This window comes from Typopeltis vanoorti, chromosome 14 (genome assembly GCF_054136105.1).
Source record: "Typopeltis vanoorti isolate ZY-2024b chromosome 14, IOZ_Tvanoo_1.0, whole genome shotgun sequence".
In the NCBI taxonomy this organism is placed as follows: Eukaryota; Metazoa; Arthropoda; class Arachnida; order Uropygi; family Thelyphonidae; genus Typopeltis; species Typopeltis vanoorti.
This window is the reverse complement of record NC_143562.1, coordinates 30570757-30714935: the sequence shown is the minus strand read 5'-3', so window position 1 is coordinate 30714935 and position 144179 is coordinate 30570757. Positions and strand designations below refer to the sequence as shown.

The 144179-nt window shown below is 34.0% G+C and overlaps 1 protein-coding gene across 1 annotated transcript; it reads right to left on the bottom strand.

Moving 5' to 3' along the window:
* Nucleotides 1-48637: 48637 nt before the first annotated feature.
* Mppe (Metallophosphoesterase) lies at nucleotides 48638-143518 on the bottom strand. Its single transcript, XM_090404321.1, has 7 exons — nucleotides 143346-143518; nucleotides 112511-112726; nucleotides 98517-98679; nucleotides 89309-89440; nucleotides 76332-76451; nucleotides 60062-60112; nucleotides 48638-48847 (listed from the first exon to the last, which is right to left on the bottom strand). The coding sequence occupies exons 1-7, from the start codon at nucleotides 143384-143386 to the stop codon at nucleotides 48638-48640; spliced, it is 933 nt and encodes a 310-aa protein (XP_090260447.1). The 5' UTR covers nucleotides 143387-143518.
* Nucleotides 143519-144179: the final 661 nt, after the last annotated feature.

Below are 144179 nucleotides of genomic sequence, written 5' to 3'. Positions count from 1 at the left end.
TCTGCAAACTCTGATCTCAGTAGTAAAAAAATATTCAGCGAGAAATTTTCCACCAATGTTGATATTTTCTCATTGTTGTCTGTGCTGAAATTTAGGCTTGTCCCAAGATTCATTTGAAACAAAATCAATAGAACTGTATTGCAGAGATCAAAGGAGATCTAGTAGTGCAAGTAGAACCGTTAAGTGAAATAAGGGATAAATTCTCAGAGCAGTGGGTGGGATGACTGTGAACTTTATAAAGAAAGACGAAATATTTGCACTTTATAGATGCTGTATTAACTTCAAAAAATAATTTGTTAATCAAACACGAGGGAGGAACGTTCCGTTTTAAAATAAATATTAAAAAAAACAACTCAAAAACTCCAGAAGGCTTTTAGTTTTATCTGAGTTCGCTGTATGATGTGGGGGATGAAATTAGGCTAGGACATTTCAATGAGGAACAAATAAATTAACTATAGAATTTTAAATTAATTCTCATCAAAAAATTAGCCTGAAAGAAGAACTAAAGAATTGTCGAAATCAATGACCAAGTCCTTATTACAAAAGATGCTGTTAATGAGGATAGTGTGTATTAGAACAAATATTATGGTTTAATTTGAGGACATTTTGACATCACATTGACTATATCATTAATATTATTCTGAAGTGTTACAAAATACCAGACTTCCAAAAAAAAAAAGAAAGAAAAAAAAGTTACTGCTAAATGAGCGGTGTCTATTGTCTTGATTGAAGGACATGAAGAGTGTATAATAATAAAAAATAAATAAAAAAAAAAGAAGGGAATGAAAAGGTTAGATATTTCTGAAGGGTATGTGAACCATTAGTTAACTTATAACAAAAAGTTTAACCTCATCAACAAAAGAGAACCTATACAATAAAGAGAACCAAAAGCAAGGAATCAAAATTAAAAGCTTGAGGTACTCAGCTATCAGCTAACGCCTTTTTATTCCCGTATACGGGGGTAGGCGAGGCCATTTAGCCCTATCTAACTTTTGGAGACTGAGTGGGAAGTTCAATCTCCACTGGTACCCAATCAGAGACAGATGGCCCAAGGCTATCACTAATTAAGCGGTACGCAGTGAAGAGAGACGGCTCAACTGTGCCGCCATCTCGTGGTCCCTAACCCTAACACAATATATTTAATGTCTGAAATAATGTGGGTTCTACGGTCGATTTTCTTGAGTTTACAGGACGAAAAACCCGAGTTTCCGGGAGGAAAAACCTGCTTGCCCGTGCCAGAGATCGACTAACTCGGGAGCCGGTCGAAAAAAGGCTTAGAAAAATTTCCTCTAGTCGCCGACTAGATTCGAAACCGAGTCTTCCTTCATGCGCTGAGCTACACATATCAAGCTTGAGGTACTTGATATAAATAATATATAATATAGTAATGAAGGTAGTTAATTTTGGGCTATTTAGGAAATTTCTAGAACATTAATGTGACAAATCTTATGTACAGGCAGAAGATTTCGTTAGTAAAATCTTTATGCATAACATTCTTTTGACCGATATTCAAAGGCCTTTGTTAATCTCTGAAACTCATTTGTCCCTGATTTTTTTTTTTTTTGCTTTCCAAATTATATTCCCCCATTATGAGCTATGATAGCCGTTAAAAATATTTGCTCATCTTGTGAGGCATTCAGTGAGAAATGGCAGCAAAATTCTCGTATACTGAAGGATATACGTTACTATTATGGGACACCCCCAAAGAGTCATCGCAACAGGACTCGTACTCCACTATTTTATTCTCAACTACACACAACGACATTATTCCAACCAATCAACCTTATCCATCGCCCACCTACAACAGTATTGTTGTCTAAAAACAACAATATGTTTTCATTAAAGATTAGTATTGTCTGTAATCATAGAATCAGACATGCACCACAGGAGAAATTAAAATTACTGTGGTACACGTGATTCTATAGTTATGGATACTCCACAGGTCTTATTATAAAAGAACATATTTGTTTTTAATTGCATGTGTACAAATAAAATGTTTTGCAAAAAACGTACCACTTAAAAATGATTCCAAGCCAGCAATTCCCCCCCCCCACCCCAAAAGTCACTTTACTCTAGAGCAGTGTTTCCCAAACTTATAATACCCAAGTACTCCTTTAAAAATTTTAGTCACACCGTTGCACTCCTTCCCAGGCAAAGGCAATCTGGAAGAAGTTATAATAAATTACAAACATGTTAAACATTAAGCTATACAGTTGACACGAAAATTTTCAATCATAAAAAGTTTAACTAGAGGAATAAAATTGTTTCTGTTGGGAAAATATTAGGTTGGTGAAATCCGGTTCTACTGCAATTTCAAACATCCCATTTTTAACAGTGATTCATATTAAAGGATTTAAGAAATACAAAAAAAAAAAAAAAGATATTATATTAATTAATAGTGATTATTATTCGACGTGCTTAAATATTTGTTTGATGATCACCACAACACAACTGCTAAAAAAATTACGAGTATCATCTGAACGCGTATAACCTGCACATCCCGTACAACTTGTAACACAACACGATCAGGCATGGGCGATGAACCAATCCCTGAGGGCTTATAATATAATTTAAGATACGAATGATTCCTAAATTTAGCGAAGAGCCCAGACCGTGTGTTTTGAATGCAGATGTGCCATCAGCCAGACGAGGCCTTAACGGAAGTCAGTGGATACATGCCGAGAGAAACAGTTTTTTTAAAACTTCCTTTCGATTTTATTGTTATTGAAAAATCAATTATAGAATAGAACAGATCTGCACTTGTTTGCGACAATATGGTGGCAAAAATATAAAATAAAAGTAAAATAAATAAGGTAATAAAAAAAAAAATTAAGTGCCTCGTATCCCCCTGAGGGTATGCTTACCACACTTTGGGAAACACTGCGCTACACAACACATTATAAATATAAATTAGTTTGTTCAGCAGATCTCCACAAATGAATCCATGTTGTTGGGAAATGATAACATTAAAGTGAAGTAGTGAAATTAAAGTAGTGAATAAGAACCTCAAACAATTTAGAAAGGGACTGCTATAAATTGGTTGTAATGGACAACATAGATAGGATCACCCGATAGCAAAGATTTTAAAGAAATCTTTTTCTGTTTTGGAAGAAAGCATCAGTGAAAAGATCTTAAAAACTATAGCTTAGGGGAATTTACCAAGTTCTAACAGTTCTTAAGAACATGCTGAAACATGACATTGGGAGCACACTCCATTTCTTTATCCAGTGTAAGATGTTGGATGGTGCTGAGGATATTTATGTAACATTCTACAATATATGGGCTTCTTGAATAAATCATAATCATCCATTAAAAGTAGTTTATCAGTAGGTTTTCAGAATAGCAAGATTATCAGTCGATTCAAATCAAATCAACTTATGCCTTTTATTCCATTATAGGGAGTAGGCAAGGCCGTTTTAGCCATAACTTTTGGAGGTTGTTCAATCTCCATCAGCAGTCAATCTGAGGTAAACAGCCCCAGACTATCATGGCATCTGTTGAAGAGACGATTGTTAACTTTCTCCAACTCGCGGTTCCTAACTCTAACATAGTGTGGGTTCTACGGTCAATATTCTTGAGTTTATGGGACGAAAAACTTGTGAGAAAAAAAAAAAATGCTTGTCCGTGTCAGAGATCAACTAACGCAGGAACCAGTAGAGGAAAAGGGTTAGTAAAAGTTTCTCTAATTGACAACTAGACTCGAACTTAAGTCTTCTTTGGGATGGCCTAGTGCAGAAAGACTTAAGTTCGAATGGGAGATATATATATATATATATATATATATATGCTCTCCTACCAAAATTTACTTGGCATCCCCTATGATTGCAGAAAAATGGGTACAACTATGCCAATTTTGTAGATATAAAGATCAGTAGTCTTGTTCTGAAATTATTTCAATCCCGTCTGTCATATAATTATACAAAAAGGATTGTGTTAGAGAGGAGAATGACAGATGTGATTTTGGGAAAATATTTACTAATTCAGGAATTAAGCATTTTGAAGTCCACAATTGGAAATGAAAAAATTGAGGAAAAAAAAAAAGGTGACACCAATCCCAAAATAGACCTAAAATACTGAGTAACAAGAGTCGGCCAGTTTCCTAATCTCACTGTCAGGCTTTAGATAATGTATGTTTGAAGATATCGGCTACCGCAATCAATTCCATAAGTGTTTCCACAAACATGTAGAGCTGCAGCCCACAAACCTTTGTTGATAACAAATGTATAAGTTCAAATGGAAATCGACTGTGTAAAGCTTGAGTCATATTCTACATACTTTTCCAGTCTGTGCATGTTGGACAGCTGTAGAATATATTTAGTTACAGTTTATTGTCACATTGATGAAATATGAGGATGGTAGTATGATGGTGAATTGCTCATGGTGCAGATTAGGCCAACTGGTTAAAGTGCACGGAATCATCACTGCTAAGTTGTAATGGCAGGTGACATACAGCTGTTCTGATGATGTAAAGATAGGCAGGGTAATCAAGAATGTGAAAATGGCACGTTCTAGAAAATTGTATACATCCTGTTGTGCAATTTTATGGTAATACATAGTTCTTATACCTTTCAGTATGATTCTCGTCATGACGGGAGGAATCTTTATATGGACTTTTTCAATTGAAGGTGAGTTAGCCGATCTCATACGGAGGTAACAGGGTTTTTTCTCCCAGAAAGATTTTTCATCCCACATACAAACAAATCGGCCCTTCAGAACGCACGCAATTTATAGACAAAAAATACTAGCTGTGGTGGTAGTAGGCAGTGGATGGCATTGATGTAGGTGATTGGTAGTAGAGGTTCTGTGTAGTACTGGAGACGGAAAGTTGTACAGTAGGTGTCCTCCTGCGATGAGTCTTCGGACTCCTTGGAGGTTTCACAAATAACAATAATAATACCCATGCACAAAGTAATAATTGTAAACACATAATCTGAAGAGAATAACACAGAAATGTTGCAGTACACAACAGTCTTGTACTTGAGCCCAATAAAAAAAATCTGTGGAACAAATTGGAATGCAGAATCAGGTGGGGGGGGGTATGGTAGAGGGAGCCTTAATCCATAAGAAGCTGAAAGGGAGACAACATATCAATCCAAACATGCTTTATTTATACTAGTGTGTCACTTGACTTTTGGTAATCATAACACAGTAGATGTGTTATGTTGATCCTAACATAACACATCTACAAATCCTAGCATACATCCACTTATAAACATTATGTTTCAGAGCAGCTAGTGTATTCCACCATCCATAAAACAAGACCTAGTCAGATGTTACAGAAATATATTTTATATATATTTGTATAATATTACTATATTATTATAGAAGCTAAAGTTCATGGACAGAATATCAGTATTTAGTAAAGTTTCTGTTTAAGGTAATGAATATTATTCATACTGTGGGAAAAAAATTTAGAGATTGTCAAGCTTATTATTTTACGACATCTACACGAAGTCCGGAGACTCATTGCGGGAGACCCAAATCAACCATCATACCTCTCCTTGAATCCATTCACCATCAGGGAACTCACAACCAATTTTGGCATTCCATTCCACTTACTCACCGCAATCCATGCAAAAATTCTTGTCTGCACACCCCTACTAACCACACTCTTACACAACTTCCACTAATGGCCCCTAGTTCTATGATTATTTGTCACATATATTGAAAATTTTCATTTGTATCAATTTTATAAAACCCCTTTAATATCTTAAAAGTTTCTATCATCTCTCCCTCTTTTCTGCCTATCAATTAAACTATCTAATCCACAAATCTTCAACCTATCCTCATAGGGAGTATTCCACATGCCACCATCTTGGTCACTCATCTCTGAATGCTCTCGACCACCTCCTGGTACCCAAGAAACCCAGGTGATCAAATCTGTGCACAGTTTGTGGCTGAATCATATCTTATACAGAGCGATAACTTCCTTATCTTTACTTGTTATTAGTATGTCTTTCAACGTCCAAGTAATTCATCGAGCTATTTTACCAACTTTTGCAATATACCCTCTGAACTTCAAATCAGAATTCCTATCCTTATCAATTTCCTGCAATCCAGTACCATCAATATGATACCTCACATGCAACCTTTTCGACCCAAATTACATTTTGCAATATTAAACTGACAATCCTCATCCTTTGCCCACGATGTAAATTTATTTAAATCATCCTGCAGGATATCTAGATCACCTTTATCAACTATTGCTCTCCCTAGTTATGCATCTTCAGCAAGCAACTGAATATTCCCTCTTAAATCTTTTCCTATGTCATTGATATATACAAATTAAATAGTAGTTCTGGTACGAACCATGAGTTACTCCACTAGTCACCATCATTCTCCTAGATTCCAGTCTACCATATACTACTCTCTGGAGTCTGCAAGCCAGTCTCTCTGATTTTAATCTGTTTCTGTATATAGGGGAAGTTTACTTCCATTGGATCTTGTGATCCATATCCATGGCAATCTGCCACTCCAGAATGACTGTAGCATAGATGAAGGACATATTTTCTGTGTTCTTCCAGATGAATATTGGCAGTTTTTCCTATTTGTCTGAAGTATTTAAGCTTGCAAGGGTAGGCTGAGTAATTTAATTTGCTAAATAAATTTAGTTCATTATTAGCTTTAGATGTGTTTTATTCCATGAACCATTAACATATCTGCGTTAATGTTTAATATTCAAACCCTCTTTAACATATGTTAAAGAGGGTTTGAACACAATCTTATATATTGTTAATTTGGTCTTTGGCTGATTTCTCTCATTCCATATAAATGTATCCAAATGGCTCTCCACCATACCTGTCTCACTTATTACATTATCTACTTTCATATTTAATTCATCTTCACAGAAAATTATGAGATATTGCCTACTCCAGCTATGTTTATATACATTTTAGGGTTTCCTAATGGAATTTTCTAAGTATTCATATGTATATAATATCCTCTGCTCCTTTTCTATTGTCTGTTATCTCATTGAATAGTTTTTCAAAGTAATTACTTCAGCCATCCAGGATTTTTTTTTAAAGTTTTTATTTTGGATTCCTTTTGTACTACCAAAATAGTTTACTTTCCTTTTACAATATTTTTATTTATTTTTCTTTTATTAAAAGACAAGCCTTATAAACTGAAAGAGCTATATAAGCTTGTCTGCAGGCTTTTACAAATATCCCTGCCTTATGTAAGATTAAACCTGCAGCCTTTGTGGTAAACAAGCAACAGCTTTTACTAACTGATGGCAGACATTCATCTACTATATTCATTCCTAATCTTCTTATGACTTTTGTTTAGCTACCTTTTATATGTGTGCGAATCCCACTCAGGAGAGAATATATACTAATGCACCATAAGTTTATACCTTCTCGAGGGTGGGCTAAGGGTTATATAATTTGGAAATCTTGAAAATAAAATCCATTGTTTAGCTTCTTTGACAGGAGCAAATCATGTCAAACTTCAATAAGTAGAGTGGTCTTTCACACCATGCAATGAAATCCATTTGCTGCATAAAGACATTCGCACACATTCATGTAAAGACAAAGATTTAAGGTTATCATTATTATTATTATTATAGGGGCACCTCCATGTAGTCTGAAGACTCATCGCGGGAGACCCAATCTATCCACACCTCTCCTTGAACCCATTAACAGACAAAGCACTCGCAACTGACTCTGGCAACCCATTTCACTCATTCACCACTCTCCAAGCAAAAAATCTAGTCCTCACACGCCTACTAACCACAGCTTTATTTAACTTCCAGGGATGATCCCTTGTTCTGGTCCATCCAGCCAAGTGCTGAAACATTTCCCCTGCATCAATCCTTTAAGCAACTTAAATGTTTCTATCATATCTCCTCTTTTTCTCCTATCAACCAACTTCTGCAATCCACACACCTTCAATCTATCCTCATAGGGAACATTCCACAGGCCACTCATCATCTTCGTCACTCTTCTCTGAATCCTCTCCACCGCTTCCTCATCCCCAAGAAACGCAGGGAACCAGACTTGAAGCACAGTAATCCAGATGTGGGTGTATCAAAGCCTTATAAAGAGGAATAACTTCCTTATCTCTACTAGTTAACGTGTTCTTTAATATCCAAGTAATCTTATGGACTACCTTAGCAACATGTCCTCTAAACTTTAACCCTGTCTACCACCACCCCTAAATCTCTAGTTTCATCTAGTTCCTGGAGTACGGTGCCATCAATGTGATACACGGCTTGTAATCTATTTATCCCAAAATGCATAACTTTAAATTTCTCAACATTAAACTGATACCCATTATCTTTTGCCCATACTGACAGCCTATTTAAATTGTCCTGCAAGCTCTCCACATTGTCTATATTAACACTTACTCTACCTAATTTCACATCATCAGCAAACAACTGAATATTTCCTTTCAGGTTATTTCCTATATCATTTACGTATAGATTAAACAGCAATGGTTCCAGCACTGAACCTTGCAGCACACCACTAGTCACCTTTTTTTGTCTCAATTCTGTCCCTCCACATACCACTTTTTGATGCCTGTCCAACAGCAATAATTTTAAGAGGTCTCCTCTATAGAGTAAATTTCAGGTTATCTCTACTGAGCTGAGGTCTGTTATACTTTGAAGCCCTAAGCTGTAGCTTGCCTATGCATAAATTCATGCCCAGGTGGAATTTGAAGCCATGGGTTGTTGGTTGGATAGTAGGCATACTATCTATTCTGCCAACTAGGTAGCAATAACCATAACTTAGCTTTCCTACATTTTCAACATATTTTCTAATAGTACATGCAGCTAGGAACTTTTTACATCATTTCTTTATTTTGTGAACTGCTTTTATAACTTCCTAGCATCACCACTGGTAATTTTTCCATCTTTGTAGTAACTTTTCCATATGTTTGCCTGCCTGTCTCACTCAATGATTTCTTCAGATGTTTCCACTCAGTTTCTAAGGTTTTATTTTTCAAACTCCTCTATAAAATATTTACCCAAGGATGGTAGTCATTTCCTATTTCAAATCCCTTGTATACTCTTATTTAAGACAAATCCACAGACATCACTATCAACAATAACACAATAAGACTTTTTTTTACCTCTCCATGCTATATATATATGTCTGTTGTAAGGTTCATGTCATTAGCAGAAATCTAGCATCTACCATTAATAAACCCTGCTTTTTTTATTTTATTTTTTTTGCATATTTCCAAAACATTTATACTTCTGAGATTCATTTTCTGGTCTATTGTTTTAGGTCTCAAAAAACCAGCTTTTCCTTTATCATCAGCTGTCTTCTCTGCTGATTAGAAAAGTTTCTCTATCTGTTCCTTACTAGTACCATATGTGATACCACATGCTTGTACAAATATGTCTTGTGAGCAATTTCCCATTTGATCATGAAATTTGTCTACATGGATCCACACGAAAATCTTCATGTTTATGATTAATTTTATAGCTCTCCATCCTTTTCTTGATTTTTAGTGTGGATAAATCACTGTATTTATTATTTAGGATTTAACTGGTTTGATTATCTTAGTAACATTATGTTGACATGGTATTTCTAATTCCTTGCTAACTCCACTTTTCCATTAAATGCTTCTTACAAATCATAATTTAAATTTAGTTGCTGTTTCAACTTGTAGTTACTAAAAAATCTTGAGAAGTTTAATAACCATATTTATTATAAATTATGGCTGGTTTTTTAAATCTGCTGCTGATTCTCAAAAAAAGTCTTTCAAGTTTGTATTTGCTGTTGTGAAACATAGCAGTTTTTTCAATCATCAGATTTAATGCAAGATATCCAAAGCATAGTCAGCAAGGCCATAGTCATGTCAGTAGATGTATTTCTTATTATATTATCACATGACAAGAACTTGTTGAATTGCAACTTATCATATTATGGTCAAACTGGGAGATCTGCCAACATCCACCATGACTACTGCCAGTCAGGCTTTGCCAACCATGCTTTGGATACCTTGCACTGAATGAGTTTAGTTGTGGATAAATATTAAAATTTATCCACACTAAAACGCTTCACTACAATACAAATTCAAACTTGGAAATTAAAAAAAAAAAAAAAAAAAACCAGCAGATTTAAAATACCAGCCTAATCTAAATGAATATGGTTGTGTTAAACTTCCCAAGATCTGGGAAACATTATTAGGCCTCCTGCCCAACAGCTAATGTTAACTACCAACAACCATAGAGGGCACCCCCCCCCCTCACAGGATTTTAGTTTTCTAGTCTAACTTCTCCATTTAGTTTTGTGTGTGTTATTACAATTTTAATATTGTATCCCTGACAATATCTGTGACAGACAAAATATAGAAAAACTCTTAATTATTTTTGTTGCTGTATTCAATCTGTAAAACCTAACTATGAGTGTGAGAAGTTCCCAGCAGATGACTTCGCTATTTACTAGGTTACCTGATCAAAAAAAGTGGAATGCCTTATAGCCTTAGCTGGTATATCTCATTATGTTATAGGATCATAATATATATATAGAGAGAACATATACACACACACACTGGCTATCTAATTTCCAAATTGTCAATCCTTCCTTGTTCTGTATTCAAATAGATACAAAATTAACTAGGCATATGAGAGGGTGAGGGTTGGCCTTTGGAGCAGAAACCCTGGTCAGTTTTCTACATTTCTTATAGGCTATGCTGAGATCTACTTCCATTTCTTTTGATTCAACCCTTAAGCAACTGCATATCATAATATGTAAGTATTAAATAAAAGTATATATATACATGAAATTATATGCAAGTTCACAGTTTATGAAACAATTTGTGGTAAGAAAACCATCACTGAGTAAATGTTTATATCCTTTAAACATTTGCACTCAAGGAAGAATTATTCATTTTTTTAATACAAGTAAGCAAATTCACCCCAATTTTTCAGGTCATTATATTTTATTTATTAGAAATGTGAAATATATTAATCTGCAATATGCATTAAGTGAGCTATAATTGATAGTTCTGATAAGTGCTAAGAAATTTGTTCTACATTCAAATCTCAGAGAATTTTTTTCATACAATTGAAATCCCAACAAACACTGATGCTGAAATTTTTTATCATCATACTGAATTATGTTTCACACACATCATGCATCTGGAAATAGCTCACTTGACTTTGTAACATGTCCCTTCCACTTTGGGCAAAAAGGCAAACAATATATATGACATGTCAATTTCAAGTTTTTATTTCAGTAGAATTTTCATGTACAACAAATATTTGTGAACTGTAATAAATTTAGTTTAATCCTTTATCCAAGTGTGAGCAAACAAAGTTTGCACCTAAAAGTATCTTCAGGACTGGGGTAAGGTGGTGCAACACCAGGAAAACTCCTTGCAAAGGTGGAGCAAGCTATTATCACTCCTATCTCAGTATCTCACATAATGCAAAACACATCTCCTTGCGGATATGTCTAATGTTATGCATTAAGGGAAGGGACACTACCCAGACTAGTTTCGACCTTTATTGAGGTCTCTTCAGTGGGAGCCAGGCCCAAGTGGAGATACCAGCCAGAAGTGTTAGCAAGGTCATCTCTACCTATAGGAGTTGCCAAATGGTGTGCCACTTTTTTAATAAATTATTCTGGATTTAGATAGGAGTGATAGTATCTTGCTCCACCTTTGCAAGGAGTCGCCCTGGTGTTGCACCACCTTACCCCAGTCCTGAAGATACTTTCAGGTGCAAACTTTGTTTGCTCACACTTGGATAAAGGATTAAACTAAATTTATTATATTCTAACCAAGTGAAAAATAAACTTTCAACATCTTTCTCTAAATCCAGAGTAATTTATTAAAAAGGTGGCACACCATTTGGCAACTCCTATAGGTAGAGATGACCTTGCTAACACTTCTGGCTGGTATCTCCACTTGGGCCTGGTTCCCACTGAAGAGACCTCAATAAAGGTCAAAACTAGTCTGGGTAGTGGCCCTTGCCTTAATGCACAACATTAGACATATCCGCAAGGAGATGTGTTTTGCATTATGGGAGATACTGAGATAGGAGTGATAGTAGCTTGCTCCACCCTTGCAAGGAGTCTCCCTGGTGTTGCACCACCTTACCCCAGTCCTGAAGATACTTTCAGGTGCAAACTTTGTTTGCTCACACTTGGATAAAGGATTAAACTAAATTTATTATTTATTATATTCTAACCAAGTGAAAAATAAACTTTCAACATTTGTGAACTGTCTTCATGGTATACCTACACTTTTATAAATTTAAAAATACAAACAGTTATAGAATTTCTGTTAATTATTGGTGAATTACATACCTGGAAAGCAAAAAGTCTTTTTTCCCATCTAACTTAACCTTGGTTTCTTTAGAAAGCATACATGATGATATGTTGTGTGTCCAGAAGATGACAAACTGGAAGTACGAGGCAATTTGCCATATCCCTCCTCATGGGAGAGTACTGAATGACACAATTTTTGTGTTGTGTCTGATGCGAGTGTGTTAGTTAACCATTTTTGTATTTGTATCTATGAAAATCATCTCCATCTTCCTCTGGTTTGATTGATGCTCTCCCAGGAATGATATAATTCGTGGAGAACAATGAATATTAGAATTTAGTGTTATGCTAAGTGTCCTCACTATTTGATGGCTTGTGGCCAATTTCAGTGCACAGAATTTAGCTCATTGTTGGTGTAAATCTTCAATAACTAATACCACCGGTTTACAGACACCATCTTTAGCGATTTATCTAAAGCAGCGCTTCCCAAACTGTGGGCCGCTGCCCCCTTGGGAGCTGTAGATTTTGTTGAGGGGGGGGGGTGAAATAATGAAAACAAATTTAAAATGTTTTAAGACTAAGTAGATTTTTTTTTATCTTAAAAGAAACATATTTAATTTTTATTATTTCTTTTTTGTTATTTTTTATATTTTAATGGAAAAAAATCACACATTGGCACCTGCAAATGTACAATAACAATATATCTATCTATATATTGTCATTGTACATTATACAATAACATATTGTATGAATATGTTATTGTATAATGTACAATATGAGATATTGTAAAATATGTAAAATATTTTACAATATCTCATATTGTAAAATATGAGATAATGCCATGTCAAATGTGTATGTAAGATGCTAAAAATGTAATATTTGCATTTGATTTTTGCAATATTCACTGTGTATGTTTTGTATTGAATATAAATACAATAAATATTATAATAATATATGTCGATATTACGATTTTTTTCGAGGGGGGGGGGCGTGAAATATTTTAATTTTTCCAAAGGGGGCCCCTGACATCCAGAAGTTTGGGAAGCACTGATCTAAAGGACTGCAAATGATGATGATGCATGGTTAAGAGTGTGCCTATATAACATAAGGGGGAAGACAAAAAAAAATTTTTTTTTGGAAAGATCACTAAACTCCTGATATGTACTCAAGGTATGTAAGGATTGAGATAGTACTACATCATCACCAACTTCCTATTTACAATTATCCTCCAAATTAATTTATCTGTCAGGACTCTAATGTTGTTAGAACATATATTTCTATCTTCTTAGATAGTACCCTCTCTTACTATCAATCCACCCAGATCTTAGTCTTCCTCTGGTCTTTTTCCAGATGTCTTGGCAAAAAATTCTGCTCAACTTTCCTCTCTCATTCTGTTTAAGTGATTATACCATCTGAGATTAGCTCTTTTAACATATTTATGTATGCTAACAATGTCAAGTTCTATTGTAATATCCTCATTTCTAATATGATACTGCCATTGATGCCACCTGTTCACTCCCCTAATCTTTCTCAGACCTCTTCATCTCTGTGTCTTCCAGTCATTGATCATTGATTCTAACTCAGCTCTCAGATCCATAAGCTAAAATTGGTTTGAACACTATCTTGTAGTGTTCAGCTAGTTTAGCATTTTGGCTAATTTCTCTCTTATTCCATTCCTATCATACCAGATTTGCTGATTCTGTTGTTCGTCTCTATATTTAATTTGCCATCTTCACTAAATAGGTTCTGCATTCAGAATGATTAATGTTTTCATTATTACTGATTATTTTCATAGTCTGTCTTTTTACTGCTGACTTTCATACCAAATTATTATAGTAGTTATTCAATGTCTTCTGCATATAGTAGAGAAGTGATATTAACATCTTCAATTTTGATACTAGATTTAATGCCACTTTTCTTCATAATGAGATCCATATAAATGATGAATAACAGTCTCAAACCTAATTTAACATCAAACTCTCCTCCTGTACCTGCTTGTTGGAAGGATCTAAGTTTGAATATATTACAGGAGGTGAGAAACATCTATACGGATTTTCCAACTGAAAGTAAGTTGACTGGTCTCATATAAAGAAGCAGGGTTTTTTGTTAACTTTTTTTTTCTCCTACAAAACATACAAACCAAGAGAGAATGCACAAAATTAATAGACATACCACATTCAATTGATGATCTTAGTTGTCTTCCATGGAATTTTAATCACCTGATCAAAGTTACGGACAAAAGAATGGTGAAATGGTGCTAACATAGGATTGAAATTGAAAATTTTGATATAACTATACAAATCTTGGCTTGTATACTTGAGGTGAAAAAAATTTCCCTTTTACAGATCAAAAACAAATACTACACACCATGCTACATTTTGAGGTTGAATCTATTACCAACTTATGATGTTATACAGCTATGAAAGATTTGTTGCTGTTTGGAATTACCACCAAAGCAACTAAGGCTACAAGGCCAACATATTATGCCTGTTACTTGTGTGTGTGTGTGCGTGTGTGTATTCTTCTGTCCAGTTGTCTGTTTTGCAGGATGAAAAATCCAAGTTTATGGAACTGTGTCACTTACATATGAGATTGACTAACTGTTTTCTGATGAAAACACCTCTTATAACGGTTTTGTGCATCATTGACAGGATTCAAATCCAAGACATTAAACAAGTTAATATGCCTGTATATTTAAGTAATTTATTAACTTAATCCCTGTTCCAACGACAACTGTTTTTTTTTTTTCTGATTGTTATTTCTATCTAGTATCAAATGTTTAGGTGTAGTATTTAATTTATATTTTTATTTCTTTTATACCATACATATATATAAAACAAATGCAAATATTTTGTGATTAAGCTGAATTTCTAAAGTAATAATGCTTAAGGCTGTGCTAAAAAAAAAAAAAAGGAATCATTAAAGATGTCTTTGCTCTTCATAATAAAAAAAAATATAAATAAAAAGCAAACTTAATACTGCTTTTCAATTTTGAAAGAATATTTAATTAAATATCATTCACAGAATTTCATAAAATATGTTTGAAATACAAAACTGCAATTCATCTACATAAAAGTAAGAAACAATGAATTATATGAAATGTTATCCTGGTCATTAAAAAAATATTAACAGTAAAAAATTTGAACAACAAAGGTTAGAACTTTTAGTCATGAATTCTCTCTCTCCAGAGAAAGAATCCTTAAACACAAAAAATATTCCACCCATATTATTCAACTGTATTAAAAAAGAATGATGTCAATCATTACTTTTGTGAAAAATATGTTCTTAACAGTTCAGTACAGGAAATATGTTTCTCAAATTTTTTAATCCATACAAAATATTATTTCAAAGTTGTGCATTTTAATTAAAAAGGTGAGTTACAAATGCTAATATTACATTTTATTTATTACTGAATCATGCTAATCTGGTGAATGAGAAACTTACAAATTTTCAGTCAACTGCTAAACACTCAAAAATTCATCTAATTCCACCATAACAGCAAAAATATTGTTATTTCAAGCAATATTAAAGTGGTGCATGAACTATGCGTGTGTATGCAGTGAAGCTGATAAAAGCACAGAAACTAATCCATGATAAACTAAGTGAGAGTCACATAATAAATGATAGCATAAAGTCTAAGGTCAACTATAATAGTCTGATTTTGTTGTTTAATGACAATTAACTTACAGATAAATATGATACAAAAATATATAAGGAAGATCATTTGAAAAAACAGATATAATCCCATAGCAAACTTACATATATGAATTTTAATATGTAACAATAGGTAATATGAAGTGAAAAATATTGATGTATATAAAGATTTAGACATTGACTATTCATTATTATTATTTTTTTTTTTTTCATGGTAGTAACTCAAAACAACATAAGACAAGTAATGAATTATTAAGACCACTGATATTTGGCTATATTCAACCTAGCATCTGATACAGTTTGATCTATGATAGGAAAAAACAAAGAATGAAAGTTCTAGTAAGTGTCCTCTAGAGCTAGAGACATAGGCAGTACTCTAGATTTTGGGAAACTTAATGCAGCCATGATTGTTGATATCAGAAGAGTGCTTTAATGATGCTGCCAACTCTAAAAATAATCTTTTACATCTGTAATTGTTTCTGTTTAGGATTGTTGTTTTCTTTCATGATCTTCAAACAAAGGGATGTTCAAATGGCATTTTTTCAGTCTATTTCTATCTTGAAAAGCCTATGCTTTTCAAGGTGGAAACTGATGTGAAAATGTCAAATGTTCCTCCTTTCAAAATCAAACAAGACACTTTACACACTCCAGGATGTATCAAAGGATAGAGTTTATCTTTATAGATATGAATGACTATTTTGATGAGCACTTCAAAAGCAGCATGAAGAGTATACATGTTGGATGTAATATTTTATTTTTCTTAGATGCTTTGTTTTCCTAAGGTTCAAAGTTTTTTTTTAAACAGAACTCCTTCCATCATACACCCATACAAAGTTGCACATTCAGAAATCCGGTATCCTTAAAACATTAACACACAGAGCTAAGGCACTCTGCTCCATGATATAGCTCCTTCCACTGAACTGCTTATAATACACTTTTTAGCAACAGCTAATACTCTGAAAAATAGATGAAATATTATATTATATACTACATAATATACACCTTCACTGACAGTCAAGATCACAGAAAAAAATTATTCCCATCCCTCATATCCAGGATACCTCTGGAAAGTGCCAAGTGTTAGGATATAATCTTCACCCCATTTTCAAACCACACATTAAATGGCAACTCTCTTATCCAGTCACTTTTTTCTTTATTTTTTTAAATGCCATGTATTGAGCAGAGAAGAAAAACAATAACAGACTGATGATGGTCTAAATCATCTTCAATCTACTGGCCAAGGTAAGGACATCTCTAGCTGAATGCTTACTAGTACCTGCATGCTTTGTACTTTGAAGATGACAATTTGAATTCAGTAAAATGTCAGCAGACTTAATTCATAAGTTAATTTTGTCTGATTATGGTGTTTTGAGTTAACGACATATAAAAAAAATCATGAATTAAATATATAAATTTTTTGCCTATAATCAATAAACTACCAGTATCATCAATTATTCAAGTTCAAAAATATCTTCAATTAACATGCTCAAGTCTTAAGTACGATATGAATATAATTCTGACGTGTATACATGAGCAAGTCATTTAGCTATCCAATCTAATGTATAGTAATAATTTGAGTTGATGATGGCATAATTTTTCTATTAAAGTATCTTTTAACAATAAGCCAAGAATTATAAACAAAAATTAGAATAACAAATCACAAAAAAGTAAAAGAAAGAAAGTTGTTTTTATAGCTGATATATAATTTCACACGTTTAGTTTTCCTCTGCAGAATATTTAGTTTTAATGATTTAAATATTGTATATAAATCTTTTTTTTTTCTACTTAAATACTTTATACAATAACATTATCAAATTGAAGCTCCCCAAAGCTAGAATTGCAGTGCTTTGATGGGTGGCACAGAAGGCACTTGTCTGTTGTTTTTTTTTGGAACAACTAGGCTTTGAATCTGGGCTTTATGTAAGGAGGTTCCTTGTTTCTTTTGGTTATCAGTATTCAACTAGCTGGTCTCAAATAAAGGCAGTGATAGTTTTTGCCCAGGTGCTTCAACTGTTTGGTTATACTGTACATATCAATAAAGTTTAATACATGAGTAACTTTAAGCCATAAGATTAAATTTAGAATGCTGCATGAAATATGGAAGGGAAAAAAAAGAAGAAAAAAAAAGAGAAAGAGAGAATATATATGCATGAGACAAGACTATTAACTGCTAAGGATGACAATTTTGGTACTTGTGGAATATGAAGATTACGTAGATGCCTTTACTTAACTTATGAATCCTTGTATTTATTTTAAATGATCAAGGTAGGTTTAGAGAGAGAGAGAGAGGCTTAATGGCTATAAAAGCTAACTACTCTGCTTTAGAGACACACACACACACACACACACACATATATATATATATATATATATATATATATAAAATCATTTGCCCTCAAAGCCAAGTCATATTCTAATGAGATATTCTAAAGCACTAAGTAAAAATAGACATATGTGTGTAGTTTCAATTCAATAGCAAGAGAAAGAGTGAAATCAAAAAAGGACCAAGTCTTAATTTAAGATCAATAAGTCATGAATAACTATAGGTCTATAACTGAGAAAACAATTTACAAACTAAGAAATATATACTTCCTAATATTCTCTCACAAAACACCTATACACAAAGAGACATAGATGAAATAATTTGACTACAGAGATGAAACACACATTTACTGTTTTCAATAGCTAGCATCAGAAATCTATAAGATACATATCTTTTCAGAAATACACTCCACCTAATGCATAAAATGTATAATTATTAGTATTTTAATTAGTACACATTAATATTACAGCATTATGTGTGCATAATGAAGTTCATAACACTAAATACATTAAAAATTAATCAGCTGTGATGAATTCTTTCCCTTTTTTATACATAGAAAATTGTGCATGTAGTACATATATAGATAAAATACAGAATTTTTAAAAATATTTACACCATATGCCTAAATAAATATGTTTACATTTAAGAAAAAAGGCACGTACCTGAGCAATTTTAAGAGACCATACTGAACTGTTGATTTTTCTTTTTAAATGGCAAGACACAATTAAAGGAACATGAAAATTGCTTTTACTGAAATAAGCCAATATTATTAGGCAACAAATTTACATAGGCATTTCTAATAGTAAATAGTGCCTTATAATATTGAAAGTTGGCAAGCAATTAAGTTAACTTTCTAATAGTGACCATTTGTAATACCAATACTACTTTTCAGTATTTATATAAAAACATAAGGCATATTTCCTTATTCCACAAAATTAACTCCCAATCTATTATCGATTTTTAAAATATAAAACCACAATCAGGATACAACTTTATATGGAAAGAAGATGTATATATGTATGGGCTTTTTCAATGGATGAATAGTCTTTGCAATGGCAAAGAAAGGAGGTAACGTGAAACAACAGTAAGAATTTCTGTACCCATCTGAGGATCCATAAATTCTTACTATCATCCACAAAGCTAATTATTTTGGTTGTTTGGTTATTTATGCCTGATTGGCACTTTATGCTGTTTAAAGGACTAAACAGCCAGAAGTTAAACCCTAATAGTTCAAGTTTGTTGTCTATAACTTAGAAGCCACTTCGAGAGAGAGAGAGATTGGCCAGTGGTGCCTGCTATCACTTTGTAAACTGTGAACAGCAGAGTTGATAAGTCATTCTTAGAATGGGCACCAAATGAAAGTGTAGATCACAATTTGTGCACACTTCGAATTGAACTGTATTATTCATTACCTTCAGGTTATCAAGACGGACAGACCTGCAGTGAATAAGTCAATGTTTTTGTGATATGGTACCTCTAGATATCCAGTGCTACTAAGGACAGAATATTGAATTTTGTTAATGCTAAAAATCAACAAAAGTATCTTTTAAGAATGCCATCAATACCACCTTTATGAGAGCAAAAGAAGTCAATATTAGATTAAAACCATAGTAGATTTGAACTTTAAGCATTACATGATGAATATTTTCATTAAATTAAGGTACACAAATTTATATCCAAAGGCAAGCAAAATCAATATGGGAATCAAATCTTTGGGGAAAAAAAAATAAATAAATAAAAATTCAAACTGAAAAATCTAGTTCACTGTGGATATATACTACTCTTACAGCATTTTCAAAATACAGTCAATAATTCAAAATAAATCTGATCCAATAGCTACTGGATGAAGGCAGACAGCAAAATACCAGTAAATGAAGATAAATTCTTCATTTTCTTCTCATCTTCATGTTCTTATTCATTATAGAAACACTTTTACACATTTTTTTCCTACCATGGTAAAAAAAAAAAAAAAAAAAAAAAAAAAAAAAAAAAAAAAAAAATAGGTGTTATAAGGTAGTGAAGGAAAACTGCAAGGAAAACTTAAAAATAATATGGAAATATCACCGAGTGTAAAAAACAGTCTTCAGGTGTATACAGCATAATAAAAACAAACAATTCCTGACTGTTAAGAGACCATACTGAACTGCTGATTTTTCTTTTTAAATGGCAATAATTAAAGGAACATGAAAATCATTTTTACTGAAATAAGCCATTATTATTATGCAACAAATCTAGATTTACATCTACACATTGACATTAACGACATATGCTCTCGTAATATTCATATTTTCAAGGTAGGATATATGAGAAATATTTGAGTTGAGTTATGTGTTAAGAAGAAAAAAAAAAATCAGAATTAAGAAAAAAATCAAATTTTGAATAATCACTTTCATATTAAGATATGGCAAATATGTATGTGAGTTAATGAAGATAGGAATGTGAATGCCCAAGACAAAAATATTTCTCTGTTACAACAAAGGTAAAATATCTGTTGCAATTTTCACCTGAATATCATGCAAATGTAAAGAAAGTGCACTAGTAGATCAAGTGGTTATATAATTTCCACTAAAACCATTTTTGATAAATAAAATAAATACTGTACTATAGTAAAAAAAAAAAAACACAAGTTTCTTGAAATATATATATATATATATGACTAGACCAGTAATTAACTTCCTGTGCTGCCATTAAGCAAAATATGAACAAGATAAATATAACTGCATATAAACTTGGACTGTAACAACAAAATAAAAATATATATGTATATAAAAAATTATTTATCTTGGCTCAATGCAAGTTAAAAAGTATAATATACTCTTATAGCCATCTCATGTATAAGGCACTTAAGATATTTAGAGTTTAAGAGCATACTCTTTCTATGTTCAGGCTGCATCAATGATGAGCAAACAACAGCTGCATACTCAACTCTGAACAGATTTTACTGGATAATAAATAATTTTAATGTTGTTCCCTTATTTTATTTCATAGGCTACCATAACTTTCAGCACATGCATTATTTCATTATCAGTCATGTATGAGAGTCTTGCACTATTTGATAAGACTGTTAATTGCTTTTTTCCTTTTCTCCAGGCTAGCTCTAGCTGCTTAACATCTTTCAACTATTTTCATTAATTTACATATATAAATAAATGTGAACACAAAAGTTATGGTTTGATATCACAAATAGTTACTCAGAACAATATAAACTGTTTTTAAATGCAATATTACTTTTCCATAATAATTTCTAAGAATAATTAAAGCTAAATAAGGAAAGCTTTGGTAAACACAAACCACAAATAATAAAGGTTGGAAGATAATTAATCAGAGCAAAACATACAAGTTAAAATAATAATATAAAAAAGGCAAAATTATTACCATGTTGTAAGTACTAACAATATACACTTTATACAAAGTATTTAAAACAGTAAATAAAAACACCATAAACAAAATATACTTCCCAATCTTATTGCCAACATATACTGACAATGAATATGGTTGAAATAACAATCATTGCTTATTTCAGAAAACTAAAAGAAGAGATCAACAAGATTTTTTATATTTATTAAGAAATAAAAAGATATTTAAATCTTAAAATGTATTAAATGTAAATCTTAATTAAACTAAAACTATGCTTGTCCTGTGTTTTACAATTAAATTCCAAAATTATTCAGTATTCTAAATGGTTATTATTGATATCAGAACAATTATAAGCAATCATTTAAAAACCATTCTTTATGATAAAATTATAAAATAGTAATAAGTCCAAGTCCTTACATGAACTCCAAAGTAAAATGCTTTTGTAATAGCCACAGAATTTTGTAAAATATGTTGGACTCATGAGATAGAAGTAATGCGAAATTACTTCTGTCTCAGTCATATTTAATTTGGTAAGACATCTCAAAGGATTGACAAAAATCACTTCCCAAAAGAAATGAATGAATGAATGAACTCAATCATATCAATACTGCTGTTCTTACCAGCGCATTAAGGAATCAGTCATGCATGCAAATGTGAATCAAGTGAGGTAAATATACAAAGGGGAGTGAAGTAAGTACTAAAGTGTTGTTGAAATTTTTAATAGAATCTAGGTCTAGTCATAAAAACAAAGCTGAGAATAACATAGAATCAATATTTAGAATTGGAGATTATTGTTTAGAATGGTATATCCATATAAAAGTGGATTTACTGTGTTATTAAAATAATTCCTCATATTAACTCTACTAATATGAGGAATTATTTTAATAACACAGTAAATAAAAACATGAAAGAAAAAACAGGTATGTGTGTGGGAGGGGGAGGGGAAGCAACAGAATAGGACTAAGTGGAAGATACCTAATAAGCAGAAAAGTGAATTACGATTAAAATCTGAAAAAAGAAAATGTTTTCTAGTTCTTTCTTTATCTGATTCACAAGTTAGACTTCTGGGCATGGCCAATTGTTTTTTTTTTCTCTGCATCTAAAAATTAACTGCAGAACTTATACTATTACAGATAATAATGCATGTTATGGTTAAGGCCACGAGATGGCGGAAGTTTTGTCTACCATGCTGTCTCTTATAACCTTCACTGACAACTTCAACTCACATCGGTGAAAGCTAAAGTGTGGAGATGACTGCCCACCTATCTGCAAGAAATAAGGGCTAAAGGAGTTCCACCTACTCCTTTAGGTGAATAAAAGGCATTGTGATGATTTATTTATTTTATATTTATGTGAAAAACAGTTTGATATGATGATTTGAAAGGCCAGCAATGTTTATATTTAGTTATTTAATTTGTAGATAACACAAAATCAAGAGAGAGATGTGTTGTAATTGCATGATTACATGATTATTTATTAGAAATCACTGCATTACAAAACAACTTAAAAGTGGAGTGCTCTGGAGAAATGTTTATACATATATTATATGTTGTGATCAAAGGACTTAAATGAAATAATGGTTGCATTATATTGCAAAAAATCTTGGGACAAAATGGCAAATAATGTGAAATATCGCCACCTAATTTTGAACTTTCCAGATTGGTGAAATGTATTTTGAAATACTACTGGTTTTAGAAACTTTAGGACTTTTAGGATTTCAGTTTATGAGCACTACTGTTTGTTAATTATCATGAGCTAAAATTCAATTTCATTTCGGAAAAGAATCATTTATGTGAACCATGTAGAATTTCCCAAGGACCAAAAACCGAATAAGTAACAAATACAAATGAAAGGAAAGAAAATCATCACTTTCCTTTAAACCTGGACTGAAGCTTTTGTAGAAATGGCAACTTTATGACAAACAGCATGAGTTAATATGCCACATATGTTTTTGGAAATTATCCTAAAGATGACTTATGGCAATGCTTAAATTACAACTAATTTATTGAACTGAATTTATTAATAATGCCCTGCTGAAATAAGAATTTAATCAAATGGCTAAGCATTGGGGAAAAATTGTTTTGGATGCTTTATCAGTGAAATGTTTAATTTCAAACATAAAATTTAAAATTACATACACAGCAAGGAATGTGTCCATAAATTTTTAGCATTTTTTAAAAGATACTCATATTATATAAGTATAAATTTCTCTTATTCTAATAATGATAAAGGTCATAAATGGAAAGATGTATGCTGTGAAATTCTGTCTCCTTTACTTTTTTTTTTTTTTTTTTAAATCTTCAGTAATAAAATTGTCAGTTATCACTGTAGTCTTTTTTTTGTGCTGCAGCAGGAACAAATATGGTCTCCTCTAAAAAGAAGAACAAACTTCTGTAAAAAATAATAATTACCAAATTAAGTTGGATGCACTTACAGTGAATTATGTTATACTGCAGACTTCAAAAAAGCAGTAATTGTAAATTTCATTTGTGTGCAAGGGGAGAGCTTTTATTTTTACTATTAAAAAGCATCCCTTTTCAAATCTTTTACACTTTATAAAATACATTTTTAGATGACACTGATGCAAACTGAATACAAATATATGCTAAGCAATTCTTCTTTAATAGCAAACATGAATAACAAAGAAAAAGATATAAAGAAAACATCCATTAAAAAGGACTAAAAAGTATGTGAAGTATGTGCTTTTAAAATGTAGCAATTGTGTGATGCATATAAATCATACTTGAAATCTCAGTGTCAGTTGTATATAAAAGCAATGTGGCTTATTCATGTCTAGAATATGCAGAATGTGAAGCAGGAAATAGAATAAATAAGAAATGTAGGATTATAAGAGTAAAACATTGTTTTGAAGATATCTTGTAAGGCAACTTATGCCTAAAGTGAAAGATAAAAGCTCTGGCAATTCAAGTGAATTCACAGATTATTAGCACTCTATATCTACAACACACATTGACATTGATTAATATAATAGACAGTTTTGCTTTTGCTAGATTCCAACTAGCATTCTCTGAGCAAAAAAACATTTCTCAGAAACATGAGATTAGCCATCAAAATTTGATAAATTAATGCAGGCATACTTACTGAGATATTAGGGGATTGACTCATTACTAATGCTGACTACAAAAATAACTTCTCAGATTTATGATTTTATTTAATATTGTTTTCTTCTTTCTAACCCCATGTGCAGGGTGACAAAACCATGCTCTACCAGTCTTAACATGTAATGATACAGTATGTATATTTCTTACGTTCTTCAAGGTAAAAGATGGTTGCTAGTTTGATGTATGGTAAAAAGTAGTGCAGTCTTCATTGAATTGCATTTCGCTTTATACTGTTCTCTTTTCTAATCTTTAATGGTATTTTTTATTGAATAATTTTTAATGTCTCCTGTGAGATCCACATCTTCTTTGGCTTCTCTGTCTCTAGGACTGTTTGTTCACTGCTCTCTTGATTACAGACACTACTTTGTTGTTTCTATCTTCCAGTTCCTTTTCTGTCATGGATTTCAGTTCTTCCTTGGTGATCTCCTTGCTCAGCATCTTCATGTCTCTCTATGAAACTGAGCCTTTGCATGCCATTTGAGTTTCAATTTGATATAAGAAATCAATAAGCTAAGATCTGATTCCATGTCTGCTCCTTGAAATGTTCGACACTGATGAACTGATATGGTCCATCTCTTGCTTATGAGTACCATGTTCTTTGTTCTTCCATTTAGTGACCACCAGGTCCACTTCCTGCAGTCTTTTTAATGGAATTTTGTGTTGCAAATTATCATGTCATGCTTCAAGGCAAACTCAAGCATTCTTTCTCCTCTTTCATTGCTTTATCCATATCCATATTTGTCCCATTGTTCCCTGTCCTTTCCAATCTTTGCATCTCCTCCAATGATTACTATATCTTTCTTTGGCACTGATTTCAAGATTATTTCCAAGTTGCTACACAACTATTTCTTCAGTGCTTTTTAAAGTGGGTGAATAGACCTGGACCAATGTGATGTTAAATGGTCTTGCTGCAAATCTTGCAATTATTATTCTTTCAATTACTGATTTGTATCTTAATAATGTTTCTCTTTTACTGAGAAGAAATCCAACTTCTGCCCCATAAACATGCCCCATATACCATTGCCAGACCAGATGATTCTTCCACCTATCATCTCCTCTGACCCAGTCCAGCACATTTCTGCTAATCCAAGGTTGTCACATCGGTATTGCTCCATCTCCTTGCACATTCCTACTGATAGCATGTCTTTTGCTGATTTTAATCTTACTGTACTTTTTTCAGTAGCTGACTTGTTGATCTAACTCCAATCACTCGGTTGGGTAAGCGGGCCATGTTTATCTGAGTGACATCCAAGCTGGTATGTTGTACTTTTCCTCTGTACTTCCATATTTCATCAGATTTCAATCATGTTTTGTTTTACAGTTTGCATATCGACACTCATCTGATCAACCTAATGATTCTTTCAGTTGCCCCTAACATGGAGAACAGATGCTGTTTACAGCTGCCCACTATGAATCAGACACTGCCATTGCCTGTTGGTCCACTAGAAGTATTACTACTCATACCTGAGAGGTCTACTTTCTGCAACCCAGACAAAACTGAAGACATGGAATGAAACTGCAAGAAAGAGAAAAAACAGAAGACATAGAAATTACCATTAAAAAAAAAAAGGATAGAAAAAAAGAATAACAGGAACCTTTACAGGAGCATAATCACTACTGCACTGTTATGCAGAAAAAAGCTAGAGAGGTGCTGGCCATAACTAAAAGTAGGAGACCATTGTGCAGATCTCAAATGTGAAGCTCATGAAACATAATTGAGATATGCTTATGTACCCTGCACAATCCCAGAAAAATGGAAAATATCAAAGTATTTCTTCATTTTTTAAGGAGAAAATAACTACACAGGAATAGATGATTTTAAACTTGGCATATAAATTTTATAGTAAAAAAGATAAATAAGCAATCACCAACCCAGCTGGCCATAATAGATGACATATATCAAACATATTAAACTTTGTATCCATGTAATTTCAATGGTACATTCTGTATCTATTTTTGCATGATGACTAAACACGTCATTGCCAAGTAGGGTGGTTAACAGGTGTATGAATATCTTTTGACATTTATACACCTTGAAATTCATACATTGTATGAATTTTGAAAGAACAATGTATATTTGAAAAAAGGACGATATAATCACATATAAGTACAAGTTTATATCAGAAAACTAAGATTATAATAACCACAGAAGAAAATAAGCCAGAAAAGATGACAAATCAATGGGACAGACAAGGCTACCTCTGATGTTATTTAATATATAATTAGAAGAGTGTTAAATGAATAGAAATCCAAGTTGATGAAGACATAAATATACCAAGGAATGTATTAAACACAGTGCTCTTTGGCTTAATGATAGTTTTCACTTTTGATAATGAAGGTGAGCATTTCAAAAAGACATCTACTTATATATCCCAAAAAATTATAACCTATACCATTTTGCCAATCCAGTTGTAAGTTGAAACAGTCCTAAGTTGGAAACCACTATATTATGTTATATATCTGTGAAAATAATGAAAATGAAAGAGAAAATATACATACATATATATTATTTTCACTTTCTTCCCTAAATTAGTTGTCTTCCTCTTTTCTATACTACTACAGGAATTACTTTTTTGCTTGCTAGCCATTTTCACAAAGAAATAGTGCAATAAAAGGTCTACATAATTTTAGTCATCATCATCATCATCAAATTCCTGCCATGTACCCTCAAGGGGTGTACAGGATATGATAGTACTACATGAAAAAAATTACATCATTATTAATTTCCTATCTACAATTTTCCTCCAAATCAGTCTGTTACTTGTCAAGACTCCAACATTATCAGATCTTATATTTCTATCGTCTAAAGCATTTTGTAACGTATCAATCCACCTATATCTTGGTCTTCCTCTGGGTCGTTTTGCTGCCAACCTGCCAGAGAACACTTGTTTTGCTAATCTTTCCTCGCCCATTCTGTTTAAGTGACCATACCACCTAAGATTAGCTCTGCTAATGCATTCCTGGATGCTGACAATGTCAAGTTCTTTCCTAATGTCCTCATTTTTAATATGATATTGCCATTGATGCCATCTGTTCATGACTATAATCTTTCTCAGGACTCTCATATCTGTGGTCTCTAGTCTTTGGTCAAGTGTTTTACTTCTGACCCAGCTCTCAGATCCATAACTTAAAACTGGTTTGAACACTGTCTTGTACACAGCTAATTTAGTGTTCCGACTGATTTCTCTCTTATTCCATATGAATTTATTCAATTGACTTCCCACCATACCAGCTTTGCTGATTCTGTTGTCTATTTCTATATTTAATTTACCATCTTCAGTAAAAATCGTGCCTAAATAGCTGAAATGTTTTACTTGTTCCACAGGTTCTCCATTCACAACACAGTTGACATTTTCAATGATTCTGCCTATTTTCATTGTCTTTGTCTTTTTATTGCTGACCTTCATACCATATCTATTAAAACAGCTATTCAATTTAGTCAGAGAATCTTGCAGACTTGTAGCGGATTTATTTAGAAGTATAACATCATCCGCATAAAGCAAAGAGCTGACATTAACATCTCCAATTTTGATATCATGTTTAATACCACTTTCCTTCATAATGTGATCCATATAGATAATGAATAACAGAGGGGATAATGTACATCCTTGTCTCACACCAGATTTAACATTAAACCATCTTCCTGTACTTCCTTCAATTCTAACTGCTGACTTACAACTCAAATAAAGACTAAGTATTGCTTGATATAATGCCCCATTGACACCATATAACTGAAGCGTATTGAATAGCTTCTCTCTTGGCACCTTGTCATATGCCTTTTCCAGATCGACAAAACTTAAATACAGATCTTTGTTATATTCCCATCCTTTCTCGACTATTTGTCGTAAAGTGAAGATCTGATCCTGGCAGCCTCTATTTGGCCTGAATCCAGCTTGTTCTTCACCAAGCTTTTCTTCCACAATTCTTCTCAACCGTTTCTCAAGTATACTTGCATAGATCTTGCCAGGAACACTCAGTAGGGAAATACCTCTGTAATTCTCACATGCAGTTTTATTTCCCTTTTTATATATGGGTACTATGAGAGCTCTACTCCAATCACCGGGAATTCGTCCCTCTGTCCAGGCTTTCTGAACTATGCAGTGCAGCCACTGTAAGACTCTTATACCACCATACTTCAGCATTTCTGGTCGAATATCATCTACTCCTGTTGCCTTTCCACATTTCAAGCCTTTGATGGCTTTTTCTACTTCTAGTATGGATATGTATTCCTGACTGCATGCCTGGTCAGTGTTTTTTACCACTGTGCTGTCATCACTGCTTGTTTCATTTAGCAGTTTTTCAAAGTAATTACTCCATACTTCAAGGATATCTTTTTCTCCCGTTTTCATGTCACCTTTATCATCTCTAATTCCTTTTACAGCACTCTTTCCTCCATTCTTAAGCTTCTTCAACAACCTCCAGAATATTTTGCCACCTTCTTGATATTTATTTTCTATGTTCTTGCTAAAGTCCTCCCATGACTTTTGTTTAGCTAGTTTTACACAGTGTTTAGCATTCTTGCATTTGTCTCTATATTCTCTAAGAGCACAAGCTGACTTATTTGACAGGAACTTTTGGTATGCTTTCTTCTTTTCCTTCACTGCCTCTTTAACTTCCTGTGTCCACCAGGGAGTTCTGAGTTTTTTATCCTTACAGATAACCTCACCACATGCCTCTCTGGCAGAATCAATCAATGTTTTCTTCAGAGTTTGCCACCGAATCTCCAAGGTTTGATTCCTGTTCTCAAACTCTTTCATTTTTTCTGCAGTAATCTTTGTGTATTGCAGAATTGTATTGTATTGTAGTGTATTGTAGCCTACAGTTCACATCTGAGAGCTGCTCAACTTTTATTCGCTTTAAAACTTTCTTACATGTTATTCTTTTCAATATGAAATTTAATTTTATCCTGCTCAAGACTAAATAGTGATCACTTCCAATTTCAAATCCTCTGTACACTCTGGTGTCCTGCACAAGGGAGAAAACATCATTATCAACAATAACATAGTCAATGAGACTTTTCTTATTCCTAGCCTCTTCTCTCTCCATGTGAATTTGTGCACATTTTTATGTTGGAACATGGTGTTAGTAATAACCAGTCCATGTCCTGAGCAGAAATCCAACAGATATTTGCCATTATTATTAGCTTTGCTCGTTTCTCCAAATTTTCCCAAAATATTTTTGTATGTCTCACAATCATTTCCTACTCTGCTATTTAGATCCCCAACAAGGACCAACTTTTCATTTTTCATTGTGTCAGTTGCTTTTTCTAAAGTCTCAAAAAATTCCTCCACTTCTACCTTAGTAGAACCTTCGGTGGGACCATAGGCACAAATAAGTCTCATTGTCCAGTTCCCCATTCTCATATTTGCCCACATTACTCTACTTGAGACTGACTGCCATTCAAGAAGATTAGCCTCGTATTTTGTGTTGAATACTATGGCTACTCCTTCTTTTCCTTGATTGTCATTGCCTGAATATAACATTTTGTATTTATTGCTCAGAAAGATCTCACCAGTTTTGGTCTTTTTTGTTTCAGTCACCCCTATTATGTCGATCTGGTACTTATCTAATTCCTCAGCTAGCTCCATTTCTTTGCCAGTCAGGCTTCTTACGTTGATAGTACCGATCTTTAACTCTGGTGATGTTGAGTTGGGGTTTATTTTCAGATTTGTTCCAGTAGCTGACTTTTCGCTGTTCGCCCTGGTTCCCTGGCGAAAACAACGGGGGCCTTGTTTAACCGGGCGACGCCCCAGCCGGCATGAAATTTTGTCATGTTGTACCATCATTCTATATTTTGGTTTAACCAATAAGAATACAATTTGGTCGGCTAAATCCCAAATTGCCAGCCCATCCTCGTCCGTTCAGTATCCAAGTAGATATCCAATAGGGTGCACCACGAGAAGGTGAGGATTGGACATTAGGTCAGAAGCCCTGGTCGGTTCTCCGCATTCCTTTAAAGGCTATGTGGAGGTCTCCTCTCAGTTATACAGGTTTGACCCTTAAGCACCCCCATAATTTTGGTTTCAACAAAAATTATGTAAATAGATAGAGACAGAGAGAGAATCTGTTTCAGGGCATATTAGAAACCAATAATTAAGAAAATCCTATATTTGGTCAATATACTGAAACTATATTGAAACCAACTAACTATAGCATGTGCTTCCATCAAAACCAAAATTATGTAGACCAAGAGAGAATCTGTTCCTGGACATATTAGAAACCAACTAATTAATAAACAGCACCTACATATATTGGTAGCTTAGTGCTGGAATGAAAATGAACCTCTATAGTGAGAAACATCTCCCTCCTACTAACGAACAAACACACACACACACACATACAGATGCAAGCAATATTCTTCTTCCAGACACCATACTACACAGCTGCAAGCCAAATTAACTCAGAAGAAGTTTTATTGTAGCACTAAATATAGCATGAATGTATTAATGGGATGGCTGTCATAAATGTGAGTGGTTGAAAGTCACATATGTCATAAGTCGAGGGCTATGTATATTGTTTTTTAAAAAAATCAAGAACAATGGTATACTCAAAGGGGAAGCAAACAGCAAAAAGAATGGCTGTGATCAAGTATTATTATTATGTAACACCTCCAGGGGACCCTGTAACCCCTAGAGAGCGCGTCCCCTGGGTGGCGGATAGGGGAGCCCACCATGTGTGTGTGTACATGCATGTGCATGTGTGTATATATATATATATATGTGGTGGGGTGGTCCGAATATACTGAATAAGGACTCGTGGACCAACAGGGCCATAAGGGGCAATCATCTTGATTGTAAGGGAAGTGGCACTCCCATGGACCCCTAGCTGGATCTATCCTCTCCTTCTTCTACTTTGAGGAAGATCCACTTACTTTAATCTTTCCTATAAGGCCTTATCAGCCAACTCTTCTTACTTTATGACCCTTATGCTATTAGAGTACTCGAGGGCCATGGGGTCTTTTCATTTCTGGCCTTACAACTATGCCCCCTCTATAAACCTTACTATATTTCTTCTATAATCTACTCTTTCCCCTTCATTATACCCTATTCCTCCTATGGGTTTAAATTTGGAAGAAGGCTAGTTAAGAAGCCTTAAGGTAGCAGCCCTACCACTGAACTATTCCATCGTCAGGCTAGTCCCCTGACATGGAGAACATAATCCTACTTGTAAGCTGACAGAAAAAGATAATCGGATTGAATCTATGGGAAATGACCCTGGAATGGAAAAGGGAAAACGAAAATGGAAACGACAAAATATAATACACATAGCAAACTGGAATGTAAGAGGAATAGCACATAAAGAAATAGAATTAGACCAGTTACTAAATGAAAGAAATTTTAAAATAGCAGTAATCACTGAAACAAAAAAGAAATTAAAAGGAACTATGAGAACTGAAAATTTTAATGTGATATACAGTGGAGTTGACAGAGACCAAAGAGCACAAGCAGGAGTCATGATATGGATACATAACTCCCTTTCAAAACAGTTAAAACATTATAAATTATGGAATAAAAGAATAATAGAAGCTAGAATAAAAATAGATAGAGGCTATTTAACAATAATTGGTTTATATGCCCCAGAAGAAGGAAGAGAACAGGATAATATTGATTTTTATAATCAGCTACAAAACATATATAATAAAATAAATAAAAATGACTACATAATTTTAGCAGGAGACTTAAATGCAAGAATTGGAAACACGAAAATTAATAATAATATAGAAATACATGGAGAACACACTCTAAACAGAAATGGTAAAAAATTGATTGACTTTGTAGTTTATAATAACCTAAAAATAATGAATTCCTTCTATAAACATAAAGACATACATAAATATACTCGGGCAGCAAGAGAATGGAAATCAATATTAGATTACTTCATATTAAATGAAAAGACATCAAAATTTTCACTAGATGTTAGAGTTCACAGAGGATATGAAATAAGCAGTGACCACTTCCTTGTTAAAATAAAATTAAGATTACCACCTAAATGGCTACAAGTAACAAGAACAGAAAGAAAAATTGAAACATTTGTTTATAAAACTAGACTATTGAATGACACAAATGTACAATGGATATATGAACAAAGAATTAACCAATATCTAGATAAAATAAAACAAAATGATAAAAACGATACTAAATGCAGCAGCAAAGGAAAGCTTAAGAAAGACCAAAAAATTCAATAAAAGAAAAAAACTGAAGATCTGGGATGATACAAGCAAAGAAATAATTAAAAAGAAAAAAGAAGCCTATCACAAATGGTTAAGCAGTAAAAGATTAGAAGATGAAATAGAATATAAAAAAATAAGAGCCATAGCTAAAAGAGAAGTCAGAAAAAGACAGAGAATCATGGAATAAATTTGTTTCTAATTTAGAACATGATTTATATAAAATAAGACCCAATGTATATAAGATTTTGAAACACCTAAATGCAGATACCAAAGAAAACACTGAATTAAAATTAGAAGAATTTCTAAATCACTACACAGAACTGTGGACAGACAAATATTTTAAAAAAGACAACTGGCAAACAATTAACGAAAATGAAAAGAAAATAACTGAAGAAGATAAGCTAGGTTCAGAACTATATAAATACGCAGGAACAAGATTCAAAAAAAGACACTTACTATTTTTAAATAAAATTTACTCAACTGGTATCCCCCCAATAGTATGGAAAAAAGCAATTGTGATTCCTATCTTTAAGAAAGGTAATAGAGATGACCCTAAAAACTATAGAGGTATCGGTATACTAAATTCCTGTTACAAAATATATAGCAGAATCTTAAATAACAAACTAATGAAATATTCCAAAAACTTTATTCTAGAGGTACAGAATGGATTTAGAAAAGGACGATCATGTATAGACCCACCTTTTGCCTAAAATTAATAGTAGAGAAAAGAAGAGAATATAATTTGGAAACACATATTGCATTTATTGACTTTGAAAAAGCATTTGACAAAGTTAAAAGAAACATATTATTTAACATATTAAAAGAAAGACAAATACCAAATAATATCCTAAAAGCTATCACAAGTATATATGAAAATAATCAAATACAAATAAGATTAAATCACACGCTATCATATACAAGAGAGATAAACCAAGGGGTCCGACAGGGATGTCCCCTCTCAGCAACTCTTTTTAATATCTACTTAAATGAAATAATAATAAAATGGAGTAAAAATTTACACCAAGGAATTAAACTTTCACCTACAGTTAACTTAAACACTCTCCTCTTTGCAGACGACCAAATAATAATTACAAATTCTGAAGATAACTTGCAGAAAGCTATTTTAAATCTAAATGAGATATCCAAAGATTATGGTATGATAATATCAACAGAAAAATCAAAAACTATGAAAATGAAAGAGAAAATATACATACATATATATTATTTTCACTTTCTTCCCTAAATTAGTTGTCTTCCTCTTTTCTATACTACTACAGGAATTACTTTTTTGCTTGCTAGCCATTTTCACAAAGAAATAGTGCAATAAAAGGTCTACATAATTTTGGTCATCATCATCATCATCAAATTCCTGCCATGTACCCTCAAGGGGTGTACAGGATATGATAGTACTACATGAAAAAAATTAAATCAAAAAGGACAAGATCCAGCAAGAACTAAAATAGTAATAGATAACAAGATCTTAGAACTGGTGAATTCATTTAACTACCTAGGATGTATGATCACATATGAAAATGAAAAAGATATAAACGTAAAAATTGCAAAATATTTAAAAATAACAGGTGTAATTAACTCTATATTTAAACCAAACCTAGTTCAAAAACAAACCAGGCTAAAAGTATACAATACATTAGCCTTACCGGTCTTAATGTATGGAAGCGAAATCTGGACAATAAAACAAAAAGAAAAACAAAGATTAACAACAGCAGAAATGAAGTTTATGAGAAAAACTGCAAAGTATACCCCATTTGATCACAAAAGAAACGAAGACATTATGAAAGAATTAAACCAAGAACCAGTAATAGAAAAAATTAAAAAATATAAACATAAATGGATGGAACACGTTCAAAGAATGAAAACAGAAAGATTACCAAAACAAGCCTTAAAGTACAAACCATTAGGAAAAAGAAAACCAGGACGTCCTCTTAAACTATTCAACGATGACTTCTAAGGCCGGAACAGGCCATGCTAGGCCTAAATCCTTGATACGTATGATGATGATGAACACCTCCAGGGAGTCCAAAGACTCATCGAGGGAGGGTACCTACTCTACAACTCTCCGTCTCAATCACTCCACCAACCGCATACCTTCATCATCTACACCAATGCCATCTATTGTTGACCATCACCACTAGTATTTTCACAGACAATCACAAACATTCATGCCCACGGCGGGATTCAAACCCACAGCCTTTTGGTTGGAGAGCAGATATGCTAACCACTCGGCCAACCAGGCTGGCAAGTATAAGTTTGCCAACTACAGATATATATACAATATAATTTATAAAAACAGAACAGATAAAGATGCAAATAATCAGATTAACAAATTCCATTCAGCATTATTATTATTAGACTCCAGGGAGTCAAGGACTCATCAAGGTAGGCCACATATCACTAACAAATTCCATTCAGCATTATTATTATTATTAGACTCCAGGGAGTCAAGGACTCATCAAGGTAGGCCACATATCACCCACACCAGCTGTCATACCTTCTGTTAAACTTATTCACACTATATACACTCACTACTTCAACAGGTAAACTGTTCCTTCCACTCACTCGTGTCTCTATGAGAGAAAAATCTAGCACTTACCTTTTCTTAACTGTATGCAAACTTAACTTCCACAGATCCCTCCCTCCCCGTCCTTTCTTTACCTTTATTTTAATGAAAAATTTTATCGACTCATATCCTATAATGCCCTCTCCAAAGTTTATAGACCTCTATCATATCATATCATATCACTCCTCTTTCTTCTATCTACCAGTGTCTGCAATCCATACACTCTCAATCTATCCTTATAATCTACATTCCATAATCCTGATATCATCTTTGTAACTCTTCTTTGCAACCTTTCCACAGCTTCTTTATCCCTTTGGAACCTAGGAGACTTAATTTGCACATAGTAGTCCTAGTGCAGTCGTATCAAGTCCATGTAAAGATTCAAAATAACTTCCATATTCTTGCATGCCAATGTTCGTTTCAACACTGCAATTATCCAATGAGTTGTATTTGCAATTTTTGTTATGTGACCTTTGAAATTTAACTTTCTATCCACCACAACTCCAAGAATAATCCCATCAATATAATATGCTGCTGGATATTGCATCACTCCAAAGTGCATAACTTTACACTTACTAACATTGAATTAACAGTCATTATTGTTTGCCCACACTTCCAGTCTATTCAAATCAGCCTGTAAATGATATACATCATTAGAATCTCTGATTACCCTGCCTATCTTTGCATCATCAGCAAACAACTGAAGATCTCCTAGATCTTCAGTTATTTGCTGATGATGGAAAGGGACTGAAGATTTCCTAGATCTTCAGCCCCTTTCCAATATCATTAATGTATAGAATAAACAATAATAGCCCAAGGAATGAATCCCTGGGATGCACCACTGGTCACCTTAAAACTGGCAGATTCACATTTCCTATATATCACTTTCTGATACCTGTCCATCAGCCATCCACTTATCCAAGCTAATAGTTTATATTCCAATCCCATATTCTCTAGTTTATGCAATGGTCTTTCAAGCAGTTTCCTATCAAATACCTTAGCAAAGTCCAACAGTAGTACTTGTAAACATTCCCTTTATCCAACTCAGCCATAACACTATTAGAAAATATGAGCAAACTGCTGGGACATCATCTCCCTTTAGTAAACCCATGCTGTTCCTTGCAAAATATATTTTCTTTGTCCACCCTTTTCTGTATATGAGAGTTCTTACCAATTTCTCTAAAATCTTTATAATTACTCCAGAGACACTGATATGTCTGAGACAATATCTGTTGACCGCAATGTCAACAGACATTGTAGTCTTTGCACCACCCTTGTGCAATGACATTCTTTCCATTCCTATGGGACCTTTCCTGAGCTAAGACTCAAATTATACAAATATGTCAAGGGCTTAGCCAGTTTGGTTGAACATTCCTTTAAGGACATGTGCTGATGAATGAATGTCATTACTTATAGCTGCAAGGCAACTTTAAAGAGGGATAACAGCAAAATCCATACATTAGAAATGAATGCTGTTAAGATGCATAAAACTCTATCCTGTGATGAGAATAATCAGCATGACGATATCGAGAAAGAACTGAATATAACATCATTGGAAAAATAAAAAATAAATCAAGTAGAATGGAAAATATAGGAATCTCCACACAGCATCACAGGATGAAAGATATGAAGTAAAACCTATGAAAAGAATTTTGCTGTTTCAGCATCAGTAATAAAACTGTCATTAATGGTGATTTTATCATCACATACTAACAAATATTTCTAAAAAAGACAATTATAGTGATGTAGTTCTGAATTATTATTTTTCAGACATGTCTATGAATGTCTAAAGCCTTATCGCAGGAGGCCAACACCAACCATTATCATGCAATAATGTGATATTTATCATATTTCTCCTTGAACTCATTTACTGACAAAGTATGAGTACTTATCTGATTATGACAACCTATTCACCACTTTCCAAGCAATAAACCTTGCTAATGACTCTGACACAATTTCCAGAGGTGATCTCATATTTTCTCCTTTCTTGTTACGTAGTGAAAATTTTCTTCTGCATCTGTCCTATGAAACCCATTTAGTAACTTATGTATTACATACCTACTTTTATGCTTCTTATTCCTTTCCTCCTTTTTTTTACCTTGCGGTTGAGGATTTTCTATTCACTTAACCACTACCGTATTGAGGTGGTTAGCCCCAATACCTCCCGGTGTGTCCTATGTCTGTAGATGCATGTGTTCACAGGCCAGTTTGCCTGTTCTGGGGGACAAAAAAGCTGAGTTTCCACATGAAAAAAAAAAAAAAAAACCCTATCTTATGAGACTGGCTAACTCACCTTTAGTCAAAAGAGACCAGATAAAGGTTCCTCACATCACTGACAGGAATTGAACCCAGGTCTTTCTGACCAAAGGGCTTCATCTATAACTGACTGAGCTACAGAGGCAATCAATCTTCAGTCTTTCCTCACAGGGTGCTCTGGATCCACCTTCACCACTTCTCAATTCCCAAAGAATCCAAAGATAGATCTGTGCACAGCAGACTACTGTGTCCAGATCTTGACTGCAAAGAGGGAAAATAACCTCCTTATCTCAGATAACATCCAAGTAATCCAATGAAATACTTTCGCCACTTTTGCAATATGTCATCTAAACTTGAACTCCCTGTCCACACACCCACTATATCCAGCCTCATCAATTTCCTGCAGTCCAGTTGTGTGAATACAGTTCACAGCTTGTAATCTTTTCATTCCAAAGTGCATAATCTTATGTTTTGCCATGTATAATTGGCAATCATTATCCTTTGCCCAAACTTCCAACCTATTTAAATCATTCTTAGATCTCTACATCATCTGTACTGCTCTACCCAATTTTACAATCATCAGCAGCAAGCAAATAACTAGATATTTCTCCTTACATCAATTCCTATATTATTGATATAAAAATTAAATCGCAGCAGCAGTCCTAGATTCAACTCTCCAATACACTACTTTTTGATGTCTATCTATCAACTTTCTTATCCATCATTATCTGCTCCAATTTATGTAACTGAGTTCCATGTAATATCTTGATGAACATGTTTGCAAAGTACAGAAGTATCATGATGTAACTGAAATGGCTACACCATGATACTTTATCCAACTTGACTGTCACAACTATTACAAAAGAGGAAATTACAAAGACAAGACCTAGCTTTCACAAAAGCATAGTTCCCCACTTCACAGAGTATCATATTTTCATCTACTCAATCCTAAATTTTGCCTTTCACCAACTTCTTCAATGCATTAACCACTCCTGAGATACGGATTGGTCAACAGAGTCTTCTTTATGCAATTGAACTATTTTGTCTGTTTCTATTTCCTTGGGACCTTATCAGAGCTGAGACTTAAACAGACTAGCCAGAGGTACTCTCAATTACCTTGCACATATTTAATACAAGAGTGTTGATAACTCATATCTTTATTTGAATTAAGATTCTGCACTCGTAAGCACCTCTATTTCATCTACTTCTATTCTTGTATCAGTCCCTGTCACTCAACTATTTTGTCTATTTCTGTTCACCTCCCTGCCATCAACATTCATTAAAGTTACTTTTCATAGTTATTCTTCCACATAAAAAGAACTCACTGGCCTGCTCAGCTAATTTCTTGTCAATCTGACTGCCTTCCTTACCATACTGATCCTCCCTCTCCCTTGAGAATCACCTTTCTTTTTTTATACTCTCCACACATTGTTTTTTCTTTTTTTCAGCCAGCTCCTATTTAATGATGGTACAGACAGAAGTGTACCAAGAGGTAGCTTTCAAGCATCCTCTTGACAATCACCCATGTTCTGTAAACATCTTTCACTTGCATATTTTTATGCAATGGCACTACTTAAAGCTGCCCCCTTGGGCTTATCCTAATCACCTGCTCTTTAGTTTCACAAATGCAACTTCTTAACCGATTCCATGTTTGGTAACATTCCAGGTAAAAACTGTATGATTATTGTCCCAGTCAGATGCAACATGGCTACCTTAGTTATTGACAAATCCTCTAATATTATCATCAGATCCAGCACTCAAACTCAGTCCTCCTTCATCACATGCTGTCTGAGGTAATTATCTCTTAGTAGATGTATAAATTCCATTGCCTTTCTTCCTTTCCTATACTCCCCCATAAGTGATGTGTCCCATAATAATTACTTGCCTTATATTCATCTAATTTGCTAATGCTGTCCATATCTTTATTTGCACCTTTTTCTGGTCTATAGCAGCATCTAACTAAATATTTTGTCCTGCTGACCTTTAACAACAGACAGCCTCAGATGCACTGCTTTCCATTTCTTTGTCATTCTAAACTATTCATTTTTAGCTGCAATTCATCTACTATTGTGAACAACTCCTCCCTTTCCCCACCCAGTTCCCTCTATCTTTCCTGAATATATATCCACCTTACATTCCATTCCTATATCATTCTCTATCAAATCAAGTCTAATTAATTCCTATAACTTTTGGCCAATTTGAATAACTATGGCAAAAAATCTCCCACTCCCATTCTAGATGACTCTGGTATTAACATACATCAATTACAGTATCTGCTTATGTCTCACAACTACCCTTATATCTTCTATTAACTATCCCACTCAATTTTGGGAGCTGAGAAACTACACTCAGCATTTTTCCCCCCCATTCACTTGCTTCAAGGGTGCCTGCGTGCGCACACGCACACACACACACACACACACACACACACAGTTAAGAAAGAAAGAATAGTAGTAATAAATGATGCTCTTTTGCTTTTAATGTATCATAGACCAAAGACCAGGAAATATCTGGCCACAGAAAGAAATACAGTTGACTCTCACTATAGCAAACTATGCTCAAGAACAAACTATTCCTGTGGTCCCTATGAGTTTGATATAGTGAGAGTCAACTATAATATACAGTACCATAATTTTATGCTTGTGCAAATAGTACCAAATGTGAGAATATATTTAAAAAGAAAACCTTGACTAAAGATATATATATATATCTCACAATGTTTTTTTTTTCATGTTCATAGCAGGGAATGAACGAATGAGGAAGAAATGAAAGTATTTGGTTTCTCTCGTGGTATGTATGCATTATACCATACCAAAATCACAAAAATGTACAGTTACAAAAATAACAAAAAAAAAGGAGATCTACCAAACATAAATACAATTAATAATATTTTGGATATTCTGCCAACGAACTTCTTGACCTATTCAAGTGTTTCAGATATTATATGGTTTTCATTACCTCGCTTACTGGAAACCTGAATGGCAGAGAAAAACCATATTCAATAATGTTAGTTTATCTTACCCTAGGCCTTCTCAACTACAGCTGACCCTCACTACAGCAAACTCGCAAGGACCACAGAAATAGTTTGTTATAGTGGATAGTTGGGTACAGTGAATTTCTTTTGACATTTGCATTGTACCTATGATGCTTTGATTGAGACTTTGTAGTAGTTTGTAATAGTGAGAGAGTTTGCTACCGTAAGTCTAATGTATTTATAAGTGGAGTTACCATAAAAGTACAACCAGAGGCTGTCATGAAATTATGCCACAAATGTGGGATTAGCATTGTATTAGACTGTATAATCATTTTCCATGTCATCCTTTTATTGCTCTGTTTGGTCCCTCTCTTTCATTTCTCTTCCCTCACACTGGATTTTTTTTTTTTTAAATCTCCAAGGTGATCGATTCAATTCTCATGCACCCATTTCTTAGGATTCTGCTGATTTGGAGAAAACAGACACAACAAAACCTAGCTCGTGTTCTTCCGTTTCAACATCATTATAATAAATGAATGGCTCAAAGCTATCCTTCTTTAGAAATGAAACTGATGTACCATTCAAAGAAACAAATACTATATCAATTCATGACATAACTGTGTCTGCAAACAATGATACTAACTTCTCAGGATTCTTTGGTATCAATAACACTTTAGATCACTATGCTGTATTCCTGCCTTTGTTATTTTTAAAAGATTTTCCCCACATTTTCTTCTACCGTTCCTGTTTGCATTTGATGCATATGCTAAAAAACAATGTATATTAATATAAAATGTTTTGTAAAATAAAATTAATGATTAATATTATTTAAAACCAAAAAAAAAAAAACATTGTAGCATATTTCATAAATGCTTTCATACTTACAACTTTTTGGAGGATGATGTAAATACATGGAATTATCAGATTTCCTGATCAGATAGTCTGCAACTAGCCATACAGGAAATTGAAATACTAAGAGGAGTGATATGATTCCAAGTCCAATATAAATATACAGATGGAACAAGCGAGATGGAAGCCAAAAAACACTATACAATAATGTTCCATCAGGATCTAAATGAAATAATAAAATTTTAAATAATACCAAATGTAAATGACAAAATTTATATACAGTATTCATGCTAGCAATATTCATAACATCAGGACAGTAATATATTTTTCAGAATAATATTACAATGAATGTTACAGATAATTATATTTGCATCAAAGGGCATAAAATCATTCTGTATTTCCGAAGGGATACAAAAGTTTCAGCATTTCTCGGCTAATACTTCTTGCACTTATCCTAACGATAAGTTATCTCAGCATACTGGAGCATAAAGACTGATCCTTTTGAAAAGGTTTTTTGCTTTTCATTATAAGAAAATTGTATATTCTCTCTTCCAATATTCCATTTTAATGGTAATCATCATTTTGCAAGAGAATATGTAGATCTCTCCTTCTCTCTTTCCCTACTATTTGCTGCTGTTTTAAAACTTAATCAGTAGATTTATAAGTATTTTCAGAGTATTATTATTTTTGTGATGAGACGCAATAGTCATCAAAATGGATTATCAAGGCATTCTTTAGGAGGATATGGATCAAAGGATATAAGCATTGCATTGCATTATGGGATACTAAGGCAATTGATGTGAAGTCATTAGCCTTTATATACAAGTAGTCCAGTGAAGTGGCTTCACGTGAAAACTTTGTTTGTTTACACTTGGATAAAGGATGAAACCAAAAATATAATTTCTTGATATCTTTAATTTATAGTATTGCTTTAAAGTCTTATTCATCCATTTAACCCCCTTGTGAATTATTCTTCTAAATCTGAGGATGCAGTCAGATTCAGTTTCCTTCAGACACCTTTTGACAACTTCCTATGAGCTGTTGTTTCCTCTATTATTTCTCATCTGCAGGACTGCTTCTCAGTTTATTATGATCTATACCAGACTGGCCAGTATCCAACTAGCAAGCTGTAGGTTCAAATCTCACCATGGGCATGAATGTTTATGATTGTCTTTAGGCAGCAGATGAATTTCAGCACCTGGTGCAAGACCACCACCCTGCTTATTGGACGGCTGATATGGCTTAAAAAAGTTCCATATTGGGTATCTGGAGCAGGGTTTCTGGGCTATGAGTGGAATCTGGAATGTTCTGATAAACATCTAGAACAAAAATTTCTACTTGAAAATTTCTTGAATGGCAGTCAGTCTCAAGTAGAGTAATGTGGGCAAATTTGAGAATGGAGAACTGGACAATGAGACTTATTTGTGCCTATGGTCCCACAGAAGGTTCTATGGAAGTGGAGGAATTTTTTGAGGCTTTAGAAAAAGCAACTGACACAATGAAAAAGGAAAAGTTGGGGATCTAAATAGCAGAGTAGGAAATGATTGTGAGACATACAAAAATATTTTGGGAAAATTTGGAGAAAAGAGCAAAGCTAATAATAATGGCAAATATCTGTTGGATTTCTGCTCAGGACATGGACTAGTTATTACTAACACCATGTTCCAACATAAAATGTGCACAAATTCACATGGAGAGAAGAGGCAAGGAATAAGAAAAGTCTCATTGACTATGTTATTGTTGATAGTGATGTTTTCTCTCTGGTGCAGGACACCAGAGTGTACAGAGGATTTGAAATTGGAAGTGATCACTATTTAGTCTTGAGCAGGATAAAATTGAATTTCATATTGAAAAGAATAACATGTAAGAAAGTTTTAAAGCGAATAAAAGTTGAGCAGCTCTCAGATGTGAACTGTAGACTAAAATACAACAAAGATTATTGAAGAAAAAATGAAAGAGTTTGGGAACAGGAATCAAACCTTGGAGATTCAGTGGCAAACTCTGAAGAAAACATTGATTGATTCTGCCAGAGAGGCATGTGGTGAGGTTGTCTGTAAGGATAAAAAAAACAGAACTCCCTGGTGGACACAGGAAGTTAAAGAGGCAGTGAAGGAAAAGAAGAAAGCATATCAAAAGTTCCTGTCAAATAAGTCAGCTTGTGCTCTTAGAGAATATAGAGACAAATGTAAGAATGCTAAACACTGTGTAAAACTAGCTAAACAAAAGTCATGGGAAGACTTTGGCAAGGACATAGAAAATAAATATCAAGAAGTGGTAAGATATTCTGGAGGTTGTTGAAGAAGCTTAGAAATGGAGGAAAGAGTGCTGTAAAAGGAGTTAGAGATGATAAAGGTGACATGAAAACAGGAAAAAGATATCCTTGAAGTATGGAGTAATTACTTTGAAAAACTGCTAAATGAAACAAGCAGTGATGACAGCACAGTGATAAAAAACACTGACCAGGCATGCAGTCAGGAATACATATCCATACTTGAAGTAGAAAAAGCCATCAAAGGCTTGAAATGTGGAAAGGCAGCAGGAGTAGATGATATTCGACCAGAAATGCTGAAGTATGGTGGTATAAAAGTCTTACAGTGGCTGCACTGCATAGTTCAGAAAGCATGGACAGAGGGATGAATTCCTGATGATGGGAGTAGAGCTCTAATAGCACCATATATAAAAAGGGATATAAAACTGAATGTGAGAATTACAGAGGTATTTCCCTACTGAGCGTTCCTGGCAAGATCTATTCAAGTATACTTGAGAAACGGTTGAGAAGAAGTGTGGAAGAAAAGCTTGGTGAAGAACAAGCTGGATTCAGGACAAATAGAGGCTGTCAGGATCAGATCTTCACTTTACGACAAATAGTTGAGAAAGCATGGGAATATAACAAAGATCTTTATTTAAGTTTTGTTGATCTGGAAAAGGCATATGACAAGGTGCCAAGAGAGAAGCTATTCAATACGCTTCAGTTATATGGTGTCAATAGGGCATTATATCAAGCAATACTTAGTCTTTATTTGAGTTGTAAGTCAGCAGTTAGAATTGAAGGAAGTACAGGAAGGTGGTTTAATGTTAAATCTGGTGTGAGATAAGGATGTACATTATCCCCTCTGTTATTCATTATCTATATGGATCACATTATGAAGGAAAGTGGTATTAAACATATCAAAATTGGAGATGTTAATGTCAGCGCTTTGCTTTATGCGGATGATGTTATACTTCTAAATAAATCCGCTATAAGTCTGCAAGATTCTCTGGCTAAATTGAATAGCTGTTGTAATAGATATGGTATAAAGGTCAGCAATAAAAAGACAAAGACAATGAAAATAGGCAGAATCATTGAAAATGTCAACTGTGTTGTGAATGGAGAACCTGTGGAACAAGTAAAACATTTCAGCTACTTAGGCACGATTTTTACTGAAGATGGTAAATTAAATATAGAAATAGACAACAGAATCAGCAAAGCTGGTATGGTGGGAAGTCAATTGAATAAATTCATATGGAATAAGAGAGAAATTAGTCGGAACACTAAATTAGCTGCATACAAGACAGTGTTCAAACCAGTTTTAACTTATGGATCTGAGAGCTGGGTCAGAAGTAAAACACTTGACCAAAGACTAGAGACCGCAGATATGAGAGTCCTGAGAAAGATTATAGGCGTGAACAGATGGCATCAATGGCAATATCATATTAAAAATGAGGACATTAGGAAAGAACTTGACATTGTCAGCATCCAGGAATGCGTTAGCAAAGCTAATCTCAGGTGGTATGGTCACTTAAACAGAATAGGCGAGGAAAGATTAGCAAAACAAGTGTTCTCTGCCAGGTTGGCAGCAAAACGACCCAGAGGAAGACCAAGATATAGGTGGATTGATACGGTACAAAGTGCCTTAGATGATAGAAATATAAGATCTGATAATGTTGGAGTCTTGACAAGTAACAGACTGATTTGGAGGAAAATTGTAGATAGGAAATTAATAATGATATAATTTTTTTCATGTAGTACTATCATATCCTGTACACCCCTTGAGGGTACATGTCAGGAATTTGATGATGATTTGATGATGATGATAACAACTGATATAACTGCAAGAAAGAACATAACAGTATATAAGAATATAAGAACATACGTTACCTTCATAACTCTGCTACTAGCATGTTCTTTCTTGTAGTTATATCAGTTGCTTTAATATCATTTTGTTCTAGGTGTTTATCAGAACTCTCCAGACCCTCCCTCTTATGTAAAAAATAAACAAGATTACCAAAAAATATATAGACTTACTAAAATTAGAAAAATAACCCTAACACGTATGTTTTTGTCTCTCTGAATGCCGACCACCATGTAACCTTAAAAGGAATAAAAATAGAAAAATAATCCTTAGTACCACCCATGGCACAAATATACTATAGGTTTACAAAAAAAAACCTTTTGTAAGTAGGAGCCACATAAAAAACATTTAAATGAATTTGGTGTTGGTAGCTTGAAGAAATTGTTCACCAAAAGAGTGAATGTAGTCAGTGGAAAATAGATCTATCGAGTTATTTGCAAGAGCTTGGATTCCTACATTAAGATAAAAAATTTAAATGACAAAGAGAGTGAGAGAAAATGATAGTGCTGTAGGCATGATCATTTTCCTTGGTTTAATATTCTTGGTATACAGATGTATCTCCACTGTTCATGTATGATGTAGTATGGCACTGTCATCCATGCAAAATGAATTCTTCACCTACAGCACCATGGAACAATCGAACATGATGTTGAAGAACTTTGTTGTAATATCGTTCACCAGTCATAGTCTCTTTTCCAGCACTTGTAGCTCAGTGCATCCATTAAGCATAATGTCTCCCCATACTATGAACCCAGGATATACGAGCATATACACGTATACGCTCTACTTACAGTGTGTATGTATTTCGAAAGTTGCAGTACCCCCACAATTTCAAGCCACAAGCCGTCACTGTCTATTTAGTAGTTTGTTATGATGAGAAAGTTTGTTATATTGTTGTTTATTACAGTGAGAGCCAAGTAGTTGAAAAAAATGCCTAAAAGACTTCAATCTGGCATTGTAAAGATATAGAAATATAGAATATAAATCCATTATTATTTAATAGCCAAATAATTTGAAATATGAAAAGTTTCGAAACTGACCAGGAAGCTTATGAGAATACGACTTTCAGCATCAATTGCCATGGCACTGCACCACTTGAAACTTAAGATTTCACTGGTGTGATAAAGCTATGTCAGGCAAGTAAAATAATCATAAATAAAAGGAGAACTACAGGTGACTTGTCAGAAGGTTGTATTCTCATAAGCTCTCTGGTCAAATGGGATTATAAAAAGTCTATATAACAGGGAAAAATTAATCTGTTCAGATAACAGTGCTCTGACTACTGACTTGACCGTATCCTTAACACTTTCTTAGCCAATAGCTACGATCCCTAAAAATCCAAAAAAGAATAAAACCATGTAAGAGCAGCTGCTCTCGCCCCCTCCCCCCCATATATCTGGGACACATCCGAAAAATTAACAAAAATCCTAAGGAAATATGACCTTACAACCAGACTACATAAGAAATTGGCATCTCTTATCTGCTCCACCAAAGACCAGCCAAATCCCTTGGACCTACCAGGAGTGTACCACGTCCCTTGCAGTTGAAACTGTCCTACTACAACCAATATCAGGACTGAACACAAGGACTACATCTGGTTCCACCAATACAGCCACTCAGGACTTGCTGACCATGCTTTGGATACCCACCACAGGATACACTGGAAGAAGGCCACTGTATTACACTGCAGCAAATACAAGTATGAGAGATTATTCATCGAATCTGCCTCAGCTTTGAAAAACTTTTCAAACTTCAACAAATTTGGATGCATAAGACTGCCCCAAATTTGGGAAGCATACATTTTAAGATCGTCAGCACAACAGACAACCCAATTTAGCCCAATACGGGACACCATTTAGGACTTTCGGCCTTCTGTTGCCTTTATTCGGCCTTATTTGCTCAGTGTTAGTGCCTGTGTGCACATATATCATTGTTTATGTGATCCTTGATGACGGCAATGTAACATTGTTGAAATATAGGAAGGTATTAAAGTTTTCTTTATAATTAATATTCTAGTATATGCGGTCATTTCTTGAAAAATTAAAAGCTAGCCAACATATAAGCTTATCTACAACCTATTTCCATGGAACTTTAATAGCGTTTCCTCCTCATACAACTGCGACTGAGACAAGTGGAAGTATGCACATGGTATATGACTTGTTCTCCCTTTCATAATTTAAATGTTGTAGCCAATTCTTTTTCCCTGAATAATAATGATTATGATATATTAAAGAAACACACACACACACACACACACACACACACACACACACACACACACACACACACACACACACACACACACACAGGTCTATTTAATAAATTCTATTGGATGCATGATATTATACTTGTTGACAGCACATTATGCTTTCACTGTCTGCTCTTTATATATTTTTATGTCGCACATAAACCAGAAGAATTTGCTAGTGATAATGATGAAAACAGGCATGTTTATATTAAAAATCAATACAGTATATTACTGAACTAGCAATGTATACAATGAACCAGCAGTACAGTTTATTTGGTAGGAGAGCTGGTTAAGAAAAGATCACTAGGCTTCTTTTCTGGCTTGGTCTGTGAAGTCAAAGGGGAACCAGTATATGTGCAATTAGACTGCATGAAATCATCTTTTAGAGATAGGCAGTCAAAGTGAATAGAATGGTTGTCTGAATTAGGAGAGTGGCAAAGGCAGTAAATGAAAAGAAGGCAACATGCAAGATGTAGTTGGGATAGCTAAGGTGAAATTTTATCATGGAGGATGCTAACTGAGGTTTGGTAAAGAATAGCAGATTGGGTTTTACCATTAATGTTTGTACTGAAGGTCCAGATGTTAGTGAAATGGATGTGGAAGATTTTTTTTTTTTTTTTTATTGGATGGAATTTTGGTGTTATTTTGATATTTTTTTTTGTGGGGATATTTTTGCTATTTTTTGTTATATTTTCATCTTTGCTGTTTTTGTGAGATTTTTTTATATCTGTAGTTATTATTTGTCAAATGCACTAACAGTAATTAAACAATGCTCAGACTGTAAAATCTTTTAAGTACTCACTTATCACCAATACACCATAGCCCATTTTATGTACACCCATCCTGTAAGAGCAGGTTGGGACCATTATTTCATATAAATATTTCTCATCTGTCACATTGATTTTCTGCACACCATTTTCTGCAAATGATGATATTAGCTTGGTTCTTACTCCCATTTCTCGATGAGAAAGTAACTGCACAGACTAAAAAATAAATAAATAATAATAACTGTCATCTACAAGTGTAAAAATTCATAATAATCATAAGAATAATATTTCATCAGCTAAAACTTAATACAACTTATATTAATTTTCATAAATAAGAGATAAATTCTTTATGGAATGACTTCTATTGGGATTTACTGATAAATTATTTGTTTGAATTTAAAAGTGACAAGCAAAAAATGTATGAGAAATGAATATACATTACAGAAGGAATGAAAATGATAAAAAATTTTCTTATTTATAAGGCATGAATTTTTGACCAATCACTGAGCAAATAAAAGGTTTCGATACACAAAATATGTTAGAAAAGCCAAATACCTTGTTTCCAACATAGTTTGTATTTCTCTTGTTTTTAAAGTAATTTAACAACATGAGAATAATAACCTGATTACAAATTTAATAAGTAAATTATTAACATTCTATAGAAAGAAAGGGGGTGAATATGAAGCTTTACATTAAGAGAACAATTTTCTTGTTCACTACACATAGTACAAAATGTAACATTTACTTCAATCACTCCAACAGTCTATAATCAGTGATATACATATACATATATACACACACACACCAGATAAACTATCCACTGTTTACCTTGTTTTTTTCACATATGCAAGACTGATCTAAAGAAGAGTGCATGGAAAGTGTAACAAGAATGAACACATTAGCAGATTTGGTTATAGAGCTCAGTACTGAGGATATTAAATAAGTAATTTAAATTTTCACAGATAATAAATTATACTATTGTTTTACTCAGTGCTGGACCGAACAAATTTGTGAATGTGGGCAAGATTTTTTTTTCCCCACCCTTTGGTCAAAATTGTATATGTGTATATAAAAATTATATATATATAGTGAATAAATAAATAATACTAATAAATAAATAAAATATTTTTCTTTATTATATAATGAGTACATAATTTTAACACAATTTATAAATACTACATAAATCACGTTAAATATGACAAAACAAATATGAAAAAATCTAAATCAAGAATTAAAAGTTTTAATTATTTAAAAAACAAGAAACCTTTCCAGCCTTAATTTCGGCAAAAGACTTTACTACTTCTTCTAGATCTAATGTCTCGGCTATATCACTTTCAATAGATCAAGTGGCTAAGCCATCTAATCTCTATTGGGACATTGTGGACCTCAAATAATTTTTAATAAGTCTTAATTTAGAAAAACTGCGCTCTGCACTTGCAACTGTAGTTGGGATTGTTAAAAGAATTCGTAGTGATGTGTACACATTAGGAAAAAGACTTATGCAGTTATTTGCACAAATATAATTTAATAATTCTTTGGGAGAATAATTAATTGATATCCTCCGAGACAATATCTTTAATTCATCTAATAAATCTATTCTTGAAATATCTTTTTGATCACCATCAGACAACAGTTTCTAAGTCGCAACAAGCTTTTTTTTACTGTATCATTATCAAATTTTAAGTTATCAATGGTAAAGAGAAACCCAAAAATTGATTCATATTTATTTAGCTGTTCAAATCTCTCAGTAATTGATGCTATTGCTGAATCAAGAATTACATTTAAAAAATTAATTTGAAACTGTCGCTCAAAATTAGTAATTGATTCGTCAGGACAATCATAATCGAATTGAGTTTTTACATGTCGAGTTCGTATGCTGTCGTTAGTTGGGAAATCAGCATTTAACCCAATATTTAGAGCAAAGTTATGGGCTTGGTGCTTAACTTTCAAAAAATTATTTTTGCTTCTGTACGACGTCAAGAATTTTTTTGTGACATCTAATGATTTCAAGGCTTCCATAATATTGCAGAGATATTTTGCAATTGTTTGCTAGATGCATTGACTTCAGTTAGAATGTCATACCAAACAAATGCGCCAAATATAAACTTGAAAGAATTAATTTTTTTTGCTAACGAACTAGCTTCCAATTTTGTTTTAATGCCTTGTTGCCCAATTAAGCTGTCATCTTCTGTGATGAAAATTAAAGCTTCATGTATTTCTTTTACTTGATTTCGTATTGCTTTTACAGCTTCGACGCGACTTTCCCATCTCGTCGTGCATAAAGGTTTTAAAGTAAAATTTTGGATGTGATCTCCTATATTGGAGGTGGACAACATCCACTGTTGTCCACCTCCAATATCAAAATTACTCATTTCACAATTCCTTTCAGCACAAAGGTGGCACCTGTGTCTTTGTGAGATCAGACATTACATGCCAGAAAATGGCTAATTTAGAATCCACTGTTTTTGACTTCCTTTGGCATCCCCTGGCCCCATTTAGTAATATTCATCTGTTGTATTTACCAGTGTCTCCAAATTCTGATAACTACTCAGACCTCTTCACATTCCTCTCCATGAAAGTCACCCACCTGCCATCCAGTCATCCCTATAGTGAGGTCATTTCCTTAGGTGACTTCAATGTCCATAATTCCAACTGGCTCTCCTTTTCCAACACCACTAACCAGGATGGATGAGAGGTGGAAATCTATACAATAAGCAATGACCTAATGCAAATTGTTCATTTACCTACATGAATTCTTGATAACCCTCTTCACTCACCTAATACTCTGGATATCTTTTAACCAAGTCTCCCTGCAAATACACTATACAGGGAGACACTAAACACCTCCGCTCTTGACAACTAAAAAACAATTCTGTACAAGTCTCCTCTCTTACAGAATGCACTTCAAGCCATTTCTGACCTCGCATCCTCTGGCACTACAAAGATGCCAAATGGGATGACATTCACAATTTTTACCCCATTCCATGGTCTGACTATTGCTTCAGCTCATCCGACCCTAACACCTGTTCCGAATGAGTCAGAAAAATTATCCTACTGATATGATGGCCTTCATTCCCAAAGTTATCAATAACTAACTTCTCCACTACCTATAAGCTGACCAATTAATCAGTGACAACCAGTATGAATTCTGCATTTAAGATCTACAGCTGAAGCTCACATTGCACATATCCACTACTAGATATGTGCAATGTTTCTCTATGCTGTCACTCTTGACATTTCCAGAGCTATTGATCATGTCTGACATTGAGGCCTGCTAAACAAACTGCCATCCTTTGGTCTACTTGCCACCCTCCATAATTGGGTAGCCAGCTTTCTCTCTGGTTGTTTGCCGCATAACATGGTGGATGGTTTCCTCTCTTCAAGCATCACCACCAATGCAGAAGTGACTCGGAGCTCTGTTCCATCACCTAACCTCTTTCTCTGAATCACCACTAACACAGCTTTGTAAACAATAATACTCTCTATTCATCCTCCTCATTTGGCAAACCATGCAGTGCACAGATATCTTAAGAGCTGATCTTTGGCAAACATCACATCAGTAGCTTCGTCTCCATCATTGTCATCCAAAAAACTAAGAACTTTCTTTCATTCAAGATGCAAATTTACTTCTGTAATAGTGTCTTTTTCACATAAGTGGCACAGGCAGACTGAAGATTTGGTTACTGGCTTCCTGTTGTACTTTCTCAACTTGAGGTCTTCATAGACCACAGAAACTGAAATATTGGTTTAGCTATGCATTGCCTTTTGGCAAGAAAAATTAGAATAATTTCTTTCTTAATAGGATACATCCAAAAGACAGATATAACATACACATAGGTAGGCTTAGGTGTTGGTTGTTATAACAATATAAATTAAGGATGCCAAGAAATTATATTCTTGGTTTAATCCTTTATCCATGTGTAAACAAAGTTTGTACCTGAAGTAACTTCAAGACTGGGCAACTCATATATATAGAGTTGTTATAACACTTCAGAGTATAAACAACATGAGAGGAAAATTCATTTATTGAACTAACTAATATTTCACAAGATTTCCAACTAGCATTTTCAGAGTACAAATTACAAATGTGGTAAACAAAAAGCACTTAATTATATCATTGTATAAGCAATTCAAATGAAAAAGAACTGATGTCTTAACAAGGTGTCCTCTAGGCATTTTCAGAAAAGCTAAGTTAAATGTGGTCTTAGAAAGATGGTCTCCCAGATCTTTGGTAAATTAATGCAGCCATACTTGTTGAGGTTCAGGACAGTGTTTCACAGCTGATGATGATTCTATGCATGATCACAGACAGTTTTTGTTCTTCAAGGTTTAAGTCTATTAGTCTGTCCAAAGGGATAAGTTGAGGGCACTAAGGAACTTGACACTCCAAGATGTGCAAGAGAATAGAGCTGATTCTTAGGAGAATGGAAGAAGGTTGAAGCTTGATGTGTGGTTTGAAAGCAGCATGAAGATTTTATTTGCAGAAAACTTTAGCTGTCTTTTCTGTTGTACCCAACATTGTATCAATATTATATCCCAAATATAAGAGATGGGAATAGATTTTATTGTGATCATGTATACTGAGCAGGAGGAATGGAGAACATGCAGTATTTTATCTACGAGTGGGGAGGGGGGGATACAATGTCTTTTAATAACTGAATTAGAGGCATAATAATTTATCTTATTTTCATTCCTCCAATCTAGGTTTCAGTTTGATCCACAGACTTGGATATTGTTGAATCAAAGAAATTCTAAAGCCAGCTATGGTTTATTTAATGTTAGATATCTTAAGCGAGGAATCGTCTATCTCAATGCAGGAATTCCTAATACACCAGGTTTAATGGCTGAATGAAGATAAGCAACTAGAACATCATGTGTAGTCTAAGCCAAGATCTAACTGCTTGATGTATTTGTTTATCTAGTCTACTGAGGATGGTCAAAGTCTGTTTTCCTAATACTAAATAATGGAATTATTTAGTTAGCACAAATTAATTTAATGATGCAATGCATTACTGAGACTTCAATGGAGCTTTATAAAGCTTATCCAGAAATATGAAAGTTGACTCAACCAAGGTCATCATCCAGCAGCCGAAAATATTAATCCCAAGTGCTACCACTTGTTCAAAATACTGATAGGTTTAAGAGGATGGTTGAAAACATTAAAGATGTAATCCTGGACTTTCATTTTCCTATCATGACCTGATGGTATTAGGGTGATGGTAAGACCTCTGGGAGTAAAATACTGAGCAGCATGGTCTAACAACTCCTGAAGATCCATCTTAGTTTCAGCAACAAGTATCAAATCATCTGCAAATGTCATCACATTTATCATAACAATATTAAAAGTAAATGATAAGGGATCTCCTTGTGTAATGCCATGTATAGAAGGAACAGATGATATTTTATCTCTAATACTAATAGATGACTTACTACACTAGTGGCCAAAATTGGAAAAATTTTGGAATAATTGGAAAACCTTTTTAAAAATTTTGGAATAATTGGAAAAAGTGTATTTCTGAGGTTTGATGGTTCATAACACCACTTTTTTTTGGAATAATACCATAAAAGTATATATCAATGGAAAGATAATTTAATCAAGAATGTAATACAATAACTTTTATGAAGGATTTTTATATTAAAACAGCAGTTAAAAAGAAGAAAAGTGAAGCACATAGAAAAAATGAGATATACAAAAATTCTCACAATGCGAGTTAATACTTAGTTGGGTAACCTTTAGCATTAATTACAGCCTTACAATGCCTTCCCATGGAGGTGAACCAAGTTTTTTAGTTCTGCAGCTGTTATAATGTGAGACCAAGATTGAATTATTGCTTCTGTTAATAGGGTTTTATTGCTGGATTGCTTCTGACTAACAAGTTTCTTTAGTCGGCTCCACAGATTTTCAAATGGGTTAAGGTCTGGGCTATTCCCGGCCATTCCAGCAGTGGAATATGATTATCTTGAAACCATTTTTTGCACACAGCAGCAGCAACATGGCATGGAGCTGAATCCTGTTGAAATATAAATGCTTCGTTATCTTGGAAAAGATCACGTGCGGAAGGCTTCAGTTTGGGCTCAAGTATTTCATTTATGTATTTTTGGGCATTAATATTCCAATTAATCACACAAATTCTGCCCACACCTCTTGATGTCATACAACCCCAGATCATAACACTAAGTGAGCGTTTCATGGTAGGTGTAATGCGATCAGGATGCAAATCTTCTCCGATTCTTCTCCTTACGTATTTTATGCTATCACTACTAAACAGGGAGGTTTTGGTCTCATCACTCCAAATAACATTGTCCCATTGTTCCGCTGTCCAGTTAACATGGGTTTTAGCGCAGTTTAATCTTTTCAATCTTTGTTTGAGAGATAAAAATGGCTTTTTTCATGGAATTCTAGCATTTAGACCAAATTCCTGCAGTCTGTGCCAAACAGTCCTTGCACTCAACTTCACATTGTATTGCGCAATTTCATCTTGTATGCACCCAGATGATTTTCTTCTGTCACGTAGGCAGAGTCTCTCAATTCTTCTGTCATCACTTACTGTTGTGCACCTTTTCCTGCCTTTACCAGTCTGGTTTTATAGTGACTGAGTCTCCTTATACCTCTTCAAAAATTTAGAAATGCCACCTTTGGGTTAAGTTTCAACGAATTTTTCTTCTAATTTCTTCATAACTGTAGCTTCGTTCACTTAACAGTACTATTTTACATCGCTTTCTGGGTGACCAATCAACTCTTTGCACCATTTCTTTAATTTTATTACGTTTTACAAGCTCACTAAATGAAAGAACACAAAAAAAAAAACCAACCAACCAACTTGATAGCTATCGCATAACACACTAACAAATGTCCTCCTGTCAGCTCCAATACATGACATCAATAGCTGAATCCTACTGTGACCTTACTGGCTCACTGCCAAAACAAGATGACACCTGATTGGCTCTCTAAACACTCATGCTCATTGGCTGCATTCAAATGAAGGAAAGCTACTTCATATCAACCTAAGCAAGTTGTGCGTCTTTTTTCTGGTTATTTGGCTATAACTTTTCATAGAATGATAATTGAAGAAACTTAGTTGCATTACATTCTTGATTAAATTATCTTTCCATTGATATATAATTTTATGGTATTACACCAAAAAAAAAGTGGTGTCATGAGCCATCAAACCTCAAAAATACACTTTTTCCAAAAGGTTTCCACAATTTTGGCCACTAGTGTATATAACTCAGAAATATAATCTTTAAAAAAGAACAGGACAACCAAACCTTGAAAGTGCTTCAAGACTAGCAGTATGGGAGACATTGTCAAAACTTTCTGTAAATCGAGGCAATCATAAGTGAAACTCGCAATCAATGAGCTTTAGAAATTAAGACAGTTAACATGATGATATTTTTGGCACATTCATCAGCAGGAATAAAGGCTCTGTGCTTAACATCATGAGGAAATATCTTCTGTAAATACTTGACCAATATTTTGTGGAATAATCATTTAGATATAATTTGTACCCTTTTCACTGTATTCTGCATCACCTGGGAAACCAGGAGACAGACCAGATCTGATGATAGAGACCTACAAACTTCTGAAAGGGCCATACAAGATACCAGTGGATGAGGAGAGGACAAGAAAAGACATCCTTGGAAGTTGAGAATAAACCCAGTCAAAAAAAGGTGTGAAAGCTAGATTTTTCCAATCACAGAGCAGCAAGTGATTGGAACAACTTGTCTTTCTAAGTGGTGAGTGCAGATAATGTGAATGAATTCAAGAGAAGGTAGGACAGGTGGTGTGAGTAATATGTGGCCCATTTTCATCAGTCTGATTCCCTGGAGGTCTGGTAATAATAATATTAAACTTTTTAAACCATGGTTTATCAGAAGAATGATTGATTATAGTCAAGATAACAGGCATATTCATTTTGCAGAATCTTTATTCAGCTTGAGTTAAATTGCAAGATGATAAACAGTAAAACAAAAGATTCACACTATTGTAGATCATTAGTTAAGGCAATGTTAGATGATTTTATTTATCAATTTAGCAAACCACACAGTAATTCAGATGAATTTGTAACAAAGCCTTGTAAAGAGACAAAATGACTTGGATATCTCATTATACCAAAGTGCATAACTTTACATATACTAACATTGAACTGACAGCCATGCTCACAATTTCAGATTACTGAAATCATTCTATTTGATAGAATCATTCTATTCGATATTCTTTCATATCGATGTTCATTCCAGCATTGCAATTATCTTCTGAGTTGTATTCACAATATTTGTTATACAGTCTCTGAATTTCAATATCCTATCTACTCAAACTCCAAGATCCCTAGTCTGGTCAATTTTTTCTAGTATAATCCCACCATTGGATATATCATTATACCAAAGCATAACTTAACATATACTAACATGCTCACAATTCCAGCTTCCTGAAATCATTCTACAATGCTGCATGTCAATTGCATTTCTGATTACTCTGCCTATCTTTGAATCAGCAAATAGCTGTATGCCACCTATCAAATCCTTCACAATATCATTAATGTAAAAATGAATAACAATGGACCAAGGACTCATTCATGGGGAGTATCAACTTGTTACCTTATATCTTGCAGACTCACATCTGCAATATACCACTTTTTGATATTTGTCAGTTAGTCATCTCTTATCCAAGCAAATAGTTTATAATCCAATTATTATAAAACAATCAGATCAAACTATTAGCTAAACCATAATTAAACTATAATGATCGGTCATTCATTTTATGGCAAAAAATGTACAAATGCTCTGTTTAGCAAGGAAAACTCTCTTATCCATACTTGAAGTAGAAAAAGCCATCAAAAATCTGAAATGTGGAAAGGCAGCAGGAATAGATGATATTCGACCAGAAATACTCAAGTATGGAGGTATAAAGTCTTACAGTGGCTGCACTGTAGTTCAGAAGGCTTGGACAGAGGGACGAATTCCAGATGATTGGAGTAGAGCTCTCATAGTACCCGTATATATATAAAAGGGAAATAAAACTGAATGTGAGAATTAGAGGTATTTCTCTGATGAGTGTTTCTAGTAAGGTATACTTGAGAAATGGTTGAGAAGGATTGTGGAAGAGAAGCTTGGTGGAGAACAAGCTGGATGCAGGCCAAATAGAGGCTGTCAGGATCAGATTTTCACTTTACGACAGATAGTTGAGAAATCATGGGAATATAATAAAGATCTGTATTTAAGTTTTGTAGATCTGGAAAAGACATATGACAAGGTGCCAAGAAAGAACAGTTATATGGTGTCAATAGACATCATATAACTGCTACAGTTATATGGTGTCAATGGGGCATTATATCAAGCAATACTTCGTCTTTATTTGAGTTGTAAGTCAGCAATTAAAATCGAAGGAAGTACAGGAAGATGGTTTAATGTTAAATCTGGTGTCAGACAAGGATGTACAATATCCCCTCTGTTATTCAATATCTATATGGATCACATTATGAAGGAAAGTGGTATTAAACCTGATATCAAAATTGGCAATGTTAATGTCAGCTCTTTGCTGACATTAACATCCCAGATGATGTTATACTTCTAAATAAATCTGCTACAAGTCTGCAAGATTCCCTGACTAAACTGAATAACTGTTGTAATAGATATGCTATGAAGGTCAGCATTAAAAAAGACAAAGGCAATGAAAATAGGCAGAAACATTGAAAATATCAACTGCATTTGTGAATGGAGAACCTAGAACAAGGGAAACATTTCAGCTACTTAGGCACGATTTTTAGTGAAGATAGTAAATTCAATACGGAAATAGACAACAGAATCAACAAAGCTGGTATGGTATGGTAGGAAGTCAAATGAATAAATTTATATGGAATAAGAGAGAAATAAGCCAAAACACTAAATTAGCTATATACAAGACAGTGTTCAAACCAATTTTAACTTATGGATCTGAGAACTGGGTTAGAAGTAAAACACTTGACCAAAGATTAGAGACTGCAGATGAGAGTGCTGAGAAAGATTGGGGGGACATGAACAGATGGCATCAATGGCAATATCATATTAAAAACGAGGATATTAGGAAAGAACTTGATATTGTCAGCATCCAGGAATGCATTAGCAGAGCTAATCTAGGTCTTTTTCCTGGTGGTCTTCCTCCAGGAAAAAGACCTAGAGGAAGACCAAGATATAGATGGATTGATACAGTAAAAAGTGCCTCAGAAGACAGAAATATAAGACTTGATAATATTGGAGTCTTCACAGGTAACAGACTGATTTGGAGGAAAATTGTAGATAGGAAGTTAGTAATGGTGTAAATTTTTCATGTAGTACTATCATATCCTATACACCCCCCCCCCCCCCGTTTGAAGGTATATATCAGGAATTTGATGATGATTGTTACTTAATGTTGTAACTTAAATGCATAATAATTTAATCAGTGGCATCACTACTTTTGCAAGATCTTGAGATCCTGCTGCAAAATAAAAATACATAACATTCACTTAAATAGGCCACAATTTGTCGGTGGTGCTTTTAAGTCTTGGATATCAGTGTATTTATTATTATTATTACATAACACTTTCAGGGAGTCCAAAGACTTTCAGGGAGTCCAAAGAATCATCAACGAGGGGGGGTACCTACTCTACAACTCTCTGTCTCCGTCATTCCACCAGCCACAACTATCTTCATCATCTTCACCAATGCCATCTACCGCTGACCACCACCACTAGTATTTTCACAAACAAACATCCATGCCCATGGCGGGATTCGAACCCACAGCCTTTTGGTTGGAGAACGGATACGCTAACCACTCGACCAACCAGGGCAGCTTAGGTAAAGTTTTAAATATTTAAAAACTTTACTTTACTTTATAGTCCATATGAAATATGAATTGCAAAAACTATGCAAAACTCATGCACACAAACTTTCACATAATGTATAAACAAATGAAGCACAAAAATACTATTGAACAACTATGATTTTTGAATACATGGAAACAGATTTTTTTTGACACAGAATGTGAAGAAATTTGGTATAAAAAACAGGTGGGACAGGAATATAATAGTATTATTTATTAGCCAGTTCAAAACGGCTGTCAGGGTCAGTTAAACCTTATCAAAATGGACCAATAAAAGGCAAATATATAGATGCTTGGTCAGTGTCTATGTCTTCTAAGTGGTCCATACTAAGGCAACTCGTGAATGCCAGGGAATGTATTCCTGTAAGCTCTCTGGTCAATTATCTTACGAAACTTTCATAGTTTCTACATTCAGCTTTGAAATAATGCTGGATCTAATATCCACTTGACTTATATAATTTTACATCGCTGATTATAAATAAATTTATAATTTTATCATTTATGATAAAAAATTTCATTTTTTATTATAAATGATCCATTAGTCTATACTTATCAAACTGTCATCTACCAAATGATACAATTCTACTTACCACATGCTCATGTGCAGACAAAACCAGATGGGGATTGAGGTGACGAAGAGCCTAGTTTAAAAAAATGAAATTTTTTTTACAAAAATGTGAAAGGTTTTCAAATGTGCTGGTTATTACAAGGAAGTCCAGCCACTTTTATACAATGTGAATTAGACTGAGAAGTTAACTTCATGTAACACACACAAAATCAGCTAATAATTCTTTAAAGGACCTTTTAGCAATAGTAATAATTGACATAATGAAGATTTCTTGCTTGGCATTACTGTTTTAGCCTTAAGCAAATAAGAATCAGTCTTATAATGCCAAACAGCTTGCTGAAACAAGGCTTGATCATGTTGGATTGAAATGTATAGCTTAGGGAGAATTTTTTTGTTTCAGCTGAATATTTACAAGCACATGCTGAATTGGATGAATATTCAACTGAATATTGTGCATCTCTACATTTAGTGCAGCTATCTCAAAGCACCACAGATATAATGAAACATTAAAAGAAAGTCACTATACCAAACAGTTAACTATGATAAAGGATTTCTGGGGTCCCTAAGTAGTCTGCTATAGTGAAAGTCAACAGTATGTATCAGCATTCTTATACAGTTCTTCAGTTTGATCAGTATTTTTGTTCCAATTAGGCAGAATGGATAAAAAATCTTTTGTTTTAATGAATGGTCCGCATAGTCCGCTTGACTTTCATAGTTTCTACATTCAGCTTTGAAATGATGCTGGATCTAATATCCGCTTGACTTATATAATTTTACATTGCCAATTATAAATAAATTTATAATTACAATTATTATTTATAATTTTATCATTTACGATAAAAAATATTTATTTTTTATCATAAATGATCCATTAGTCTATACTTATCAAACTGTCATCTACCAAATGACAAATGTCTAATATTTCTTAAACAGTTGACTCTCGCTATGGCAAACTTATAAGAAGCATAGTGGTAATTTGTTACAGTGGGTAGTTAGCTAATGAATTTCTTTTAGAATAGCATTCTGCCCATGAGAGTTTGGTTTGGAACTTTTCAGTAGTTTCTTACAGTGAGTAAGTTTATAATGGTGTTTACCATAGTGAGAGTTGATTATAATACATGCTAAAGCAATCTTTTGATTGCTTTAGCATGATATGAGGATTCTTATTCAGATGTGTAGCAAAACATTTATTGCTACTTTTGTAATGGTATAAACTCACATCATATTATGACTAGGGTTTCTAAGTCTCAGCTATTTTCCTGTTACCAGGACCAAACATTTTTTCCAAGTCCTAGAAATTCCTGAGATTATACAATTTTACCCTTCAAAATTATTTTTTAAGTATATTTTTATTTATTATTTTATCATATTTTTATACAATGCACCAATAACTGCTACATAAATGGCATGATTTAAGCAAAGTAAATTTTCAACTGAACTTTCACATCCAAATTTAGCATTATCCTAATTTCATCTGTCATTATAGCCATAAAATAAATAAATAAATATATATATATATATATATATATATATATATATACAGTATATATTCAAGAGACCAAGTAATTTTATATAAACTTGGTTTTTAATATTATTTCCCAAGTAAGCAAACAGACAAGTAAGTCAAGTTTGCACCAACTCGTGGTAAAGGTGGATTAAGCTCTGATCACTTTCCTTATTATTTTTCCCTTAATGTAAAGCACATCCCCTTGCGGAGATGTATGATGGTATGCATTAAAGGCAATGGTCACTATCCATACTGGTTTCGACCTTTATTGAGGTCTCGTCAGTGGGAGCCGGACCTGACAATGCTAAGGTTGAAGTAATGCAGAGTTAAAAAAACTTTCTACTTCTATCTCTCATCCTGAGATTTTATTTAATATGGTCAAAGTACCTTGTTTAGGTAACATTCATAAGCTCTGCATTACTTCAACCTTAGCATTGTCAGGTCTGGCTCCCACTGACGAGACCTCAATAAAGGTCGAAACCGGTATGGGTAGTGACCATTGCCTTTAATGCGTAGCATCATACGTCTCCGCAAGGGATGTGCTTTACATTAAGGGAAAAATACTAAGGAAAGTGATCAGAGCTTAATCCACCTTTACGAGTTGCCTCAGACTTGCACTACGTGCAGGTGCAGACTTGACTTACTTGTCCGTTTGCTTACCTGGGAAATAGGATTAAAAACCAAGTTTATGTAAAATTACCTGGTATCTTGAATACATAATATACCCAAGTTAAAAAACTTTCTACACACACACATATATACACACACACACACACACACACACACACACACACACACACACACACACACACACACACACACACACACACACACACACTTCTTGAAAATAAGTTAACAGCACCCGAATGTGCAAGGTGCATTGTGGCATGCAACGAGTCACATGTTTGTAGCCAGTATGAATTGGAGGAATATGATGCTCCCAAGTTAGGCCAACTGTGTCTGGGGTGAAATGGCTGCAAGAAAGGCAACTAATGCATTTTGAAAGCAGTGTTGTGATAGGGTGTCATGTTGCAGGCTTATTCTTCTTCTTCTGCAGCTTCTCCCACTTAAGTGGGATCACTGTTTGTAATGAGTTTCCTCCACACCTTCCTGTCTTGGGCTGTCACCACATCCAAGTTCTTCATCTTCAAGTCCTCTTCTACCAGCTCTCTCCATCTCTTCTTTGGCTGCCCACGCTTCCGCCTTCCTTGCACATCCATCTGCATGACCCTTCTTCCCACATATTCGTCCTCCCTCCTCATCACATGACCAAACCATCTCAACCTTGCCTCCTGTATTTTCGCTCCTAAGTTCATAACTTTCACTGTTCCCCTGACATAGTCATTTCTCAGACGATCCTTTCTGGTCACACCGCACATCCACCTAAGCATTCTCATCTCTGCTACTTCCATCCTGCTGATATTATTTTTCCTCAGGGCCACAGTTTCTATAGCATATGTCATAGCTGGCCTCACTACTGTCCTATAAATTTTGCCTTTCAGATTGATCGGCACCCTCTTATCGCATAACACTCCAGCCATTTCCCTCCAGTTCCTCCAACCTGCTTGTATCCTGCATCCCACTTCCTTCTCAGCTCCTCCATCTTCTTCCACTGTTGAACCTAAGTATCTAAAGTCTCTCACCTTCCTGATGACATTTCCTTCCAGCTCCAGATCCGTCTCCTGGCCACCGCCCACTGCGCAACACATATACTCTGTCTTATTTCTGCTCAGTCTCATACCTCTCTCTTCCAGTACTTTTCTCCATCTTTCCAGTTTAGTTGACGCTTCTTCTCTTGAATCTACACACACCAAGATGTCATCTGCATACAACATTGTCCAAGGTGCATCTTCTCTCACCTCCTCTGTTACCACTTCCATCACAATATTAAACAGAAACGGACTTAATGCTGACCCTTGATGCAAGGCTTATCTATTCGACAAATTATTGACAAATTGGGCCACTCCAGGTATAATATCAAACAATGATATTATACTGAGAGAAGCACAAGACAATCTTGTGCTTCCATCACCACATTCACCGAACATGACTGTAGGGTGCTATGAAGGATAATATGTATTAACCATCATTCGTTGGCTGACACATTGAATGCTGAGTTCCAGGCATCAACTGGAATACGAATCTGCACAAAAATATTCAGAACCAAGGCTCACAACATGGTAGGACAGCAATATGCAAGCCCCACATTACTGGAATCAACATGAGCGTGTACAGTGAGACATGGGAAGCTTGGAAACCTGTGTTATAAAGCGATAAATCATGTTACACCCTCTATTGAGCAGATGGACAGGTGTGGACATGGTGGATACCTGGTGAATGTCTCTTACCAGAGTGCGTAACCCCAACTATGGCATCACTGGTTCAGTGATGCCATGAACACTGAACATTCTGGACAATTCAATGTTTCTTATTTTATGGCGTTTCTACAGAAATGACCATTGTCTCTTTTAGCAAGACAATGCACTGTGTCATAAGGCTGCTGCTGCTGTAACTGCGTGGTTTGTGGACATGAACATCACCACACTTGACTGGCCTGATCTCAACCCTATTGAACATTATGTGGGATGAACTGGTGCACCAGGTGAGGTCAAGGGATGTCTTCCCCACAATAGTCCAGGAACTCATTACATGCCTACAGCAAGAATGGTCTAAAATTCTCATTGATATGCTTGTGGAAAGTATGTCCTGTAGGATTGCTGCAGTCATTACAGCAAAAGGAAGCTCTACATCTTATTAAGGTGGGCACCATGGCTGTTTGTTCCTCATACTAAGGTGTTTGTTGACTTCATTCCAAGCAGTGTGTGTGTGTGTGTGTATGCATATACCCCCCCCCACCCCAAATTATTCACAATTCTTACATTAGTGAGTTGACAATATTTTGAATATCAACTGACAAACATTTTTCTTGGTATACAAAATCCTAAGTTAAAATTTTTGCATCGTCTGAATGAACAACAATACTGAAGTACCTTTTATTTACAATACTGATCAGTTTATCCAAAGTAAGAATAACCAGTTGATCCAATTCTGTTAATTATTTAATTTTTGGTATTTGTAATTCTTTTTTTTATATTCATAGAAGTCAAAATTAACTTGAATTTCTCTAACTGGTTCTTTGGTTCTGCTTTGAAATTGATTCATGTATAAAAACTATTGGGAACAATTGTTTGAAATGAGCTGTCTAGACAATCTCATTTAACTTTCTTTCTTTTACAAAAGTTTAAAATTGAATACGAATTCAATTTTAAACTGGATTGTTAGATAGTGTTAGATCACTTAATAAAATTTGCTTTGGACAATAACTGTACTGAACTTCTGCTCCTTTTTTCATTTCTTAAAGTGTTCCTTAACTTTGGATTGATTTATTTTTATTCTGGAACTAAAATGAAAATATTAAAATTATAAAAATTAATAAAAATTAAAAATTAGGAATACTTTTTACCTTATCAAGTTATCTATCAAATGTGACCCAAATTTAAAAGTTAAAATGATAACTTCAGCAACAGCATGAAAGTCTGTTGGCTACTGGAATAGTGATCTTTTCTTTTTGTTTAACTAATGAATTGCCTGATAAGAAGTGTAATTCAGTGAATGAATTGGCTTGAAGCAGCTAGTATAGTAAAAATGTGTATTTATGTGTGGCTGTTTCACTGCACTTGATTCAGTCACACTAATCATATATTGCTGTATTATACTTAAAAGACAAAAACACTCATTTTACTAAAATTAACTAAAATTACTAAAATTAAAAATTCTAATAAATGCAACACTTTTCTGTTTCAGATGTGTAAATTTAAATTTATAAAATGTCTCAAGTCTCTAGCTGCACTTCCTGGAACAGAAACCCTAATTATCAGCAAATAAACTATGAATTTATTAAGTCTACAGATACTTTCTTGATTCTAACCAGTATCCTTGGACCCTTCATTCAGGAGATGATGATCAGCAATCATTATGAATAATTATGGAAACACACTACCAATGTTAGAGAACTTACTTTAATTCATTACATTAAAACAAAATTGTTTCAACTTTTATATCAAGGTCATTCTCAGGAATAAATATACATACATGGGATCACAAGCAATGTCAGTACACACTACTGTGAACTAAGTATAACTGCTATGGCCAATTGTTGACCACAGCCTGACCTCTGGTGAAAATCGAAAAAGTCAATCCATAAATACACTGGTAAAACTATGTCAGCAGTTACTAGTTTCCAGTTACTAATAGTCCTATTCTTTTATTAAAGTTCTGTTTGTTGTTTGAGAGCCACTGAATCATTATCCACAGACCAAATCTCAACAAAAATGATGGCTTAAAAGTCTCAAGGATTTGGATGGACTCACCTGCAGCCCATATCCAGGTTTGGTTTGATGCAAAGACATGGTGTCTTTTCAATCATTCCTGTGACACTCTTTACAGAATAGGTCAGCTTTTCTGTACTGAAGGAACTTGATATTTGTTTGCATTTGTCTATCCTTGGACCATAGAAGCCACTCAGAAACAAGGACCTACAACCAAGAACATAGCTGGAAGTGGGAACTAAAGTTTTAGCAAGCGACTGCTGAAGCTGAGGTATCTGATTCTGTGGAAGAAAGTCCAAAGCCATGCTCAATCTACTATAATGATGATGATAACATATATTTATGTACTCTGATGCAGATGCAAACAGTTCTTCCAAGCACATAGGCATCAGATATTCACTTTACGACAAATAGTTGAAAAGTTATGAGAATATAACAAAGATCTGTATTTAAGTTTGTAGATCTTGAAAAAGCATATGACAAGGTTCCTATTCAAAACGCTACAGTTGTATGGTGTCAGTGGATCATTATATCAAGCAATACTTAGTCTTTATTTGAGTTGTAAGTCAGCAGTTAGAATTGAAGGAAGTACAGGGAGATGGTTTAATGTTAAATCTGGTGTCAGACAAGGATGTACATTATCACTTCTGTTATTCATTATCTATATGGATCACATTATGAAGGAAAGTGGTATTAAACCTGATATCAAAATTGGAGATGTTAATGTCAGATCCTTGCTTTATGCAGATGATGTTAAACAGGGTGTCCCAAAATTCACACAAGAAGTAATTTTGATAGAAAACACAGGTTTTTAATTAAAAATTGTAATTTCTTATTGATTCATAAAGTATACAGTATAGGGTTATGCATGGAATAGCATATCGGGTAAATGGCCTCAACGGCTTTGCTGGCACATACGCACTCTTTTGTTGAAATTTTCCATGACCGTTTTGCATAAATGTGGCTGAATTTCGTTGATACAGCGCTCAATTTCCTCCTTCAAGGTGTGGGTGGCCGTGGGCTTGTTGGCATAAACCTTAGACTCCAAAAACCGCAAAGAAAAAAGTCCAACGGTGTTAAGTCACATGATCTGGGCGGCCAATTCTGATCACCAAAATGGGAAATTACACGACCAGGAAATGACTCATGCAGTAATTGAATTGTTTCTAGGGCTGTATGGCATGTGGCACCGTCTTGTTGAAACCACATGTCGTCCACATCCATATCTTGCAATTTAGGCACAAAAAACTGGATTATCATGTCGTGATAGCGAGCACCATTAACTGTTATTGCCTTACCAGCCACATTTTCGAAGAAGAATGGACCGATGATGCCTCCAGCCCAAAATCCGCACCAAACAGTGACACGTTATGGATGCATTTGTTTCTCAACAATCACTCGTGGATTTTCTGAACCCCAAATGTGACAATTTTGTCGATTAACGAAGCCATCAAGATGAAAATGAGCCTCATCGCTGAAGATGATTTTGTTCGAAAAATAAGCATCCACTTGTTGTTGTTCCATAATCCATTCAACGAACTCTCTTTGCTGTGTGCGGTCAGTAGGCTTCAGTTCTTGAGTCAATTGAACTTTGTAAGCATAAAGATGCAAATCTTTCGTGAGAATACGCTGTAGAGAGCTTCTCGAAATGCCCAATTCAAGACCATGGTGCCGAATTGATGTTCCTGGACTCTCAGCAACACTCTCACGAACTACTTTAATGTTTTCTGTTGAATGACTTGTTGAAGGACGGCCAGAGTGTATAAGATCACTAATTGATCCAGTTTCCTTGAATTTTTTAATTAATCTTTTCACAGTTGATGAAGTTAAATCACTATTCCAACCATATTTTATACGAAAATTGCGAACTGTAGCTGCCAAACCTTCATTATTTTTAAAATATTGCTCAACAATGAAAATGTGTTGTTCTTTCGTGTAGCGCTCCATTTTTAATAACCCTGAACTGTCAGCTGTCACGCTGTCTTTTTTTTCTCATTGGCAACACTTTACCGCACAAATGGTGCTAAATTTAAATCTTGTGTGAATTTTGGGACACCCTGTACTTCTAAATAAATCTGCTACAAGTCTGCAAGATTCCCTGATTAAATTGAATAACTGTTGTGATAGATATGGTATGAAGGTCAGCAATAACAAGACAAAGATAATGAAAATAGGCAGAAGCATTGAAGATATCAGCTGCATTGTGAATGGAGAACCTATAGAACAAGTAAAACGTTTCGGCTATTTAGGCACGATTTTTAGTGAAGATGGTAAATTAAATATGGAAATAGACAAACAGAATCAACAAAGCTGGTATGGTAGGAAGTCAACTGAATAAATTTATATGGAATAGTCAAAAAACTAAATAACCAATTTTAACTTATGGATCTGAGAGCTGGGTCAGAAGTAAAACACTTGACCAAAGACTAGAGACCGCAGATATGAGAGTCCTGAGAAAGATTAGGGGCGTGAACAGATGGCATCAAAGGCAATATCTTATTAAAAATGAGGATATTAAAATGGGCAAGGAAAGATTAGCCAAACAACTGGCAGGAAAAACACTAGAGGAAGACCAAGATATAAGTGGATTGATACGGTAAAAAGTGCCTTAGAAGATAGATATATAAATATAAGATCTGACAATGTTGTAGCTTTGACCGGTAACAGATTGATTTGGCAGAAAATTGTAGGTAGGAAGTTAGTAATGATGTAAATTTTTCATCTAGTACTATCATATCCTGTACACCCTTCAAGGGTAAATGTTAGGAAGATGATGATGTACTAGGCATATTTATAGATACTTAAACGGTTTACACATGTAAAAAAAAATACAGAACTTTATTCAAGAACTGATATATTTCATCCAACGTAACATGAATGTCATCACGGAAAAAGACATTCAAAAGATGAATGAAAAGTATGAGTTATGTAGTAGGTGCTTACTAGCTCGTGTCTCGGTTACAGCTGAGTTGAGAGGATTGCACTACTAAATGAGCAGTTGTAAAAGTTTGTACAGATGAAATAGTCAATAGACATCAGATTACTTTTAATTTTATTTATCTAAAAAGGGGATCAGAAGAGCTGATCACCTGAGCTCTATGTACAAGACATTACTTTTGATAATACCTATCTTCTGCAATGGATGATGGTATGAAGATGAAGGAATCTATCTACAAGTAAAGGTTTTCAATAAATTTTCAATAAACTGAAAATTCAACATGCCGTGCAGGATTCTGAATTATTAAGGCATCCGAAAAAAAGAGTAGATTGTTCAACAGTGAACTTGATATGGGAGTACAAAGAGTTAGTTTATTTTTGCAAGAAACTAAGTTAACAACAACTTTCAGTACTAAAATTGAAATCAGGAACTGAAGAAGTAAAGTGGCCTAGTCATGAAGATACCTCACATGCAAACTTTGTTTGCTTACATTTCATTGTAACACATTAAATTTCTTGGCATCTGTAATTTAATTTATAACCAAGTGAAAAAAACTTTCAACATCTTGCTCTAATGGTATTTTAATATAGTGTTACATTTTTTCACTACTTGTATATGGGAAATATACGACTTCTGCATTACTTCACACATGGTATCTCTTCTGGGTCTGGCTTCCACTGATGACATTTAATATTGTTTGTCTTTGGACTTGCTTGCTTCCTGGGGAGTAGAGCTCTGTTTAGCAGTGAGTTTTAATAAAGAATTAAACAAGAATATTTATAGTCTCTCCCTCTCAAATATAATAATAACAATATGATTTCTTGGCATCTTTAATATATTTCACACGGGTTACAGCCAGTGGCTAAAACTGGGTAAGTTCTGTGGGAAGAACCATGTCATTAGAACAAATAGCTCAGGCTCTAAGAGTGTTTCAAGGATACCATATTGTTAGAGCAGATAATGATTTATGTAAGTATCTTCCAGCATGTGTTGGCTTTTATATATACAAAAAAAGTAATGAATCGCTTAAAAGAAGAGTGACTAATGTGTCAAGAAAGGGCAGACAGTAGTTATTTGATTTCTACTGTGAAATGTATGTACTTTAGAATGCTGGCAATTTAAACAGATTAAAAATGAATCTAATGTATCTAGTCCATGGAACAAATGGCAGAATGGTCAAATATCAGGTACTCAATAAATAGTTTATTTTGTTCTTAGTGTTGCTTATTAGTGTCAAACATAAGAAGAATAACAGCTGATGCCTAAGCCTGTCCACATGGCTAATAATATATATATATATAAACTTGCATGTTCTGATGGCAAAAAACAGACATAATAGAGACTTCCATTTGGTAATAAAAAGCACCAGCCACACAGTAATGAATGACTAGAAGTAAGTTCCAGCTAAGAAATACACGTTATTATGAATAATAATATAAACAAGGATCTTATGCACAGAATAATATTTTTCTTAGAAGAAAGAAAAGCTCCATTTCATCATCTCCAAATTCACATAAAAGTGCATTTAAATATCATAACTCTAAATATTCCAATTTCTTTTATATATAAGTAGAAATCAGAATAGCCTTTTAATCATATCACATATAATAGCAATTATCATGGATCAAATTCCATGTACAACACAGTTATCACATGCCTGAAAAAGATTAACAAATATGGTTAGTTCACTAATAATAATTTCCTTCCTCTCTGAAAAAACAAATATTCAAAGAACCAAGGGAAAAAGTCTACCCAAAAAAAAAAAGAGCAAAAAATGTAAAAATAAGAAAAAGAGCTGGCACAGATTTTATTCTTATCGTAAAATATTAAAGTGGAACTGAAGTGGATATGTTTCTAGATCAAAGAGTACAAATGACCTAAAAGGACAAAGAAGGAATGGGTGGAAGTAGGGTTACTAAATTCCTGATAATTTTTAACATTCAGGAATTAGGAATGGGAAACTGCAGTTCCTGAGAATTTCCAAAACTTTTATTGATTATCTACAATTTTTCTTAAATAAGAATTTTTGTATGTAATCTAATCATAAAATGTTATAATAATGAACTATCCATTTAAGTATAGAGAAAAAAATAGTAACATTTAATAACTATTAGGTATTCAAAAATAAGAGTCAAAGTTAAGTTTTAAAAGAGGTATACCATGAGAAAACGGCTTACGACTATCCCCTTTATGGGAGATAGTACTTTACAAATCAGCTAATCTTTCCTAACTTTTTATTGTATTATTATTATTATTATTTTTTTTTTTTTAGGAAGGTTATTGACCTTTTTAGTTATCTTACACCAGCTACTTAGGTGGCGCTTTTTGGAATTGTCAGTTAGTGTTTAATTTTGAGCTTAATGTACTGAAGATGCCTGTGACACACAGGCGAAAATTATACTATTAAATAATCTTTCTACGTGAGTTTTTTCCGTTATTTATTTTGTATCGAAGAGTCAAAGTTTGATTCTCCACACACACACACACACTTTTTTTTTTTTTTTTACTGTACCAATACAGTAGATACTAGTCAATAGGTCCACATTGGTCCATTTACTGGGATAATTCTAGAATAACAAAAGCAAAATGAGAATATAAAAAGAATTTGCTTCACTTATTTGAAGAAAAATAATTTTGCTTCAAAAATTGAATGCTTATGGCATCTGAAATGCTGAAGAAACAGCTATTTGATCATGCCACATTGGATGGTTACCTGTGTTATAAACATGCTGAACTGGATCAATGAAAGCAATAGATTGTGTAATAATGTTATGCTGTTCAAACATGTCAGAAACTGATAAAAGAAAGCTATTAGTGGATGAAGGGCCAGGCCTTTAACAAGATTAAAATGGAGAATTTATCAGTTCAGTACCATGTAAACAAAAATGTGTTGATAACATTTGAATGTTTTAAGAATTGGCTTATGAGTGAGGACAAAGTTACAATGGAAATCAGGAAAATATTACTAGCTGAGGAGGTCAGAACAAAAGTTAATCTTTTACAAGAATACATAGTTTATGGTCGATAGTTGGCAAGAAATAAGTGAGCCTATTCAAAACTGTTTTGCTTATTGTGGTTTTAAGCATTCAATCATGGTCACGTTAGATATGGCCACTAGCGAAAATGACATCCCATTAGACATGAACCACATCAGAAACCCATTAAGAATTTGCATCCACTGATGGCAGTCTTAAATTTTACAATGAAAATAGGAGGAAATTGCAGAACATTAGAAGAACAAGAAAGTGATGCAGATGATAACACTTATAAGCTTGAATGAGTGACTACTTAGGACACTAGAAAATTTATTATGGGATTGCGATTCTTTCATGTAGAAAGGCAATGATAGAGTGCTATATCTGCAGACACCTGCATGGATTGTTTAATTGCAATCAATAAAAAACAACAACAACAAAAAAAAAAAACGACAGGTTATGATTAATCAATTCCTGCAATGGCATTCATTAACTGCTAATAACTGCATGCATGTTATAAATGAAATTATTTTTATAGCAAATATTTTATCTATAAGTCAGTAATTTTAATAAAGCAACAAACAAAAAACTTGTTTTTTGTCTTATGTACATACATCTTTTAAACTCTTGATGTGCAACTTTGCTTAATTGGGACAGTTGCTTAATTGGACCAAATGATATTTCCAATGCGAGCCAATCAGCTGGAATTCCCTGTATACATACAGTAGTTTTTTTGGGACAGCATGCAACAGTATGCTGTACCGGCACCTCATTAACAGTGACGTGTGGCATAATGAATGCAGTACATTTTGAAATTTATAATATTCCAAAATTTTTTGCACACATTTACCTAGTATGCAAACAAGCTTAGTCATTTCAAGAAATTTCCATTTTTCACTACATCTATTGTTAAAATTTTTATATTTACTATATAACATTTTATTAAAAAAAATCGTACATATTTTACCAATTTTTGATACACTTGTACAATAAATTTATGTTTAATAAACTTGTTATATACTTAATTTGTATTTGTTGTTCTTATTCTAAAAGCATTATCACACTATAAAGTAAAAAATATCAGTAAATAATTTTTGAGCTTTGTTTTCATATAATTTTCAATTTTTCATGCTAGTAAAGAATGAGTATAGGCACTTATTGTTTTAGAAAAAAAAAAATGCTCTCTCTCTCTACACACACACACACACACACACACACACACACACACACACACACACACACACACACACACACACACACACACACACACACACACACACACAGGTACATTAAAATAACATACATTTGCTAAAAATTGCTGAGCTTGAGGTTAACATGAGAAATTCAAAGGACATACTAATATAGTAAACCAAAAAATAAAATAAATTTAAAAATAATAAACATAATACTAATAAATATACTAGCAAGATTTAACATTTACGTTTATTGTTAAAACAGAATTTAAAAAAAAACAGTGTTACTTGCTCAATTGAAAACTGGATTTTTGTTTAGTAAGCCTGAAATAGAAAAATTTCTTTCATTCTGGGTTGTCACAGATCTAATTGTCAGTGGCACATCTAACAGAATTTTCAGATTCAGTGTCAGTATACACATTGCTTCATATAAATTCATTTCACTTCTTAATGATAAAAATACCTCAGTTGATTCAATTAGGTTTGCATTTGTCATCAAAATAAACATCTCTCGCTAGCTATGTTTTTAGATCCGCTTCTAATTCTCCAAGTCCATAATTTTCCATTTCTTCATTCATTCATATTATTTTAAAACTTTCTACTGAAGTATACTTTTCTTGGAAAGTCATTCCATTACCAATTTTGCAGATCACATAATTTCATTTTTATTTGCTATAACAAAAAACTCATCACTAACCTTGTTTAAATAATTTGTATTATTCATGTATTCCAATGTGTTTTGCAATTTAAAATGACATGATTATTTTTTCGCCATTTATTTCTTTTTGCAAAATAGGATTTCTTGGAAAATATTTTACCAATTTTTCTTATATTACATATTGCTATGGAAACATCATCTTGTAAAGCATATTTAACATTATCAGAATCTAATCCATTTATTTTTTCCATCATTGAACTTGAACTCAATATTGTCTTTGTTATAATTTTTTTCATAACTTCAATGCCATCACATCCATTTCAAAACAAATCTTGAAGGACTAATCTTTCTTTAACTAAAGAATAGCCCTTTACTGCAGAACAAGTACCATGAATTGTTATTAGATCGAAATTTCATGAATCTTCCTTGTATGTGAAGGTTCATGCATCTTTGGTTTATATTGTTCCGTTCATCTATAGAAATGCTCATTTTTTCATTTTATAGCTAAAATTTAATTTATGAAGTGTAGACTTGCTGTATTTTTTCATATAAGACACCGTGGCCACTTTATTAGGAACAACAACAACGAGTGCCTTCCCCCCATTTGCCTTAAGAAACTTGTATTCTCTGTGGCATTGAATCAACTAAATCTATAAAACTTATCTATATTTGTTTACGCTGTCACAATGGCATCACCCAATTGTTGCAGAATACATGGAATACATGATGGTACATTGCTACTGCAAACTGTTTGTTCCAACTCATCCCAGAGATGCTCTATTGGGTTGAGGTCCGGGGACTGAGCTGGTCACTGAAGTAAAGGAAACTTACTCCTCATGTTCCTCGAACTGCTTCAACATGCTACATACTTTGTGGCATAGCAGATTGTCTTGCTGGAAGTACCCATTTGACAATGGATAAACTGCAGCCATGAATGGGTGAACATGATCAGCTATGATGTTAGGCTATGGCAATCAGGCAGTGTTCCTCATCACCAGCCTGAGTCGCTGCTACTTGACAGAAAGGGTCCATGGCCTCTTGCTGTTGTTACCATATTCAGCTTCTGCCATCCACATGATACGGTACAAACTGGTACTCATCAGACCAGGTGAAATTTTTCCAGTTATCAGCTGGAAAGTGTTGGGGATCCTGTGCCCACTGAAGCTGCATCGTCTTGTTCTTAGCTGACAGCATTGGGACCAGAGATGGTCGTCTGCTCCTGTACCCATCTGTGACAGTGTGCAACAAACTGTGCACTCCAAGATGATATTCTGCCTATCATTATTGTACTGATCTGTAATTTGACTGGTTATGGTCTACTTGTCATGTTTCACAATTTTTGTCATTCTTCTCTGATCTCATGTATCTATGAGCTGTTTCTTTTTCTGTCATTTGGCTTTAAGTTGTCTGGTTATTATACCACCCCTTGTACACCCTAAATGCTGTTGTGCATAAAAAGCACAGAAGAATAGATGTTTGTGAGGTACTGGCACCAACAATCATATCATGAAAATCATGCCTTTGACACATTGTGGTACATCAAAAAAAAAGTCGGATGCCAGATTTATATAGCATACTGCATAATAGGCCATTCATGAATGGCATATTTTCCTAAACAGGCAGGTGTTCCTAATAAAGTGATCCCTCAGTGTATATTAACTATAACAAATGATGAATTTTTTGGTAATGCAATCCTCTTTTAGAGAAACTTTCTCAAATAAAATATCTCTTTATGACAGGATACATAGAAATTCCACCTACTGCAAGTTTAGCAACAAATTCATCTGCTTCTAGCATGTGTGTGTTTGACAAACTGAAATTCTGTGCTTTTTTTTTTTGAGCTGGATGGCTTTTGCACATTGTCATCACTGCTTTTCTTTCTTTTCAAGCCAAGAATGCTCAAGATGACAAAGTCCACTTGTTGAATGAAACTTTACATTGCAACATTTTGAAACACAATTAACAACAAGCTGTCTGATTTTTTTCTTCTTTTTTAAAATGCTGCTAACCTCCCTCATACATTTTACTCATTGTTGGGGGTAACCATAATAAAGTGAAATTAGTTTTTATTCAAAATAATTACTAAGAATTAAATGATCATTAATAATTATTTTAGTAACCTCAATTTTACTCTGCGCTTGAAAAGAAAAGCACGAAGTGACTGAGATCAATTAGTGAACTCAGGCAAGACCAGACGAAATTATTAAAACAACTAGAATTTCTCAGAAACTATTCCTACAATTCCTGGTAATTGGGAATTTAAAAATTAAGAATTTTTCCTGGGAATTCTTGGAAAGAATCTCTAGTTGCAAGAAAAGAAAAAACAAATTTAGGAAAACAGAGGATGATTTGGAGTGATGAATGACCATCTCATTCTCTGTCCTTTTAGATAGGTATGAAGTAAGGGACTGTAGCTAAAGTGAGCTGAAAGAGACAAATGAGACATCAGTTGAAACAAAGAACTGAGAACATTTGCAAAATAGGTGGAATTTATACATTAAAAATTTTTTTTTTTTTAAAAACAAACTTCACCTTCTGGACTCTATACAAGAAGATGAAAGAAAATTCCTATTTGTTCATCTTCAAATATCTAGTATAGAAATATTAAAAATATAAACACGAATTTCATTCAAAAATGCTTCTTTTACAAACATCTATTATAAATAGTGAAAGAAAATAAAAATCAATTATACCTTGTTAGCAAAAGTATTGTATGACAGTGTCAGTGGAATGTGTGATAACACAAGACGTGTTGTTCCAGGAGGAGGAGGAGGAATGGACATGTAGTTCATAGATCTAGTGAGATAATTCACCTGAAAGAAAGCTGTCATTAATATTGTAAACAAACAAAAGAACACACGCACAGGATTATAAATATGTTCATATGACTTAAACTCGAAATGAGTATTTAATATCACAACATGACTAGTTTCATCAGAACTACAAATGACTTTTTCAGGTATACATTCCCCTCCCCAACCCCAATAAAAAAAAGTCCCTTGTAATTAGGATGAAACTAGTTGTGTCAATATTTAATTATATAGCATATTAAAAATGATACTGTATGTTTTATGTTGGTCAAGGTCTGACTTTAGTCATATAACTCATTTTCCCATCAAAATGAGTGCCAACAAAGTTTGTATTCTAATTCTCTTTCTCAGATGCACACACACACACACATATATATAATAAATTAAGATAAAGCTAAAATAATTCTGTGCTGATTTTAAATTAGAATGAATAAAATGAAATATGAAACATTTTTATTTATATTACGTTAATTTTATTTTCATTTCCCTTCCCTTCCACAATTTTTCTTAACCATTTCTCATGTATATTTGCATAAATCTTACCAGGTAAGATTTATGCAATCAGTAAGGGAAATACTTCTGTAATTCTCAAAGTCAGTTTTATTTCCCTTTCTATAGATAAGCACTATGAGAACTGCTCCAATCCTGTGGAATTTGACCCTCTGACCAGGCCTTCTGAATTATGCAATACAACCACTGTAAAACATTTATACCACCAATATTTGAGCATTTCTACTCGAATTTCATCTACTCCAGCTGCGTTTCCACATTTCAGGTTTTTGATGACCTTTTCTACTTCAAGTATGGATTTGTATTCCTGATGACATTCCTGTTGAGAATTTTCTACTATCAAGACACTGCTCGTTTCATTTAGCAGTATTTCAAAGTAATTACTCCAAATATCTTGAATATCTTTATCTTCAGTTTTCATGTCACCTCTTTCCATCTCTGATTCCTTTTACAGTACTTTTCCTCCATTTCTAAGCTTTTTACAATAGTCTTCAGAATATTTTGCTATCTTCCAGATACTTATTTGATATGTTCTTATCAAAATCTTCCTGTGACTTTTATTTAGCTAATTTTACAGTACTTCACTTTTTTACTTTTGCTCTGTATACTCTAAGAGCACAAGCTGACTTACTTCCAAGAAACTCAATATGCTTTCTTCTTTTACTTGAGTGCCTCTTTAACTTCATGAGTCTGATTTTTCTATCCATGCAGATTATTTCACCACATGCCTCTATGGCTGAGGCAATCAAAGTTTTCTTTAGGGTTTGCCACTGAATCTATCAGGTTTGGGTCTTATTTTCAAATTCTTTCAGTTTTTCTTGAATAATTTGAGTCTGTAGTTCACATCTAATAGTTCACTCTTCTTTTCAATATGAAATTCAATTTTATCCTGATCAAAACTAAGTAGAGGACTCTTCCTATATCAAACTCTCTGTATACTCTTGTGTCCTGAACCAGTAGGAAAACATCACTGTTGACAAAAACATAGTCAATGAAACTTTTCTTATTTTTTGCATCTTCTCTCCATGTGAATTTTTGCACATTTTTATGTTGGAACATGATGTTAATAATAACTAGTCCATGTCCTGAGCAGAAATCCAACAGGTATTTCCCATTATTATTAGCTTCATTCTTTTCTCCAAATTTTCCCAAAATATTTTTGTGTCTGGTAATCATTTCCTACTCTGCTGTTTAGATCTCCAACAAGAATCACTTTTCCTTTTTTGTTGTGCCAACTGCCTTCTCTAATGCCTCAAAAGACTCATCCATTTCTTTCTTGGTAGACCATAAATACAAATAAATCTCATTGTCCAGTTTCCCCCATTCTGATATTTGCCCAAATCATTCTACTTGAGACTGCCTGCCATTCAAGAAGATTAGCCTCGTATTTAGTGTTGAATACTATGGCTACTCCTTCTTTTCCTTGATTATCATTGCCTGAATATAATATTTTATATTTGTTGCTTGGAAAAATCTCACTGTTTTTGTTTTTGTTTTGGTAATACCTATTATGTCGATCAGATACTTATCCAATTCTTCTGCTAGTTCCATTTCTTTTCCATTGATGTGTCTTACGCTGATAGTACCAATCTTAATCTCTGCTCATATTGAGTTGGGATGTGTTCCTGGTTTTGTTCTAGTAGCTGACTTCGCACTGTTTGCCCTGGTTACAGGACAAAAGCCTTAACTGATATTGTATGAAATAGTGAAATTTCTCCTTTATCCTGAGGTGTATGGGGGTTAAAAACCAGTTTTCCTGATGGGAAAGCCATACATGCATACATCAGATTGACTTCCTCAGAAATCAGCTGAAAGAAATAGTCTAGCATTCCTAGTTGTTGTTTTTTTTGATAAACAGCTTTGAAGACTAACATTTTGAATTTTTTTTCCCATTTTACTTCTCAAACTTTAGTCTAATTTTCAAAATTCAATTCAGTTCTGAAATTTTTAACAAATTTGAAGTTTTACTTTTTTTTCCTTTTTTTTTTATTTTTATTAAAAACCACTTTTCTTTTGCCAATTTTACAAAAAAGAATATACATTTTGGATATAATGCTAAAAAAAAAAAAACAGGAATAATGCTGTCAACTTCTTTAATATGTAACCACTTGGACTGTATGGATTGTGCATCCTTCAAATATTTTTCTTTATCCTTTAAAATTGTATATGCTGTCTGAATGTTTAGGTAATATTTCAAACAGGCATTCTGACAGCATGTTAGGTAACGACCTCATATTTTGTTTACAACATTATTCTTCTTCTTGTTTATTTTTATCTTCCATAGTATTACAGTTCACCCTTGAACAATACGAGGGTTAGGGGCACTAACCCCCTGTGTTGTCCGAAAATCCATGCATAACTTTTGACTCCTCATAAACTTAATTACTAATAGCCTGATGTTGACCGTAAGTCTTACCGATCACATAAACAGTCGATTTACACATATTTTGTATATCATGTATGTATTATATACTATATTCTTACAATAAAGTAAGTTAGAGAAAAGGATATGTTATTAAAGAAAATCACAAAGAAGCGAGAATATATTTACAGTACTGAACTGTATTTATCGATACCGTAAGTTTACATCATCTGTTTACAAGATGAATCATATGTCTGTCAATACCTACATCAATACGGTCTTAATAGATACAAAACACTGTAGATGTTATTTGTATTATTAATACTAGACATCAAAAATGAAAAGATATGTGATAAAGAAATTCATATCTATTTACAGTTATAACGATTCATGCACTGATTATTATTATATATTATATTAATATTATCATATAGATATTAATTAAATTAAGGGGATATTAGATCCCACATCGTTTTAAAACCGAATAAGAAACTCAACGATTGGAATCAGAGAGTTTCATGATGAATATAGTATAAAAAAAACTATAAAATTATGGGAAAAGTTCTGATCGCTATTCTTACGATCAGAACTTTCCCCACCTTTGCAACGAGTTGCCCGTGTTTATACTACGTTCTAGGACTACTTGCATTTAGCTCACACTAGTATTCGCTGATAATTTTATAGTTTTTTATACTATATTCATCATGAAACTCTCTGCTTCCAATCTTTGAGTTTCTTATTTGGTTTTAAAACGATGTGGGATCTAATATCCCCTTAATTTAATTAATGTTTATATCGCCGAAATGAAGCCTGTTGGCTCTTTATATCTAAGTAATCATATAGATATGATTGCTTTATGGTCTTGTCTTGTCAGATGTAATCTCCTTCCAGGAGGTTGATTACTATGAGCTTCCACCATGTATGGTTTCGTGTTTCTCTTTTGCATTCTTCATAGGACAAAAAGGTCCAGTCTTTAATATAAGAAGGAAGAATTTTTGGCCTTGATTGGCTCTTCCTGGCCACAGGTTATTGGCATTAGTGAAACATGGCTGACGGAAGATGATATAGTTAGTGGGATAGAATGTGTAGGTTATAGTGTTTAGGAGGGACAGAGAGAATAAAATGGGGGAGGAGTGTTATTGATGATAGCTGATGAACTGCAGCCAAGGAGAATTGAAGTTGTATTGCAGGATAGTGAAAAGAGCTCATTTGAGGCTAATGGTATGAGATTGAGACTGGCAGAACAAAATATATAGTTGGGGTGTTGCTATAGACCAGGTGATGGAATAGATGGTGGAGATAGTATGCATAAGCAAATAGAAGCAATAAGTGGATGGTAACATTGATGGAAGGAGGAGAGGACACATGTGAGGAAGGAACTGGATTTTATTCAATTATTAAGGGATAACTATCTGAGACAGCATGTAATTGAAAATACTAGGAGTTTGAGAGTGCTTGACCTGGTAATAGCATCTGAGAATTTGATTGTAATGAATATGACCATATTGCCACCTATTGGTGAGAGTGATCATAAGGTCTTGACCTGGGAGGTGGCTAAAGGTGTGGAATTTTCGATTAAGACAGGATATATGTGGAATTACCATGCTGGCAAGTATGACAAACTTAGGAGATTGCTTGGTTCAGTGCCATGGCATGTAAAACTGCAAGGGCTGGATGCTGATAGAGCATGGGAAGTGGTCAAGGAGCATTTACAGGAGGTTATGGCTGATTGTATACCTAGGGTCCGAATAGTAAAACAAGTAGGGGTTAAATGGATGAATAACACCATTAAGCTTGAGCTGCAAAAAAAGAAACAACTGTGGAGGGAATTTAAAGAGAAAGGTGACCTGCAGCCACACGAACGGTATAAAGTGCAGGCCAGAAGGGTAACAAGTGTGGTAAAAAAAAGCAAAAGTGGATTATGAAAGGAAACTAGCTATGCAAGCTAAAGAGAATCCCAAACAGTTCTTTCAATATGCTGCAAGCAAAAAAAAATAACTGTACACGGCAGAATGATTTTAAGGAATGATGATGGTAAGGAGGTCACTGAATCAGTCAATATAGTGGAAATACTGAGCGAGTACTTTGCAAGAGTATATCATCCAGGTGGTGACATTGAAAAAATGAAGGAACCATTAGTTTATATGGGAATTGTGATGAATGAAGTGGAGGTGAATAGTCTATTACAGAACCTTAATGTGAATACATCTGTGGGATTGGATGGTATACCGGCACGGGTCTTACGTGAAGTGGCTAAAGAATTATCAGTGCCCTTGACCATGTTGTTTAATCTGAGTCTTGGGTCTAGCTTAGTGCTGAAGGTGTGGAAAGAGGGGAAAATAGTTCCACTGCATAAAGGAAGATCCAAGACTACTGTTGCAAATTACCGACCGATCAGCATATCAAGAGTCGTTGTCAAGGGAAAAATACAGGAATGGATTGATGAAAATGAGATACTGTATGGGGGACAGCATGGCTTTGTGAAGGGTACATCATGCCTCAGTAACTTGCTCAAGTTTTATAACACAGTGACGACTGAACTGGATAAGGGTAATGGGTTTACAGTGATACTGCTGGACCTGGCTAAGGCATTTGACAGGATACCACATGGAATTCTAATCCGTAAACTACAACATATGGGAATGGATATAGGGTTGGTGAGATGGATAGGTGGGTAATTGATGGAGAGATATCAGAGAGTAGTTTATTCAGGAGTAGAGTTCAAAAGACGGCCTGTGACTAGTGGTGTGCCGCAGGGTTCTGTTCTTGGACCACTGCTGTTTAATTTGTTCATTAACGATACAGGGAAGGATCTAAGAAGAACAGTTCATTTGTTCACTGATGATGCAAAGTTGGGTAGGGCAATAGTGAATGCAGAAGATGTCAAAATCTTGCAGGACTTGGATAGATTGGAGTTCTGGGCTAAGGAGAATGGATATCAATTTAATGTGACAAAATATAAGGTTATGCATTTTGGGGTGAAAAGATTAGCAGCAGTATACCACATTGGTGGAACTGTACTCCAGGAGATTGATGAGGCCAGGGACTTGGGAGTGTTGGTGGATAGGGAGATGAAGTTTAGGTGGCACATTGCAAAAGTGGCTAAATCAGCTCATCAACTCACTTGGTTGTTGAAAAATACTTTGACAAGCAGAGACAAGCAAGTTATTGTACCTCTGTACTGAGCCTTTATAAGATCTCATCTCGACTACTGTGCCCAGATTTGGTCACCTAGGTTTCTTCTTGATGGGGAGGAGGTGGAGAGGATCCAGTGGCAAGTGACCAAGATGATAGCAGGTCTATGGAATGAACCTTATGAGAACAGGTTGAAGATTTGTGGGTTGCAGAAATTAGTTGATAGGTGGAAAAGGGGAGATATGATTGAGACATTCAAATTGTTAAAGGGTTTCTATAGGATTAATTCAATGCTAGATGAGCTGGCAATTTGGGATTTAGCTGACAAAATTGCATTCTTCCTGGCTTAAATCATAATTCAAAGTGATGCTACAACTTGATGGAATTTCATGCAGATTGGAGCATTGCCTGATTAAACAAGCCCCCCCCACCCCTGTTTAACTCAGGGAACCAGGACAAACAGCAAAAAGTCAGCTACTGGAACAAACTTCAACTCAACATCTGCAGAGATTAAGGTTGGCACTATCAACATAACAAGCATAAATGGAAAAAAATGGAACTAGCAGAAGAATTGGATAAGTACCAGATTGACATAATAGGTGTTACTGAACCAAAGAAGACAAAAACAGGTAAAATCTTCCTAGGTAACAAATACAAGATGTTATATTCAAGAAATAATAATCATGGAAAAGAAGGAACAGCTATAATATTAAACACTAAATATGAGAATAATCTTATTGAATGGCAGGCAATATCATGTAGAGTGATGTGGGCTAATATCAGAATGGGAAACTGGACAATGAGGCTTATTTGTGCTTATGGTCCCATAGAAGGTTCTAATAAAGGAGTGGATGAATTTCTTGAGGCATTAGAGAAGGCAGCTGACAACAAAAAAGGAAATTTTGGTCCTTGTTGGAGATCTAAACAGCAGAGCAGGAAATGATTACCAGACATATAAGAATGTTTTGGGAAAATTTTGAAAAAAGAGCAAAGATACTAATATTAGTAACTACCTATTAGATTTCTGCTCAGGACATAGACTAGTTATTACTAACAGCATGTTACAAATAAAAATGTGCACAAATTCACATGGAGAGAAGATACAAGGAATAAGAAAATCTCATTGACTATGTTATTGTCAAAAGTGATGTTTTCTCACTGATTCAGGACACAAGAGTATACAGAGGATTTGAAATAGGAAGTTATCACCATTTAGTGTTGAGCAGGGTAAAATTGAATTTCATATTGAAAAGAAGGGTGTGTAAGAAAGTTTTGAAATGAATCCAAGCTGAACAGCTATCAGATGTGAACTGTAGACTCAAATACACAAACATTATTTAAGAAAAACTGAAAGAGTTTGAAAACAAGAACCAAACATTGGAGAGTCAGTGGCAAATCCTGAAAAAAAACTTTGATTCAGCTAGAAAGAGAGGCATGTGTGAGCTAATTTGCAAGGATAGAAAAATCAAAAACTCCATGGTGGACTCAGGAAGTTAAAGAGGCAGTCAAGGAAAAGAAGAAAGCAAATCGAAAGTGACTGGCAAGTAAGGCCTTGTGCTCATAGAATACAGCAATAGAAAAATGCAGCAAAGAAGAGCATTGTGTAAAATTAACTAAACATATGTCATGGGAAGACTTTGGTAAGAACATTGAAAATAAATATCAGTGGTAAAATATTCTGGAGGCTATTGAAAAAGCTCAGAAATGGATGAAAGAGTACTGTAAAAGGAATTAGAGATAATAAAAGGGACATGAAAATTGAGGATAAAGCTATTCTTGATGTATGGAATAATTACTTTGAAAGAATGCTAAATGAAACAAACGGCGACAGCATGGTGGAAAAAAACACTCAACAGGAATCTATAATATATATTTGAAATATATCGACCAGAAATGCTAAAATAAAAGGAGGTATAGAAGTTTTACAGTGGCTACACTCCATAATTCAGAAGACCTGGTCAGAGGATCAAATTCCAGATGATTGGAATAGAGATCTCATAGTATGCATCTATAAAAAAAGGGAATAAAAATGAATTTGAGAATTAAGAGGAATTTCTCTATTGAGTGTTCCTGGTAAGATTGTAAGTATTATTGAGAAACGACTAAGAAAAATTGTGGAGGAGCTTGGAGAAGAACAAGCTGGGTTCAGGCCAAACAGAGGTTGTCAGGATTGTAAAATCTTGCATAGAAGGATTTTGTACAACAATTCCTTATATGCCGATTTTACTGGAAAATGAAAATCCATACAAAATACTTGTGGTTAATTAGCTAATTTTTTTATGTTAATGTAGTATGGAAATAATTTAGAGTAAACTGTTAAATATTGTGACAGCCAAATTTCTGTAAAGAACAAAGAAAGTTAAATGTAAACTTGATTGTAACAAAGGAAAGTTTCAGACAAAGAAATATTCCAGACAAATTAACTTATGACTTAAGGCCATCACTATTGAGAAGGTCAAGTATGTACGGGGTTTCCTGCCTTAACGCAACGGCGAAAAAAGTAGCGGGTGCAAACCCATGAAACACTCAAGGGAAAAATCACAGCAGGATCCAAGGTCAATGGAGAGATATATAAAAGGGGAAGGATCGATAGATCAAGACTCCTTTTCCCACAGGTAGTTGAGAAGGCTCTTTCTCGTTGGTGGCTTGTGGCGCTTAGGCATGCATTTTTTTAAAGTTTTGTCATCGCCTCTACCCAGACGCTGTTCCAGCTCTCGATTCCAGTCCTCCATGCAAGGAATTCCAGTGTGTCTTGCCAATTCAAGGTCGCAGATCCACGTCCTGCTAACAGACGTCTGGAAGTAATAGAAGGCTCGATTATGCAGAACGACGGTCAGTTCTGAATTCCAGCCGCCAAGTTTCCTAAAGGTCTCCGTTGATATCGTAAAAGGCACCCGGTAGTGAGCTATGTCGGAAGGTAAAAGACGAAGATAACGATCTAAAGGATCGACTATTGTGGACTAGATGACTAAAAAGTAAAACCTTGTATAGGAATTTTATGGAGGTGAAATTTGTGGCAGAAATTACTATTGTAATGAAATTTTTGTTAGAGTTAAGAACAGTAATAAAGACTCTAGATCGTCAGTTAAATTTTTGTGAAATATCCTGCTGAGTTATGTGTGTTAAGATAGAGTTGATATATGTGACGGTTTAGAGTGCGTGATATAATTTAATGTCTGAGTTAAAATATGATGGAGTATGCACAAGTCTGTTTTAGTGTATGACTGATTTGTAGGAATAATAAGTACATTAGACCAATTGTTTAAAGGAGAATTGTAAAGCTAGGTTGATTAATTTGAATTCAAGCTAATACTGATGAAAGGTATAGAGCCTGAGAGGTTTTGAATGTTTAGTGTTAACTTTTAGTGTATATTCACAATTAGCATGAATAAATTGTTTTGTTTGTCAAATAATTTGCCTGATTCCTACATACCAATGCACTGCTCATAAAATTTGAATCTGTGTGACCTAGAATATTGAGTAGCCACGACTGATAGATAGAAATTGTGTTGCTAGACTTAGTAATAAGTACAAGAGAAAAATTCTGTGCCTTGCTGAGTGCTTTTCTTTGGAAGGATATTCAACTCCTATCTATGAATCCTGATGGTGCAGTCGATACAAACAAATAAATTTTCAGAATTCAAAATAGAAAAACGCCAGTAGTTCAGACAAAGAAATTGGCTCCAGTCAGAGGCAATTTCTTGGTTCTTAACTTTCGTGCACATGAAGAATCATAATTACGGCCTTGAGACGGGGGGGAAATTAAAGTTGAATGAGAGGATTAAAAATAAGAGACTAATTCAAGCAACGTATTTAGAGCTCGGAGTTATAACTGTATATTAAGTAGAGTATTTAAGTAAAGTAAAATAATGTGTATAGAACTTATGAACAAGTACAAAAATAAATAAGAGTAATATAATTTTACAAGGCACAAGCGACACACGTATTTTACAGGATCAAATTTTCACTTTAATACAAATAGTTGAGAAATTTTGGTAATATAACAAGGATTGGTATTTAAGTTTTGCTGATCTGGAAAAGGCATATGACAAGGTGGCAAGAGGAAAGCTGTTCAAAATGTTCCGGTTATATGGTTTAAATGGGACATTATATCAAGCAATACATAGTCTCTATTTGAGTTGTAAATCAGCAGTAGAATTGAAGGATGGTTTCATGCAAGTCAGGTGAGCGGCAATGGTGTACATTATCTTCACTGTTCATCTCCACTCCATCATCTATATGGAATAGCAGTGGAGCACAAGATTTCCTGATCAAATTGAATAGCTGCTGTAATAAATCTGGTATTAAAATCAGCATTAAAAAGACAATAAAAATAGGCAGAAACATTGAAAACATCAACTGCATCGTGAATGGAGAACTTATAGAACAAGTAAAACACTTCAGCTATTTAAGCACAATGAAGATGGCAAATTAAATTTAGAAATAGACAGCAAAATTAGCAAAGCTAGTATGGTAGGAAGTTAATTGAATAAATTTATATGGAACAAGAGAAAAATTAGTCAAAACACTAAACTAACTGTATATGAGACAGTGTTAAAACCAATTTTAACTTATGGATCTGAGAGCTGGGTTAGAAATAAAACTCTTGAGCAAAGCATGGAGACCACAGACATGAGAGTCCTGAGAAAGATTAAGGAACTGAACAAATGGCATCAATGGTAGTATCATATTAAAAATGAGGATAAAAGGAAAGAACTTGACATTGTTAGCATTCAGGAATGTGTTAGCAGAGCTAATCTCAGGTGGTATGGCCACTTAAACAGAATGGGATAGGAAAGATTAGCTAAACAAGTGTTCTTTGCCAGAATGGCAGGAAAAAGACCCAGAGGAAGACCTTAAAAAGGTACAGTAAAAAGTACCTTAGAAGACAGAAATATAAGATTGATAATATTGAAATGTTGACAGATAACAGACTAATCTGGAGGAAAATTGTTGATAGTAAGTTAGTAATGATGTACCTGTTCGTGTAATACAATCATAAGATTCTATACACCCCTTGAGGGTATATGTCAGGAATTGGATGATGATGCTCAGAGTACTTATGGTTGGTTTAGAGTTCTTCAGCCGAGAGAATAAACAAACAAATGCCGTTTCCATTCAAAATGAACAATACTAGTTTTTGCATAACATAACAGAATTACATATATTAGTTTCTTCCGTTCCAATCACCAGTGACAGTAAATCATCTTCTAGTACTTAATTCATCTACTGAACAGCTTCCTGCAACAGGCACCTTGAAATATTAGCATATATCAATTGCCATTAATAGACTAAGTTTATGCACTTCTTAATGAAACCTTTGTTTTATTACTTAAATTTATTGAAATTTTGGATCCATATTAATCCATAACTTTGATTTTCTCTCTCTCTACACTATCTTTTCTTCGCTGCCCTATTTTGTTTTTTTTTTAAAGCATTCTCTGTTGCTAACCAAAGAAATGCTGTATGATGTCGTGCAGATTGCATTTGTCACACATGGGTTCTTCACTCTATGCTTGGCATTATGGCTGGTCATCAATATGAGCCTTTTTTCAGAGGTAAATATGTTCTAAAAACTATACTGAAATATTATTATTCACACTTTTCTTCAGCATTTCCTTTTGTTAGGTGTGACTAAAAATCCTCCATGCACTGAAGAAATTATTTTGTTTCAAAACTTCTGCCATGATGTCAACAATATAAGCTAGCATCAATTACATAATGCTGTAAATATTCCTTATATGTTCATTATTGATCACTTTTACATGATCAATATTTTACAACATATATAAATATTTTATTGTGATGTATATAAGTATTTAACACAATGTGTACTATACTTGAATAATTATTCAAGAAATACACAGAACGAGTTAAGTGAAATTAACATTATTAAATCAGAAATATCATGTTTCCAGACAATAAAAATGCCATCGTCGTATCTCCACAGGTTTTGGGTTGGATAATGAAGCTTTTTTCAAAGTTCTCCATAAACAGATCTGCAGATGGTGAGGCTAGAAAGTTGTTAATGGAGGTCATTATTCTATATGAAGAAATTAGGCTGAAAGCAGTGCTTGAAAAGCACAGCTACATCTGATGGGAATATGTCCTCAATATGGCTCAAAACTTCATCTACTAGAACATTTATACACAGAGAGAGACCATAACTAGAGTTGCAATATCCAATGATGAGATGCAAACATTAGGCACTTTCTGAACAAAATGTGCTGAGTTCTTGATGAAGGAATCCAAGCGTCTGATGTGGTTCTTAAGTAAATGTTCAGGATGTCTGGAGAAAAGATAAAAGTAGGTGAGTTTATGCCATTAATCATGATTCTCATATGGATGTGAAACGGATGCCAGTCTTGTGGATTTTTGCTAAGCCACACACACAATCTAGGAGGTAATGGATAAAATAACTAATTTCCATTTTAATACAACACTGCCTTCAATTTAATTTCTTCAAAAGAAATGATCTCATATCTAGATTTTTTTATAACTATCATATCACTCTACCAGATAGAAATGAAAGTCATGTATAAAATCACTAAAATCACTAAGGAATCAAATGAAGTTTGGATTCAAGAGCTAATTACAGTATGATGAAGATGCCAATTTGAAATGCGGTGTTATACCAGCTAGTCTAATAAAGTGTTTATTTTTCTAATTATGTTGGAATTATATTGTTAAAAAAAAAGCTTTCTTTAGATGATTTTTTAAGAATTTTAAAGTATTCTTTTAAATTTAAGAATAAATTTTAAATTTATTCTAATTAAACAAAATGTTTAATTAGAAGAAAAATGACAAGAAAACATAAAACTCAACTAAAACAGCAAGTTATAAATTCACTTACTTTTACAAATTCTATGGACTGAAATGGAACCATAATTTCATTCTTGAAGTACAAATCAAACCTGCGCACTTTTTCAGCAGATGGCTCACTATCCTCCCCTCCAATATCATTATCTCCGGGTATAAAAATAGCCTGAATTAATAAGAAACAAACAACATATATTTAGTTTAATCCTTTATCCAAGTATAAGCAAACAAAGTTTGTGCCTGAAGTATCTTCAGGACTAGGGCAATTCGTGGCAAAGGTGGACTGACTTCACATCACTTGCCTTAGTATCCCATAATGCAAAGCACATCTCCTTGTGGACATGTATAATGCTATGCATTATGGGAAGGGTAACTACCCAGACCAGTTTCGACCTTTATTGAGGTCTCTTCGGTGGGAGCCAGACCCAGAGGTGATACCAAGGTTGAAGCAATGCAGAAGTCATATTTCCATATAGGAGTTGCCAAAAGGTGTCAACACCTTATGATTAAATTACTCTGGATTAGAGAAAGATGTTGGAAGTTTTTTTACTTGGTTAGACTATAAATTATATATTTAGTTTAATCCTTTATTCAAGTATAAGCAAACAAAGTTTGCACCTGAAGTATCTTCCGGACTTAGAATATTGGGAAATTAGTCCTGAAGATACTTCAGGTGCAAACTTTGTTTGCTTATACTTGAATAAAGGATTAAACTAAATATATAATTTATAGTCTAACCAAGTGAAAAAACTTCCAACAAGCAAACAACATATGAGTTACGTTAGTTATACGTATATAGAGTGATTTTAGTGGTTTCTTTATACAGCTGACCCTCACTACAGCAAACACTCAAACCCATTCATTATAACAAACTAGTGAAAAGTTCTAACCAAAATTCCATACACAATGCTGTGTTAAAATAAAATAAATTCATTATAGCAAACTATTTACTATAATAATCTTTCTGTGATTCCTACAAGTTTACTATAATGAGAATTAACTATATGTAAAATTGACAGATAGCTTAAAATATTCAAATAATAAATATAATTTAGAGTATATTTCTAAAGAGATGTCACAGTTTAAAATGAAAATGTTTACCAACATTAAGGTTTGGCATTAATTCTGAGTGCAGGAAAACAAACATTAGTTCATGTGACCAAAGTGGACTATGTTGTCACTAAAAAGAAGACACTATGGATTTCGACCATTAATGGGCTGGTGATGCAAAATCCAGTCCAGTCAGCCCCCAACCTTTTCCTGCAGTATGGTCCATTTCCACAAAGACTCTAGCAAGATGATTAGTGATACCTTTAAAAGCACACTTATTCTATCTAGACAGTAGATGACATTTATGCATGGCGAAACAGGGGAGGTCTCTAGAGTGGGTCTCTGGTTTCTGTCCCCTCTTTCTTCTTGCACACGGTGCAAGCATGAACTTACTGAGCATGCTCCCAATACAGTAATTATTGAACTGGGAATGGGGAGGAAGCAGTACTTCCTCAATTCATCGACAATAAAGCTCTTTATAACAGTTGAAAAATAATCCGGCTGCTGCTTAACTTTGCTGCCAACTAAGAGTATACTCGTAGTTGGTATATGAGCCTCACAAGCCAACTACGAATATACTTGTATGTCGTGTGGCTACAAGATTACTCGTACTGACTTTGAAGAAGTGAAAGTGCTTGGTGTGGGGTAACAAACTATGCCTGAGGAGCGTGGCAGCGAATGTGTTAATCTTCCAAGTTGTGCTTGAAGGGAGTCAAAGTATAGCAGTCTGTAGGGAACACTGTTGAGGCAATGATGAGATTGCAGTCTAGGCACTCTCTTTGTGGGAGTTATGTCCACAAGAATTTTATCTGTATACTTCTCTATAAGTTTTCCCAATATTCTATCATGAAAGACAGCATAAAAATTAGTGATACTGCAGTTAAAATTTTATACAAAAACAAACATTTCATAAAATATCAAAATTCCAATAAAGCAACAAAATTCCACGTTAAAAAAACCCACATAAATTTAACACCATCTAGGGGATTAATACCAACATCAATATGTACACCACTTATAGACAGCCAAAAAACATGATCTGTTATTCATTACTGAATCTCAACTGGCATCCTCTGTAACTACAGATAACTTAAACATTTCACATCATGCATGATGCCTTCTGTAAGAATTGTGGAACATGCACTTTTGTTGGATCTCATACAGAAAAGTTACAAGGATTATCTATCCTTGAAAGCACAATGTCCATTTCAACAGTGTCCAAAATACCAAACAATGAGATAATCTTCCTTGGAAGGTTTAATATTCACAATTTCAACTGACTCTCTCTCTAACTTCAGAGAAGACCAATCTGGAAGAGAAGCTGAACTGTATGCTGTCCTGTTCTCAAACTCTTTCAGTTTTTCAGCAAACTAACTCATAACATATTATGTCACACACAATTATAACAAACCAAAACCAATGAACTATAACACTGGAATATTTGATGACTCTCATACAGACACACCAACTTTTTATGCTTTAATAAAATTAGCTGATTTATGTATTAAACAATCTCATTAAAAAATAGGAAAAAGAATGAGATATAACTTAGGTGAGAGATGAACTTCATCGCCTGGTGTGAGACCACTGTCCCACTTATTAGAGGCTTGAAGTGGAATGAAAAAAAGTTCCATGTTCAGTCTCTAGAACAGAGTTTTGGGATTATGTAAAAAAAAAAAAATAATAATAATAAATATATATATATATATATATATATGTAATTAAAAAAAAAATTCTTAGCCCACTCATGGTTATTCGTATGGCATGAATAACAAAACATGCAGTACAATACACTGTCACTTTAAAAACATATAAAATTAAAAGTCATTTTAAAAACCAATAAAATTAAAAGGTTACATCCATATTGGTCAAATAGTTCACAGCTTCAGGTGTAGTACTTAAAAAGTCCAATTTGTCTCCTGAATATGCTCTGAGATAACACTGAGTCGCAATATGGTCCACAGTTTGTCTTTGAGCTCCACAATCACAATGCGGGGATGGTCGTTTACCCCATTTAAAAAGCATGTCTGCACGTGCACACACACACCAGTTTCGTATTCTATTAAGCTGAGTCCAGGATTTTCGTAGGAGGTGTGAGCAAGTATCAAAACTTTCTTGTAATTCTTTGAGAGAAAATTTTGTTATGTCATCTGTCTGGCTCTCCCACTGTTCTTGCCACTTTCGCTTCAGGTCAAAGTTAGATTGTAGTAGTTGGGCTAATTGTAGTGGTGTATGTCTTGATCTCAATCGTCATAAAGTCTGGGAGATCTAAATGTATTGGTAGGACTTTGTTCTCCAAAATTTTCTTATACTCCTGTAAGAGAGCCTTAGCAGATTCGGTGGAACAATGTTGCTACGAGCTGGAAACCAGTGTGTGGGCGTTGATGTAATTGTGCCAGAAATCAATCTCATCGTATTCCCACTCATGGTATGAATGTACTACAGGTTTACAGAAAACCTTTGATGGGTGAAGCCACATTTAAAACACACACGCACGCACACAGAGAGTTGACCCTTGAACAGCACAGGGGTTAGGGACATCGACCCCCACGCAGTGGAAAATCCACATATAACTTTTGACTCCCCAAAAACTTAACATATAAATATATTAAATATATATTTATATGTTAAGTAAACATATTAAATATAACAAAAGTTATATGTGGAAAATCCACATATAACTTTTGACTCCCCAAAAACTTAACTACTAATAGCCTACTGTTGACCGGAAACCTTACTGATAACATAAACAGTCGATTAACACATATTTTGTATGTTAAATTCTATATTCTTATAATAAAGTAAGCTTGAGAAAAGAAAAATGTTATTAAGAAAATCATAAGGAAGAGAAAATAAAACACTAAATCAGCTGTATACAAGACAGTGTTCAAACCAATTTTAACTTGTGGATCTGAGAGCTGGGTTAGAAGTAAAACACTTGACCAAAGACTGGAGACTGCAGTTATGAGAGTCCTGAGAAAGATTAGGGGCATGAACAGATGGCATCAATGGCAATATCATATTAAAAACGAGGATATTAGGAAAGAAGTTGACATTGTCAGTACTGAATGCATTAGCACAGCTAATCTCAAGTGGTATGGTCACTTAAACAGAATGGGCAAGGAAAGATTAGCAAAACAGGTGTTCTCTGCCAGGTTGACAGAAAAAAGACCCAGGAGGAAGACCAAGATACAGGTGGATTGATACAGTAAAAAGTGCCATTGAAGATAGAAATATAAGAACTGATAATGTTGGAGTCTTGACAGTTAACAGACTGATTTGGAGGAAAACTGTAGATAGGAAGTTAGTGATGATGTACATTTTTCATGAGGGTACATGGCAGGCATTTGATGATTTATTCACCTGTCTTCATATCCATAAAAATATAAAAATCATTTTATAAAATTATATGAATATATGAATCATTTTATAAAATTCTGTGCTTGTTATTAAAACATGTTATAAAGTTACATACCATTATTATTATTATGTGACACCTCCAAGGAGTCAAAAGACTCAATAAGGGAGTGCAACTACTCTATAACTCTGTCTTCACTACTCAATCCACCAACTACAGCGAACTGCATCACCTACATAAACACCATCTACTGCCAACCACCACCACCAATTTCACAGACAATCGCCAACATCCATGCCCATGGCAGGATTCGAACACGTAGCTTTTAATAATATATATATATATATATATATATATATATATATATATATAATTTTAACTTATGGATCTGAGAGCTGGGTCAGAAGTAAAACACTTGACCAAAGACTGGAGACTGCAGTTATGAGAGTCCTGAGAAAGATTGGGGGCGTGAACAGATGGCATCAATGGCAATATCATATTAAAAACAAGGATATTAGGAAGAACTTGACATTCTTAGCATCCAGGAATGTGAGAGAAAAGATTAGCAAAACAAGTGTTCTCTGCCAGGTTGGCAGGAAAAAGACCCAGAGGAAGACCGAGATATAGTGGATTGATACGGTAAAAAGTTTCTTAGAAGACAGAAATATAAGATCTGATAATGTTGGAGTCTTGACAGGTAACAGATTGATTTGGAGGAAAATTGTAGATATGAAGTTAGGGGATGATGTAAGTTTTTCATGTAGTACTATCATATCCTGTACACCCCCTTGAGGGTATTTGTACATGTCAGGAATTGAATGATGATCATGATGTGTGTGTGTGTACGTGTGTCTGTGTGTGTGAGAGAGAGAGAGAGAGCCAGTACACATGCTACTCAATATGCTTAACTCTGCTGAAAATTATCAAACTTACTGAGTTTTGTTGCTAATAAGCACTGTGAAACATAAACTGAACTGGCTTTAACCATCCAACCGGCCAAGACGGGACGTACATATACGTCCAGCTAAATCTGGATACGATTCAATATACCTGTTGAAAGAACATGGATAAGAAGTGCAATTTGGCTGTTCTGTCTTATAGAAGGTACGATAATCCTTCACGCAGTAGAGAACACTTAAACAGATTATCTTGAGAAGCTGAGTCTCAGTACTCTATAACAAGGAACACATTTCCTTGTTTTATGTAGGGCAATTGGACTCTTAGTTATATTAGAGATAGTAAAAATATAGAAATTATTTTTATTTTCTCTTTTTATTGTTTCTCTTTACCTTGGAGAATCAATGTTTAATGTTTTTGTGTTAATTTTGTCTAATTGCTTACTCGAAAGAACATTTTCTTTGTTTTCGAAAAAATAGATTCACAATAATTATTTGGAATATTAAAAAAAAAAAAAATCCGGCTGTCGATGTTCTTGATTATGTTATTTTCGTTCAAAATCATATTACGAAGAATAATTCACAGATTTCAAATATGACTATTATAAGATTTTTTTTTTGTAAATAAGAATACAGTTTTCCGAAACTTTGTCTATTAAATTTTCATAGCAGTGTGTGTGCCACAGATTAGAAATTTTCAAAGTAGCACAAATACTTTTTTTTATTACAAAACAGCGAAGTTTGATAATAAATATTTGCATCACAATAAAGTTCGACAGATTGAACAATATTATTGCATTATTTCTTTTCTCCTGCGGGAGAAAAACGGTAAAATGTCACTCGTATAATTATAGCAGATTTTCTATTGGCAAAAATGGTAAGAAAATAATCATTTGCACTTTCATTTCAAAACACAAAGAAAGAAATTTGTAAATTCACCCATTGAAAAAGAAAATACTACATATTTTTCTTCTGGTATTATCTGGTTTTTTCTTGTAGTAGAAATAAGAATTGACTGCACATATTTCTTTTGTCAATACAAGAGTGCAAAAATCCGTAAATTGATTACATTAAAGCTGATAAAGAATTCATGCCAGAAAAAATATTTATGCCAAAAATCAGCAGATATAACAACATTTTCTTCTAGTTTAGATACGTGACATTATTGTAGTTAAACTTTTGCTACTATTTTACACTAAACTGCATGAGCATGTTCCTGGAGTGATTTACGTTTGTAACAATTGCCTGCAGATTGAATAGGTCTAACCTCCCCCCCACCCACCCACCCAAAAAATAAATGATTATATAACTGCTATGCACCTTTTCTCTTAAAAAATTCAAATCCTTTTTTCAAGATAATTGTATCAAATAATTTAGAATTTTTCGATAATAAAAGTGAAACTGATCACTATAAATAAAGAAATCATTTTTGGCATAAATACTACATCAGCCTGTAAAAGAAATGTCAGTTTTTCTGTGTTCAGATGTCTGAACTACTGAAAATGAAACAAGATTCTTGCTTGAGGCAATTTAGTATGACTTCTAGGAAACTTTCTCTCTTGTGTTCAGCTAAGAGGATTATTGTCCAGCATTTCTAAGTATTTCAGAAATATCAACCAGCAGCAGTAGAAGTATTAATATTTAGATTTTTTTTTTTTAAAAAAAGAAACAAAAATAACACAACTGAACTTTCTTTTGTGTGGTATGTATAAACAGTTTTACATATTGAAAATATAGTATAGTATTTCCAAATCTTAGAATAATTTCAGCAGACCACTGAACAGCTGATTTCAGATGCAAAGAAATAGTACAGAATTAGAAGCTTCGAATACACAACAATATTATTGCCAATAAACGGAAATAAGAGATTTTAAACCAGTAGAAATTTAAAGTAGTTATCTGAGTTCCAGGAGAGGAGAAGGGGGGGGGGGGAGATTGCAGTAAAAAATCTTAAAAATGAGCATAAATTTTGAATCACTCCATACAGGATATCTTTCCTATTATATTTTCAACATATCTACAGTGGTTAAGCACCGGATATTATAGTAATGTGCATCCTACAAAAAACTGTTGCAATTTTAAGCAAAAGAAGAAGGCAAAGAGTCTCTGATAAAATACCATTGGATATAAATTTTTGATACTAAAAAAGATACAATCAGAAACCAAGTAATGCAGTTTATAATCATTTGTTGTTCATTAAAAAAAAAATAATAATAATAAAAATAAAAAAAATTCGTTCCTAAAATTGAAATGTGACAATCCATATAAAGGTACTTTGCGAAGAAAGAAAGCAAAATGTCATATTTATTTCACTAAATGTTATTTAAAAATATAAATATCATCATAATCATCATCAAATTCCTGCCATGTACGCTCAAGGGGTGTACAGGATATGATAGTACTACATGAAAAAAATTACATCATTACTAACTTCCTATCTATAATTTTCCTCCAAATTAGTCTGTTACTTGTCAAGACTCCAACATTATCAGATCTTATATTTCTATCGTCTAAGGCACTTTGTACCGTATCAATCCACCTATATCTTGGTCTTCCTCTGGGTCATTTTGCTGCCAACCTGGCAGAGAACACTTGTTTTGGAATCTTTCTTCGCCCATTCTGTTTAAGTGACCATACCACCTGAGATTAGCTCTGCTAACACATTCCTGGATGTTGACAATGTCAAGTTCTTTCCTAATATCCTCGTTTTTAATATGATATTGCCATTGATGCCATCTGTTCACGCCTATAATCTTTCTCAGGACTCTCATATCTGCGTCTCTAGTCTTTGGTCAAGTGTTTTACTTCTGACCGAGCTCTCAGATCCATAAGTTAAAACTGGTTTGAACACTGTCTTGTATACAGCTAATTTAGTGTTCCGACTAATTTCTCTCTTATTCCATATGAATTTATTCAATTGACTTCCCACCATACCAGCTTTGCTGATTCTGTTGTCTATTTCTATATTTAATTTACCATCTTCAGTAAAAATTGTGCCTAAGTAGCAGAAATGTTTTACTTGTTCCACAGGTTCTCCATTCACAACACAGTTGACATTTTCAATGATTCTGCCTATTTTCATTGTCTTTGTCTTTTTAGTGCTGACTTTCATACCATATCTATTACAACAGCTATTCAATTTAGTCAGAGAATCTTGCAGACTTGTAGTGGATTTATTTAGAAGTAAAACATCATCCGCATAAAGCAAAGAGCTGACATTAACATCTCCAATTTTGATATCATGTTTAATACCATTTTCCTTCATAATGTGATCCATATAGATAATGAATAACAGATAATGAATAAATATAAATATTTGACAAAATATGTTAAATGCAAACAAACATTTGAAAATTCGAAAAAAATCTATATTTTCAGTAAAGTGAAGGAAATTTACTATTACTAAAATATATTGATTGCAAAGGCTGATCTGTGGTCATTTCAGGATTGATTATTTATTTTGGCAGATGTGAAACTCGTTTTTATTATTGGAAAGAGACACAACAATAAATTGTGCAGTAAAAAAAAACAAAAAAACGGACCAATATCCTAATACAGTAAAGGAAATTCCAACTAACACAGTACATGCAAAGTGAAGTGACACAAAAGTTGCTCCACCACAGTTAATCTGCTAATGGCTCTAAAATCGCCATTAAGGGATAACAGCGGCGAGGTTAAATACTTGATAAAAGGTAGAATGCCGATGAAGTTTTGATCCATGAAAATTTCTGGCTATTTCATCTACCTTGGCTGATAGGAAGGTTAAGGACCATATTTTAAATTAATTTTAGATTAAACAAAAAATGGATTTCAACTTGAGTCTATCATCATTAAATATTTTGCTTTGTTTAATGAATAAATGAATGACATTTTCCAATTAATTGAGTTGTATACAATATCCCCCCCCCCAACCTCTCTTTTTAATGTGATTTTCATACCTTGGTAAAATCAGCAGACTTAAAAACATTCAAGAATCTTTTCAAATACTTCTGGTATTCCTTATCTGTTGCAATTACTCCTTCATCTAAATTATCCCCCAAAAATATAGTTACATCTGGATGAAGATATTGTGTGGCTAAGGTAAAAGTCTTCTGAACAAACCTGCAAATAAATTAACAAATTTTAGGAAAATGACATTAACAAAGAAACTAAAGCCACATTCTTTAACTTTATAGTACAAAACTTCATTAAATAAATAATTCACATTTAAATAGACACTATGCTGTAAACATTATTCAGCCATTTCATTTTTCTTGAACACCGTACATGATGATAAAGTATGTGGTGCTGCAAGGTATGAAAGAAGGAATGAAAACACATTAATTACAATTATGTACAATACTGAAAATGAGATGAGGTTACCAACTTTCAGCAAAGTGTAAGAGCATCTGATTTCAATTGTGAATGAATTCACAGTTGATCTCAGATGATCTAATTGTAATGACATCAGCTCAGCAATCACATGAACTGATGCAATTAAAATCTAGAAACATGCAAAAAAAAAAAGACAGAAATTCTACAAACTAATGGGAAGTGATAAAACAGTACTGAAAAGGATTGTGTTTCTATCATTGTACATTAGTAGATTCTTCCCAGGAGTTCAGGGCATCTGCAACTGTAAAAGTTTATGCCAGAATATTGCAGAGCTCACTGTGATCGCACAGGATTCTAACTAAGAAGCTCTAATATGAAGACAAACCACAACACATACTCTTCAGGTCACACGAACATGTCAGGATAAGGGAGTTGTCAAGAGAAAGTTATTTACTAATGTATCATCATCTGTTAAGAACGTTTGTAGTGGTATTACAGAATTGTGATGTTTCACCTGGGATGGATTAAAACTCTTGTAGTAGTGCCCAAAAAAATTAATACTGAACTCTGCATTTATATTCTAAACAATTCTGTGATTCTATGCCATAAGAATTCTATAAAAATGACACAGATGAGTATAACATACTGCACTATGCCATATTGAGAACTGTGGTGAGTTTGAGGAAATGGATATGCATATGTCAGGCTAGGCAGTACAAAGCATTGATATGAACTATACAGTTTAGGAAGAGTTAAAACATTAGTTGAAGGTGAGATCAAATGTCTGATTTCACTATAGTAGGAATGAGCCAAAACATCTATATCCATTTATTAACACTTTGATCATTTGTTATAGTAAAAGTCATCTGTGTCTCTCCTAGGTAGACACAGTTGACTTTTACTATAACAAATGACCAAAAAGTCCAAACATGGAATCAATACCATAATAAATGAAATTCACTATAGCAAACTCTCCACTGTAATATACTATTTCTTTGGTCCTAGGAGTTCACTATAGTGACATAGACCAATATGTGCATGTGTATTTTGAAAACTTAAGCAATAACTGCAAAAGTGTCACAAGAAAAAGAATGGGGGAGAGAATATTAACAAGAACTTGAACACTGTTATTACAGATGAGGCTTGACCTCCTTATCAAAATCATGTAAAAGAAAACAGGACTGCTTAAGAAAACACAAGCCTCATAATAAGAAAGTATACTCATCACCAGAGCTCCAGAAATCAACTTACTCACTCACTACTCACCACAGGCAATTAATTAGAAATAAGTGGCGAGTGAATTGTCAACCTCGTTCTACATGCATTCAAAATATACTACCTTATTTTCTTGGAAAAATTTACACATTTCTTATTTCATTTTAAAACGCCATCTCATTCATCACTATAAAGTTATTTGACTACAGCAGCCTCCAGTGAATGCAATAAAGGAGTTTTATTTTCAACCAGGAGATATTAAATTAATGACATAAAATACCAAGTTAATCCCTTCATGAACTTCAAAGATATGCTGCACTGCTGTTTCTGAAATATGAAGTAATTCCAACCTATGACAACAGGCCGCATTATTTATCTCTCACCCTACGTCCACAGATTAATTTTGAAATAATCATATACTCTCAAACATTTTATTTTACATAACTTGCAGTCATCACCACTAAAAAATTCAGACACCTTTAAACAATTATATTTGAATTATGTATATACTTAAATATACTTAAAAAAAAAAATATATATATATATATATATATATATATATATTAAAGATACCAAGCTATTTTAAATATGAACCTGGGTTTTTTTTTACTCCATTTCCCAAGTAAGCAAACAGACAAGTCAGTCAAGTTTGCTCCTGCAAGTGTTGCAAGTCTAGCTGACCCTGCACGTAGTGCAAGTCAAGGCAACTCGTGGTAAAGGTAGAATAAGCTCTGATCACTATTCTTAATATTTACCCTTAATGTAAAGCACATCTCCTGGAGGAGATATATGATGCTATGTATTAAAGGCAAGGGGTCACTACCCAGACCGGTTTCGACCTTTATTAAGGTCTCGTCAGTGGGAGCCAGGCCAAGAAATACTAAGTTTTAAGTAATACAGAGCTTATAAATATTTTACCAAAACAAGTTACCATAAGGTGCTTTGACCTTATTAAATAAAAATCTCAGGATGAGAGATAGATGTAGAAAGTTTTTTTACCTTGGGTACAATATATGTCAAAGATACCAAGCTATTTTAAATATGAACCTGGTTTTTTTACTCCATTTCCCAAGTAAGCAAACAGACAAGTCAGTCAAGTTTGTGCCTGCAAGAATCTCAGGCCCCTTGCCTTTAATACAGAGCATCATACATCTCCTCCAGGAGATGTGCTTTGCATTAAGGGTAAATAATAAGAATAGTGATCAGAGCTTATTCTACCTTTACCATGAGTTGCCTTGACTTGCACTACATGCAGGGTCAGCTAGACTTGCAACACTTGCAGGCACAAACTTGACTGACTTGTCTGTTTGCTTACTTGGGAAATGGAGTAAAAAAACCAGGTTCATATTTAAAATAGCTTGGTATTTTTAACATATATTATACCCAAGGTAAAAAACTTTCTACATCTATCTCTCATCCTGAAGTTTTTATTTAATAAGGTCAAAGCACCTTATGGTAACTTGTTTTGGCAAAATATTTATAAGCTCTGTATTACTTAAAACTTAGTATTTCTTAGCCTAGCTCCCACTGATGAGACCTCAATAAAGGTCAAAACTGGTCTGGGTAGTGGCCCCTTGCTTTAATACATAACATCATACATTCCTCCAGGAGATGTGCTTTTGCATTAAGAGTAAATATTAAGAATAGTGATCAGAGCTTATTCTACCTTTACCACGAGTTGCCTTGACTTGCACTACGTGCAGGGTCAGCTAGACTTGCAACACTTGCAGGTGCAAACTTGACTGACTTGTCTGTTTGCTTACTTGGGAAATGGAGTAAAAAAAACAGGTTCATATTTAAAATAGCTTGGTATCTTTAACATATATTATACCCAAGATAAAAAACTTTCTACATATATATATATATTTTACGGTTAATGTGATAAATCCACTTATTATTAATAATTACCAGTTAAAGTGAATAATTTACGAGAATTAATCACTTTGACTAGTAATTATTAATAATTCCTAGAGGAGTCTGGTAAATGTAATAAAAACATGTTTCATAAAAAATATTTTATTTAATAGCAGAAAAAATAGGAGATAAATATCTTATTATATGATTATAGGTTAGGTTAGGTTAGTTTATAATGAAGGTTAGGTAAGTTTATAATAAAAAAATTAATGAAAGTATTTCTTTTGCACTCATAAAATCAGAAATCATTATAAATTAACCTAACCCAACCGATAATGGTTAGGTTAGGTTAGGCTTAGGCTGTACAATTGCAATATTGGAAACCTTGACCAGCTAAATTAGAATATTTTGTACCTAATTTATATAGGTTTTCATTCTCAATAGAAATTATAACAGCTATAATATTCCGGTTATCGGTTAGGTTAGTTTATAATGATAACTGATTTCATTGAGTGCAAAAGAAGTAATTTCCTAACTTTTTTCATTATAATTTTGGTTATAAACTAACCAAACTGATAACTGGAATATTATAGCTGTTATAATTTCTATTGAGAATGAAAATCTATATATATAACCTATAAACATGTTTTTATTACATTTACCAGACTCCTCTAGGAATTATTAATAATTACCGGTCAAAGTGATTAATTCTCGTAAATTATTCACTTTAACCGGTAATTATTAATAATAACCGGATTTATTATTTTAACCGTAACATATATATAAAATTTAAGAAGACTAATTTTCACTTGTTTCACACCAACTGTAATACAAAATAAGACAAATTTATATTCTTTTTATTTTCCCTACACTCTCTTTAAGACTTAAGTATGCAATTGTAATGTAGTATTGTTGTAAGCTTATTTCCACAACCACTGGTGTAGCTAGAGCTTTTGTCGCCTGGGGCAGTCCCTGAGTTTGCTGCCCCTCTCAATACACACCAAAAATACTACAAAAAGTCAAAACGACGTATAGGGAAATAAATTAAAACATTATGTTTATTTTTGAAGTAAAACTTTAATTTCAACATTCTAAAATGTTATTTTTCTTGCTTTTCTGTTAGCAAAATCATTGATGACATTGACGAAGTCTATTTCATAATCATGTAGGTAATTCTTAATCAATTTTATTTAGAAAAACTCCTCTCACAACTAGCAACAATTGTGAGGAAAATTCTCAGTAGTATTACAATTTGGAAAGGAGTTCTCGAGACTGCATTTTAGAATTAACTGTAAAAGTTCAAAAAGGCTCAAAGGTCTGCCTCAGGGCAGACTGCCCCTCCCTAGCTACACCTCTGTCCACAACTCACAATGTGAATTAGCTTGGAGTAATTATATACCTGAACATTTTTACATGATAAAAAGGCTTTTTTAATAGTGTTATTTAAAAATCAATTGCCCTTCAAAGATGAGTTAGAGGCTGGATCACATTACTGAAATGATATTGTGAAAAGTCAGTTTGGCTCCGTTGCTAGTGTTGACTATTTTCGGTTTTCATAAACTCCATTATTTGTCTTTCCTACTAATTATTTCTATAGATAATTTATATCAATTCATCTCCATTATGGACAACAAATGAAAGAAAACGCACTTTTTAGTTATATGAAACAGTGAAAAACTAAAGGTGAAGGTTAGGAAGCAGAAAGTATTAAAAGCACAGGAGAAAATAGTTCTGCTGTGTCATCAACTAAAAGCATTTAATATGTGCTTTCCAAGACAAATGACTCAAAGGGCTTGAGTGGTAGTGTGCAACCTAACTTTGCTACGAAGGTCAGGTTGCATTCTGTAATGTATAGAAAATATCCTGGGACTATAGACAGATATTCTAGTTTACTACAAGATTTTTCAGGCCCTTTAAAAGTGGAGTCAATTAGACTTCATGAGACATTCAATTTTCACAAAAAATGCTGTGACAGACTTTACCAGAAATTCCCTGAGTAACACCCCTCTAACTACTTTAAAAAAAATGATGGATGCTAAAATATTTAAACATGTGAACTTCAACAACTTCATAGGCTCAATAGTAGAAAAGTATCAAAATGACATGACATATAAAGAATTTATGTCAGTTATTGCTGATGTCATTAAATAAAAATTAGTTATGGAAATTAAAGACTCCAGTAGTAAGTCTTCTATATGCTTCTACAGATATTTCAAATGAGGAGAAATATTATTGAGATACATAGATAAAAATCAGAAGACAATTTTTACATAATTCTAAACTTCTGTTGCAGTGTATTTTAATAAACTGTTTTCATCACATATATTATTACAATACACACACACCTAGACTAGCCATAAATATTGTTACAACTTAAGCAGTGCATAAACCTTTAATCTATCAGTAAATCATTTACAGCTTTCAGCAGATACAAACCATATGTTTAACGTGCATATACAGCAGTGAATGTTTGAAATGTCCTCTTTTGCCTTCACGCATGCCCAAAATCTGCGAGGCAACATATCAATAACAGCATACAGAACATCCAACAGAAACGCTGTCACTACTCACTCCAAATTCACCTTCAGTCTGACAAAGGCTGGGGTGTCATTTTTTTGCAGACTACTCTCTCTCAAGCTCCGACGATAATTTGAAGTCCAACAGATTCAGATAGGGACTTCCAGATGACCGATCAGATGGTGACATGAAGTCAGGCACATTTGCCTCAAACTACCTGTTGTGTGGTCCTCACCTTGTGTGAAAGGGTCCTGATGGAAGGTGCACTGCCTACTGTGAAGCAAGGTGTTGTTCAGGGCTGTACACAGATTCCAAAACAGTGTTTTGATACACTTTGTATCAAAACACTGTTTTGATACACTTTGTATCAAAACACTGTTTTGATACAAAGTGTATAATACACTTTGTATCAAAACATGCAAAGGCAAAGTGTACAATACACTTTGTACACTTGGCAAAGTATACAATACACTGCATTTAGGCAAAGTGTACAATACACTTTGCCTAAATGCAGCTTGGATACCCCACCAAAACATTACTGATGCAGTGTGATGACCTCTGAATCCTAGGTGTGGAACATGCTGTGTGACCATCTGGGGCATATACCCAATCATTTTGGTGGTTAAACAACTCTTCAATGGTGAAAATCTTCTCATCTATGAAGAGGATATCTCTGTGTCTGTTTGTCACAGAATGCGAGAAGTGCCTTGGATTTTATCACTCTCGGCTGCATAAGTTGTGGTGTTAGGAAGTGTCCAGTAAAATGATGATAGGGCTCCCCCTCCCCCAGGTCATCAGTTAGTACACATGACATTGTTTCTCAGCAAAAGTACTTTACTTTCTGAGTTCTTACAGGATTACAGCCCTCAAAAGCTGTTGTGGCCTAATGCAGCATGGTTGACCTGTTCTTTGGCAGTCGGATATATCTTCTGTATTATTATAACAGTTAACAGTTATATCCAATACACAAACATGCTACTGATTCCAAGTGTTTTAGCACGTTGAAAATAACAGGTGGCTGCATTCCAATCTTGTGAAGTGCTATTACAGCTACAGGTTTCTCATAATCTCTCCACTTCATGTTAACCCATTACAGCTAGACAACTATCTCTCTACTGATAAACATACAAATATCGGCTGTGCACAGCAACATTAACAGAACCGGACTCGTACAATTCTGTGGGCAGCATGGAGAATGTGGAAGTTGCGACAGTATTTATGGCAAGACTGTGTGTGTGTGTAAACCACCCACCCACCCACACACACACAGCATTTACCAAAATTTGTACTATGGGCAAGTAAAAATTTTTTGTAACCAGTAGATTTAAGTGCTATTTCTGGAGCCCTGCTTATGACAATGCATCTAATAAAAATAAAGCTTTCTTCATGAACTGCTTTTGCCTACTATCATTTTGTCCTTGCTGGGATTTCATTAGCCAGGTAGCAGAAATCCATGACACTTATGTTAACTCAACAGCTCCTCATGCAGTCACATTATGTAGAAAACAGGCAATTCTATTAAACTCTTCACTGCTAAGATAACAGAAGTCAGTCAAACCCTCACGGCCAACTTATTTTCATTTAAATTTTATTTTATAATTTAAATTAAAAAATGACTGTTGTTTTCAAATCAGGGTTAACCAAATCATAACATTTATAAATTATGTTTTATTGATATCTTGGTCAATACTTTTATTTAGACAATCCTTTCAAAATTTAGTCACTGCATGATATTTTTTGACTCAGGGATATGTATTTTCTTCTCTTCAAGTGAGGTTGTAAAAATAATCATAATTTAAAATTCTAAATATTTTTATATATTGTTTATGTTAGTATGTTTATTAGTTTTAGTTTTATAACATGCATTGTTGGCATTTGCGATGTGCCCGTTATTGAAATGGTTTTTGAAATTTTTTGAAATTGAAATTGTTTTGTCAAAAGTGATATGTAAAGTAGTTAAAAATTTATGTACTTACTGGATTTGAATAGTTGTGTTACTTTAAACAATTCATTTGTAGTTTAAAATATTAAGTGTTTGTGTTTTTTTGAAGACATTCTCTTGTTGCTAACGGAGACACCGTGTCAGCCATTGTATTTAGTTTCTTGCTTGCCACTTTCACAGAGTTCACATACTCGCCGAGAAGTTTGATGTGTGATTGACAGCTGAAAAGAACAGCATTCGGTATCAGAGTAACGGGTATAAACAAGAGAGTGTTCGGTGAGAAAATAAGAACACAAGCTGGCAGATATTTAGATTTGGAGGAATTTGAGTTTTTTTATGTGACAGTCGGAGGAAAATTAATAGTATATTCCGAAAAAGGAATCGTGGAACTATGAAGTTTTAAAGTGGAATAAGCATTGGTAGATAAAAGGAATATTCAAGGAAATGCTAATTAGAAGATTTAATAGTAGATTCTGAAAAGGGAATCGTAGAACTGTGAATTTTTTAATGTGAAAGAGTTAAGACTGTCAATAAGCATTAGTGAATAAAAGAAGAAATTGCTATTTACGTTCTAAAGGAATGTTCGAGAAAACTCTGATTAGGAAGATTAAGGACGCTGGATCTAACTATTATTACTACTAAAAAGAAGACAGAATTGAGTCAGGAAGAATTAATGTGTGCTACATGAGTGATAAGAAAGGATGTGAAAATGAAGAATAAAGTCATATATCTTCGGAAAAGGGCCTTGACAGAAAAAGAAACTGGCTATGAACATTTTGTCATTGTGAAAACAAAGTGTTTAGTCTAGTCTTAAGTGTAAGTTTATTTTTTAAAAGGCCTTGGATCCAATTAAATCTGTAGTTTGTTATAGTTAAGTAAAATTTGTTTGAAGTGTATATATATTGTTTTTGTTTTATTAAATGTGTTTATTTTGTATTTTGGTCTTGAGTTAGTGATTTTTTCGGATTCTACAAGAAATAGTAAAAAGGAGGTCATTGCACCAATTGGAGTCAACCCTTGTGCAATAAATAAATAAGGTACACTCAGAAATAAAAAATATAATTGTTAGAAAAAGAGATTAAATCAAATAAATAAAAAACCTCTCTATTAAACAATGGCGCAGCTGGTAGGATTAATATTATGATAATATCCTCTATATAAAAATCTCTAATTTTTACAAGGTGTTTGAACAAACATGGCAATACGTAGTTGGATTTTTCTTTTTTTGGTGTAGGTAGAATCAGGGATGGGAAGTGTCTTTCTGTCAATATGAGATTGATTATGGAAGTCCCATAGTTGTTCTTGGCATTCAGAAGTTTTTGCAAAATTTCTCAATCTGCAAGTGTGTTATGCTGTTTTTCTCTGTTTTTATATTATATTATGCCAGCAAAGGTTGGTCGATTGTTAGAGCCTCTGCTACTAATGGCTTAAGCAAGTTTGAGCGTGGTTAGTAGTTGGACGGGAAAACTACAACATCCAGTATTCAAAAATAATATTAAGAGTCCCCCATGCCGGAATCCCTATATAAACATGAACTAATGGGCTATAGATTCTGCAACTTCTCATGTATGGGAGTAATATTATACACACATGCATGCACAGATTAATCTAGGTGCCTCTATAGCTCAGTTGATATAGACCAGAGCTTCTTAAACTGTGGTTTGCGGCCCCATATGGGGTTGCGAAAAATTTGGCAACCGTAAAAGGTTTCTGAAGCACAGAGACCAAAAATTAATTCAGAAACAAATGTGTAATGAATCCAAGGTGTTTCTGGCAGCGCTAGCCCGTGTTGCATTGCGCTACTTCACTGCAGCCTTGATTCTAAACACATAACATGAGCACTTTGCACTATGCATACTGTCACGCCACGCACTGCCAACGAATGCTGCCAGAAACACCTTGGCTCAGATTTGAGACTATTGTATTGTAATTCTTTATGTAAATGGTAAAATAGTCTCGAATCTGAATGTTTTAAAATAAATTTCTTTATGATTTATTATCAGTAAATGTTTAATTTGTATACCTATTTTATATATCTATATACTTGGGGTCACGTAAAAATTTCTCAGCCGAAAAGGGATCGTGAGTGCAAAAAGTTTAAGAAGCCCTGATATAGACAACTGAGCTACAGAGGCTCCTAGATTCAAGAAGACCTGGGTTCGATTCCCATCCATGACGCGAGGAATATACTTGGTCTCTTTCACCTAAAGGTGAGTTAGTCAGTCTCATATTACAATTTCACCACAAACTCGGGTTTTTTGTCCACCAGAATAGGCAAATCAGCCCTGTGAACACACACAGAAGATTTACAGCCATGAATACTTACAACAATATGTGGAGGAGATAGGGCCCTCACCACGTTGTAATGCCCATAGTTAACCATGAGTCACATCATGATAGTCAACCTCCTAGATTGGAGATAGCACTTGAATGGGATGAGAGATTAATCTAATTCTTATCCTATTCACAATAATGTGCTATACCTTTTATGGTGATACCAGATGGAACTACTATAAAAATAAAAAATAAAAAATAAAAATTAAAAAAAAAACAGCAAAAGAAATTCTAACCATTATTTGTATAATAATAAATGGATAATTATACATGAATCAAGTTAAAATGTAATAATAAGCTGTTAAAATCCAAAATCCAATCCAGAAAAATAACATGTATCCTATGTTGTCTTTATCAGTGGCACGCTCAGAATTTAATCTTGGGGGTGGGGTGGGAGGGTGAGTAGGCGATTTGAGAATACAAACTATGCATTGCATACGACCTATGACTGAGCATCTGCAATGATCGCTAACTCATAAGTAGTATAGAAATAGAAGACACAACACAACATAAATTTAAAAAAAAAAAATTTTTGGAAAATTTTCTAGTGTTTTTTTCCCCTTTTTATTTGGGGGTCAGGGCCCCTTGTCTCCCCCTCTGGGTGCACCACTGGTCTTTATATTCTTGCTCCCAATTGGAAGCAACTTTTTTTTTTTTTTTTTTTTTTTTGCTTATATGATCTTATACACATTTAACATGATCTTATATTCAGCTCATTTGAAAAAAAGGGAAATAAAAAATGCCCACTAAGCCTATTTTCTCTCTGATCAATTAATGCATGTCACAGTCAAAGATACTACTACTTAGACTTCTCCCAGGGCTATGTTCTATCACCTGTACTCTTTCTTCTTTACATAACTGACTTTTTCTCACAGATGGATAATCCTTCTTTACATAGTTTTGTGAAGGTAGCATACTCCATTCCTTATATTATTTGACCTTGCAGTTTTCAAACAACCTATCATCATCAAATTCCTGATATATACCCTCAAGGGATGTACAGGATATGATAATAATACATGAAAAATTACATCATTACTAACTTCCTATCTACAATTTTCCTCCAAATCAGTCTGTTACCTGTCAAGACTCCAACATTATCAGATCTTATATTTCTATCTTCTAAGACACTTTTTACTGTATTAATCCACCTATATCTTGGTTTTCCTCTGGGTCTTTTTCCTGCCAACTTGGCAGAGAGCACTTGTTTTGCTAATCTTTCCTCTCCCATTCTGTTTAAGTGACCATACCACTTGAGATTAGCTCTGCTAATGCATTCCTGATGTTGACAATGTGAAATTCTTTTCTAATATCCTTGTTTTTAACATGATATTGCCACTGATGCCATTTGTTCATCCCTCTAATATTTCTCAGGACTCTCATATCTGCAGTCTCTAGTCTTTGGTCAAGTGTTTTACTTCTGACCCAGCTCTCAGATCCATAAGTTAAAATTGGCTTGAATATTGTCTTGTATACAGCTAATTTAGTGATTTGGCTAATTTCTCTAAGTTTTGGCCAAGTTCAAACAACCCAAGGTATCTAAAAGCAGTGCCTCAAATACAAACCTTTGTGCCGTTTTTCAATGGGGTGCGAATATTTCAGTGGTTCAATGTCTTTGATTCAATACATATAATCAATCTATGAAACTCTTATCCTACCATCCACTGTGGCCTTAATTAACTCTACCTTGGATTCTATCTCCATCTGGGGCCTTATTGTTATTAAGCTCTTTAACTTCCTTTTCAACCTCATACATACGTGGGTCCAACTCAAGATTCCCTTCCAAAGTTTTAAAAATTATTTTTTTAATATTTGCCAAATTTTTGTCTAGGTTTCATAGCCATTATCAATACTATTGAAAAGAGATAAACACAAAAAGAACAACATTTAAATTGCAAGTGCATGACAATACATATGCTAGCAGAAGGATAACTCCATCATAACTAACAGAATTCAAAGAAATAAAATTTAAATTATTACATATTTTGAAGCATATAAATGAGGAGTGTTATTTAGGATGATTTCCCAAAAGTGAGAAAGTTTAAGGCAATCATTTTTTTAAGGTTAGGATTGTAAGTGTGTGCTTCACAACTTTCTTTATATAATCTTTCCAGAAAAGAGTAACTTTTGTATTGGACTTCAGCTTTATTTCAATGAATTCTATGGTTAGTTGACAAGGCTTGGCTAGCTAAATCACACTTATCGAATTCGAAGTAGAGTATACTCTTGATGTTACTCCAGACAAATCTGAGCAGAACAACCAATCTGTCATAATAACAAAGGCTTCAAGAACAAAGGATCCTGTAAACCCCAGGATAAGAGAGAGGAGGATATTTGTCATTTGGAGAGACGAGAAAAAACTTTAGTTTACAAACTGGACAGAAAAAAGCATGTGAGTCTGTCTAATTTTTTTCTGATAGTCCTTAAAAACATGAAACTGAAATTCTAGAAATTTCTTGAGGAGGATTATGATAAAAGTTATACTTATTATTTTATAGATTATTTTTGCATTATAACCATTACAGATGAAAGTAGATTTGATAACTGATGGTTCATTATTTAAAAGAGAATCAGCTAAACAAATTGTATGAGCTCTGCGAACTAAAGATTTAATCACACCATATTTCTGACAGGGGTGTTGATATGAAGCAGCATTAATGTATTTACCAGTATATGAGATGGTTTTCTATATACAGAGAACTACAGATTCTCATTCTGTGTCCTAATGGCAATGTCCAGAAAAGGAAGGAAGAAAAGATGACATCTACTTCAAGTGTAAATTTAATTCTTGGGTTAATTGAATTAATTTCCTCAAGAAATTCATGGAGATCAGACAAAGAAGACTTCCATACAGCAAAAACATCATCAACATATCTGTACCAAATGAATGGCTTAGGTGAAAAAATATTGAGAATTAGATGTTCAAAACATTCCATAAAATAGTTTGCTATAGTAGTGGAAATGGGAGCTCAAATAGCTGTTCTTTTTATTTTCTTACACAGTTTGTTTTGATGGCTGAAGTATCCTATTAATAAAAAAAAAAGTATTCTATTGTTTACACTTATAACCAAGAGATCTTGCCGACTTTTCCTAAATACTACAGCTATTGTGCAGTGTTCCAAATTTTCCCAAGTAAATAGCTAGCTTACCATTCACCTTCTGAGATCACCTTCTCTACTCAATTTGTTATCTGTGATTCCCAGGATGTCAATTTTGCACCTCTCTATCTTTCAACAATGTCATGAGTACCCATCTGACGCTACAAAATCCCATGTGTGTATATAAAGTTCACCCCTGAGGTTAATCCCATCCCACATCTTCAGTATCCTGAAGAACACATATTTGTACTGGAGACTGTAATATACTTCTCAGATAGAGAAGTATATTACAGTCCTTCTACCTAAGTCCTGAATGTGGCTGTCAGTGATAACTATCATAAAATACAGCAAATTACTTTTATATGTAACTATTTTATATATACAGTGTATATCTTCACAAAAGTCCCAGGCTGACTGACTACTTGTAATTTCTGGTGCCATCAGCTATTCTTAATAAAAGGATATTTAAATTCTGTGCTACAATACAAATGATTCTGATTGATTCAAATAAACATACATTTAAAATAACTTGAAAACAAAAATTGAAAATAATTTTATCTACAAATTATAATTTTTGTACGAATCCAAGAAGAAAATACTGGAAAATTCACATAAAATATATCATGTAAACATGCTTTTATTAACACAAAATTAATACCTATCTGAATCCCACTGTGAGATGAAGCCAAACATATCAGATCCGGTTAAACGAGTGCCTAATAACTGAGGATCAGCAACAATCAATATCTTGATGGCTTCTGGTGAAACAGCAGAGAAAACTGGCCAGTATAACCATGGTACAGCAATATACACCAACCACTCCAAAGTAAATAGAGAAACTATGATGAGGGCCAACACATATTTAAATCTCTTTCTAAGAATGAAAAGAAAAAAGTGTTTCATTATGGAACAGCACTATAACTTTTAAAAGAATGTTTATAGACAGATATAATTTTTTATATGACTTCCACTCATGAAACACTAAAAGATAATTCAAGTGAAGTCACATCAAAGGGGGCTGAAGTTGCATAATTTGATTTTGATGAAAGCGAGTTATTTTGGTGACCTATCTTTAGATGGAGGAATGTTTTTTTAAGAATTTTTTTTTCCTTCCTAGCTTCTCATTAATTAGGGTGATTATTTTTATTTGCTGGATCCACAGAATTTTCACAATTTCGGATAGTTTTACCATCTGATTTTTACTGCCACTAAGTTGCATTGAAATTGTGTTTTGATTTCTTATTTGTATTTTCAGATAAACTAATTTTTTTTTCAAAAGCACTTGGTATTCTTAGTGCTCTTTTTCCCTATTGTGTAACGCTATACTGTAAGCCCTATGCTGAATTCACAAATATGATTTTTTGTTTGTTACATTTATACAAATAGTATATAATCACTTAAATCACTTTGGCTGAAGCCTTTCTTCTATAGGGAAAAAAAAAAAAAAGGCCTCAAAATTTAAACAGTTGACTTTGAAGCCCTCCCCCCTTTAAAAAAAAAAAAAAAAGATGTCACACCAAATAAATATCTGATTTCTCTTAATAGGTAGCTAATAAAGCAAAATTGGTCCCATTCTGATATTTTCACCCCTTCAGACTAAACAACTTTTTCAAAGTGAAGAAATCTGCAAATTTTTTGTTGTTGCATCTTTTGGAATCTTTAGTAGATCTACTTATCAAACATTTTTAGGACTTCCTGGATGTCATGAAATAAGCAAATTGCATGATGAGTTTAGATGTCACCTGCATTAATGTAAAAGTATAATAAAACATTAAAAAGTACAATTTTTTTATTTTTTATATCAATAACTATGAGGACAATGTAATCGCAACATAGGGTTTGCAAAGAAATCGGTGCACTGCAGTTTAAAGTGCTTATAAAATAGTTTTGTTCTATATCAATTTTACTTAACTGGTTAATAAAAATAACTGGTACTAACTGTTTAAATGTAATTTATTTTTCCAAAGATTAAAATCCTATCAATAATAAGAGTCACTGCTATAAACACAATAAGTATAATCATTGAATTATAGAAAAATATTTGATGCTCAAGTAATTGATGATGAGTCTCCAACTCCATGGAGGTCAGATGTTAATAACAATTTTCCCCCCCTTTTTAAGCCTTTATTCATTTTTTTACTCTCCCATTGACCTGTCACATGGCAGACAATTCATAATTCTACAAAAAACTTATCTTGATGCAACAAAAACATTGCAGTTTCCTTATTTTCAAGGAAACTGTAATGTTTTTAAAAAATGCAATTTTTTTAAGAAATAAAAAATAAATAAAATAAAATAACAAATAATCAGCTAATACCTTTTATTCCCTTTTAGGGAATAGGCAAAGCCTTTTAACCCTATCTAGCTTTTTAGAGATTGAGTGAGCAGTTTAATCTCAACCAGTAGCCAATCAGAGATAGCTGAACCATACAATCACTAATTATAAGCAGCAATTGATGAAGAGATGGGAAAACAAGTGCTTTCAACTCTTGGTACCTAACAAGATATGTTCTTGTCTGAAATAGTGTGGGTTCTACAGTCGATTTTCTTGAGTTTGTGGGATGAAACACTTGAGTTTCTGGGAAAAACAACCTGCTTGTCCATGCTGGAGATTGACTAACTGAGGAACTGGTCGAAGAAAGGCTTAGAAAAAGTTTATTATTATTATTATTATTCGGGCCTCCATGGAGTCAAAAGACTCATCGCGGGAGGTCCTAGGAAACACAAAGTCTATCATACCATTCCTTGAACTCATTGACTGTTCTTGCTTTCATCACTCTATCAGGCAATGCATTCCACAGTTCCACCACCCTCCATGCAAAGAAACAGCTTCCTTTCATACTTTCCAGGGATTGTCATTGCTCCTTCCCACTGTTCCACCAAGTGAAAAAACTCCCCAGCATCCACATTGTAAGTGCCTCTCAACAGTTTAAAAGTATCTATCATATCACCTCTCCTTTTTCTATCCACCGAACTCTGCAGTCCACTTTCCCTCAGCCGATCCTCACAACTAACATTGTAGAGTCCGAAACCATATCTTTGTTATCTGCCTCTGCACCCTCTCCACAGTTAATTTATCCCCTTCAAATTTCAAAAAGTTCCTCCAGTAAGCTATAGACTTGAACTTAAGTCTATCTTTGGGCAGCCTAGTACAGAGGGCACAAGTGCCACTTCCAACTGAGCTACACAGGCCTATTAAAATAAGAGAATAGCCCAATTTTTCATTATAGCCACTTATCAAGAGTAGAGCCTCTGTAGCTCAGTTGGTATAGACCAGGAGTATCAAATTCAATGGACCGCAGGCCATTTGCTATAAAAGTGTATCTCAAGTGGGCCGCAAAAAATTTTCGACTAAAAAAACCTTCACTAATTAGAATCGAAGGGAAGTGAAAGAATGAGTATAAATAAATTGGAAAATTAATAACAAAAATTTTATTTATTCTAAGTTATTACAAGACATAAAATAATAGTATAATGATTATGACAACTAAAAAAAAATAAACAATATATTTATTATATATATATTACAGGAATAAAAGGTGTTAGCTGAATTTTTTTTTATATTAATATTTACAATAGATGGCATTTAAACCAAAATTAATTTTATTGTTGCTTTTGAGTTAGTGGGTGCACTCACACACACACATCTAATTAAAAACAATAGTTTTTAGTTAGATACTGTGTTTGCCAGTGCATCATATGGTTTTGCTTGAGTCTAAACAGCATGGTTAATGTGGAAAGAAATATGTGATTCATTAGTTAGTGCTGTGTTTATCCCAGTTTTCTTTAATTGCACTAAAGAAATATATTACACAGACAGCAAATGTCTCTGCACTTTATTCAGTGGTACAATAAAACTACTTGTTTTTCATACATCTGCAATATAGTGGCATTTGGGGAGGGCATGTTGTTTACCACAGGGAGCGAGTCATCACCACGACTTGAAAAGTGGTTAAACTTTATTTTCGTGTGCGATGTATATGCAAAACTTTATACATTTTTTTTTCGTAAAGTAAAATCAGGGGTGTGAGTGATACGTGAGGGCGAGTTATATTCGAGTAAATATGGCATTTCTGTTTTATTATAAAAAGCAAGCATTCTTTTTTTTTCATCTTTCCTTGAGGTGTCGTGAGTCGCAAGAAATTGCTTTGGGGGGCCGCTAGTTTGACACCCCTGGTATAGACGAGGCCCTTTGGTTGGAAATACCTGGGTTCGATGCCCATCAATGACGGGAGGAACCTTTATATGTTCTCTTTCGACTAAAGATGAGTTAGCTGGTCTCATACAGAGGTAGAGGGTTTTTCCACCTGGAAACTCAGGTTATTCATCCCTCAGAACAGGCAAACTGGCCCGTGAACACACAGATCTACAGTCATAAAAATATATATATATACTTAATCCCTCCTCAGGAGGGCTTAACCCAGAGAAAGGGAGAGAAACTCCATATGAATATTATTATTATCAAGAGTATCTATCTCTCAAAGTTTCAAAGTTATATTTTGTCTATCACATAACTTTCTGGGGCTTCAAAGGCAACTGTTTTTTTTTAAGGCAATTTTTTCCACAGAAGAATGGCTTTAGTCATGAAAAAAAAAAAATGTTTGTGTGAAAATGTAAACAACAAATCAAAAAGTACATACATAACTTGAGCACTAAAATGACAGTAAATAAACATCAGAAACTGAACAATCTGGAAGCAAGCTGTGATTAATTTTAAAATTTTCTGAAAAAATTCTGTTAATCTTGTAAATAAAAAAGGATGCCAAGAAAAATCTAAAAAACAAAATTTCCTTCAATCTGAAGGATAAGGTAACAAGTAACTTACTTTCATCAAATACAAAGTATATATATATTTTTATACATACTTTTGTATTGGATTATATTTTATATGACAGTAGATCTGTGTATGTACACGGGACCAGTTTGCCTGTTCTGAGGGATAAAAAACCTGAATTTCCGGGTGGAAAAACCTTTTACCTCTGTATGAGACCAGCTAACTCATCTTTAGTCAAAAGAGACCATATAAAGGTTGCTCACATCATTGATGGGAATTGAACCCAGATATTTCTGACCAAAGGGCTTCATCTATACCAACTATTGTGCAAAATTATGCAGATTCAATTTAATTTTTAATTTGACGTGGAACAACCCTAAACCTAGAGTACATCAGAATTGTGGGAGGACGAAAGATTTTTTAAAATTTTTATTATTATGCTCTTTATATAATCCAGAAACACTGCTCTAGACACTGACCATGGAACTTCAGCAGTGTGGACAATGCTCTCTCTAATGTTTGCTGCCTATGTATGCAAGTTTCCAATTTCAGACTTAATGTGTATGCTAATATAAAATTTCTCATATTAATGTTGCCCATTTTTCATCTAGCTATAACCTATAAAATTGCAAGCACTAAATTAATTCACTTAAATCTGTGTAGCTACAAAAATCTGTCACCATTTGCAAGAGACTGAGTGACTGAATATGCTTCTGCAAATTGCTGATGTCAGCATTCAGTTTGCTCACATGCCAGAGGCTAAGAGTAACTAATTAGAGTGTTATTAAGGGAATGGGTTAGAGTAACATTGGAAGGGAGACATTGGAGAAATTACTAAATGAAATAAGTGACAAGTATGATTTATCTTATAATTCATTTTTATAGCATATTCAAAAATTATTGACTGTAAATTAGAAATTCTAAAAGTAAAAATTTTGTGTGTGCATGCACAAGAACACAGCTTAGAGGGAACATGGTGGTGGACTCATCTCTTGTAAAAAGACAAATCACAAAATCCATTCATGTTCACTATTGGATTTGAACCCATGGCTGTTAATATAGGCCTATTTATCTATTTAGCCCTGTGGAAATGGCATTTGCATTCATAGCTGTAGGCCTCCTGAAGAAAGACCATTCTAAGCTCGATTTTAGTTGCTAACTAGAGTAAGTTTCCTAAGCCTTTGTTTGAATGGCTCCAGAGTTAGTCAATCTCTGGTAGAGGCAAGCAGGTTTTTCCCTTTGAAACTTGGATTCTCATCCTGTAAACTCAAGAATGACCATAGAAACCACACCATTTCAGATAATATAGTGTGTTAGGAATGACAAGATGGTGGCAGGAGTCTGCTGTACTCTCTTCAATGATATTAAATACTATTAAATATCATTGAAGTTTGGCTATTCGTTTGGAATAGTTTGGACCAGCTATCACTAATTGGCTATTCGTGGAGATTAATTGTCCCTGTTTCCAAAAAAAGTTAGGTAAGATTTAAATGGCCTTGCCTATTTCCTTTGGGGAATAAAAGGTACTGATTTTTTTTTTTTTTTTTTTGAAATAGATACTCTTATAGCACAAAACTGGCTACTATGCCAGAATCCTAACCACTTTGACAACTCAGCACAAGAAAAATACAATACATTAATTATGATATTAATAGGTGTAATTGTTTTCATCAAAAGAAACCTGGCAATATCAGCAAGCATTTCTGCTGTAAAAGGATATTTTCTAGTTCGAAAAAATGGCAGCTAGACTTATGTGGTAGATGACCTTCATCATCCATTAAAAACTATCACCTTGCATAATAAAAAATCAAGCTGATGTTGAAAGTTTGCAGGATGATTTAAATAAGCTGGTAGAATGGGCAAAAGATAATGGATGTCAGTTCAATGCGGAAAAGTGTAAAGTCATGCATTTTGTGATTAAAATATTACCAGCTGTGTACTACATTGATGGAACAGTACTCCAAGAGATTGATGAGGCTAGGGACTTAGGGGTGTTGGTAGATAGGGAGATGAAGTTCAGAGGACACACTGCTAAGGTGTCCAAGATTGCACATAGGATTACTTAGTTGTTGAGGAACACACTGACATCCAGAGATAAAGAGGTTATTATTCCCCTTTATAAAGTGTTGATACTTCCACATTTGGATTACTGTGCTCAGGTCTGGTCAACTGGATTCCTTGGAGATCAGGAGGCTGTGGAGAGGGTTCAGAGAGGAGTGACCAAGTTGGTGAGTGATGTAAAAAATGCTCCCTACATTGATAGATTGAGAGCTTGTGATTGCAGAGACTGGTTGATAGGTGGAGAAGAGGGGATATGATAGAAACATTTAAATTACTGAAAGGTTTTTATAGGATTGATGCAGGGGAAATGTTTCAGCTGTGTGATAGTGATGAAAGAACAAGAGGTCATCCCTGGAAATTAAAGAAGAGTGTGGTTAACAAGAGTGTCAGAACGAGGTTTTTTGCATGGAGGGTGGTGAATGAGTGGAATTCATTGCCTGACTTAGTTGTGAGCTCTTCGTCTGTAAATGAATTCAAGAAGAGATATGACAGATATTGTTTTGCTAGTTTGGGTCTCCCACGATGAGTCTACTGACTCCATGGAGATACCCGTAATAATAATAATAATTATTATTATTATTATTCGGGTGCCTGAAGTGACTGTTATATGTTTGTTCCCCAGAGCAGGGATTCCAATCTTCTGGCATGCAGTGTCAGCAATACCCTACAAGGGCATGCCAAACATACTTTAGAGATACAAAATGTCTCCCACTATCAAGGGAAAAGAAATAAAGAAATTCTGTGGGTCCAACAACAACAAAAAGGCCTGATACAAAGGCTCTAGTTTCATTTGTAACCTATGGTGATACCTACAACACTTGTGAACAATCATTAACAGATTTAAGGCAGACAGACTTTGAAAGGGCTTACTATAGAAAGTTTTTCTCTTGATCCAATGGCAGGCATGTTTTCTGGATACTTGCAAATACTCTTAGTTGCAATTTCTATTCATCTGTGCTCAGACTCCTCACTCACCATGATGGCAATATTACCGTAAGATAAATTGATCTGGCATTATTCTTCGTCCGAATCCTGCACAGATCAACTGGATCAAAAAATCTTCTGGTCCTGATGGTATCTCAGCAACTGTGCTCAGAAGATGTGCTCCAGAACTAATGCCAGTTCTTTATCATCTCTATATTATATTATACCTAGCTAGCATCCACCATACAGCAAGTCTATATACAGTAAATTCCAAGAAAGAGAAAGATCTATCATCAAACTATCAACCTATTTCTTTCACCTACAGGTACTGAACTTAACTAAAAGTCAACTTTGTTAACACACAGAGAATCAACTAATCAGTGACGACTAATATGAATTTCACCCATGATTAGCCATAACTGATTTCTCCATGCCTAAATAACCCACCTCTGGACATGTGATATGGAAAAGTATGAAGAAACTTCCACCTGACATTTACAAAGCATTTGACAGAGTTTGGTATTGCAGGCTTTTCAGTAAATTGCCATCTTTGGTCTGCCTTCCTCTCATTCTAACTGGACTGCTAGTTTTCTTGAGTCATTCATTGCATGTAATAGTGAATAGTGTCCTCTTCAGATTTTCCAACTGATGCAAGTGTGCCTCCAAGCTCTGTTATTTCACCCACTCTCTTCCTTATATACATAAATGACTTTCTCACATTGATCTCAAATACCATCCATAATTTCACTGATGACAGTATTCTCCACTCATCCTACTCATACAACAAACCTTGCAGTGCACAAATATCTCAAGAGTTTATCCATTATTGTCCACTGATCTCCACATTATTTTTCAATGGAGTAATAACTTAGTCGTCTTCAATACTACCAAAATACAATTCTGTCTCATTTCTCAAAAAGAGCTTAGTTTTTCCCACCACCCTGATAATATTCAATTTAAAGCTTAAATCTCTTGAACTGACTCTTTGAGAACAGTCTGAGAGATTTAGGCTGTTAGCCTGCTACTTCTAGGTTTTCCTGGCATAACCACAAAATAAAATAAAACAAAATAAATAAAAAGTATTTTTCTCAAAAAGATTTTAGCACCCCGCAACACACACACACACACACCTGAACATTGATAAGGTTCAACTTAACAGCCAAAACTAAATCTTTCAGATTGGATCTTACCTCTACCTTTTCCTGTCATAATCACACCACTTCTACAGCATCTTCAGCTTACTTTTTATCCTTCCAGTTACTTATTCTGTACAGATTTCAAATCTGCCCAACACTGAAATACTGCTTTCAGATTTGAAGTGGTATACCTAAAACCCCCTTTAAAAATGCTTGATGTGGTTCAGAAAAGGATAGTTTGGTTAAGTGATGACCAAACTGCCTTATCTTCTCTCAGAGCTTCTCTTCAGCCACTGTCTTATGAATGGTCATTTCTGCATTTAGTCTCTTCTGCAGATATTTCCATCTGCACTGTTTAGCAGAACTAGAATCAAACATGCTCTCATTTCTGCTAAACCTACAGCAACAAAAGCAACACCTGCTCAAGACTCTTTCCAATTGAACTGTTGACTTACTTAATCTGTTCCCATTTATCTTTCATTTTGTCTACTTCAGTTCTGTGGAACAGTCTTGCACCATCAAGTATTCTCCAAAGACTACAACTCCATTTTTTTCAAAAAAATATATCAGCAGATTACTTTGCTCTTAACATCAGTCACACATGGCATTTATTTGTTACATACTTTGAAGCCTGTCATATGTAGGAGTAAAAAAATAAAATAAAATCCAAATTATGCTTATTATTTATTTGGTATCTTAATGCAGATCTTCATAGATTGATCTGTCATTTTTAGATTGGATGCTTGAAAATTTGACTTCTGAAATTATTAGACCATATGACTTGCGTCAATTCAAGTTTACACAAACAATTTGCTGGGTAGGTAGTAATATTGTTAACTTCTCTATAATAACAAAATCTTTCCTTGTTCCATCTGGTTCAGGGCATAACTTCCACTTTAAAATTTATTGATTCATAACTTTACTAGAATTAACACCAGCTCTATATACACAACTCACTGACACAATTTAGAATTTGGCTGTCAACATAAAAGTGACTACTCTTGGGATTTCAAACTAAGAGCAGAAACTTTTCTTCATTTATTTCCCTCTACTGCCACTTTGAGAGACAACCTTCTTTCCTACAGATTTCCTAAGAGAAGTCAAATATAATGTTAATGAGGGTTTTTTTTTAAATAAATAAATCTCCCCAACCAACTATCCATATATGGTACTACAGTTAAAAGCTGAACAACCTTTTGTATTTGCCAATTTTTTTAAAAAAACGGGTATTTAAACGATTTTCATCAGTTTTATTGTATATTTTCTTAGAATAATTAATATTCTAATAAATTTTATAGTATTATTTCATACATTTATTGTATTTAGTATATTTCCTGATATTTTGTTGGAATACTATAATATTAAAGTAGTATCATAAAATTGCCAAAGACCCAAAAGAATTTTTGGTTCATAGAGCTCATAAAATCTGTTCAACTGATTCTCTTCTAAACAATGAATGTATTATCAGAGCTACTTTCATCTCTCATGGTTATAAAGCAAAAACTATCAATAAAATAATCAATAATTATGGCCTTCATCTTAATCCTCAAGAAACAGTTTTTAGAATTTGTCTTCCATATGTTAAAGGACTATCAGTAAAAACAGCAAGACTTCTTTGCCAGCAAGTCTTGCTGTTTTTACAATGGCCTCCAAGTCTCTTTTGCCGGTTCGTATACTTAATACCTTCCTTATCTCTCCAAAAGACACTTATCCTCCACTCTCTTATCTGGAAGCTTACAGAATCCTTGTTCTTGCAGCCTATGTTATTATGAACAGACTGGTCATTCCACACAAATTCATCTTGGAAAACATCAAGAATATATTTCACTTAAACAGCCTGATAAATCTGATTTAGCAAGCCATGCCTTGTCTACAAAAGAGAATTTAGTGGAATAATACTAAAGTTCTACACAAAAGTTGTTTTCTTCTGGAAATATTGTATTAAAAAAAGCTGCAAAACTACATACTTTCTCAATTTTGGGAAGTTATCGTAACTAATACTCACCATTCATGTGTTTCATAAAAATTGTAATTAATTATTTTTTTGAATTAAATTTTTTTAAATTTTTAATTTATTCCTTGATATCTATTAATGTAGATGGAGTTATCCTTCTGTAGTTGACAGCACATATAATTCAATTCAAGTTTTGCAATTCAATGTACAGTATTATACAATACAGTTCAAGTATTACTATCATTTTCTGTTGGTAATTACACTTATTTTTTGCTATTTATTTTGTTACAGTTAATAAATGTTTCCTTATATATACAAATAGAGTAAAATACATTTCAGATTGTAACCAAGGGCCATAATGGCTCACCACTGGTTACTAGAGAATTAAATTAGTTCGAATCACTGCGAGTCCAGTGACCATATCTATGAGGGCTCACCTTATTATTATTATTATTATTAAACAAGACCTCATGGAGTCAAAGACTCATCTAGGAGGTCCTTTTATCTCACACACATCTCATCATACCGTGTCTTAAACACATTCAAACTCCTTGCAGACACCACACTCTCAGGCAAGGCATTCCAATCATTCACAACTCTGCACGAAAAAAACCTGCCTCTCACTCCCCTACTCACACCCTCTTTATACAGTTTCCAGGGATGAACTCTGGTTCTCTCCTGATCTCCCACTATTCTCTGTAGAACTTCTCCACCATTGATCCTATAACAACCCCTTACCAACTTGTAGGTCTCTATCATATCTCCCCTCTTCCTTCTCTCTACTAGACTCTGCAAATTACATATTTTCAATCTTTCCTCATACTCGACATTCCAGAGGTCAGAAACTACCTTAGTCAGTCGCCTTTGGACCCTTTCCAACATCTCTTCATCCTTCTGAAAACCAGGTGATCAAATCTGGGCACAATAGTCCATGTGTGGCCTAATCAAAGCTTTATACAATGGAACAAGAATCTCCCTACTTCTACACGTCAGTGTCCTCCGCATCATTCCCAGAAGTCTTTGTGTTGTCTTCACAATTTTGGCGATGTGTCCCCTAAATTTTAGATCCTTATCCACTATCACCCCCAGATCTCTTATTTCCTCTACTTCCAACAATATATTCTCACCAAGCATAAATTCTGCATCCCATCTTTGTTTTCCAAATTTTAAAACCTTACATTTTGCAACATTGAACTCACATCCCCATTTGCTTGCCCAATCACTCAATTTATTCAAGTCTTCTTGCAAGGCCACAACATCTTCACTACTCTTTATGGTTCGTCCCAACTTTGCATCATCTGCAAACAACTGAATATCTCCATCCAAATCTTCGCCAATATCATTAATATACAAGTTAAATAGTAATGGCCCTAAAACAGATCCCTGAGGCACTCCACTAGTGACTTTCCTTTTCTTGGATATTGCACCCCCATACACAACTTGTTGATACCTATCAGATAGCCAGTCTGTTTGATGAGTCTGTTTTATACTGTTTGATTTGATGTACATGTTAATATATTAGTCTCCTAATATATTAGTGAATAAACTAGTTAGTATATTGGTACCTTAATTGGATATGGTATCTGAGTTATAATGATCTCTTATACTATACGTTTAAAGTAATTGTCAACATTGTTTAGTCCCATGAGGTAGTCTCTCAATCTTTTTCTGAATGCATAAGCTGAGGTTATAGATTTGATTACATTTGGGAGCTTATTGTAGCTGCTTGTCGCTAGGTATTCGAAGGATTTATGAAAAATTTCTTTGTTTGCCTTGGGTAGTACCAACATATTCTGGTCACAGCATAATCCAATACCAAGAAACTTTCAGCGTTCCTTTTTACGTATAATAGACAATCATAGAGATATAGTTTCTGCAGTGGTAGAATATTATGAATGACAAACAGATCATTGGTTGAATGTGCAAAGTTAGTAGTGGTTATGGCTCTAAGTATTCTGTTTTGTATTCTTATTAATGGAAGCAGATTTTTGTAATAATCTCCACCCCAACATGTGATGCTATATTGCAGTGAGGAATTTACCCAGGAATAGTATAAGCATTTTAAGAATGCTGCATTTACAAATTTTTTAACATATATTCTATTAATTATAACCAGTGGTGAGCTATAAGGGGCTCGCACCAGCCCTTTGTTAAATTTTTCTCAAATTTACGAGCCCCTTGTTCTTCTTGTTTAATAATCTTGTAGAACTAGAAAATACCATCGTGGAATGTATACATGCTACTATAATTGCTACTTTAAATTCAAATGGATTTTCTGATATCTATATAAAAAACCATTTCATTGCATTTTGTTCTGATGGAGCTAGTGTAATGTTAGGAAACAAATCAGGTGTTGCAATCAAATGTCTACAAAAATTTCCCAACGTTGTGATTTGGCATTGTGCTCATCGTTTACAATTAGCATTAGACGATTCGATAAAAAACATTAAAGAAATAAATCATTTTGAAATATTTATGGATAAATTATATGCTTTTTATCATCAATCATCAAAAAATCAACGAGAATTAAACATGATTGCAAAAGACCTTGGTATCGAAATTTTAAAGATCGGCCGTGTGTTTGGACCACAATGGGCAGCTAGCAGTTTACGAACGGCTCTTGCTTTGTGGAGAAATTACGCAGCTTTATGCAAGCATTTTGCATCAAACAATAAATATAAGGGCTTTTTAAGCTGATTTCTCAATTTGGAATTTTTAAAAGATCTAGCACTAATGGGAATTATCATATCTGTCAGAAGCTCTACAAAGTTGCAATATAAGTATTATAAAGGCTAAGTTAGGCCTTTTTTTTTTTTTTTTTTTTTTTTGCTCGACTATGCGAACCCTTTGTTAAAATTTCCATAGCTCACCACTGATTATAACCTAAACTTATTTGTTAAGAAAGTGATGTGGGAGTTCCACTTCATATTGCTCTTGAGTTTTTTGATTAAGCTACAGTTACAATTTAGGATGCCACTACATTTCCTTTCATGCCATTTTATGGTTATATCATGGTCTAGCTTTTCTGTTAACGTGAAGTACATATATCTCGTTTTATCAGTATTAATGTTAAGTCCATTATTGCTAAACCATTTACTCAGTTTTAACATATCACTATTAATCTGATTTTTTAGATCTTCAAGGGTTGTTTCGGTGTATATTAATGTCATGTCATCGGCGAAGGATATCAATTTGCCAAAAAGTTTGTATTTACAAAAATCATTAACATATATTAAAAATAGGATGGGTCCTAATACAGACCCTTGCGGGACTCCATATTTTATTATTTTTGTTGCGCTATTGAATGTGCCGTAGCTGGTATATTGTTTTCTATTATTCAGATAGGATCTGAACCAGTCATTAATAATTCCTCTGATGCCGTATTTGGACATTTTCAGTAGCAATAGGTCATGATGAACACAGTCGAATGCCTTAGATATATCAAGAAAAACGGCTGCTGTGTGCATTCCTTTATTTATTCCACTACAGACCGTTTTATGAAACCTCCAATAGCGCTTTTTCGATGTTGTATTCAGATCTAAACCCATATTGATTAGTTGCATAAAAGGATATTGTATTTAGATAGCTATTTAAGCATTTTTTTTTTATTAGAATTTCAATAACCTTTGAGATTGTGGATAGTATAGATATTGGGACAATATTTATACTATCCACAAGGTTTTTAGGACATTATTTAGCTCTGAAAGAAAGATATCAACTGGGCTATCGTGTGCACGGTATATAGCAATTTTCTGTAATTTTTTATTTCATTTCTGTTACCTGCTTTAAATAGCAGTACAACTGAAGCAGTCTTTAAGTGTTCTATAAACCGTGTTCAAAGGATTTGTTAATGAAATTTGTCAAGAACTGTAATTTGTATTTAATGATAATGTTTAGTTTTTTGACATTTATGTTGTCACTTCCCATTTTTTTCCCTTTTTTTAATCCGATTACTACACCCTTTACCTCTTCTTCGTTTACTGCGTGTAGATACACGGAATTCTTAATTCGTGGAAGGTGACTCACGTACTCTGTGCTTTCTGCAGGGTTGAAATCACAACTACTAGTTTGTAAAGTGATTGTTCACTTTGTTAAGTACATCGGTGATGTCACTGTCTTCTGGAAATTCGCATGTTTTGTGCTTTGTGTTACCTATTATCATATTAACCAACCTCCATTCTTTACTTTTATCATTATTACAAGAAAGAAATTTCAATAGAAGAAAATGTTCTTTTGCCTGTTTTATTTTTTCCTTTAGGTGTTTAGTGAAATTTTTGTAGTCATGTTCAAACATTAAAAATTGTAGGGATTTTTCCTATGCTTATGATAGAGCTTCTCTTTTGTCCTTATCATATTTTTTAGTTCATCTGTTATCCAGTGTGTGAACATCCTTTTTTGTAGTAACTCTTTTGTGATATTGCGATAACTGTCTGCATATTTAATCATTTTGATAAATTCCTCGTATAGCTGACTTATGTCTAATATGTTGGTTTGGGGCAGTTGATGATGTTTTATGTAGCTCTCAAATTTATTATTATAATTGGTGCCTATTTCGAATTTTTTATGACTATCTGCACAGCTCGTGTTAACACTATTAGGTAAGGATAGTTATTTCAATAGTATTGAATGGTGATTTGTTATTTTGCTAAAGTAGATTGCAGAGGATACCTCATAGGCCATTCTATTTCTTATGAATATGTGATCAATGCAACTTGCTGAGTTGTTCGCTTCTCTCGTATTGCTATCGATGTAAGCAAGAAACCCATGAGTAGATAATATATTTTTATATTCTTCAGTTTTACTATTACTCTTATAAAGGTCTAAATTTATATCCCCCACCAGTATGACATTGTCGTGTTTTAAGGTTTTTAGGACATTATTTAGCTCTGAAAGAAAGATATCAACTGGGCTATCGTGTGCACGGTATATAGCAAATATAAGTATATTCATTGCTGTGTCATAAATCATTACAGTTTCAGCACTTTGCATTTTTGATTCCAGTTTATGAAATTTATAAATATTTTTTCTAGCATATAGAATTAATCCACCTGAAAAATTATAGTAGCGACAATCATAATACGTGTCGTAATCTGTGAGAGAATAACGATCAACCTCAAGTTGTTTGATCCATATTTCACTTAAGACTAGTAAATCTATATATGATTGGATTTCTGTGAAAAGTAACATTAAATTATCAAAAGTTGACCTTATCGAACTAATACTGACATGATATATGTTGAAATTCTTGGATGAGTTTGTAGTAGTGTCAAAATTTTTTTTTTTTTACAGAGGTTCGATTATATAGTTTTTTATAGTCTACAGTTGCATCAGAATCTAAGCTATTCATGTGGAATCTTAAATCCATTTAGGTCTTTAATAAAGTTCCAGTTATTCATAGGTAACATTTAGATTTGCTGTTGACTAAGTTTGTCGAGGTCATCCGTGTTTTTATCCGTATCACTTTTGTGTTGTCGTTCTTTCTCATGAATAGTTTACCATCTCTTACCAATACATATTTGACTGCACCACTTGCTCTCTTTTGTTTTGTTTCATAAAGGAGTTGCTTATTGAGTTTGGTCAAGTATTCGTTTATGTAGACAGGCATCGGTTTAATTGTTCATCAAATTGTTGAGCTGTAATCTCGAGTTTTCTTGTCTCCGTCATCCATTTATTTTTAATATTCTTGCTTTCTAGTCGAATAATAACTGGCTTGATATCTGTTTTTCTGCTGGTGGGTACTCTGTGGGCATGCAAGATGTCTTCCCTTTTTACTCCAAGTAGATTCACTAGCTTTTCAGTTATAGCATGCAAGTTCTCATTCTGAGCTTCTGGTAGACCGTTTAATTCGATATTGTTCAACCTGGAGCACTGCTGAATTTCATTAACTTCCCATTTCAGTTCATTCATTTGAGCTTTTAGTATTTTATTTTCTTTTGTTAGTTCTGTGTTTGTGCATTTTCAATGCATAATATCATGCATTTTCAATTTAACTGTTGTTCATTTTTATATTTAGCCCTTCTTACTGTAGTGTATCGAAAATGGCTATGAAACATAACCAACTGGCATAATTATTTATTATTATAATGTTTTAGAACTTTAACAATTTGTTCAAAAATTCCTTTTATGAGAGTAGATGGAAGTCAGATGTTAATAATAATCAGGAGATCTAGAGACAGGTGGCCTAAAGCTGTTAAAGGTTTTCTTGATAAAAAATTCATTAAAGTCATTTTTCAAGAAAGCTTTTAACGGTTTTAGACCAAATGTCTCTATCTCCTGAAGATGTCACTTGGATTCCATGCCCATATATTAAAGGAATTGTTGAAGTTCTAAAACCCCCTTAATATTGTAGTATCTTTTCATCCTGTCAGGAAGATTTCTACTTTCACTTTCTTCATATAAAGACAAGTTTTGTAGAGGCAACACAGGATGAGTGGTAATAATCAGTTCCATGAGGAGTAAAAAGAACAGGCAAGGAGGGTGACTTGGTTGGTATGGAAGGCAAAGTTGCAGATGGGCAGCAGTTAGCTAAAATAAAATAGATAAATAAAATAATGAATAAATTAAAAAAAAATCAAGGGAATTCTTGTGATATGTAACAGCAGAAAAACAAATGATTATGGGAAGATGATACTGTCTGAAGAAAATGGTTAAAGGATAACTGCTATAGAAGATATAGTTAAGATGGTAATTGAGCAATTCATAAAAGCTATTTTTGACATCATGTGGAGTTTGAAAGCAGTGGAAGGAGAGCAAGGAAAGATGAGAGAGTCAACAAGAAGTATATAAGGAACTGTGTAAACTTGATGTTAATAAGGTTATAGAACTTAGTGATATATCACAAGATGTTTTGAGGAAATATAAAAGGAAGTTGACATCTGCCTTGGAATGCTTGTTTAATGAGTCTTGCATTGATAATTTTATAATCTACAAATCTTCAATCTATCATCATTGCATTCCAGAGACTTGTAGCATCTTTGCAATTTGCCTCTGAACACACTACAATTTCCTCATCTCTCCACCTTAGAAATCCAGAGGATGCAGTTGTAGCAAAGCTACATAAAGAGAAAACAACTTCTTTATCTCTACTTGTCCATGTGTCATTTAACACCAACACTTTTGAGTTCAAATATAGAGCCATGTAATACACTACTGTTCACCTGCAAGAAGTCAGATGACTTCCTGCAATACTATTTACCAGCTTCATATCTATCCCCCCATTTGCTCCATTGTACATAAGATTTCCATATAGTATCCTGCAAATATTGCAAAGTCCAGCAATATTGTGGCATAGCCCTTTCCTTTATCTAACTCGAATGTCATTTTATTATAGAAAGTGAGTAAGATACCAAGACAAGAACCCTCTTTTACAAAACAGGTATACTACTACCATAGAATATCACATTCTTATTTACCCATCCAATCTTAAAATTCTATTCTAAGCTTCTTCAATGTCTTAAGCCATCTTTATGTAATGAAACTATTCTGTTCTCTCTTTCCACTACTTTGGGAGACCTCAGTAACCCTCCAAAACAGCTTGGTTAGAGACACTCATTCAATTGCATTGCTGATGTCATGGTTCATTTGCATTGAGGTTTTATATCCTATGCATCTCCAGTATATACACTTCTATTCTCCAATGGTCCATGAATTACCTCCACTAGAATAATACACCTTTGCAAAGTGATCACTTGCTTTTCTTCTGCTTCAACAACATTTCTACCATTGCATTCTTTCAATCAAATCTTTAAGTGGAAGTTGAGCCATTGTGAACACAGCTAGAAAACAGGTATGTACAAGCAAATTTATTAAGAAAGTAAAACACAAATATTTCAATATGAAACTTGCAGATCTTCACCATCATTGTAACTGACAATTCAAAAGAAAGAATAACAATAATGGATTATTTAAATTAAGGAGATATTAAATCCCACATTGTTTTAAAACCGAACAAGAAACTCAAAGATTGGAATCAGAGAGTTTCATGCAGAATATAGTAAACTATAAAAGTATCAGTGATTACTAGCGTGAGCTAATGCAAGTAGTCCTAGCATGTAGTACAATCTCGGGCAACTCGCAGCAAAGGTGGTAAAGGTCTGATCGCTATTCCTGGTATTTTCCATAATGTAAAGACACATTTCCTAGGAAATGTATGCTGTTATTACATTATGGTGGGAGGTCACTACCCAGACCAGTTTCAGCCTTTATTGAGCCTTCATCAGTGAGTAGCTAGACAAAATAAATACCAAAGGGTATAGCGAAAAGAACTTATATACTCTGCTATACGAGTTGTCAAAAAGGTGCGACCATTAAGTTACTTAAATATAAAGAGCCAATAGGCTGCATTTCGGCAATATAAACATTATTTAAATTAAGGGGATATTAATCCCACATTGTTTTAAAACCGAATAAGAAACTCAAAGATTGGAATCAGAGAGTTTCATGCCAAATATAGTAAACTATAAAAGTATTGGCGATTACTAGCGAGAGCTACTGCAAGTAGTCCTAGTACGTAGTACAATCTCGGGCAACTCGCAGCAAAGGTGGTAAAGTTCTGATCGCTATTCTTGGTATTTTCCATAATGTAAAAACACATTTCCTAGGAAATGTATGCTGTTATTACATTACGGTGGGAGGTCACTACCCAAACCAGTTTCAGCCTTTATTGAGGCTTCATCAGTGAGTAGTTAGACCAAATAAATACCAAAGGGTATAGCGAAAAGAACTTATATACTCTGCTATACGAGTTGTCAAAATGGCATGAAACTCTCTGATTCCAATCTTTGAGTTTCTTATTCGGTTTTAAAATAATGTGGGATTTAATATCCCCTTAATTTAAATAATGTTTATATCGCCGAAATGAAGCCTATTGGCTTTTTATATTTAAGTAACTTAATGGTTGCACCTTTTTTGACAACTCGTAGTGTAGAGTATATAAGTTCTTTTCGCTATACCCTTTGGTATTTATTTAGTCTAACTACTCACTGATGAAGCCTCAATAAAGGCTGAAACCGGTGAGATTGCTAATATGAGTTCGGTCTCTTAAGGTTTTTGCCTTAAGGGAGCAATTTGAGTCTCCGGGGGTGGAGTGTTTTCTGGTACAGCCTGGTGAGGGGCTTTGTCGGTGAATATTTTTGTCCAGAATATGAGCGGTTCTGCTCGGTGGTGGTGATGTGTGGGTGGAAGGCCATCACTGAGTGGAGCCAACGCTGAGATGGATGGTCTTTCGCCCACTATTGAGTGGTCTAGGAATCGTCCGAATTTTTAGAGACGGCTTTACTTAGACATAAGGCTGAAACCTGTGAGATTGCTAATATGAGTTCGCTCTCTTAAGGTTTTTGCCTTAAGGGAGCAATTTGAGTTTCTGGGGAAAGCGTTTTCCGTCACGGCATGGTGAGGAGCTTTGTCGGTGAATGCTTTTCTTTGGAATATGTGCGGCTCTGCTCGGTGGTGGTAGTGGGTGGAAGGTCATCACTGAGTGGAGCCAACGCTGAGATGGACAGTCTTTCGCCCACAATTGAGTCGCCTAGGGATCGTCCGAATTTTTAGAGATGGCTTTACTTATTCATAAGGCTGAACCGGTCTGGGTTGTGACCTCCCACCATAATGTAATAACAGCATACATTTCCTAGGAAATGTGTTTTTACATTATGGAAAATACCAAGAATAGCGATCAGAACTTTACCACCTTTGCTGCGAGTTGCCCGAGATTGTACTACGTACTAGGACTACTTGCATTAGCTCACGCTAGTAATCGCCAATACTTTTATAGTCTACTATATTCGGCATGAAACTCTCTTATTCCAATCTTTAAGTTTCTTATTCGGTTTTAAAACAATGTAGGATTTAATATCCCCTTAATTTAAATAATATTTATATTGCCGAAATGAAGTTTATTGGCTCTTTATATTTAAGTCACTTGAAGTATACTCTGCTATACTCGTATAGCAGAGCATATAAGTTCTTTTCGCTATACCCTTTGGTATTTATTTGGTCTAGCTACTCACTGATGAAGCCTCAATAAAGGCTGAAACCGGTCTGGGTAGTGACCTCCCACCATAACATAATGTAATAACAGCATACATTTCCTAGGAAATGTGTTTTTACATTACGGAAAATACCAAGAATAGCGATCAGAACTTTACCACCTTTGCTGCGAGTTGCCCGAGATTGTACTACGTACTAGAACTACTTGCATTAGCTCACGCTAGTAATTGCCAATACTTTTATAGTTTACTATATTCGGCATGAAACTCTCCGATTCCAATCTTTGAGTTTCTTATTCGGTTTTAAAACAATGTGGGATTTAATATCCCCTTAATTTAAATAATGTTTATATTGCCGAAATGAAGTCTATTGGCTCTTTATATTTAAGTAACAACAATGGATTTCACAAACTAGATATAAACTTCTTCTTCTTCCTCCTCCTCTTATTTTTATAGCACTTTTATCCAGCCTAGTGCAGGATCTGCTATGATTATGCGACTGTGGGAAACCCCAAACGGCTTGTCGCAGAGTCTGGCGTTGGGAGTGAGGAGTAAGTTTTTTGTGTAAAGAGTTGTGGATGGTTGGAATGCATTGGCTAGAAGTGTGGAGACGGTGAATGCATTCAAGTCATGGTATGATGAGCTGTGTGCATGATGGAGGACCTCCTGAAATGAGTCATTGACTTCATGGTAGTCTACTACTGCTGCTACTACTACTAATAATAATAATAATAAAGGTTGTTAAAGTCAGATGGGATTTGAACTCATGTTTTTCCAACCAAAGAGCTGCTCTGTTGAAACCAACTGAACTATGGAGGCTCAGTCATGATTTAACATAAAGTAATTACTATATCACTAAAATAAAAGAAAGAATTCAATCTTCTGTTACCCATGAAATTTAATCTCACTCACATACTTACATATGAAGGGAATGACTTGATACCAGTCATTTCCTTGTATGCAATCAACTTCGAGCTTGCAAATAATCTTTCAATATTAACTGGAATTGGGCATCTACAACCTCTCTTCTATTATCGCCAATAATACTCAGACATAGCCAACATTCTAAAATTAGCAAACCCTTTGAATGGAATCTATCACATGTGGAACTCAAAAACTAAAAAAGAACATCATCATCACCAAAGCAGATAATGGTAATGCTATAGCAGTGTTTGATCACTCAGAGTATGATTAAAAAAAAATGTCAATCTTACTCAGAGATTGACTTACTTACTGCTTAAATGATGTCGACCCAACACACACACACACACACACACAAATAAATAAAAAGGCACTCCAAACATTATTAGACTAAGTTATATCCTGGCCTAGTGAAATGATCCAAAACTTGCATAATCCCAGGCTTCTTGGATTTATGGACTACGAGAAATATACAAACACACCCATTTGGACATATGGCTGAGATACATTGGAAATGCTTTTAGCATACCTCAACAACTAACATCCGAGGATCTGTTTCACCATTGAAAAGGATAACAGTAGTTGTGTGCTGTTCCTTGATATTCTGGCCAGCAAACTACCAAACAAATCCGTGTCTTTTTCTGTCTACAGAAGAGCCATCCACACTGGAAGGTACACACATCAGTATCTCTCCCACGAATATGCTATTATCAAAACTTTACCTCATTCAGTTAGAATCATTTGCTTGGACCATCCCAGTCTATCCACAGAAATCAATTACATCTGCAACACTTTTTAGTTAATGGCTTTTCCCTTAACAAAATCCAGGGGTGGAGTGAGCAATGGGCAGAATACTCTGCCCATTGCTCACTCCACCCCTTCAAAATCTAGAACAAAAAATCAGTTGCCATTCCTTACATCCGGGAAACTGCAGAAAAAAACTCAAGTTTTAAAAAGGCATGGCATATAAACTGCCCTAAGGTCATACCAAAAATTTGCTGTCCTTATCTGCTCGCTGAAAGATCCTTTCCATCATCTATACCAGAATGGTCTAGATCAGGATTTCTCAAACTGTGTTCTGCGGAAGGTGAATAGATGTTCCGCGAGATGTTCTGGAATCAGTCATTTTTAAAATAATTTGTCAGCACAAATTAATTTAATGATGGTTTAGTTGATGCTTAATTAATAATAAAAATCAGCTAAATTGCCAATTAATTATTAATTAATACATTACAAAATAACCAAGGTGTTCCATGAAAATTTCAGGATTTGTGAAGTGTTCCATCGTCGAAAAAGTTTGAGAAACCCTGGTCTAGATCATCGGTTCCCAACAGGTGGTATGCATACTCCTGGGGGGTAGGGGTACGTGCTGGGCCATTCAGGGATACACGAAAAATAATCAGTAATTGTGGAAAAACAAGTAAGTAAACAAAATGCAAAACATTAGTTATGGAACAATAAATGTAAAGGTTGAATCATGGCTAATGGAGACACTTCAAAACTAGCTCACATTAGCGAATGATGATTGGTGAGGGAGTGGCCATGAACCCCTCCCCCCCAAACTACTCTTCTACCAATCTACGCACAGTTCATGTGTCACTTTTGTCACCCATCCTCCTTTCCAGAACAATTGTGTGTCACTAAGAAATGACCTTTGCGATAACAAACCTTCCACTGACTTCCATTTGTGACGTTTTCTAGAACTTCTCCAAAAATATAAATACATCCATAGCCAGACAGTTTGATCAGTTCAGTTATTGACTGAGTATAAGTAAGTGTGTTTTCTTTAATTGTAATTCTTTTCAAGTAGTTTTTTTATTTAATGTTTAACGTAGTTTCAGTTATTATTGTCAGTGATTTTTAAGCGTGTCAGTTATGGATAAGTGGTTGAAAACAGGAACGGTTAAAAAACCAAAACTTGATGTGGATTATAACCAGTTGCCAAGTACTTCTCAACACGTGTCCGCAGCTATGAGTATACCCATACCGGGAGATAGTAAAAAGGCATGCATGCCTCAGGTACTACACAGAAAGAAAAAAGAAAAGGAAATACTGTGAAGAGTATATTAAATACGGGTTTTCATTTGTAGGGGATGATGACCATCCTAACTCTTTGTGTGTTGTGTGTGGGAAAGTATTATCCAACAGTAGCATGAAACCCTCTCTACTCATGCGACATTTAGAAACTAAACATCCTATGTATATAAACAAAGAAATACTTTATTTTCAGAGCTTAGAAAAGTGTCCAAATGTAACTTCATACATGACATCAGGAAAGAAAGACAATGAGAATGCAGTTGAGGCTTCCTACTGTATTACTTATCGCATAGCTAAATGTGGAAAAACCCACACCATAGCTGAAGATTTAATTTCTCTTTGTATTAAAGATGCAGTTTTTTGTATGTTTGGGGAAGAACATGTCCACAAAATTGATACTATCTCTTTTTCAAACAATACAATGTCTTGAAGAAGTCAGGATATGTCTGACAATGTTGAAGCTGCAGTAGTAGATAGAATTAAAAAAAGTAAATTCTTTTCCATCCAGATCGATGAAAGTTTAGATGTTGTTGATTTATCTATTTTGCTCGTCATCGCAAGGTGCTTATTGAGGAAAACCTGTTGCTCTGTTGAGGAAAACCTGTAAACAGAGCATACCACAGGCAAAGATATTTTTAATGTGATCGATAGTTATTTCATTGAAAAGGACATTAGTTGGTCGAATTGTTGTGGTGTATGCACATATGGAGCCAAGTCTATGTCAGGTTGTTTTATAGAATTACACAGCCAAGTTAAAGAAATAGCTCCCCATGTACCATGAAGTCACTGCTGCATTCACAGATAAATTCTTGCATCCAAGCCTCTTCCTAGTGAACTGAAACACGTTCTTGATGAGGCTGTAAAAGTTCCAAATTTTATTAAGTCACAACCACGAAACTCCAGATTGTTTAAAGTGAAGTGCTGTGTGAAGAAATGAACAGCCTTCACAGCACATTACTTTTGCATACAGAGCTAAGGTGGCTATCTCATGGTAAAGTACTTACATGACTGTTTGAACTTAGACATGAAGTCCAGGTTTTTTTTGACGACCATTGTTTCCATCTTGCTCCAAAGTTTCATGACAGTGATTGGCTTCGGAGTCTTGCATATTTATCAGATATTTTTCTAGATATTTCCATTATAGACATAAACAAACGCAACTTGGGACTTCAAAACAGCTCAATCACTATATTCAAAGTAACTGACAAAATTTAGCCAATGATTAAAAAACTGGACTTTTGGAAAGCATGTATTGAAAGAGTTCAACCTGAGGTTTTTGAAACTCTGCACAACTTCTTATCTGAGAATGACTTGCACCTATCCCAAAACGTGAAAGAGAATATTTTAAGTCACTTGGAGGGTCTCAAAGTGTCCATTTATAAGTACTTCCCTTAATGTGGAAAAGAAAACAATTGGATTGCAGATCCTTTGAATAAAGAATTCTTCAAAGAAGAAGCTAAACTATCAATCAATGAAAAAGAGCAGTTAATCGAACTTTCACCCGATTCTACTTTAAATTCTGATTTTAAAAGAAAGCATCTTACTACCTTCTGGGTAGATGTCAGTGAGGAATACAAACAGCTCAGTGAGAAGGCACTCAAATACCTCTTGCCATTTACTAATACTGAACTAGTGGAGAGAGCTTTTTCTTCTTACACCTTCATAAAAAATAAGTACTACAACAAGCTTAATGCAAGGCCAAATTTAAGACTGTATCTTACATCTTTTGAGCCTGATTTCAAGAAACTAAGTGCATCAAAGCAAGCTCAACGATCTCACCAACAATGTTTCAATCAGCTGGTGATCTGTATACCAATTATTACAGACTTTGCAGATAACAAAAATAAATATTAATAATAATAAATCAAAAGTTTGTTAAATACTTGATCATCATTATTAATATTTAACATGAAGCTATACTTATTTCTATGTTATGAATATTGTAAAATTAAATCTGTGGTTTGTACTTTTAGTGTAGTAATTTTCCTTTCCCAACTCATTACCACTATTTTACATTAAGATAGGCACTGAACAAATGTATCAGTATTTAAAAACAAGGGGCACAATTTGTAGAAATGGGTTTGAAAGGGGTACACAAGTGGAAAAAGGTTGGGAACCATTGGTCTAGATCAGCATTCTTCAACCTTTTTACACCTGCGGACCGGGAAAAATAGGAGAAATGTTTCGCTGACCGGCTGACGGCTAAGACAGAAACATAAACCAATGTAGATAGTATTTTATTTATTAAATCCAATGTTATAAAATTTCAATTTTTAGCTAGTGTGACATCTGCTGCTGCTTAGAGGTTAGAAAATTTGATATATGTGGCTGGAGCATTGTTTCTGAGAGACAAAGAAATTTCTGCGTACCGGCATCAGTCCGCAGACCACAGGTTGAAGAACAAGAGTCTAGATCAGGGGTTCCCAATCTTTTTGTTTCCTAGAGCACATTCTAAAATACCGGTAGGGCGATGGGCACCATCTAATTTTTCAAGCAAATTTTTTGAATTCTTTTGTTAAATGAATACATACAAAGTTTACATTATAATCAAATGTTTTATTACTTAAAAGTTCACATTATATAAAAATTTAAATATATATATGTAAATTAGTGTGATCTTTAGCATTGCATTTCATTGGCCAGTGCTTCATAATTAGGAGAATACGATGATATTCCAGTTCTTAAACAATCATCAAGATGCTCATCAGTGAGTCATGATCTATATTTTGATTTTATGATATTCATGGTTGAAAACAATAATTCGCAAAGGTATGTGAAACCGAAAAACGATTTTATCTTGTACGCTGCTCTTTTTAAGGATGGAAATTTTTTTTTCTATCCACTAGATTCCAGAAGTTTTCATGTTATATGGGATTTTAGCATAATGTCAGTCTGAAGATCCAAAATTTCTAGCTCCAGTTCTTCAGCATTTACTTGAACAAGCTTTGCAATGCATGCAGCTATTTCCATTATATTTACTTGGCAAGTAAAAGGATTGATAAAAAAATAGATCATTGGCTCAATGATAGTAAATTCCTGAAATCGCTTTTCAAACTGTTCTTTAAGTGCTTGAAGATGTTTAAGAAATGGTGACAAGTTAAATTCACTATTGCCTACCATTTTTTTTATATTTGGGAAATGAACGGGAATTCCCATCTGCACATGTGATATCCACAAATCCAGTTTTGCTTTAAATGAGTTTACAGAGCCTATCATTTTAGTGACATGTCTATCTTTTCCTTGCAATTCCAAATTTAAAGAATTCAATTTTTCCATGATGTCTGTGAGAAAACATAAATCCAACAGAGAGCAAAAGTCATTTAGTTCATAAAAATTTTCATTTTTGACTTGACGATATTTTTTTATTTCTTCAATTAAACTTAAAAATCTTGTAAGGACTTTACTGAGCCAGCATATTTCGGTATGCAGGATGAGATCAGGTTCTTTATCTTCAATGTCTTGCAATAGAGCCTTGAAAAGTCAGTGCTGCAAAGGGGATGCTCAAATGGAGTTGATTATTTTTGTAACAACTTTCATAACATGTCCAAAGGGGAGTATTTTACTGCACAAAGCTTCCTGGTGGATAACACAGTGGTAGGACATAAAGTTTGGAAATGAATGATCTTTCTTGCAGAGTGCAATAAATCCATTGATATTGCCAACCATTGCTGGTGCCCCATCAGTAGTTATCGCAGACAGTTTGTGAAGGCATATCTATCGACTTGGCGTATATTCTGAACGTATTATAAATATATTCACCCATTGTTCGTCCTTTCATGGGTAATATTTTCAGTAGATCTTCTTTTACAGTGAAGTTACTAAATACCATTCTCACCATAACTGCTAACTGTGCTGTGTCTGATGTATCTTGACTCATCAAATTGTAAAGAGAACCAGTTACATATTTCCAAGTCACTTTTTAACTGAGTTTGTATGTCCACTGAAATTACATGTATTCTTCTTGTGACGGTGTTATTTGACAATTGTAAATCTTGTATTGCTGACATAATCTCACGTTTGTTAGAAAATCACTCAAATAAACAATCGGCACCAGTCAAAAATGCTTCTTTTAACAACTCGCCATTCTTGGAATGGTTTTTTTCTTCTTTGCGAACATGTGAGTAATATTTAAAGAAGCAATGGTGGCATTTTTAGATGTTACCACATCTAGTGAAAACCGACTGTTGGGCAGACAGGTTCGATTTTAGTTGATTCATTTTTTTGGTTCTTATTTCATATTTAAGTGGATAATTTGTATTAAAAGTGGCATGCATTGTCTGGAAGTGACATTTAACATTATGTTTTTTCGGAATTGCAACGCTACTGTTGCACAACAAACAAACACAATTATCTTTAAAATTAACGAAACAATATGTTTCCTCCCAGTCAGTGTTAAAATTATAGGTTCGTTGTCTTTTACTTGATTCACTCATTTTAGGATTAAAAATCAAAATATTGCAAAAATTTAAGTACAAAATACCGTTAAAATTATGTGCATTTAACTAGCAACAGATAATGAACAACTTTGAATGCGCGTCTACTTTACATTGCATGTATTTAATACTTGTCATGTGTCATTAACACATACATCATACAGCATGCCATGAATTGTTGTGTGATGTGCATGTGATTATTTCAAACTATATGGCACACGGTTGAACAGCGGCGGGCACAAACAAATTGGTCGACAGGCGCCATGGCGCTCGTGGGCATAAATTGCAAAAATTTAAGTACAAAATACCGTTAAAATTATGTGCATTTAACTAGCAACAGATAATGAACAACTTTGAATGCATGTCTACTTTACATTGTATGTATTTAATACTCGTCATGTGTCATTAACACATACATCATACAGCATGCCATGAATTGTTGCGTGATGTGCATGTGATTATTTCAAACTATATGGGACATGGTTGAACAGCGGTGGGCACAAACAAATTGGTCGACAGGCGCCATGGCGCTCGTGGGCATAGGGTTGGGAACACCTGGTCTAGATGATGGAGAGGATCATCATCCTTTGATCCTGCAAACTTTCCTATTTTGGAGAAACAGAAAGAATTGCCAATATCCATCTGGAGGAGCAAAGTCCATTACATGCACAACAGATATTCTGGAGTAGCAGACCATGCCACAGATACGAATCATCATCAGATCTAATGGCATTCAGCAAATCTGAACAGATTCAGCTGCCTCACTTTAACTAAAATATGAGAGACCGCTCTCATATTTTATTTTTTTTTAGACACGAATTTTTAGACACGAATTCACATCAATAGAAGATGCCAGTTAGGATGTAGGATCTTGCTTTTCATACTCTGTGTTTGCTTTCCTGCTAGTGTGCCTGCATGCATGCATGTAATTAGTTGTATTTCTTTATGCCCATGAAGATGCCTTGTTAATAAGGCAAAATACTGGCATAGTAATTTATTAGTTAAATAAATTTACTTAGCAATTATTATCAGTAGACGTGTTTTCTCTATTAAACTTCACACAAGTGATGATCAACATCTAAGTATCCATACCAGATCAGTCTGATTTCAATCTCCACTCTACATATACATGATTTCCTTCTCTTAGCTCTGAAACTTATGCCAATTTTATTTTTTATTTTTTTTTTTGGAATTTATGTAATATTATTTTTCTATAAATGAACAGCACTTGACAATTTGTGTGCTTTTACTATTTTTCTCAATAAGCATAATATTTTTTTTTACTGAATGAACTGTTTATTACTTTATAAAAACTACTGCTTTCTGAGACAAAAAATCGACAAAACCACAACATGTGATGTGTCATGATTGATTTGGAATATGATTTGATTTTTATGGTGCAAAGCCATCAAACGTCATACTGCACCAGGACACAGGTTTATAGTAGTACATATGGTAAATGGTTAGTAGATCAATCACAAACATCAATGCACTTGGCAGGATTCGAACCTGCAGCCTCATGGCTGGAGAGCAGATATGCTAACCACTCAGCCAACCAGGCTGGTGTCATGATTGACTTCAGCAGAAATAATGCTATAGGTTAGTTTACATTATGTTGATGAATGTGAGTTGTTGTTTTTTATGTTCAGATTGAGACTTTATTTTTTTCGTTCATGTTTTTTTTAATGTTTCTTTTCTTAGTGTTTTTTGGTAGCAGTGTTTCTGCAAATGACTTGAGTCTGTGTTTCTGGTATTGTTGCAGCTGTGGAGAGCTGTTAGACAGGTGGTTCATTTCTTAGTTTCCATGTTTATGGTATTAGCTTTCTTCAGTTGTTTGTTGTTGGCAGTTTTTTTTTTTTCCCCTGTTGTCAGTGTTTGTTTAGGTCTTCTAACATTCTTGATAGGGTTATTATTGATGTTAGTGGTATTATTAGCATTTCTTTACAAAGATATTTTTCTTTGGCTATTTCTGTTCTGTATTTTCTTAATAGTTTACTTGTCTCAGCACAAATCAAGTGTATCTTGAAGATGATATTTGTTGCCTTCAGGTTCGCTTTGTTATTATCATTATACTTTATCATTATTGTTCATTGTGTTAAAAATTAACAAAATGTGTTAGGATTTCGTTATTGTGTGTTTTGTGTTTTTTATTATCATTTATTTATCATTTACTTTTTTTTAAAATTGATATTTACTTATCTGTAGCAAACTTTCATCTCCATATTGCAGTGTCAACTAGATGAGTAGAGCCTCTGTAGCTCAGTGGGTTTAGACAAAGCCCTTTGGTCGAAAACACTTGGGATCGAGTCCCATCCATAACATGAGGAATCTTTATCTGGTCTCTTTCGACTAAAGGTGAGTTAGCTGGTCTCATACAGAGGTAGAGGGATTTTTTCACAAAGAAACTTGGGTTTATCATCCCTCAGAACATGCAAACTAGCCCTGTGAACACACACACACACTGATCTACAGCCATAAAATACATCCTTAAAAAAGTCCCTCATTGGAGGACTCAACGAGTCCTAAGGGACAGATGAGGAAAATTGGGGGAATCCGACATACAACAACAGCTAGACGAATGAGTCAATATATTTCATAAATCTGTGGGTAGACGAAATAAATCTTTTCTAACATATAATAACACATCCCCTTCTCAGGAAGTCCACAAATTACAATTACTTTCAAGTGCATAAATTACCGTTCTGCTGAACTGCTCCATTTCCTTTATTTTCCAACTGAAGAACTACATAATCCATTTGATTCTATGACAAATGTCAAAAACTGTCACTAAGTATTTGAATACTCTATCTTAATCCGCAAAACGCTACTTTACATAATGTACCGTGTAAAATTTTGTAAATAAAGTAATGGTGATAACGGTAACCCATCAACAAAACTCAAATACAGCTGAAAAAAACAATGATTGTAAACTATCAGAGAAACGAAGTATACGACTAATGTAACTGAAAAACGACATATTCGTCAATGATCTATGTAGCAACCATTCTCAAAATGAAAGAGCAAAACAAAAAGGAAGTGAGTTGTTTCTGGGTCATTTAGAATAAGAATGACAGTTTAAGAAGTGCGCCAAGGAAATTGAGCATCAGAGTATATCATGCAATTAGCAACTTTTAAGTAATACATTTATCTAATAATACCAATCAAAACAAATGCATCTTCACTGATCCCTGTTAGTTCATATGGTAATTGTACATCAGCCTCCAGAAACAGCATAATCACAGTGAAATCTGTTTATAAATGGAGACGTACCTTAAACTCTTTCGACCATCACACATTAGGATAAGCTGCATCACTTTCTCATAGTCAATTAACAGATACTTTATTATTCAAATAAAACTGAAACATCAAAACTCGTATATCACTATGACTTTATTAAATCAACACACACGTCCAACCCACGACGATCATAGCAAAACGTTGTGTCTCACTAGTCTCTAAAAAAGGAAACAATACGCACATGTGGACACACAACGACAACTAGTGGTATAAAATCAAAAGTGACTAAATAATAAATAGCCCTTTCACAATAACTAAAAAACAATAATAGTAATGGTCACAATCTAATAACTGCAGCGATAACGAGAATCGAAATGAATATAACTGGGAGGGGAAAAATGCTTTTTGCCCTTGAATTACCTAATCATTATAGTGGAAGAGCCATAACTGATTTTAAAACCATAGAAAAATAAACTCAGGTGGTGTGAAAAAAAAAAAAAAAAAAAAACTAAAGCAAACGCTTAGCTGATAGGCGTCAGCTGAAGCAGCCGTCTCCGTGCCGTAGTGGTTTCATCAGACGTTTTTATGTGTGTGTGTGTTTTTCCTCCCAATAGTAATATGATTAGTTACCATTTATATTTCCAATTTTGTATCAATATTCATATTTACATTAATATTTTACATGTATATGTACATATTCCGACCTTTACATTCATATTTATATTTTTATATATACATATACAGTAACATATACAGTATTAACACTTACGTGTGTTGAGGCTTAAGTGCTGTTAAGAATTCGTGTTAGAGGTTTAATGGAATATTAACAGCACTGAGAAAGGATTAAAACTAATTTTAATACCTCCA

Coding starts and splice junctions, on each gene's coding strand:
- Mppe (XM_090404321.1), bottom strand. CDS start 143,386: ATGCAGCTTATCCTAATGTGTGATGGTCGAAAGAGTTTAAG. Junction 89,441..98,516: donor AGTCTGCTGATTTTACCAAG/GTATGAAAATCA, acceptor TTATTAATTCAG/GCTATTTTTATACCCGGAGA. Junction 60,113..76,331: donor ACAATACTTTTGCTAACAAG/GTATAATTGATT, acceptor TTTTTAAACTAG/GCTCTTCGTCACCTCAATCC.